The 126,783-nt window shown below is 42.7% G+C and overlaps 3 protein-coding genes and 1 non-coding gene across 10 annotated transcripts; all 4 read right to left on the minus strand.

The window, feature by feature from the left end:
• Positions 1–2,357: 2,357 nt before the first annotated feature.
• On the minus strand, positions 2,358–24,809 carry NOP2 (NOP2 nucleolar protein). The gene is made up of 16 exons (XM_060762644.2): positions 24,626–24,809; positions 22,249–22,294; positions 21,209–21,285; positions 19,670–19,923; positions 18,195–18,238; positions 16,639–16,790; positions 15,249–15,448; positions 14,826–14,915; positions 14,644–14,731; positions 13,105–13,245; positions 10,277–10,416; positions 9,092–9,181; positions 6,959–7,081; positions 6,758–6,855; positions 6,528–6,658; positions 2,358–2,930 (listed from the first exon to the last, which is right to left on the minus strand). Exons 1-16 carry the CDS (start codon positions 24,729–24,731, stop codon positions 2,605–2,607), a joined length of 2,106 nt encoding a protein of 701 aa, XP_060618627.2. The 5' UTR covers positions 24,732–24,809; the 3' UTR covers positions 2,358–2,604.
• A 4,069-nt stretch (positions 24,810–28,878) lies between these two features.
• On the minus strand, positions 28,879–73,866 carry CHD4 (chromodomain helicase DNA binding protein 4). Of its 5 annotated transcripts, XM_060762642.2 has the most exons (40): positions 62,238–62,344; positions 59,765–59,944; positions 56,596–56,723; positions 56,257–56,451; positions 55,825–55,943; positions 55,076–55,317; positions 54,519–54,646; positions 54,250–54,385; positions 53,671–53,852; positions 53,323–53,562; positions 50,972–51,175; positions 50,672–50,877; positions 49,797–49,928; positions 49,488–49,584; positions 48,718–48,909; positions 48,421–48,621; positions 48,112–48,249; positions 46,688–46,809; positions 46,402–46,575; positions 45,955–46,096; positions 44,548–44,679; positions 44,299–44,416; positions 43,987–44,111; positions 42,753–43,017; positions 42,491–42,663; positions 41,291–41,471; positions 41,117–41,203; positions 40,208–40,296; positions 39,365–39,498; positions 37,441–37,585; positions 36,327–36,492; positions 35,924–36,039; positions 34,876–35,002; positions 34,658–34,735; positions 34,429–34,566; positions 34,227–34,335; positions 33,877–34,009; positions 32,075–32,270; positions 29,554–29,735; positions 28,879–29,382 (listed from the first exon to the last, which is right to left on the minus strand). In XM_060762642.2, the coding sequence occupies exons 2-40, from the start codon at positions 59,856–59,858 to the stop codon at positions 29,365–29,367; spliced, it is 5,784 nt and encodes a 1,927-aa protein (XP_060618625.2). In that variant the 5' UTR covers positions 59,859–59,944; positions 62,238–62,344; the 3' UTR covers positions 28,879–29,364. The 5 variants fall into 5 exon arrangements, with proteins under 5 accessions (XP_060618625.2, XP_067320428.1, XP_067320427.1 ...); XM_067464327.1 differs by lacking the exon at positions 62,238–62,344 and adding an exon at positions 73,750–73,866 and having other exon boundaries at positions 41,117–41,471; XM_067464326.1 differs by lacking the exon at positions 62,238–62,344 and adding an exon at positions 62,743–62,781 and having other exon boundaries at positions 41,117–41,471.
• LOC132769568 (small Cajal body-specific RNA 11) lies at positions 36,153–36,290 on the minus strand. Its single transcript, XR_009630893.2, has one exon. It is a non-coding gene; the product is annotated as a small Cajal body-specific RNA 11 (non-coding RNA).
• Positions 73,867–102,420: 28,554 nt separating the features above from the next.
• On the minus strand, positions 102,421–125,024 carry LPAR5 (lysophosphatidic acid receptor 5). Of its 3 annotated transcripts, XM_067464330.1 has the most exons (5): positions 124,864–125,024; positions 124,172–124,286; positions 122,740–122,849; positions 113,378–113,726; positions 102,421–104,733 (listed from the first exon to the last, which is right to left on the minus strand). In XM_067464330.1, the coding sequence occupies exon 5, from the start codon at positions 104,521–104,523 to the stop codon at positions 103,408–103,410; it is 1,116 nt and encodes a 371-aa protein (XP_067320431.1). In that variant the 5' UTR covers positions 104,524–104,733; positions 113,378–113,726; positions 122,740–122,849; positions 124,172–124,286; positions 124,864–125,024; the 3' UTR covers positions 102,421–103,407. The 3 variants fall into 3 exon arrangements, with proteins under 3 accessions (XP_067320431.1, XP_067320430.1, XP_060618622.2); XM_067464329.1 differs by lacking the exon at positions 113,378–113,726; XM_060762639.2 differs by lacking the exons at positions 113,378–113,726; positions 124,172–124,286.
• Between the last annotated feature and the right edge of the window lie 1,759 nt (positions 125,025–126,783).

The raw sequence follows: 126,783 nt of genomic DNA on the forward strand, positions 1-126,783 counted from the left end.
GCATTCTTCATCACTGCTAGAGCTGTCAATACTTTACCTCAACACGATTAAAGCAACTTAAAGGAAAGCTATGTCTGATGGGTTGAGATACTATCAAGACTAATTGATAGATTGGGGTATAGGGTGGCAACCTGTGCTCAACAGGGTTATACTCCAAGGACACAGGTCCTCAGTCAGGGGGTCCTCCTGGACGCAGTGCTGACACTTATAGAATCATAGAATCAAAGAGTTGGAAGAGACCTCATGGGCCATCCAGTCCAACCCCCTGCCAAGAAGCAGGAATATTGCATTCAAATCACCCCTGACAGATGCCCATCCAGCCTCTGTTTAAAAGCTTCCAAAGAAGGAGTCTCCACCACACTCCGGGGCAGAGAGTTCCACTTCTGAATGGCTCTCACAGTCAGGAAGTTCTTCCTCATGTTCAGATGGAATCTCCTCTCTTGTAGTTTGAAGCCATTGTTCCGCGTCCTAGTCTCCAGGGCAGCAGAAAACAAGCTTGCTCCCTCCTCCCTGTGGCTTCCTCTCACATATTTATACATGGCTATCATATCCCCTCTCAGCCTTCTCTTCTTCAGGCTAAACATGCCCAGCTCCTTAAGCCGCTCCTCATAGGGCTTGTTCTCCAGACCTTTTATCATTTTAGTCGCTCTCCTCTGGACACGTTCCAGCTTGTCAATATCTCTCTTGAATTGTGGTGCCCAGCTTGAGGTTCAGGTGTCAGCGAGGGCCTTTGCAGTTTCACCAGCTGTGACTGTATCTCAAAAAGCTTGACTTTGCCATGGTGGTGCACACCCTAGTTACATCCAGAATGGACTACTGTAATGCATTCTACATGGGGCTGCCTTTGAAGACAATTCGGAAACTGCAACTAGTGCAAAGGTCGGCTGCCAGGTTATTAACTGGAACTAACTACAGGGAACATACCACACCCCTGCTGAAGCAGTTCCACTGGCTTCCAACAAGTTTCTGAGCTCAATTCAAGGTGCAGGTTATTACCTATAAAGCCCTATTCACTTTGGGTCCAACCTACCTTCGAGAACGCGTCTCTTTCTACGAATCAGCATGGGCTCTGAGATCGACAAGGGAGGCCCTTCTCTTGGTCCCACCACTGCCCCCTGGAATACCCTCCCAAAAGAGATTAGATTAGCCCCCACCCATCAGTCCTTCCGTTCCAACCTGAAAACATGGATGTTCAGATAGCCCTTTGACCTTGAATAGGCTGAATGTGCCCATACGAAGCTGACACTTGGCACCTTGTGAATTGATGGCAGTTAGTTTTATCTACTGTTGTTTTAAAATTGTATTATTTTGATTTTATGCTCCATAAGTTGACGGGGATTTTTACAATTTTATGTGACTTGTTTTATACTTCTGAACCATTTTAACCTGTTGTATGTTATATGTGCACCCTGGAGTGTCTTGTAAACTGCCCGGAGTCCCTTCGGGAAGATGGTGGCGGGATATACAGTATTATTATTATTATTTGTTTTCAATATAATTTTAATGATTCACTACAAACACTGTTTAGAAATATAGCCTTTATTACTTTTCTAAAAAGCAGGATCAATACCTTCTTCAATATACCTTTATAAAAAGGGATCGAAGGAATGCATGTAAATTAGGAAATACTGCAAATCTCGACTGCTCCAACCCTCACGTGCTACCACAGGAGGGAAGAGTTAATCAGGATTTAGTGGGATCACCTTGTGCAGAGGTCCTCAAACTTTTTAAACAGAGGGCCAGGTCACAGTCCCTCAAACAGTTGGAGGTCCGGATTATAATTTGAAAAAAATATGAATGGATTCCTATGCACACTGCACATATCTTATTTGTAGTGCAAAAACACTTAAAAACAATACAATAATTAAAATGAGAAACAATTTTAACAAATATAAATTTATTAGTATTTCAGTGGGAAGTGTGGGCCTGCTTTTGGCTGATGAGATAGGATTGTTGTTGTTTGCTTTCAAGCCATTTCAGACTTAGGTTGACCCAGAGCGAGGGCCAGGTAAATGACCTTGGAGGGCCGTATCCAGCCCCCGGGGCTTAGTTTGAGGACGCCTGACCTAGTGCAACAGACAATTTCACCATTTCAGGCGGAACACCAGGCTCTGAATGCTCTATCCTTCCCATGAACACCAACCCTCACACCCAGAGAACTGCTTCTGACACCAGTGTAGTTCCACTCTGAAGTGAACTCTTCTTTTGCCCAAGATTAACCACAGAAAAGAAGTGGGATGATGAGGACAATCTGCAAAAATGCACACCACTGGAAAACACCAAGACCAACAATAGGCAGGGGTAGTTATTAGTGGGAACTGAAATAAAGTCCCACACCAGATACAAGACGCAGAATATGACCAAGTATGAAAAAATTTAATGACTGAGAGGTCTCATCTGGATAGTCTTTGCCCTTAGGAAGGACCAAAAGTCAATAAAATATTTGAAGTCAGTCCCAGCCATGTCAGAGTGTCTGAACACCAACTCTGCACGAGTCTCTTCAGGTCAAGCGCCTAGAACGAGATCACTCAACAGCTTCACTGGCCCCAGCTAGCAGTGGCCAGAAAAGCACCAAGCAAAGTGGTCCCCGCCCCATGCACCCCACTACTGGTGCCCTCTGTGCAGCTTGCGCTTCTTGCTGGGGTTGGGCCGAGCTTTCAAACCACCGGGAGAGGGCCGAGTAGCCTTTGAAGGCTTGGTCCGCTTCTGAAAGGAGCCTTGTCGGGGGACTGAGGGCTGTTTCTTCTGTTTCTCTCCCTTTGGGCCTCCTTGAGCCTTAGCCTGAGTTGCTGCAGAAAGTCCCTGTTTTGCTGTAGGTTTCTTAGCCGCTTTCAAGGCTACTTGTTTCTTCCCTTGAGGCAAGGGCTCAGCTGCTGCCGGAGCAGAACTTGCTTCTCCTTGCACAGCTGGCTCTCCATTCGGCTCTTCATCTACAAACAGAAGCAAGTGTTAGGCCAAAACAGTGAAGCAGGGAGGATGGAAAGTGCGCACACAACAAGAGAGGAACAGCTCAGAGAATATTCTGTTTGGGACCTTTGCCTTCTTTCACAAGAGTATCCCAAACTGCGGCTTGTCACCTTCTAGGTGGCATCCAGGCCAAGCATTACATTCCTGATCATTTCACATGCTTATTCTAGTTTAAAAAAAGATTTCTTTAGTGCCAACAAAAAAATAACAAAGCCAGCGGCGCTGATGGGATCCCTGCTGAAATCTTTAAAGAGGGAGGACCTGAGCTGACACACCAACTCCACCAGCTCATAGAAAAAGTGTAGGTGACCGAGAAAATCTCAGCAGATTTCAAGGTTGCCACCACCATCACCCTCTTCAAAAAAAGGTGAAAGAACAGACTGCGGAAACTATTGAGATATCTCCCTTCTAACCTCCGCTGGGAAAATCCTTACAAGAATCCTTGCAAACTGCCTTCTGCCCCTCTCAGAAGACACCCTCCCAGAATCCCAGAATGGCTTCCGCCCCTCCAGAGGAACCGTAGACATGATCTTCACTGCACGACAGCTCCAAGAAAAATGCAGGGAACAAAATCAACTTCTGTACATGGCATTCATTGACCTTGCAAAGGCATTCAACACAGTGAATTGCAGCGCTCTCTGGACCATCCTCCAAAAAATTGGGTGCCCTGACAAATTTGAAAACATCCTGTGGCTCCTCCATGATGACATGATGGCAACAGTCTTGGACAGCAATGGCTCCCAAAGTGACCCATTTAAGATGGAATCAGGTGTCAAACAGGGATGTGTTATTGCCCCAACTTTATTCTCCATCTTCATTGCTATGATACTTCATCTTGTTGATGGAAAGCTTCCCACCGGAGTGGAAATCATCTATCGGACAGATGGCAAGCTGTTTAACCTCAGCAGACTGAAAGCCAAAACCAAGGTTACAACAACATCTGTTCTAGAACTCCAATATGCTGATGACAATGTTGTCTGTGCGCATTCAGAAGAAGACCTACAAGCCACTCTAAACACCTTCACAGAAGCATATGAGAAACCCGGCCTGTCATTGAACATCGAAAAAACCAAAGTGCTGTTCCAGCAGGCACCAGGCAATCCCTCTCCAATGCCAGAAATACAGCTTAATGGTGCAATATTAGAAAATGTTGACTATTTCCGCTACCTTTGCAGCCACCTCTCTACAAAAGTCAACACTGATACCGAAATACAACCCTACCTGAGCTCTGCACTGTAGACTTATTCAACCAGAGAAGTCAGTCATAGCAGAGCACCTGATGAACCAACCTGGACACAGCATATTATCTGAGAACACAGAATGCTGGACCACTCTAACACCCACCATGTCAGACAACACAGAGAAGCCATTGAAATCCACAAGCATGCGGACTATTTCAACAGAAAGGAGAAAACCATGGAAATGAACAAAATCTGGCTACCAGTATTAAAAAAACACTCTAAAATCAGGACAGTAAATAAAGAGCAACACTCAAAAAAGGGGAATTCCAGACAAGAAACAATCAGGGCCAATTAACACCTCTCAACAAAGGGCCCCGAGGTAGCAATCAACCAGGCGTTGAAGCTGAAAGGCTATTAAATGCTAATCAAGGTGGCTAATGGCAACATTCACACTTGCCTCAAGCAGACAAAGAGTTCTTTCTCCCAACCTGGACATTCCACAGATATATAAACCCCACTTGTCTTGTATCCAACTCTGAGGATACCCGTCATAGATGTGGGTGAAATGTCAGGAGAGAATGCTTCTGGAACATGGCCCTACAGCCCAGAAAACTCTCAGCAACCCAGTTAAAAAAAATCAGACATTGTTTGCTATAGCTTCATATTTTACATCTATAACAATCCAAAGGATGAGGAAATGAGATGCCCAGGGGTGACACTTGACACCGATCCCTGTGACAAGATCCACAGCAACAATTCAACAAATCTTAATCCAATTGCTTCTCCCTCCCTGACCAGTTAGGACAAGGTACTTTGGTCAACCAACACAGGAATATTCTGTTCTCTGATCTATAATAGACTGAGTCAACTGAAAGATATTTGGATAATATTCCCCATTTAAGCCTTGGTTAAATAAACAAGAAGCCCGTTATCCTACGCCATCACAGATTCTGTCCCCTTTTTATATGGGGAGGGTGCCTTTGCAAAGAGGGCACACACTCTCCCCTTCCTTGTGCGTTTACTTTGCCCAGTTTCATTGTGCCTGAAAAGAACTAATGTCAAATTGAATTTGTTGCCTTTTTTGGAGCTGCTGCTCTGCAAAAGAGTGAACAGCCAATTTTATAATCATCTACTTCTAAGTATATTAAAACCAAAACCAACAGTCTAAAAAATGTTAGCTGTAAAGTAGGTATTACAATCCACTCCTGTAGTATCTAAATTGGAGTTCGGTTCTAACCACAATTACTTGTAAATGAACCCTGCTATACTCTTCCCCAGAAAGTTGTGAACTAGATGTTTTTAATTACAATTTTTTTTTTGTTGTGTCAGGAGTGACTTGAGAAACTGCAAGTTGCTTCTGGTGTGAGAGAATTGGCCGTCTGCAAGGACGTTGCCCAGGGGACGCCCAGTTGTTTTGATGTTTTATCATCCTTACAGGAGGCTTTTCTCATGTCCCCACATGGGGAGCTGGAGCTGATAGAGGGAGCTCATCTGTGCTTTCCCCGGATTCAAACCTGTGACCTGTTGGTCTTCAGTCCTGCCGGCACAGGGGTTTAACCCACTGCGCCACCGGCGGCTCCTTGACAAAAATGAGAGTCAAACACTGAAAGGGTTAAATGGATGTGATCACTCAGCAAAAACTGTAGTTCAATATAAGCTGTGTCTGTAGTTTAGTAGGTCTCAGTGTTAGTTCATCTCAGTGTGAGAGATGCGTCAGTCTGAGAGAGCCCTCAGAGTGAGAAGGCCTCAGTGTTAGTAGGCCTCGGTTTGAGAAGGCCTGGTGTGAGAAATTTCAGTGAGAAAAGCCCCAGGGTGAAGGCCTCACGTGTGAAGCTCTAGTGTGAAGGCTGCTGTGTGTAAAGCTCCTTGTGAGAGGAAACTCTGTGAGAGCAAAGCTGTTTATCTGCATGGGAAAGAAGCCCAGCATGGAAGCAAACAAGGAAATATAAATAATTTTGTGTTATGGAAATCTTGTTATTGTAAATAATGCAATCATATTATTTTACTAGATAGAAAAGCTTCCTATGTTAGACACACATTGGTCTGTGTTTTTGTTCTTTTTATCACTTTTGACTACTAGACTTGGGTCACGCTGCTGCTAGTAAGTTACTCTGCTGTGCATTTATGAGGTCTTTTGTTAATAAGCCCACTCGCCCAACAAAAGAAATCCTAGATTTACTTGGCCTTTACTTCAGTTATAAAGTATATGTCGTCCATGGCCGCTTGGCTGGTGTGAACCAAAATTCACAGCAAGCAAGGGTGTTACATTGAACATTTCTACAAAACTGTGTGATTGACCATAAAGAAACCAGAAAATTCTGGCAAAATCTGTATGCCAGCAAACAAATTTCTTGTCAGGTGAATGCTCTGATTTGTTACCTTTCACAGCCTTGGGAATTGCATTAGAAAATTTCTTGAGCTTGGCCACAAAAAAGCCATCCATGTTATGAGTGTGAGGGTAGAAACGCCGTGTAGACTTCAAAGAAGGATGGAAACGACGCTCCTTAAATCTGGAAGACGAAGGTAGAGTACATTTTGAAAGACCAATGGCATTCTCCAAAAAGATGGCCTGCCCTCCATTTCTTGGCTTTGGATTGAGAAATGCATACCTGGTGAATCCTTCTTTACCAAAATCCAGGCCTGTTGGCACCAGGCGGACATTGCGTTTCTTCAGGGCATAATCCACAACCCACTCATTTTCCTCCACCTGCAACAGAGAGTGGGGGCTGTCAATTTTTTCTAAGTCCCCCACACAACAGAACTGGTTCATAGCCCAGTGAAAACCAGACACAGACAGACAAGACAATTACCATGACTGAACATGTGCAATATACAATGTACCCGCCGGTTTCTGAGGCAGCATTAACCGAGTCAATGGCACTAAGTATCAGCTCCTTTTGCAGGTGAGCACAGCGTAAAATGTCTTTCTCATCCTGAAACAGAAAAGGGAGACATTTGTCAATAACAGCAAAACTTAATGTGTGCAAAATGTTCAAAACAAGCACTGACTACTGCTATTATCAAGTAATAATAATAATAATAATAATAATATTTATTTATATTATTTATTTATTTACAACATTTATATGCCACCCTTCTCACCCCGAAGGGGACTCAGAGCGGCTTACAAGTAATATGTAAATACAATATATTATATTATTACCACAGCACAATATTAGTATTATATATTACTATATTGTACTATAACATTATACTGTATTATTAGTAATATTACATGTAATATTAAAATATAATTATATCATTATTATTAGCAGTATTATATTGTATTACATTATAATATTATCAATATTATATGTATATACAATATATTATATTATTAGCACAGTGCAGGAGACAAGGTGTATGCATATAACAAGGTGTTATATTCTACTTTTCTCCCTAAACAGGACCCAAAGTGGCTTACAACATTATATAAAAGACCATACAAAACAATATGCATATGTAAAACAATAACCTATAAAAACAAATTTACAATAAGAAATAAATAAACATTTAAAAATATTTGTCTAATACAAGTATTGCAGGCAACTCAACAAGACAGATGGCAAACATTAGCACAACTCAATAAAAGTTATCCAACATGATCACAATCATTTCCAATGTGAAGGCAATGAGATACATTGGCTAGCTTTTTTTATTGTGTCAGAAGCTTATTGAGAATACACTGCAAGTTGCTTATGGTGTTAAGAGACCTGGCCGTCTACAAAGATGTTGCCCAGGGGATGCCCAGATGTGTCACCATCCTGTGGGAGGCTTCTCTCATGTCCCCACATGGGAAGCTGGGGCTGACAGACAGGAGCTCACCCCACCTCACGGATTTGAATAGTTGACCTTCAAGTCTTCAGGTCAGCAGTTCAGCCGATACAAGGGTTTAACCCATTGCACCAGTGCGACTCCTGGTGGATAGCTGACAGCCATCTATTTAATTGATGACAGAGTTGAAGCCAATGTTTATCTGCCCTTCATAGACAGTATAGGAAAGGTCCCTAATTTAATGGCAGAACAAGTATTTTGCCTGGACAGGTGACAACTTCAACCCCTGGCATCTTCATTGGAGATGCTGGGGCTTATACTTGTAGCCTATCCGAGGACTTGTTCTGCCTGGATAGATTAGAAATTTACCTCTCCAGGCAGAACAAAATGCAAGAGATTCTGGGCACCATTCAGGATAAAATCCACTGCCATCTCTTCTCTTGTCAGCTCATTGAAGATCACTTCCAAGATAAGAGTTATCTTGGAAGGAGGTGCGGTGGCACAACGGGTTACATTACTGAGCCGCTAAACTTGTTGACCTGAAGGTTGGCAGTTTGCCACAGCTCCTGCCAACCTAGTAGTTTGAAAACATGAAAATATGAGTAGATCAACAGGCAGGAGGGCAAGCAGGTGCTCCAAGCAATCATGCTGGCCATGCGACAAGGAGGTGTCTAAGAACAATGCAGGCTCCTCAGCTTGGAAATGGAGATGAACACCTCCCACAGAACGGAGCTGAGCACCACCTCCAGAATCCAGAAGTGAAAGGGGAAGCCTTTGCCTTTGAATTTCTGTCTCACTGTATGAAAGAATTGAATGTTTGCCTGTGTTTGTATATATACTGTAATCCACTCTGAGTCCCCTCAGGGAGGTAGGGCGGACTATAAATAAAGTGTTGTTGTTATTATTAAGAATAATAATCTATTGCAGCTAGCAACAAGGTAGACAAGTCACAATTCTATTACCGCATCCTTATGGTCTCTTGTCCTTCCCCTCCCCACCTCTATTAGATAATTTGAAACATGTATCCACCCATAGATACTAATAATAATAAATGAAAAAAAGTGCAACCCCAAGCTTCTCTTCCCTTCTCTCAACCCACAGCCTGCATGCAAATTCTTGGTTATGGCACCTTCTCTAATGTCCTGCTGCAATGGCTGCACCAAACTTACCTTATTGGTTTTAACTGTGGGGTCCTTTGAAATAACCCCTGTGCCACTGCATGGAGCATCCAGCAGAACCCTGTCAAAACCGCCTAGTACCTTAGGACAGAAGAACAGCATATTTGAGAACACAGAAATGTTCCACCACTCTTAACAACCACCATGTCAGACTACACAGAGAAACCATTGAAATCCATAAGCATGTGGACAATTTCAAAAGAAAGGAGGAAATTATGAAAATCTGTCTACCAGTATTAAAAACAACTCCAAAATCAGGACAGTAAATATAGAGCAACATGGAGAAAACAGGGGAATTCCAGACAGGAATCAATCAGGGCCAGGTAACACCTCCCAACAAAGGATCCCACCAGGCAGGAAGCAGCTAGGCTTTGAAGCTGCAATGCTATTCAATGCTAATCAAGGTAGCCAATTGCAACATTCACACTTGCCTCAAAGAGACAAGAGTTCTTTCTCCTGCCCTGGACATAATTCCACTGATATATAAACCTCACTTGCCTAGTTTCCAACAGACATCACAAGGATGCCTGCCATAGATGTGGGTGAAACGTCAGGAGAGAATGCTTCTGGAACATGGCCATACAGCCCGGAAAATTCACAGCAACCCAGTAATTATTATGTTGGTATTATTCATTTATCAATTGCCCTTTCCCCAAAACTGGGACTCAAAAGACAGCTTTTCAATTATTAAAAGCATAACAGATTTAAAACTATACAAAAGTATGTATATATGTATGTGTGTATCTATCTGTCTTTTTACTTTCTATTTCTCTACCTTAAATGATTAAACAATATATACAGGTAAAACCATTAAAAAACAGTATCAAAAATCAACAAAACATTGAAAATGACCTTCCTTCTCTTGGTTGCACAAAATGTTCCCTCTCAGCTTGTCATCTAGAGCTCAAAAATCTCTCTGAAAACCTTCCCAATGCAGCAAGAAAATACAGCAGCGTCTATCTTGGCCTATCCACCCTCAACATCATAACCTGCAGGTGATCTACTGTCCTGCTTGCCAAATCAGGGAAAAGGTGAAGTAATTGCACTGCTAGGCTTTAAGGGCAATGAGGTGGAAACTGTGTTCCCCTTTCTCAAGAGAGACACCAACCCCCACCCACCGAGGCTCCTGGGCCAAACACTGTCCTGGCAATGCTCTCAGCTCCCTCAAGCACATACCTTGGGAAACTGTCGCCCATCACAGTGACTCACAACAGTGTTTGTGACACCCAGGCGGTGCAGGTTTCCCACCACACTGTGCAATCGGTCTGCATTGCTGTCATTAGCCAGGATTACACCAGTATTCTTCATCAGCTGGGCTGAGAAAGGAACAGGAGTGAATCCGAACTGTAAAGCACATTACTTGTATTCCTCCAGCCCTGATCACAAGACATTTAAATCCCTTACACATGCCTTTCCTCTGCTATTCTCTTTTCACTGAACCCCTGCTCCTCTTGCAAAGAGGAATGGGAAGCTGCATCACCTGCACAGTGGTCTTGTAATTGCTCACTGGTTCCAAAACTGGAGTATCCTTTCTTGCAACCAGGAGGCAAAAATCTTTGAAGAAAGGTTCTGCAGAAAGATACAGTGGGAAGCACTTTCTTCATAATACCTAACACCCTGCTGGATAGCTTGCTACAGAACGGTAAAGAACTCCCCACCTCAAAGTGTCCAAGTTAGGATAGATTAGTCAACCAAATTGATAGGGTGTGGATCCCTGTTGGCTGAAAAACTGGACTAGATGAATGGAGTAACAGGCAGTTCATAATACAAGAAGCTCTCCATTTTATCCTCTGTGGATGGCTTCAAGCCACAAAAATGTATACCCATTGGAGGCTAGGGCCCCCTGGTGGCGCAGTGGGTTAAACAGCTGAGCTGCTGAACTTGCTGACTGAAAGGTTTATGTTTTGAATCTGGGGAGTGAGGTGAGCTCCCACTGTTAGCCCCAGCTTCTGCCAACCTACAGTTCGAAAACACACAAATGTGAGTAGATCAATAGGTACTACTCTGGTGGGAAGGTAACTGGCCACATGAACTTGGAGGCATCTACAGACAACACCGGCTCTTGGGCTTAGAAATGGAGATGAACACCACCCCCCACAGGCGGACACGACTAGACTCAATGTGAAGGAGAAACCTTTACCTTTAATGATTGCTTAATTTGCTCAATCTCCCCAATCTTCAGCTTTTCACCAGTTTCTCCCTTCCCTCATGACTAGACTTCATGTCAGAGTTTGAAATCTTTACCTTTACTTATGGGTAGCCTTGTGGACTTGGAACCAGTGTGTATATATTCAGTACTGCATTGATCCAAAACTATCCCTCTGAAACCAGATACTCTCGCAGGCTACCATGTCCCCCCCCCCCCCTTCAAAGCATTGGGACACCTTTCTGCACTGTGGTGGTGCCAAAGATATGGCTGAAAAGAGATGATACAAAATACCCAATACATGTCAACAAAGTAAACCTTCACAAGTAGATTAAATTCTGGAAAGATTCCTCCCAATCCTCATCACTTCAGACAGCAAGGCAAGAGGAGGAACAACTCCTGCTACTTCCCAAAGAGAACTATGTTTTCTGTTCCCTTGTTCACCATGGATACTCTGCCTGACTCAGTATTTTCCAAGTCTGTTTTAGGATGCACAATGACCATTCTATTAAACCACACAGACAATCCTCTGCGACAGTGGTTCTCAACCTGTGGGTCCCCAGATGTTTTGGCCTTCAAATCCTATCAGCTGGTAAACTGGCTGGGATTTCTGGGAGTTGTAGGCCAAAATACCTGGGAACCCACAGGTTGACAACCATTGCTCTACAAGGACTACTGTCTCACCTACAAGAGAGCAACTCAGGAAGGGTGAGATGTGTTTCTGGCATCATTGAGGAACTAATTACAAATCAAAATTGTTTCCATATCAGATTACTGCATTCCTAGGATGGTCCACAGTGATAGCCATCAACCCCTCAAGATGCTTATACGCTGTCTCAATCAGGGAAGAAACTTTCATTAATATATGCTGAAAATAGAAAAGTTCATGGACACTGAGTTAAGATTCAGAATTCCCTGGGAAGATGCAAATGGGAACAGGAGTCAGAGCAGTTAATACACTTCTCTGAAGGAAAATCAAACTTTTAATCACAGTCTCCCTTCTTATACAAAGAAGGCCACTGTACAGAGTAGTTTGGTGGTAAAGGTTTCCCCCTGACACTAAGTCTAGTTGTATCTGACTCAGGGTGTGTATGTGTGTGTGCTCATCTCCATTCCTAAGCCAAAGAGCTGTCATCCGTAGATGCCTCCTAGGTTACGTAGCCGGCATGACTGCATGGAGCGTTGTTACTTTCCCGCAGAAGCAGTACCTATTGATCTACTCACATTTACATGTTTTTGAACTGCTAGGGTGGCATAAGCTGGGCAATTATCCCCATACACTTATCAAAAATGTGTCTATCCATGTCTGGTGTCTGTGATTTTGTTAGAAATTGTCTGAGCATGATGAATTACATAATTTTCATTTTAAAACCAGTTTTTTAAAAAACAAAAAAACCAAAACAAAACAAAGTTGATATTTTGAACTACTTGCTGTCATGAGACGAGGAAGAAAATGGTGAAGTGAAGACGGGAACAGCATCAAAGCAGCCCTAAACTGCTAGGTTGGCAGAAGCTGGGGCTAACAGTGGGGGCTCACTTTGCACCCCAGATTCAACAAGTTCAGCAGCTCAGCAGTTTAAACTGCTGCACCACAGGGGGCTCCAGTTTGGTGGACTGATTGGAATTTGCATTTTAAAAAATGGCAAACTGTGGAAAGAGATGGAATGTACCCTCATTTTTACCCCACTGAGATGAACTTAATGGAGATATCCAGAAATATAACCAGAAAAAAACATGGGCTCTTAGTTTTTTACTCCTCAATTAGATTTCTTCATAACAGACAGATAAGACCCTCCCTGGAATTCATTGGATCACAGGAGCATAAACCAACAAAACGACGCCAGTCCTCCACCAATACCTATGTAGCTGGTCTTGCCTCCTGGGGCACAACACATGTCCAAAATCCGCTCATTCTCTTGGGGGGCAAGAGCCATGACAGGGAGAAGGCTGGATGCGCCTTGCAGCATGTACTGGCCAGCCAAGTATTCTGGAGTGGCACCTAGGCAAGAATGGATAAGCACAGAGAAAACAATGAAAAACAAGCTGTACGTTGGGAACTGCCCATGAAGACCCAGTAATACCAAAAATGAGGACTCAATGAATGGGATGACCTCTTCTGTCACCCAAACAAGGCAAGGTGGGAAATCACCTAAACGGAGACTTTTTTGCTAGATGCTTTCTCTTCCACTCAGTTCAGTACAAAAGCTAGACAGAATGAAGAGAAAGAAGAACCCCGTCCCACTAAGAGTATGGGTCTGGATGTTTCCTTCTCCTTGACAAAAATGAACCTTCACAGTAAGTTCGCAATGTACCAATGTACTCTGCCAGCAGGCAAGGAAGCATGTAGGAATGGGACTTACTCAAATCAAAGGTAGAAAGGGGAAAAATTGAAAAATTGGAGACCACTTGGAGGACCCTCCTGTTGGCCCTATGGATGTAAACCTGTCCATCTTATAATACTTGGTAATGAGGGACAGTGTTGTCCAAACAGCAACCTTGCATTTTTCCTCTAAGGAAGCACTGGTAGAAAAAAATAAACTGCAGGTGCAGGAGCAGATCTCTTTGAATGTATTGTTACACCCTGCAGTTTTGAAATTCAGAGTGACTCCTTTGCTGTGAAAATGCAAGCACTGCGCCAACTAATGACAGTAGAAACTAATCAGCAGAAATGAGACAAAGAAAAACTCAATTTTCCTGAATAAACATGTGCACAAGTTGTACATTTTTGTATTTTTTAACGTTCTCTGGACATCTGGTTTGTGCCATTAGAAGCAGCTTCAACTGAGGCAGCCTCAGCAACGAGGGAAAAACATGATCAAGCCTATCTCTTCATGATCTCATGTTGGAAGAGGCAGTCATGTCTGAGAATCAGATAAACGGATACTTCTTTCTATAGTTTCTGAAGGAGGTAGTTAAAAGAGTTTTGATGTCCTTAAAGGTGCAGATGTGTTTGGGGCCTTTTTGGGAAAGATTTGAGAGTTTTCTTGAAGACCAAGAGAATTCCCCCATTGTACACAGAGAAATGGACATAAAAGGATCCATAGTAAAAAAAATGAAATGTGGAAGATGAACAAAGGGGAAAGGAGAGCAAAGGGGAGTTAAATAAAAAAGACTTGGTTGTTGTTTTTTAGAGCAGTGATCCAGAGAATGAAAAAGAGAAATTAAGACCAAGAAAACATAGAGGAGCTCTGATATCATATCTTCTGGTCAAAAGTGAAAGGAACTGAATGGAGAAGCTAGACACCTAGCAAAAATAATTCTCAATTAAGATTATATCATCTCTGTGGTAGAAGAAGATAAACCATTCCTGGATCTTCCTTCTCCACCAACATAGAAGTCCTCCCAGCAAGCTCAGGGGCTTGGGTGTAAATATATAAAAAAGGGTAGTCTTGCTTACCTATGGGCACAGAGGAATCATATACAACAAGCCCAGTTTTCGACCACTTTCCTAAAGGATCAAGATTTACTCCACGGTTTATCAGGGCCTGCAGGACAAAGGGTAAAAAAGCGTAATGTAATGATTGTTGTGAAAGGAGATGGGCAGAGAAGGGCTTAGGTGCAAATCACACAAGGACCTACCTGTGCCAGGTCACGTCGCCTTGTTTTGAGTGTGTTGGTGCGAAGAGTCACAGGCCGAGGAACCTCGTTGGACTCCAAGAAGTCAACCAACTGAAACAGGAAAAGGAAAGAAAGCAAGGTCAGAGCTGAAAATCTTTCCTAGCATGCAAGTACAGGAATGTAACTCTATTTATTTATTTGCCACATTTTTATCCCACCCTTCTCAACCCCGAAGGGGACTCAGGACGGCCTTACAAGGGCAGCAATTCAATGCCATATATTAATACATTGGTAAATAAACAAAAACATTAAAACTCTGTTTCTTGTGAATAACTGAGAAAAGGGCAACAATAACAACATTTATTACCCACCTTTCTGCTGTTGAACAGATCACAAAAAGGGGGAAACAAAAAGGAAATAATACATTTGGTCACTAAAAAATACCTCAGAGAGCGGGAAAAGGTCCATCATCTTTCCAATTAAGAAGTCGCTGTAAGAATAATAAGCAGCAAGATCCCTGCGCAGAAGAGTCAGATACTCCTGCCGCGAGTGCCCCTCCTCACGCTTGGTGCTGAAGTCCTGCAGTACTTCTATGTTATCTTTTATTCGCTGATGAATAAGCTGGAGGTCAGGGGCCTGAGCAGGTGATCCACAAGTCAAGGAGCAACAACAAACACATGGAGCGATCTAATGCTACACCACTGGCCCACTCAGCTCACTACAGTTTCCTCAGTCAGGTAGCACCCATGCATGATCCTCAAGGGAAGGTCTTTGCGGCCCTAAAACTAGAAATTATGGAGGGTAAACCTGTCAATGCTGAGCTAGTAAGTAGTTAGAAATTATGTTTTTCAAACTATGCCTAGCACAACATCTGCAGAGCAACAGCATGGGCTGAAAACTATGCTTACACTATGAACAAGTCCTCTCTTGACCATGCAAGTCATACTGGAGGTCTGCAAAAGGCAGAAAGTGTTTTGTGACAATACTATGGAGTTGCACTCTATAGAGATTAGGGATTGACAACTGCCTGGATTCACGACAGGACCTCAAAAAAATTGTACTGCCCAAAACTTGTTTGTTTTATGGAAATAACATATTTTCATTAAAAACGATCCCAATTGAGAAAGTGTAGAGATAATCTTGCCATTTCAGACCGCACAACAAGCAAATAAGAAGTGAGCTTCCATCTTATTTGTTGCATGGCAAAATTGTTAGCTGCAATTCCAGGAATGTGATGTTTTTAATAAGGAGTTACACATAGCCTATAGGTTGCATTTTGTCTGTTATGCTACAGACAATACATATTTATACATAAATAGATAAATAATCCCAGCAATCCTTAAAAGAGATCTGTCAAATTAAGGTAAGTGACCCATTCTTTTGCTGCAGAGGGAAAGCATTAGTACAAAATCAGTGGCTAGACTAGAGATACCTAATGGGCTTCGAAACAAGTTTTCAAACAAGAGACTTCCCAGATTATAGGTCAGTGGTATCCACTCCAGGTGTTTGGGACTCCCAACTCCCAGATGCCCTGGCCAGCTTGTCCAATGGTTAGGAATTCTGGGAGCTAAAGTTCAAAATAATAGGAGGGCCGAAGGTTGGACACCACTGTTATAGGCCTTCTTTATATGACAATGCTGTTGTGCCATACAACAAAGAGCAACAAAAGGTCTTAAAGGGAAAAGATGTGCAAGAAAAGTTGCATTTGCTGGCTCAAGTGCAGGACCCCACTCCTATCCCTATTTGTTTTTTTTTGTTTTTTTTGGTTTTTTTGCAAACTTGCTGACATCTCCATCATAAAATACACTAAGCATGCATTGAGGAAAAAAGATATCTTCTTTCTCTATCTCCTGCCCACTAGGAAGCACAAAGCGCTCGTCTGCATCTATATTAAGTTGTAGGTCAGCGTCCTTGTCTGTGTCTTCCTCCTGTTGGTGTGGTGGGCTCTCCTCTTCATCCTCACTGTCATCTTCACTGAAGACTTCCCTACACCCAAGAAGAGAGGCATTTAAGTAGTGGAGACTTAGTCACACTCTGTACAGCAGTAGATCCCAAACTCCTAGGGTTCTACAAAAGCACTGCAAAAATCTTTAAATCATATTTAAAACTGATTTTAAAATAAAACCACACGAGGACAACTATTTTATATAAAGTCTCTGTAACAGCTATTTTGCATTACAACTATTTTCTATCAGGTGGCTACACATGTCAACATAAATAAATGAAATATAATGAAAGATTATATAAATAAAATGAAAGATTCTGTAACCAAAAAGGTTTGGGAACCACTGTTATAAAGGAACAACAATAGATGTCACAAACACAGATACAAACACTTCTCCCCCAACTCTATCTCCAAATCCTGCTGAAAATGGATGGGCAGAAAGAAAAGAAAAAGAAGCTTTTACTATCATTCCAGCTGGGCTTGTCCCTTGTAAGCCGCCCCAAGTCCCCTAGGGGAGATGATTGGTGGGGTATAAAAATAGTTATTATTATATTATTATAACTCTAAACAGGACAAGGGAACGGGTTAGTGCAAATTGTAGCTAAGGAACAAGGGCATGGGATGAAAGTGCAGTACTGTGTCATTAATAGTGGACTATTGGGGCAAGTTTACATTATCGAAGGCTTGATTAAAGCATGCTTGGCAAAGAGATTATGCTCCTCCACCCATGGCTTCCTTCTCGTGAAACCCGAGATCAATAAGGGAAGGCTTTCTTTCAGTTTCACCATCACCATCAGGTTGGCTTGTTGAGGTAGGAGACGGAGCCCTTCCACACAGCCCTATATCCCAGAATATCAAGGCAGACAAAACCACAACATCTGCTTTGAACTGGGTTATCTGAGACCACACCCAGATAATGTAGGATTTTCTGCCTTGATATTCTGGGATATAGGGCTGTGTGGAAGGGCCCTGAGCAAGCCTTCTCAGTAGCTCCTCCATCTTCTGGAATGCCTTTCCATGGAAGGCCAGGCTGGCCTACTTCCGCCCCCCCCCCCCCCCCCCCCAGATCAGGCATCCTCAACCTTTGGTCCTCCAACTGTTTTGGCCTCCAATTCCCAGATGCCCTTGCTAGCTTATTTAATAGTCAGGAGTTTTGGGAGTTGGAGGCCCAAAACAGCTGGAGGGCCGCAGGTTGAGGATGCTTGCAGTACATGAATACATTTCTATTCGAGCAAGCTTTCAATATGGAATTACTCTCAGGGAGTAAATTAGAGGGTATGTTGTCTAAGCTTTTCATTTTTGTATTTTTAAAACAATTTTATAATAATTTAATTGGTTTCTTTTTAAAAATGTATTGCTTTAATGTATTTTACCTATGACCCACCTTAAGTCTTACTCAGGGAGAAAGAGGATACATAAACAAAATAAACAAATAAATTGCTCACCCCTCTAGCTTGTCTTTTCGGGAAGCTTGTTCTATAGGCAGGAGCTGGGTTGAAAAACAAAACAACAAAGAGAAAAAAGGCAGCAGCTTATTTAGATGCAAAACTTACCAAGATGGAAAACACAGTGAAGTAGTACTACAAGTTTGGCAAGCGATGTTTTTGATTATAAGTAAATACATTTTCTTTCTTTAAGTCAGGCCTTCTCAAACTCTGGTCCCTTCAGTTGTTTTGGCTTCCAAATCCCAGAATCCCTAACCATTGAACAAGCTGGGTAGAGCTTCTGGGATTTGGGAGATCTAGACAGCTGGTGGACTGCAGTTTGAGGAGGTCTGCTTTAAGTGATATGCCTCACAAAAGGAAACAGCTCCCATTGACTGTGTTCAAAATTGCTCTCACTACACTACTTTATAAATATTATCCCCTTTGGCGCCTACTCATCGATTCTAGAAACTAAAGGAGACATATATTGATATGACTGAGAATCTAGATCGCTATGAGCAGCCAAGGGATTTTTTTCACAGGAAGATAAAAGTGCATAGAAAAGAATTAAATGGAAAGCGTATACATATAACCACACGTACATATAGTTGCAAATGACGTAACAATTAGCAAGCATGTCCTAAAGGCAAAGTATTTAGTCTAGTCATATCCGACTCTGGGAGTTGGTGCTCATCTCTATTTCTAAGCCGAAAAGCTGGCGTTATCCGTAGACTTCTCCAAGGTCATATGGCCAGCATGACTGCATGGGGCGTCGTTACCTTCCTGCTGGAGCAGTACCTATTGATCTACTCACATTTGCATGTTTTCGAACTGCTAGTTTGGCAGAAGCTGGTGCTAACATTGGGAGCTCACTCCACTCCCTGGATTCAAACCACTGACTCTACTCCTCTGTAAATTCTGTTCATGTACACAATAATAATAATAATAATAATAATAATAATAATAATAATAATAATCCTTTATTTGTACTCCACTACCATCTCCCGAAGGACTCGGTGCGGCTTACAAGAGGCCGAGCATACATGAATAGGAATGTTAAATAGCCTCTGTGTGTCAGTTGATATATGTTGTGTGTCTATGGCATTGAATGTTTGCCATGTATATATACATTGTAATCCGCCCTGAGTCCCCTGCAGGGTGAGAAGGGCAGAATATAAATACTGTAAATAAATAAATAAATATTAGTTCATAGCATTCAAACTGGGAACAGGAAAACATTTTCCCTTTGCCACGCAAGACCAAGCCTAAGCACACCAAGGCTGGATCTACACTGCTGTATAATGCCCTTTCAGAATGCAGATTAACTTCATTAAACTGGATTATAGGGCAGTGTAGACTCAAATAACCCAGTTTAATGCAGTTAAACGGCATTGTGAAAACTGTCTTGTAAAGCAGTGTAGATAGGCCCACATTAAGACACATTTACAGCCATTCACAACAGGAGTGATTTTAATTAAGCACCATGAGTCCTTTACCTCCTCTTCATCACTAGAAGGCGAAGCCCCATAGTCGTCCACCATTCCATCGGCGCTTCCCTCCTCACCATCGCTCTCCCAGAGGTCCTCATTCCCATCGCTGTCACTCAGTGCAGCGCTTTCATCTCCTTTAGGTCTCGCTCTCTTTTTGCCAGGAGTCAGCCATGAAGCATTCTCATCGCTGAAACCAACTTGGTGGCCATCTTGCAGTTTTGCTTTCTTGTTTGCGCCCTCCGATAATAGACTTTTGGCAGCTTCAAATCAAGACCAAGAAGAAGTTTGGAACAAGCGTGGAAAAAGGACATTTACCCTAAGTATCAGCACTTGTGTTCAAGTTCTAAACAGTGTTTACATACGCCTTGGCCTAGACAACAAGACGTTTTAGGGGGGAAAAACTACTATTAATGCAAAAGATGATATAAAATGATTTAAGAGCCTATAAAACACAAATAAAGGGATAGATTAGGTTCTTGGAGGAAAGCTTTGACTATATCAATGGGAAATACAATTGCAGCAGTATGTTGGGAGGTGGAGGAGTTTTTATTGTTAATTTTTAAACTGCTCTGCCATCTATAAAGATGAAGGGAGATTTAAAATGTTTTTTCTCCAAGAGTACTATATTACTTCAAAAATGATTTATCTAAACCAGTGGTTCTAATGCTGTGACCCTTTTATACAGTTCCTCGTGTTATGGTGAGCCCAAACCATAAAATTATTTTTGTTGCTACTTCATAGCTGTAATTTTGCTACTGTTATGACTAATAATGTAAATATGATATGCAGGATGTATTTTCATTGTTATTTTTCTTTCTCCCTGAGATGTGGGCCACTCTACCCCTCTCTAAGCCCTGCCCACCCCCAGCCCCCCACCTGTTTTTGATCTGCTAGGTTGGCAGGAGCTAGGGCTAACAGTGGGAGCTCAACCCCGTTCTGTGGATTCAAACTGCTGACCTTCAGATCAACAGTTCAGCAGCACAAGAGTTTAACCCTGCAGCTCCCAGAAGGAGACTCAAAGCAGCTTAACATAAAAGCATTAGCATGAAATTTAAAATATGTAAACATGCAAACATCGAAACAGAAGTAAATATATTAATGAACTCCATTAAAATATATTCAAAGTTAAAAACCACAGACCTAACCCCTGAAAAGTTGCACAATCAAGACTATATCCTTGTGGATATTCGGGTCATTCTCTGCCTCTTTGTAGGCCACCTTAATTCCCAGCCTGGGAGGAAGGCAGGATATAAAGTAATGGATGGATGGAGGAAGAGAAGCTAAAATAGAGGGGAATATGGTGGAGGAACTCCTCCTCACACTGCCATCCCTCCTCTTTTTGCTTGTGTGAACGACTGGTGGTGAAAACCCTCAACAGTTCTCCATAAGTAATAGACAGGAAGCATTCAACGATGACCCTGGTATTATTTCCTGAATTAACTGACCTCAGGCATGAGCAACTTCAGCACTACTGCCTCCTACGAATGGACTAATATGAATGACTCCGGTATGTACTAGATGTATTCCCACTTCCTACCACTTTACCTTGAACCTTCTGCTCAAGAACACGGCTGTTCTTATTTGTCTGAAGTTTCACAGATTTGATCCGTCTCTTTGCCGCTCTAAAAATGAGACAAACACGATAAGCAAAAAAGCAAGAGAATCTAAGATGATAAACATAAATAGGTCTATTGGCTTGTAAAGCTAAACACTCTTTTAGTTCCCCATGTCTAGTAGGTAGTAGGAAAAAAGTCTACTCTTGAACAATAGTGATTTTTAAAAAATGCTTTTTAAAAATATTATCATATTATTTCTTCAATTCTAAGACACATTTCCCCTATATAAACATCTCTAAAAATGGGGTGTGCTTTAGAGTCACAGGTGCTTATATATATATATATAATGCTGCCCACATTATATATATCATGCTGTCCATCCATATATATAAGTTTTTCTTCTTCTGTTGGTGGTGATGAAATTAGAGTGTGTTTTACACTCGACGACATCTTACAGTGGGAGAAATACGGTAATATCAGAGTTCACAACATGACTTTCTTACAGTATCCATGCGACCCACAAACATATAGGCCAGTTTCTCCTTGTTATATGTATTATCTGTGGCCATACGGTGCACAAAGCAAAGTCAAAACCAAAGAAAACGGAATAGCTTTGAAACATTCAGGGATTATTTTTGGCTGAAGAACAGGCTATAAATGCTTTTAAGAAATGAATAAACAATTGGGTTGTTGTAGGTTTTTCGGGCTATATGGCCATGTTCTAGAAGCAGTCTCTCCTGATGTTTCGCCTGCATCTGTAGCAAGCATCCTCAGAGGTTGTGATTAATTCCATTAGGTGGCCTAAAATGACAGCCATCTATTGTTTATTCGATTGTAAATTCTCACACTTGATTTTAATCTTTAGTAACACACAATATAACACCCTGATATTTATGAGCAACCAACAAATTCTCAATAGGTTTGAGAAGCCGTATTTTAAAAAAGGATGTTATAATTTTTAACAGTTTATAAATGAAGAGGAAGTTATATTCTGAACTGTTAGCAAATTTTGGTGACTTTCCTACTAACCTTCGTCGTGCGTGACTGGAGAGCTTCTTTATATTGTCATCAGGGTCTTGGAAGAAAAACATAGACATATCAATCTCTATAGGAGGCTGATCAAGAGAGTAAGCACAGCTAGAACAACATCAAGAGCTCCTAGCTGAATTCAAGGTTGCATTCACACTGTAGAATTAGTGCAGTCTGACACCACTTTAACTGCTGTGGATCCATGCTATGGGACCATGGGAGCTGTAGTTTCATAAGGTTTTTAGCTTTCTCTGCCAAAAAAGGATGATGCCTCTACAAACCACATATCCCAGGATCCTATGGTGGAATGCACACTCTAAATCCTATACTTTAAAGTGTAGTGTGACAGAGATCTGTGTTTTCCACAAAAGGAGTAGCAGTAGGCCTGCTTTCTCACAGCTGAATAAAATCGCCCATTATCTGCTTTGAACTGGAATATATGGTAGTGTGGACTCAGATAACCCAGTTCAAAGCAGATATTCTGGGTTATCAGCCTTGATATTCTGGGTTATATGGCTATGTGGAAGGGCCCAAGGCAAAATATGCACAAAATCCCAACAAGGACAATGGCAAGATTTCCAGTCTAGAAGAAACATCGAGCCATAAGGATGGCTGCTGCTGCTATCATCATCATCATCATTAGTATTATTTGAAACACAACAAGATGAGTCCACAGCAGACGCAGGCTGTTGCATTGGATCACATGTCGGACACTTCCCAAGTGTCTAGGACTGTGTGATGTATTGGCGAATAATGTGTGCAGATCCCAGTAAGGTGGCCTTTTGCAGCTGGCAGATGGTAATCTTGTCAGCGCCGATTGTGTTTAAGTGCAGGCCAAGGTCTTTAGGCACTGCACCCAGTGTGCCGATCACCACTGGGACCACCTTGACTGGCTTGTGCCAGAGTCTTTGCAGTTCAATTTTTAAATCCTCATATCGTGTCAAGTTTTTTCAGTTGTTTCTCTTCAATCCTGCTGTCACCTGGGATTGCAACATTGACAATCCATACTTTGTTTTTAAACATGATTGTGAGGTCAGGAGTATTGTGCTCCAAAACGCTGTCTGTCTGAATTTGGAAGTCCCAGAGTATATGAAGCTCCTTTTACACTGCCATAAAATCCAGACCATCAAAGCAAAGGCCTGTACATATGTGCAAATGTTTGTGGATTCAGTGTTGTGAGTTTCCCTTTCATTGGCGGTATGATGCTTATTTAGCAGTAACTGTCCTGCCTCCCATATTTATGACCACAATTTGCCTTTCAAGAAAATCTCTCTCCTTGCCCTCCAACTGCCTAATCATCCTCTAAGGTTAGTGAGAATCCAGTGGATGCCCATTCTTCATTTAGACATATCAGAGATAAATGCTTTGATTAGATTGGCCCCTTCTAGACTGCCATGTAATCCAGATTATTAAATGAGATAATCTACATTACCTGTTTGAACTAGATTATATGTCTACACTGTCATATAACCCAGTTCAAAACAGATAATCTTATACGGCAGTATAAAAGGGCTGTAGAAACCAGTCCCATGACTGAACCACTTCAATTTCTCCCTGGAACTCTGTAAAACCCCGTCTACTGCCATATAATCCAGATGAATAAAGCACACAATCCACATTATCTGCTTTAAAGTGGATTATATGAGTCTACACTACCATATAATCCAGGTCCCTTCCCCACTGCCATGTAATTCAGATTATCAAAGCAGATAATCCACGTTACCATCTTTGAAGTGGATTATATGAGTCTACACTTCCATGTAATCCAGGCCCCTTCCACACTGCCATATAATCCAGATTATCAAAGCAGACAAGCCACGTTACCAACTTTGAAGTGGATTATATGAGTCTACACTACCATATAATCCAGGTCCCTTCCACACTGCCATATAATCCAGATTATCAAAGCAGACAATCCACGTTACCAGCTTTGAAGTGGATTATATGAGTCTATACTGCCATATAAACCAGGTCCCTTCCACACTGCCATATAATCCAGATTATCAAAGCAGACAAGCCACATTATCTGCTTTGAACCGGATTATATGAGTCTACACTGCCACAGAATCCAATCCAAAGCAGATAATCTGGATTCTATGGCAGTGCAGTCTCATATAATGAGTCCACTTCCGACCTGACAGAGCACTATATCTCCCACCCAGGATGCGGCTCCTTGAAGGGCCACGCACGGATCAAGGGCCAGGAACCCTGGGAGTTGTGGTTTCACAAGGTCTCCCGCCTTCTCTGCCCAAGAGGGCCGGGGCCTCCCCGCAAAGGGCAACTCCCGGGATGCTGTGGCGAGGGCTGTGCTCTGCCCCTGAGGCCTCGGCCCATCCCGAGGGCTTTCCACGGCCAAGGCAGCCCTGGCCCGACTCACCGGGAGGCAGGAACCCGGCCAGCTCCTCCTCGGCGCCGCGCTGCTTGCGGGCCTTGCGCCCGGGCCCCCGCTTGACCTTCTTCGCCGGGTCCAGTTTGCGCCCCATGCTGCTCAGGCCTCGCTCCCCGAAAGCGCGCACGTGGATTGCAGGCCCGCCTCCTCCTCGGCCACGCGCACTTCCGCCTCAGGAGGAGGCTCTCATTGGCCACGGGGGCGCCTTCCGCTAGAGCTCTCCGCCTTGGGATTGGACAGCGGGTGATACGCTTCTGCGTCCGGAATAGGTTAAAGAGGGTGCGTTCCACTTTAAATCCTGGGGCTTGTGGTCTACGGAGGAACCAGCTAGACTAGCGAGATCTTTTCTTCGCCTCTCTGAACTACAAGTCCCATAATTCTGCAGGAGGCAGCTACAGGATTAAGGTGGTATGCAGTGCTTTGCCTACTCTTTAAAACAAAGTCCTCCAGGTGTTTTGGACTTCGTTGTTGTAAGTTTTTCGGGCTGTATGGCCATGTTCCAGAAGCATTCTCTCCTGACGTTTCGCCCGCATCTGTGGTAGGCATCCTCAAAGATTATGAGGTCTGTTGGAAATTAGGCAAGTGAGGTTTATATATCTATGGAAAGTCTAGGGTGGGAGAAAGGACTCTTCTTTGCTTGAGGCAAGTGTGAATGTTGCAATTGGCCACCTTGATTAGCATTTGATGGCCTAGCAGATTCAAGGTGTAGCTTCTTACTGCCCGGGGGAATCCTTTGTTGAGAGCTGATTAGCTGTCCCAAGCCCCCGGTGGCGAGGTGGGTTAAATCTCTGTGTCGGCAGAACTGAAGACCGACAGGTCGCAGGTTCGAATCCAGGGAGAGGCGGATGAGCTCCCTCTATCAGCTCCAGCTCCTCATGGGGGGACATGAGAGAAGCCTCCCATAAGGATGATAAAACATAAAAAATAATCCGGGCATCCCCTGGGCAACGTCCTTGCAGACGGCCAATTCTCTCACACCAGAAGCGACTTGCAGTTTCTCAAGTCGCTCCTGACACGACCAAAAAAAAGAAAAGCTGTCCCAAGAAACATGAAAGGCAGGGCAGACTCGTTCAATCAGAGAAGCCAGCCATAGCAGAGCACCTGATGAGCCAACCTGGGCACAGCATATTATTTGAGAACACAGAAATGCTGGACCACTCTCACAACCACCATGTCAGACGACACAGAGAAGCCACTGAAATCCACAAGCATGTAGACACATTCAACAGAAAGGAAGAAACCATGAAAATGAACAAAATCTGGCTACCAATATTTTAAAAAAATATCAAAAATCAGGAGAGTAAACAACACTCAAGAACAGAGGAACTCCAGACAAGAAACAATCATGGCTGAAAAGACATGTCCCAAAGTATCCGAAACAGTTTAGAAATATTACAACCATGTTGCTACCTTACGAACTCAGTTGTAGAATATCTCAGTAGTAACATACACGTAGATATAAAAAAGCACTTGGCTAAATATATTTGCATGTTCATACTCTGTATGCTTTGTTTCTGGCTTTTTTTTTTACTCTGTCCTAACAGTAGACTATCCTTTGCAATTTAAACAAGTAGAACAGAGCTTTACAATCTGTGTGTTGTACTGTGTCAACTGGAGTGCATGGGTGTGTTGCGCGAATGTTAACACAAAACCTCTGAGTTTTGTGTTACATTTTTATTTACAAAAATAAAAATATGATGAACCAACCTGGACACAGCATATTGTTTGAGAACACAGAAATGCTGGACCACACCAACAACCACCATGTCAGACTACACATAGAAGCCATTGAAATCCACAAGCATGTGGACAATTTCAACAGAAAGGAGGAAACCATGAAAATGAACAAAATCTGGCTACCAGTATTTAAAAAACTCTAAAATTACAACAGCAAAACAGAGGGGAAACAATCAGGCACATCCAATCACCTCTCAACAAAAGATTGCCCCAGGCACTGCCAGGGCCATCAAATGCTAATCAAGGTGGTCAGTTGAAACATTCACACCTAACTCCAGCAGACAAGAGTTTTTTGTCCTACCCTGGTCATTCCACAGATATATAAATCCATTTTCCTAGTTTCAATAGACCTCACTACCTCTAAGGATGCTTGCCAAAGATGCAGGCAAAACGTCAGGAAAAAAATGCCTCTAGAACATGGCCATATAGTCTGGAAAAACCTACAACAACAAAAAATAAAAATAAACGATTTTCATGAGATATGTTGTGATGCATGTGTAAACAGTGTGTCACCAACATGAAATGGTTGGAAAGCTCTGTAGGCTATTTCTGCCATTTCTGCTTGTCTCACGATTTTACTTGTCTTATAGTAGCTGTTTGGACCTCCAAGACATCAGCAATCCTGCGCTTGTGGTCCTGAGGGACTCAGGCCTGTGCCTAATTTAAGCCTATCTACCCGCCTGCCCACTCCAACCCCAAATTCTTGTTTAAGGAGAAAATGCCCTGGGATATGCAGATTCTAGTGGATAGTAGAACATTAGCTGTGTTATATAGAGCTTCCTAGCGAAGCCATTACTATACTATACTATACTATACTATACTATACTATACAATACACCCAAACTATGTAATGATGGTACAGTTTGGGTGTTGTTATTGTTGGAATGCAACCCCACACTGATCAAGTCTCAAGCCCTCAATGAGGAGAAATTGGTTAGCATTAGAATAGTCTGAGAGTTTTCCTTTCCCCCATGTCTCCTGTATGACAGTTGGGAATGTGTCTGTTTTCATCTCTTCTTTCTGCTCTCATTCTTTAAATTGGATACTTTTCTACTGCAAACCTTTTTGAATCAGACTTCTGCCTTCCTACACTTTAGTATGGAGAGTATGTGCTGTGTGCTTTGAGATCTCTCTCTGCTTGTGTGTCAGGAGAGATGTAATGATTGAGTTTTCTCTTCTGTTGAAATGTTAGAAGAGATGGATGTTGGAGTAGCTCAGACCCAGTTCTTTACCATGAAGAAATATAGGTAGTTCATTATTATCTATATAAATAAAAATGTAATGTTCGTTTGTGGGATTAACAGAACTCGAAAACCACTGGACAAATTGACACCAAATTTGGACACAAGACACCTAACAACCCAATGTATGTCCTTCACTCAAAAAATGATTTTGTCATTTGGGAGTTGTAGTTGCTGGGATGTATAGTTCACCTACAATCAAAGAGCATTCTGAACCCCACCAAGGATGGAATGGAACCAAACTTGGCACATAGTTCTCCCATGTCCAACAGAAAATACTGGAAGGGTTTGGTGGGCAGTGTCCTTTGGTTTTTGGAGTTGTAGTTCACCTACATCCAGAGAGCACTGTGGACTCAAACAATGATGGATCTGGACCAAACTCTACACAAATACTCAATATGCCCAAATGTGAACACTGGTGGAGTTTGGGGAAAATAGAATCTTGACATTTAAGAGTTGTAGTTGCTGAGATTTGTAGTTCACCTACAATCACAGAGCATTCTGAACCCCACCAATGATAACATTGGGCCAAACCTCCCACACAGAACCCCCATGACCACCAGAGTGGGCCACAGCAACGCGTGGCAGGGGACGGCTAGTTGTAAATAAACCTTTTGTGATTTTTTAAAAGATTGGCTCCTAAGCTCTGAATTCTCTACAGCCATATCACTTGGCTTTGCTTGCTAATGAGCTGATGCTCAACTTTTTGTATCCTGATTGTTTTTGGATGCTCTGCTTTATTTCGCATAGTTTTCCCTAACAATTATGATCTTAAAGCAAGTCATCAGTACACAAATGGAATCTTTGAGATTTCATAGATTCACACAATACCATTCTGGGAACAAAAGCATTGCATTAAGTAGCTAAGTACACGTACTTATACATCAGCTTTACCAGTTTGGAAGAGATTCTTGCAAACTTTCCCCACTTCTGACAACAGTAACTCTCAGGCTGATTCATGGCAAAAAAACCACAGCTGAGACTAAAGTACAGAATCAGCAACTGGTGCTCCCTCCCATAGTCTGATAACCATCTGCTTGTATACAAAACGTTTATGGAAAAAACAAAATATATTTGATTAGCCCTTTCAAGAATTAACCTCATAAATCCAAATCAGACTGGAGTTATTATTTGCGATCCTCACAAAACGTGAGAGCTGATCATTTTAACCTAAAAGCAAAGCCTGGCTGCTGCTTGGGTGGTTGCCAGGCTAGAAGGCACTTAACACTGTAAAAATCCCCCAAATAGTTTGACAGAGGCAAATAAAATACAAGGAAACCTTTATTTTCAATGTTATCAAGATTTTTTTGTCTTTTTTTCCAGCTGTTTCAGAGGACAAGTCCAGTCAGTTTTTTGTATTAAAAGGATCTTGATGGAGGTAGCTGTGTCTGTCCTGACTTTTGCTTGCACTTGTCCTGGTTAAATGAACTCAAAATAAAATTAAAATCAAGGAAGTGTGGGCCATGGTGGTGAACCCTGCAGCCAGGTCTGTGTAACAGATGTGGCGCTGCAGTCTCCAGTCACTATATACAGAGTCCATCCAACGTCTCCCGTTACCCAAGGGCAATCCAAGTGCAACTGGCAACGTATGGAAGATTGTACTTCCTCCTCTCTCCAGCCATCCCCCATGCAGAGATGACACCATCTGAACAGGAGTGCCAGGCAGGGGGGAAGTGGGGTCAAAATTCAAACAAGGAAGCGTATGTCACTTTAGCTGTATCACTGTGTTGGCAGCGCTGGACCAGTATCTCACTGCTGCTGTGCCACCTAGGACGGAGGAGATAAAAGGCTCACTGAGTACAATACAGGCCACGCAGATTCCCCCTCCCCCCCCCCGAATCCACCCACCCCAGCTGGGGCAGTCGCCATGGGCCCCCTCCCTCCAGTTCATGGCAAGGGTTGGAGTAGAAAGGTGGAAAGGTAGACCTAGGTGCTTACCTGCTGGGGTGGTGGTGGTGGTGGAGGAGGCGGCTCGCTGCTACGGTTTGCCAAGCGGCTGAGGATGTTGCGCTCCGACATCTGGAGGCGCACAGCCACTGGAGGAATGCGGGCAATTGTGGCAGGTAGCCGCGTCACATCGGCCTTCATGTCGCTCAGCAACTCCTCTAGCTGCTTCAGCACTGGAAGAAAAGAGGAAATTCCAGACTTACCTGTGAATCTGTTCTCCTTTAGGGAAGGAGGGAAGCTAGTCTTGGGAAAGGAAGGGGCTTCCCATCCTGAGTTCCTGGATATTAGATCTGACAATGCTCCTAGGCCCAAAGCACCGGATATGGAGAGAACAAGGTATGCAGAAAGAAAGAGGGACAGAGGCCTCCTGGAAAACGGTGTCAGAAATATTTAAAATTAACTGGGTATATTGATTACCAAAGTGTGAGTCAAGAACTGAAAGAGTTAGTAGGCCGAAGCCTGTTTAGAGTTAGTGGGCCAAAGCTAGAATCCTGAGGAGGTAAACCTCAGTGTGTGAGATGCTTCGGTGAAAGAAGCCCCTCGTTAAAGGCCTTGTAAGTAAAGCTACTATGTGAAGCTCCTGTGTAATTTCAGTGTGAAAGGAGGCTCTGTAAGAGCAAAGCTGTTTATCTACATAAGAATGAACCCCAGCAAGGAAGCAAAAAATGAAGTATAATGGACTTTATTTGTGTTGTGGAAATTCTGTGATTATAAATAGTGCAACTATATAATTTTACTACAAAAAAAGCCTCCTGTGGAAGATATAAAATATTCTGTGTTTTTTGTTCTTTTTATCACTTTAGGCTACTGGTGCTGGGTCATGCAGCTGCTATTAAGTTACGTCTGCTATACATTTATGAAGAGGGTCTTTTGTTAATAAGCCTACTCGCCCAACAAAGGGTTTTTTTTTCATGTCAGGAGCAACTTGAGAAACTACAAGTCGCTTCTGGTGTGAGAGAATTGGCTGTCTGCATGGACATTGCCCAGGGGACACCCGGATGTTTTTAACATCCTTGTGGGAGGCTTCTCTCATGTCCTTGCATGGAGTTGGAGCTGATAGAGGGAACTCATCCACGCTCTCCCCAGACATTGCCTTACATGAGAAGCTATGCAACGGAATGACACCATGCATGTTATGGGGGTGAACTGCCCTCCTTTCCCTGAAGAGAGCAGACATTCACAGACAAGTCCAGAACTTCCTTTTCTCCTCTTTTAAGAGGAGGGCAGCTAGCACTAGAATGCTAAAATATTATAAAAGCAGCAAATTCGCTCATTCAATAGCGACCATGTTCCTTGGCACACAAAGACTTTGTTAGTCTGACAATATCCATTGGGTCTGAATCATGTTTTCCTTGTATTTACATTTTATTTTATTTTTTGCATTTTGACCATGTTCCTTGGCACACTAAGACTAGCACTGGCTATTTATGGCTTCCTTAAAGTAGTTTTATAGGTCAAATAATGGGATGAACACCTGAGAGAATATATGTATCTCCTCAAAATGGAATCTCAAGAATCATGCAGTTGCCAGTCTTAATTTTCAAACCCTAAAGAAAGGTCAGTTGTAAAATATTGCCTGGTGATAGGACATCAGTCAAAGAGCTGAGCACTGGAGCCTGGGACAGCAGTAGAGGAGCACTATGAAGAGTGCTATAGTAAAAGCCCATTCAGACTGAGAGAGGCCTGAGGAAAGAATTCCCCATCAGTCCGAATGCCAGAGTATGATTGAATAGAGACTACCTTACTCTGCCTCAGGCATTTTTTGGAACTGTACTGCTTTCTATTTGTCACATATTTATTTATTTACAGTATTTATATTCTGCCCTTCTCACCCTGTAGGGGACTCAGGGTGGGTTACAATGTACATATACATGGCAAACATTCAATGCCATAGACACACAACATATATAGGCAAGGCACTCAGGGGCTATTTAACATTCCAGCTTCTGGCCACCAGGGGTGCTGTCACTTCACCAGTTGTTTGTGACACGATGAAGTACTTTCTTCATTTTTTGCATACTTCCTGGAGATTTTTATAGCCTCATAAATCAGTTAAATTAGCCTCCCCACATTTACCTAAATTTCCTACTTGACAGATGCAACTGTCTTTTGGGCTGCAAAGGTCGACAACAAGCTACACAATTTTGGTCAGGAGCTCACTTTGACCCGGGCTGGCTTCAAACTCATGACTTTTTGGTCAGTAGTGATCTTAATGCAGCTGACTCCCAGCCAGCCCAGGTGCTAAGTTCTATTGGTACTTGCCTGCCACAACTGAGCCTTAAGGGGCAAGAGCTACATTTTACAATCAAAGCCTGTCTTCCTGGACTAAAAGGAGGAGCTTCTCCCCAACACCAGATAGCTTCTTCTACTTGAGGGGGGAAAAAGAATGTCCATTTAAGGGATGAAAGGCAACATGGTGGGGAGAGATGGGATGGAGGTTGGGGGGAAGGGGCCAGTGGCAATATAATACAAGTCTGCCCTCATACAGTATGATCTCTTGGCAACCCCTTACCTTTGTGAAGCACTGCGTTTGCTGGTTTGTTGCCAGCCATAGACTCCTTGGACAGATGCTGGTGGCTCTCAGCTAGGCATTCCACCTCTGCAAAACGGGTATTCAGGGCCATTGAAGGATGGGAGGGGTCTTCTGACATGTTCAGATATGCAGCTCTCCGTAGCTGCTCTTCAATCACCAGTGCCTGTTCCAGCAGCTGCACAAGGACATGGAAACGTGTGTTCACCACTTGCCTGTGGTGCACCAAAGATCTTTTCCAACCAAAGAAGGCCCTCTCATTTCAGATCCTCTTATAGATCTGTGCATATAATTTGATGTGTCCACATTTTAGTTCCTATTTCAACACACTTTATTAAGTACAAGAGACCTCAGAAAGTCTGTATTACATCAGATCTAATTTAGAATTCTGCTAATGCAGCAGTTAACTACATGCTTCTGAGACACTACATGAGGACGAGTCAGTGCAGTGGTTGGGCTATAGGAAATCTATATGCTCTCAGCCATGAGCCATAACCACACTAGACAAACTCTTTTATCCTGATCTAACTCACATATTTGTGAGAATGAAGGCATATGCAAGAAAAATGCATGTTGCTTTAAGTTCTGAGTAAGAGGAAGAATACAAATATTGTTTGGAAAAGCTCACAACATTCCAGTTCTATCCCCAAGCAATCAGTACACACTCATACACTACCCCCAATGCTGGAATCAATGCATAAACACGCCTATCACTGACACCATGCTCATCCAAGTCAGTTGGTCTCTTTAGCTCTGTCCAGTTTGGAAGCACTGACTCTAGTGGAACTAAATCCTACTGCCTCCTCTTTTTACTGGTTTTAAATTTCTCACTTCAATAGATCACCTCAGGTTCCCAAACAACAATGAAAAACGTCTCCTCAACCACTTTCCCCATGTCAAAGAATAATTTCACATGCTTCCACCACAGTAGTACTTGCCCCCTTTCTGAAGCTCAACAGCTTCAAACATCGTACTCTTACTTCTCAGAGCAATTGCTCCAGCCCTTTATTTACGTACTCTTCTCTGTATCTGTCCCTGTTCTGAAATTTTCTTGCTGAACAGGAGCAGCAGCTTCAAATATATCGCCTATTTATCAAAGTTCTATAAAGCATACATTCAGCTATATTGAATGAATAAGTGATTTCAGGTTATGTACCTATATGGAATTGTGTCTCAGGTGATTCTACCTCAAAGAATCCCAATCTATGCATAAGCAGCAGTCCACCACTTTGAATCAAAAGATAACTAATGCTTAACAGTAAGCAAGACATTTGAAGAATTAATCCTCAATGTAAATGTTGATAATAGCACAATGGATTAAAATTGGAAGAAACAGATTCCATCAAAGCATTATGAAGAATTGTTAGGCAGTGGAATATGCTGCCTTGGAGGGTAATGGAGTCTCCCTTCTCTGAAGGTCTTTAAGCACAACATGGGTAGCCATTTGTTAAGAGATCCAATAGACCAGTGGTTCTCAACCTGTGGGTCCCCAGGTGTTTTGGAGAAAATCAGGCTCAAAGCGTTTTTGCAGTAAGAGGGCATCCACCATTTATTGGTATCCAGAAGACTCCAATATCAACATCTAGCTCTAGTCCTACCACTACTGTTTAAAATACCATGTGCTAATATATTCATTACAATCCACACATATTCTGCAAAGTACAGCTCTTAATTTATCAGAAAGTCCAGAAGGAAAAATTAAACTCTGCTTTCAGTAGAAACCAAAGCAGTTCAATATTTTGCAGCTAGGGAGATCAAGCTGTATTAGAATTACAGGTGCTCACCTTAAACCGTCTGGCCAAGAATTTGTTTTTTATCTCCAGGAAGTTGCCCCTGTTCATTTCGCCCTTGAAAGGTTCGTTGAGAATGGCGTAACGAGGATCATTCTGGATATCTTGCCACCGAGCATAACCATGGCTGAAATCAGCTAAGATCAGAAAAAATAACTTGGGAAGTCTTTCAAAGTGTAAATCATGAGAGTGTTTCTTTTAAAACAAAGGAAGAAAACTACCCCCATTATCTGAATCCTCAGATATTCTGTCCATGGATTCGTGGCAATTTGAAGGCAACCATAAGGCTACTGTGGCCCTAGATGAAAATGCGTTTTGAGACGTCTGCTCTAGAAAAAGGATACTTGATGATTCCTGCCAGGAGCCAGTAGTCATGACGCCGGTGCCAGATCTCATAGGTCTTCTTAGTAACAGTAGCTGCCCGCTCTTCGTTTTGCCACAGGGAATGCAACTCTGCAAGGAGGAAAGCATGTCCAAAAATGTATTTTCCTCACATGCATAAACCACAATTCCCAGGCAATAGATAATCCTTAAAACAACTATTACCAGTGAAGCCACCATCGGCAATATTGAACATGAATCGCTGCTTCAGGGCCTTCTTGTGCCTGTCATCAGTAGGCTCTTTGAGCGTTTCTCCATTCTGGAGCATCACCACATCTTTCTTTTCATCCTCTTTCTTCTCTTCTAGAAAGAAGGAATACAGGTTATGTGAGGCTGAGTAGGCAGTCTCCGCAGGGACTACATCTATACATTAAACAAGCTTTAACATGCTTACCCTTCTCTTCTAGGTTTATAGTTGGAGGCTCTGTGGGTGGGTCTGCTGGGGCCTTCTCTTCAACCTTCTCTATATCAGCTGCAAGAAAAAAAACACTCTTCTAATTGGTAACCCATCTTCCAAGCATTAGCCACTTTAGTCCCAAAGCAGCTTGATTTGACAGTCCAAGAGAGACAGGTCCCATTCAATACTAAAGCACAGCATATATCAATTCACACCTTTACTTTCTGTCTCCATTGGCTCCTCTTTTATTTGTGGTTCATCTGGTTTCTTTTCTTCCACTTCTGCAGCATTCACAGGAGATTTTGCTTCCTGTGAGGGAGTCTCTGTTGGAGGGGGACCCTGCTATGTGTGGAAAAGGATAGCTCAGTCACATAGTTCTAATATTTTATCTCAGCTTTTACCACTGTTAATCAAATAACTCTTACTCCACATTGTATATGAACTCTGCTTTTTAAAATTGTATTTTAATGCCTAACCTTATGTTTTACTGTTTGTTTTAATGCTGGTCGTTGACCCAAATACACATACACGCGCGCACAGAGTGAGTCACTTGCAGCAGTATTAAAAAAAAAACAACCACTCAAGACACCCCTCTCCCCATATACAAGATCAGCTAAAAGAACTGAGAGCTTTCTTCATCCTTGAACACTATTACACCTGTACATTGGGAAGAACTTCCTGGCCATAAGAGCTGTTCAGCAGCAGAGGTCTCTGCCTGGGAGTATGGTGGAAGCTCTTTATTTGGATGCTTTTAGAGGCTGGTTGGCCACCTGTCAGGAGTGCTTTGATTGTGCCTTTCCTGCATGATCGGGGGGGGGGGGGTGGACTGGATGGCCCCCTATGGTCTCCTCCAATTCTATAATCTTTTGATCTTACATATGAAAAGCTTGCTTAAACAGAAAATCTTTGCCTGCCAGCAAAAGGAAAGCAGTAAGGGGGTTATTGGTTTTAATGTTGTTATATAATATTTTACATGTTGTATGGCACCACTGTGTGCTTGTAAGCTGCCCGAGTACCTTTGGGAGATAGTAGTGGAATATAAATAAAAGGTATTATTATTATTATTATTATTATTATTATTATTATTATTATTATTATTATTAGCCTCCCACAGAAGGGAATTCCAGGGAAGCAACCACTGATAAGCCTGTCTTTACCAAGCAAGCCTATGATCAGGACACGACTGAGAGAAAGCATTCCCCTGTAGATTGCAGAACTCCTGCAGGTTTTTGTAAAGAGAAATGTGGTCTAAGAGAACCTTACCTCAGCTGGGACTTCGTTTTCAGCAGCAGTAGCACTGGAACTAATCTCCTTCTTAACTTCTGTTTGATCTCCTTGATCCTTGGTACAAGGAACCTCTTCCACTTTCACACCCTCTTCTAAAATTGGCACAAGGAAAAGAGAAATACATTTTAAAATGAACTCCTCATTCCAATCCTCAAGAGAAAGCAATATTGTAGCAGAACCCTTTACCAAGCAAATATCCCACAAATATGTCCTCTTGTGCCTTTGAGGGCAATTCAGAGCTCTGAGAAACCCTCCTAAAGTAAGAGTTAATTTGATCTACGTCCGCCGCAAGCCCTCTCTTCCAAAGCTTTGGAAAGAAGGGTGGGAATTGGAGGCTGGACGGAGCTCTCTGAGAAGTATAAAAACCGAAGATCCTCACCAAGTGGGGGAACAGGGGCAGGTGTGTTAGGCTGTGTGTCTCCTGGTGTAGAGGGAGTTGGGGTTTTGGGTGAAGGAGAACTGGGTTGCAACAACTTCTTGTTTTCCTCTATCTCCGCTAGTTCTGGCATACTCCAGCGTCCGTTCACGTGTTCAAACTCTTGCACCTAACCAAAAATTACAACACTCAAGTTCTTACATCTTCAAAATCAGAACCAATGAAACAGTATTTCTATATTTCTGGACTAATGCAGAAACAGGAAGGAAAAGCCTTTCATTATGCTGTCCCTATGATGCGCTTTTGAGACAGTGTCTGTGATCTGCTCAAGGTCACCCAATGAGTTTCCATGGCTGGCCAAGAAGGAGTAATTTTTGTTATTTATACCCCAATTTTTCTCTCTAAAAGAAAATAGTCAAAGCGGCTCACAATAAAACCAATACTGTACATAAAAATATACAAACATTAAAATAGAATTAAACATTAATGTAATTTAAAATGAACAGTTAAAACCTTTAAAACCAATTAAAAACACGTCTGCACCTTCTGACTTAATCTTAAATCTTCTTTAAAAACCTGTCTGAATAAAAAGCATTGAGCCTGCTGCTGGAAGGATAGCAGGGAAGGGGCCATTCTGACTCCCCAGGAAAACAAGGGTTCCAGATTTGAGCTCCAATGCTCAAACCATTATATCATACTGCATGTGACATATTAATAATTACCTAGAAACTTTTAAGCAGCATCTAAGACAGTGGTCCTCAACCTGTGGGTCCTCAGATGCTTTGGCCTTCAACTCCCAGAAATCCTAACATTTGGTAAAATGGCTGGGATTTCTGGGAGTTGTAGGCCAAAACATCTGAAGACCCACAGGTTGAGAACCACTGCTCTGGAGACTAGGGATCAAATCTCCACTCAGCCATGGAAGCCCACTCGGTGATCTTGGTTGGGGAAGTCTCGGTCTCAGAGGAAGGCACAAGCAAACCCTCTCTGAATAAACCTTATCATAAAAACCTTGTGATATTGCAACTCTAAATTGGAAATGGCCTGAAGGCAAACAAGAAAAAACTTCCTTAACCTCATGAAGTAACAAGTCGGGTTTTTTTTTTTAAGTTCCTACCTTTTTTCGTATGAGTGACATGACCCCTATCCGGGTGAGGACATGCTGCCGCGACAGACCCTCACGTGGGACCCCATCAGCAAATGTTTCTGCCCCATCTGCTCCTGGTTCACACAAGTGGCGCATGAAGAGGGAGACATAGGCCCTGCGGAAAGGAAGAGGGGGCCTGAATTCCAATTTCTTGGGATTTAGCTACCTTTTCCCAGTTTGTATCAGCATCACCATCACATTAGTTACCTTTCTGTGACAGCCAAAGAAATCTGTGTATGAGTGCCTGTAAGCACAATGTTCACGTATCCAAATTAGTTTAGAAATGCTCTTTTAGTTACAATTGTCCACCCCCCCCCCCCCAAAAAAAACAACAACATATTCTATTGGGTGTATTACTAAAAAGTAAAAGTTCCCCATTGACATTAAGTTTAGTCGTGTCCAACTCTGGGGGGTGGTGCTCCTCTCCATTTCAAAGCTGAAGAGCCAGCATTGTCTGTAGACACCCCCTTGTCATGTGGCCGGCATGACTGTATGGAGCGCCGTTACCTTCCCGCAGAAGCGGTACCTATTGATCTATTCACATTTGCATGTTTTCTAACTGCTAAGTGGGCAGATGCTGGGGCTAACAGTGGAAGCTCACTCTGCTCCCTGTATTTGAACTGCCAACCTTTCAGACAGCAAGTTCAGCAGCTCAGTGATTTAACCCACTGCACCACTAGGGGGACCCTAGTGTATTACTAGGACACAAATAAATAATGTTTTTGAAATTTGAACATTTGTTGTGAATCGCCTCAACCCACAAGGAGAGGCAGGTGAGACATAAAAAAAATAGTATTATTATTGTTATTTCTTTCCCATAAAAATGAGATTAGCAGAAATTTCTTAACAGTCCTAGAAAAGAAGTCATTTAGGTAGCCTCAAAATGACAAATTAAATAATGGTTACAGTGTGTCGTTTCCAAGGAAGAGCGGGTTTGTTCTGTTCATAGTGAAGACAGTAAGTGACAAAGTAAAGACCCTGTTCTCTTACTTCACATCGACTAAGCATAGCAATAGCATCAGTAACAACCCAGAGGCACTACACTGTATTATGCCACTATGGCTGGTATAGTTCATATCACTTTCTCTCCAGACACTGCCTGTCAAATCCTGTCATTTCTCTTCCATTGTAGAATTTGTTGCCTGTCTGTCACACTTCCCTTTCTGATAAGTTTAAAAAAGTTAAAACCTCCTCTATCTTTTCCATGGAACTTTAAAAGCTATTCCTCATTCTGGGTCAAAGCACAAAAAACTTCATAGGAAATGTTTAAATCAAAGCTACAATTACAGCCTTAATTATTTTTATTGGGAATGCCAAATAAACAAACAAAATAACTAAACTACAAAGTACTGCACTACATGGTAACAGCAGCACGGATGCTATATACACAACTTTGGAAGAATTTACACCTTCCGACAATGGAAGAATAGATTGTAAAAGTTTTTGGAATAGTGGAAATTGATAATATAAACAAGAAAAACACACACAAAAAAACCCTTTATCAAAGACTGGGGATCATTTCTAAATTTTGAAAAAAGAAAGAGAGAAATGTTTTTTATAAAAGGCGTCATAATTTAACCTGTTAGAATTTTTGTATGGAATCTTCAAATAGTGACTATTATGCTAGACGGAAGAAACGAGAAATATTTTAATGGGAAGGAAGAACATAACCATACATATCCATCTCTAACCCAAAGTCACTACAATGAGACAAGTGGGAGGAAGAAAAGGTATAGCTACAACCAATTACTGTATAGATGTTAGAAAATATTGCCTTTGTTTATGTATTATACCTAAGTATAGATTCTTATTGTTGTTCTTTTCGATAAACATGCACATTTACAAATAATTAAACAAAAAAGGTTTCCCCTCCTCAAAGCTTGCAAAAACTCACTTGAACTCCTTCTCTGATTTTCCTCGGAGATCTCGCACCAGCCACTGAGTGGTAAAGGCATCCTGAGGAGGCATTCCATAGCGCATGATGGCATTAAGGAAGGCCTTCCGCTGGCGAGCATTAAAGCCCAGAACCTGAAGGACAACACAAGGTCATGAGAAAGGGAGGAAATCATATTCAACATATACAAGCTGGAATGCGTTCAGAGAAGGATGACTAAAATGATTAAGGGTCTGGAGAACAAGCCCTATGAGGAGTGGCTTAAAGAGCAGGGCATGTTTAGCCTGCAGAAGAGAAGGCAAAGAGGAGTGTGGTCTCCTCCTTTTCCAACTATTTTCCTCATTATTAAATATTGGCATATTTTCCTGTGAGTCACATTGTTTCATGATACCCATATTTCTTTAACTGTAAGACAGACCTTAATTTCAGTACAACCACTCACAACAAAAACACATAAGATACACCTGCAATTCTAAGGCACACCTCATTTTTAGATATGTTTATGTAGGAGGAAAAGTGTCTTAGAACTGAAGAAATACAGTATGTCTGGAAGATGACCATCCCAGTCTAGTCAACTTTGCTTCTAGTTAAAGTTGGGACTCGATTTGCTCTAGGATCCATTCACTTTTATTTTCAGCTGTCCTGATATCCACAGAACTCTTCTCCCACATGTCTAAAATGCTCTGATTTTCTTCCTCTCAGCTTTTTTCACTATTCCAACTTTCACATACATAAAACCCACCAGCATCAAAGGCCTATGTCCCTCATCATTTTATTCATCTAAAAGGTTCCTGTGTCAAACTTCATCACACAACTCCCAATGTATCATACACTATAAATTACCTCTATGTTGCCTCCAACACGGGCAAGCAGAGGGGGCAGTGGCTTGTCTTTGTCGTTCCTTAAGCCTTTGCGGTTCGGTCGGCGAGCAGCTGGCAAGACCAAAAAGAAAAAAAAAAGCAAGAGCGGTATAATGAAGTTAATGGACTTCAATACACTATGCACCAAAGTTTTCCAAACATTTCATGTTGGTGACACACTTTTTAGATATGCATCATTTAGTGACACAGTAATTCAGTTTTACTACCAAACAAACGCCCCATAAGAGAGACGGATACATACACGACATACGGACACATTCAGAGGACACGTATGTCCCCTGAAAAAAATCTAGACATACATATATGAGTAGTATAATAACAACAATAAAATTTCCAAGATTTTTGTCATAAATGAATGCAAAAACAAAATGTGTGGGAACACATCATATTCCATGAAAACTTTTTATTTATATTTTTGAAATATATGATTTATTGCTTATTTCACATAGATTAAGAGGATTCTAGTTACATTAGCATGAGACACCTAAACATTGCAGCTGACACACCAATGTGTTATGACACAGAGTTTGGAAAGCTCTGTTATACACATATATAAGGGGTAGGAATGGATAGAGGGAGTATGTGAAGAATCTCTACCTTATTTCTCTGATTCAGGGTATACTGTGCTGTGTCAAGACAGCATACACATGTCTCTCACCTCTACCATTTTTTCTCAGGTAAGCCGAGATGCAGTGACTACCTCAAGGTCAATCAGCTCATGTCTCAAAGATTTTAACCTGGACCTCTCTAATCTTTTCTGACATTCCAACCATGATACCACAGATGTCCTCAGTATTTCCTCTAGATTAATCATTTCATTCCCCAAATTTCATATCCAAAAAGGAGAAGGGCACAAAACCAAATAACCTACCTTCTGATCTTTCATCAAAGTCTTCATCTCCTTCCTCAGAGGCAACAGAATAATCAGACTGATTATCTGACTGATCATCCTGCCAATCTGGAAAGGCAAAATGCACAGCTAAGTTGTCTGGGGGAAAGGAACACACTACCATAAACCCCTTCACTTGCATACCTCTCTGCATACCTCTATCCTCCTGGGAACCATCGTTGTAGTTGACTTGCTTGCGGATACGCTTGCCTTTCCCCAGATTCCGGGCCAGGTCTTCTTGCTGTTGTTCATAATGATGACGAAGCAACTTTTCCCAGTAATCTGGGTCCACTGACTCTTCTTGTTTAATAATCTCCCGTTCAACCTCCTCTTCCTCCTACCACAGAAATACTGAATCTTAAGAATAGTGCATTCAGTGCATTTCATCGCATAATAGTCGCATTCTATTTTTTGACTGGTGAAATTTGGGTTTTTTTGTGTTCCTCCTTCCTTCCTTCTACAAACATAAGTTAGTTTTAAAAACCTGAAATTGAGATCTCTGGAACGCAGATCTTCCCTCCTTCTTCCAAAGAACTCCATTTCAGATTTTGTAAATAGCCTTGATTTGGAGAACGAAAGAAAAGAAGGGGAATCTTCCCTCTTCTTTCCTTCTTTCTGCAAGTTTAAAGGCAGTTTTATAAAACACAGAAATGGATCTGTTTGTTGTCATACCTCCTCCACCTCCTGTCTTGCAATTATTATTATTATTATTATTATTATTATTATTATTGGTCGTGTCAGGAGCAACTTGAGAAACTGCAAGTCGCTTCTGGTGTGAGAGACTGCCCTATCTCTCCGAAGGGACTCAAGGCAGTTTCCATATGGCAAACATTCAATGCCTATGAAGAACATATAAACAAATTATATCAAAAGAGAATACATCAAACAATATACAAGCAACCTAACTGTAAACTTATTAAAAAATTAAAAAAAATAACCAAAAATACAACTTAAATACCCCATAACCAACTTTTTAAAAAGGCAGTTTTTAAAAACATCAACCCAGAAATTGGAGAATCAAAGACAGATTTTTTTCCCCCATCGGGTAATAGTTGCATCCCCTTTGTTCAATCAAAATGAAAAGGGCTAAGAAGTGTGATTATTATGCGATGTAAGACGGCATATACAGGCTCACTCAGACGAAGTCCTAATAGGGTTTACTTCCAAACAGGGAATGTCTATAGCAAGGACATTGAATGTTTAGCCCTTCAAGGTATTCTGGCTTACAACTCCCATTTGTCATGCTCAGTATGGCTAATAGCAAGGGACTGTGAGACTTGCTGTCTGAAACATCTGCTGAAGAGGTACTTTATACCAAGGAAAAAGTTAAGAGGCAGTTAATACATTCTTACTTACCCCCATTTCCTCTTCACGCACCACATACTGAGCCACTTTGAAAGAACTCAGGTACTCATTCATACCCTGGATCTCAGCGTCCTCTATTTCATCTTGGTTACGGTCCAGGAGACGTTCAATTGCCTTGTCATCGTAATGAATGACACTGATATCCTCACCTTCTTTGATATCACCTGGGGCAGGAGAACAAAGGTTTGGCTGTAATTCCAAGGACCAAAGCACACGCTAGAGCCAAAGAAATGTTAATAATTGGTTCACTTACTTTGTGCTACATTGCGCAGGTTTTTACCACCTTCTGTAGCTTCGTCTTTGAAAAGTTCCTCGGTGCCAAACTTGAGGATATCATCTAGCTCCTGTTTTGACATAGAGCCAGTCTTTGATCCCAACCCTGGCCTCACGACCAAATGGGTCAGCATCATTTTCTTCTTGGCCACTTGTGTGATTCGCTCTTCTACTGAGGCTCTTGTGACGAAACGATAAATCATCACTTTCTTATTTTGCCCAATTCGGTGAGCACGGCTGAAGGCCTGACAGAGAGAAAAGAGATGGGAGAAAAAAGTCCACAATTCACAACATTTTCCTCACTGGCTTAGGAATTTTTATTTTCTTTCCCTCCCAATGCCACAGGCTTTCATCATCCATTCTTCTTTAACAGAGTTCTTCACATTCTATCTCAGATGCTCTGGTAGTATATTCATTTTGATAGATGACTTCTTCTCAATAGTGACAACTTTAATTTGTTCCATCTTTGTATATCTGTTTTTATTTCTTTCCATGCCTTCTCATAATTGTCTTGAAATACTATTCTTATTTGCAAATGTTATTCCTAGGTATTTTACTTGTTTCTATTTTAGTCCTGATATTTTAATTTATTCTTCTCTTTTTGTAAGAACTTTTGTTTTTTGTGTATTTATTTTACAATTATTATTTTTCTAAATTCTTCCAATATATGTAGTAAATTCTCTACATTTTCTAGCAGATCTTCTATTATAATCATTCAATCATCTGTGAATGATCGCCTTTTGAATATTTCATTCCTCATTTTGAGCGCTCTGATTTTTCCTTTTCTCTTTATCTTTCTTAACAACACTTGAAATGCCAAGATGAATAACAGTGGGGACAATAAGCGCCCTTGACTTGTGTCCTTTTGAATCATACAATCTTTAGAAACTTCTCTGTTCACGAATGTTTTTGGAAGTTTGTGATTTAGAAATTGCTCTAATCCACAATATATTGGTTTCAAATTCCATTTTAATAAAATTGTAAATGAAGACTCCCAATTAAAATTATCAAATGCTTTTTCTGTGTCTATGAACACTAGTGCTGCTTTTCTTTCATTGTGTTTATCCAGGAATTCAATTGTGCCCAAGACTACTCTCAGATTGTCCCGAGTATTTCCTTTAAGAAGAAAGACTGATTTTCAGGTATGAATTTATTTAGGACTTTAAATAATCTTTTATTATTCCAGATGTTCTTATCCTGTGGATTAAACTCACCTGGATGTCATTATGTGGATTCCAGTCTGAATCATAGATGATCACTGTGTCTGCAGTGGCAAGGTTGATACCAAGGCCTCCAGCTCTTGTGGAAAGTAGGAAACAGAACTGTGGGGCACCAGGAGCTAGAAAAGACAATACACTGTCAGATATTATAGGCTTAAAATGCCCAGTCTTTTCATTTTTCAGAGGTTCCTCAGATGAACCAGGATAGTAAAAAGTGGCATTCAACAAAACTGACAAAGATTTGGACAGGGGAGGAAGAGGATTCAAACTTCCCCAAGGTGCTATATCCTCCTTTCATATCCATACCATTAAAACGATCAATGGCTTCTTGGCGCATATTTCCTGTGATTCCACCATCGATTCTCTCATACTTATATCCTTCATGTTCCAGGAAGTCTTCTAACAGATCTAGCATCTTAGTCATCTTTAAAAAAAGAGAAACAAATGGAAATGAAGACACACGAAATTCATGGAGCTCACCTGCCACCATTTTGATGGCTACTGTGATATACCATCATCCACAGTCAAAGCAAGAAATGATTGTCCTTGGTATACCTGAGAGAAAATCAGCACTCTGTGCCCACCCTCCTTGAGGTTCTTCAACATCTTTTGCAGCAGAAGCAACTTCCCAGAGGCACGAATTAAAGCACTGCCATCAAACATCCCGTTGGGCATCTTTGGTGCTTCCTGGATATAGAAAGAAAGGGAAAAAAGATATAGCAAGGAGGGAAGGTATTAGTAAAGGTGATGGTCTTGGTCTGATAGCTATTCACAAGTGTCAGTTTAGTTTACTGTGAATGCATTCCACAGCCTTACATTTATTTTTTACCAGTGCTGCTCTAGTAGTTCATTAGTTTATAAAGTTGGGTATGTCTCATTTGCATCTCTCTCTATGTGTAGGCCTGTTAACTTTTAGTGATCCCATGAATTTCACATGCAAGGAGATGGTTTTGCCATTTCTTCCTCTGAAATGTAACCTGCCACACCTGGGATTTATTGGTGGTCTCCCATCCAAATATTAACTTAGCTTCCAAGATCAAATGGGATCTGGTTTTTTTTTCATGTCAGAAGCAGCTTGAGAAACTGCAAGTCATTTCTGGTGTGAGAGAACTGCCCATCTGCAGGGACGTTGCCCAAGGGACGCCCGGAGGTTATACCATCCTGTGGGAGGCTTCTCTCATGTCCTCGCATGGGAAGCTGGAGCTGACAGACAGGGCTCACCCCGCAATCTGGTGCCTTTAGGGTATCTTTTATTTGGAAGAAAACCCTATTTGCACCATGGAAGAAGGTGAACAGCAACAAATGTATCTTCCACTACTTAGGAAATGTCACATTTCAGCCCAATTCAGTTGCATTTGAGATGACCATCAAATTATAAGATTACCCTTGACAGTGACTGTAATAAAAGGCTGACGTTGAAGTAATAATTAAGATACCAAGGGATAGTTGAAGATGAGGCCGTATAAATTAGCTTGAAAAGCAATAACCAGGATTTTAAAAAAGCATCAAGCAAACTGCCTAATTCTTAACACACAAATCACAAATTGAATACAGGCAATTCCAAGGTTACAAACAACCTAAGTCTGTAAGTTTCTTCTTAAGTTCAATTTGTATAGGAGTCAGAACAGGCACATTTTAAAAATGTAACTCCAGTCAAAAACTTTTTAAAAAAGTTTAGGATAGCATTAACACCCTTGTAATATTTGTTTTGCTGCCTGTACCCTGTTCAGAACATTTCACCTCACTTTCTGTCCCTGTGACGATTGGATTTTGAAAATTTGGGGTGGTCGTGGAAACAAGGATTCGTTATAAAGCTTTGGTTGAGACCCCTTTTCCCCATAACTCTTTCATGAGTTAATTTACCTTCCTAGAGGTAACTTCCTCTCACTTCCTGTTGTCTCACCCTTGTTTTTAATTAGTAGTCGCATGGAAGTTCGATATCTGTAACTCGACTGTACTTACCATAGCAGCTACGGGAAAGAGATATGGGTGGTTGCAACATTTCTTCAGATCCATAACCACATTGAGTAGAGAAACTTGGTTGCCGCCACCACGGGCATTCAGGGCCTCAAAATTCCTTGTCAGGATATATTTGTAGTATTTCCTGAAACAATATCAACACTCACTTTGCTATCCTCTTTTCACATAATACTGATCAGCTGTAGATATTTAGCATCAGAATACAGAAGCACGGTTCTCTTTTTACCAAACCCAAACTACTTGGGCCCCTGATTGGTAAACATCTATTTTATGCATCTGAGCAAGCATGGGAGACTAAAAAAAGAAATCTGAGTGCATCACATATTTGATTCTAAATCAGCATCCCAAGACTAAAAAAGAAAGATGGAATCCAGTAATTTCAACCTTATTTGCTCAACAAAAAGAAACAGGTAACTAGATGGCACTCACTTTTGCATAGGGCTTAGTTCCACCCTGACAATGAGCTCTGTCTTGGAAGGCATGTTCTTGAAGACATCTGCCTTTAAGCGTCTCAGCATGTGCGGGCCCAACATATCATGAAGCTTTTTGATCTGATCTTCCTTAGCAATGTCCGCAAACTCCTCCAGAAAGCCCTCAAGGTTGCTACAAGATAATTCAGATAAATACTCAGGAAAAAAAAAAAAAAAAAAAACAGGACCTCTGAAAAAGCAAGTGGAGAACTAAGCTGTGCCCAACTATGGTCTGATGAACTTACTGAAATCGCTCTGGTGTCAGGAAGTTAAGAAGGTGAAACAATTCCTCCAGATTATTCTGTAGGGGGGTCCCTGTGAGCAGGAGTTTGTGCTGGAGAGAGTAACCATTCAGCACCCGGAAAAACTGAAAGCAGCATTGGAAAGAAAGAAAAGGAGAGGTTTATTACTATGTTCTCAAATATTTAGAACTCTTGTACAGGAAGACAAACCACTTACCTTGTCATTAACTTTATACTAACTGAACAATTCCTTACCAATGTAAAGCTGTAATAGCCTCATAACACTTTGAAATACCAACCTGTTCCACAACTACAACAAAATAAAATAAACATGAGACTAAAATGAAGATTCCAGAGATTTGGGGAGTGACAGTAGATGCAAGGTAGTTACAATATTTGTCTGAAGAAGAAACAGGTTTCAGACAAATATTGTTTAATTATTTCTAAAAGCAGGTTATGTTAGGCGAGTGGGCTTAATAACAAAAGACCCTCCTCATAAATGCACATTAGAGTAACTTATCAGCAGCAGCATGATCCAGCACCAGTAGCCAAAAGTGACAGAAGAACAAAAATACACAGACCAGTGTTATCTCTTCCATAGGAGGCTTTTCTTTATAGCAAAATAATATGATTGTACTATTTACAAGAGCAAGGTTTTCATAACACATATAAAGTTCTTTATACTTCCTTCTTTGCCCCCAATGCAGTTTCTTTCTCATGCAGAGAAACAGCTTTGCTCTTACAGAGCCTCTTCTCACACCTAAGTTACACAACAGCTTCACATAGTAGGTTTTTTACAAACAGCAGCCTTCACACACAATGGCCTTCAACCTGGGGCTTCTCTCACAGAAGCTTCTCACACCAGGCACTCTCAAATCGAGGCCTACCAACGCTGAGGCCTATCTCCCACTGAGGTCTCTGTCATATGCCTCTCTCACACTGAGGCCTACTAACACACCGAGGCTCTTCTCCCACAGAGACCTCTCACAGACTGAGGCTACTAAGTTACATGCACACCTGCTTATATAGAACCACAGCTTTTGCTGAATCATTGCATCCATTTAACCCTTTTGGTGCTTGACTCACATTTTTGTAATTAAAAATACCTAGTTATCACAACTGTGTGATACATATGTGCAACACATGTGAGCTGCAGGGCATATTCCAAGATCTCATCATCATCTTAATTTCTATCCTGCCTTTCTCACTATGGGTTGTATCATGTTATTTTAAGGATTCAAGGCAGCTTACAATAACATGACATAACCCAGTAAATTTAAAACCTTGGCAATTAAATATTTGCGTCACAAATACAAAAAACAGTTAAAACTGAGAGTTTAACAAGAAAAAAGATAATAAATCTGGAAAAGCCTCTACTTTAAGCTATAAATCATGAAGAGCAAGGAATCACTGGAGTCTGCCCTTACCTTGGACTGATTATTCTTCAGTCTGTGCGCTTCATCAACTATGAGACAAGCCCAATCAATGGAGCCCAGAATAGCCATGTCAATTGTGATCAACTCATAGGAAGTGAGCAACACATGGAATTTCACAGATGCCTCTTTCTGAAAGAATCAGAGGAAATGAAATTAGAAACAAAGAAAATGAGGGGAGGAAAGGTGCATTCGGAGGTCACAACTAAATTTGCATTTTCCACCACCTGTTTTCACTACAACTTATTCAAGACCCCAGAATATTATCAAGAGCAGTAATCTTAAATTAGTCTGCTACAATACCTTCATCTTGGAAGCCTTCTTTCCTCCACGTATAGCATTATCTTCAAAGGAGAATTCGTTCTCACGGATGATGGCTCGGCTGTCTTTGTCTCCAACATATGTCACCACATACATGTCTGGGGCCCACATTTCAAATTCTCTCTCCCAGTTGATGATGGTAGACAATGGAGCACCCACCAAGAAAGGCCCTTTAGAGTGTCCCTAGGGTGAGATAAACCCACGAGGTAAGAGAACAGGAAATGCGCTTCTGTAATATAAATGTATACATGCACACTTCAACATCAACCTGAACCTCACCTCTTTGTAAAGTGAATACAAAAACACTGCCGTCTGTACAGTCTTTCCCAGACCCATTTCATCAGCCAGGATGGTGTCTGTGCCTTGGGCCCAAGAGAAACGCAGCCAGTTGAGGCCCTCCAGTTGATAGGGATGCAGTGTTCCTCCAGTCACATCCAGGTAATCAGGTTGTCTATCATACTTCACGGTAGGCTGCAGAGAGAGAGAAAATGAATTCAGAACTGTCTCATTCCTGCCTGCCAGTACTTAGAAGAACTTAGAAGAAGTATGCTTCACCAGATAGCATAGAGCACTCTAGAGTTCAGATCTTAGTATAGCAAGACTAAGTTTTGAAACTCGCCACTGTTAATACCTTTAGTTCCTGAACCATACTTTATAGATTTCAGTATTTCCCTTCTGTATTCAATGTCATCTCCATTACTAGCATTAAAAACAAATGAGCGCACAACTAAAGGCCTCTAATGCAGAGGTCTTGTGCATACATCTCTGTCAGTTTAGATCCTGAGGATAGGAAACTGCACACAACTTCCTATTTTATGTCTCTATTTACTGCTTGTGAAATTTGTTTGAAAAAGATAGGACAGAGTTAATGCAAACTAAAGTGTGGAGATGAAGAAAGAACAGAAGTACAAGGGAAATGATGGTATCTATGAAGAATAAAATGAAACTGCAATGAACAGAACAATCAGAGCATTTCCATCCTGGCCGTACAAGTTCAATGCATTTCCGCTTTCTTGTCTCCTACACTCCCGCCCTCACCATTAACTCACATCAACTGTTGGTGTTTCTGGAGGCCTCTCTAATTTCCGTAACTTCACTTTCTTTATCTTCTTGCCAGGTCTTCCTTCATCACCCCTCATCAACTCCCTGTGTAAGGAAACAACCATACAGGTGTTAGACAGACTCTGAAATACAACAAAAGATAGCTGGGGAACATTTTCCCCCTCAGAGAAATAATCACAGACCTGGTACAGAGCCCAATCCTTTCAGGAATAAAACAGTAGGATACCCACACCCCATTCATATTTCCAACTGTGCTTTTTCTGACACATGTTCAATAAAATTTTAAATGCCATCACCTGTGATTCCAATATGACTGTTTGAAGCTGTCATAATCTTGCACGTCTTCCTCCTCATTTTCCCAAGAAGCTTGGTCATATGGTAGATCTCTCCATTTAATAAGATAGTGAACATTCCCCTTCTTATCCACACTGAAAGAAAAAAAAACAATCTTGAGATTTTTCTAAAACTTGTTACCACACTAGTGGAACACCGACACTTCGCAAAGGTGGATAAATTAACCTGTTTATTAAAAGAAGGGCCATTGAAAACCTTCTATTGACTTTTCTGAAAGAAGAAAAGGATTTCACAATTTTAAGTTTTGAAGACTAATTTGAAAAGTGTTTCTGATTGAGAAAAAAAATCAAAACTAAGCGATCTGATGGGTGATGCCTATGTTATTCTTCGTAGCTGAGTGAAGATAGATTGGAAGTCAACTATTTTTTATTTTTATATTTTCTTTTTTCCTTTCTATGTTTATTTTCTTTCATTTTCTTGGCACTTTTGTCTTTCTAGTCTATACTTGTCTTTGTTAACTTTTAATGTAACTTTTAAAATCTTTCCATAAAAAAGAGAATTAGTGCTCCTATTATTATATTATCATTATCCTGTTTTCTCTCCCTAAACAAGAGACTCAAAGTGGCTCACAAAAAATACAATATAATTTAAAAACCTAAAAATATACAAACATTAAAATAGAATTAAACATTAACAGTATTAAAAAAACTAAAACCAATTGCAAACCTATTCATACACCTAAAACCACAGCTGTAATTGCTCCCAAACAGTAAAATGAATTCAAGAGTTGATCCTCCATTCCCACCTTCCAGAAAGCATTTAGGCTACTCATCTTCACTAGATTTGGTTTTCAGGCAATTTCCATTGCATTCCTCACCTATGGTTGAGAATCCGATGGATCATCATCCACTCTGGCTTGATCCCATAACGGTAAAAACGCTCCTCCATCTCTGCAAACTTAGGGTCTTTGTTCTTGCGCTTGCGGAGCTTTTCTTCTTCCCCTCCAAAATCTCCTGATGGGGGCTCATCCATATCATTTTTTCGTTGGTAATTACGAAACAATACTTGGCAATGCAGTTCCAGCTGTGGTACAAACAATTGCACAGTTACACACTCAAAGAAACATGGAGTTAGCCGGATTTCTTTCTCTGACACAATCAAGCTCTCTTCCAATTACCTGCAGCTCAGACACCCAGGAACAGTGCCAGTAGGACATGCCCACCCACTTGACAAAGAATTGTCGCTCAGGCCTTCCTTCCAGCGGCTTCGGAGAAGGTGCATTCGGGTCGGCATCGGCCGGCCGTGGGACAGGCGTGGGTAATGGAGGCTGTCCCCACTTCCAAGTCAAGATCTTCTGCACCTTGCCTTTCAGAGGTGGACACTAGGGAAATTGTACAGAGATATTGAAAATTGCTCCCCATACAGTAACTTTCTCCCCTCTGCCTCCACCCCATCAACACCTGCTGGAATGTCGAGGTATTTTCAATATCACAACAGGAGAGAACTCACACTCAACCACAATCTGTTCGTATATTCTAACTATCTACAGCAGGGGTCCTCAAACTTTTTAAACAGAGGGCCAGGTCACAGTCCCTCAAACTGTTGGAGGGCAGGATTATAATTTGAAAAAAAATTAATGAATTCCTGTGCACACTGCACATATCTTATTTGCAGTGCAAAAACACTTAAAACAATACAATAATTAAAATGAAGAACAATTATAACAAATATAAACTTATTAGTATTTCAATGGAAAGTGTGGCCCTGATTTTGACTGATGAGATAGGATTGTTGTATGCTTTCATGTCATTTCAGACTTAGGTTTGAGCGAAGGCCGGGTAAATGACCTTGGAGGGCCGTATCCGGCCCCTGGCCCCTAGTTTGAGGATTCCCGATCTGCAGCGATAAGAGTAAAAAACCTTATCCAGGAAAGAAAGAAAAAAAGTCTGGAATTTTTGCCTACTAAGGAGGCAGAAGAAATTCCTTCTACTTTGTCTTTTAGGAAGAAAATAGAAAGCATCGCCAAGTCTAACCTCTTCAAGTGACCAAGCTTTTGACTGGGTGCAGAAAGCACCAGAATGCTTGGGAACTGACTAGGAATACATCTGCAAGTCAAAATAGCTTATAAGTTATGAGGCAGTTTAGTAGCTGTCTTAAATCTTCTTCCCCACTTTCACACCATTATCAGAAGTGAAACTTCCACGTTTATGAAGTTCCGAATGACATGAAACATAGTCATTTACAACAGTTCAAAATGAGTAACTGTCCCTTGATAGTTTGCTAATAACTGAGTTAGTTTGTCCATATTCATAATTTCCATCATTTTTGTTAACCATTGGTCTATTGAAGATATTTCTTTTATTCTCCAATTGTGTACATAAACTACCCTTGCCACTGTAACCAAGTAATTTAAAAGTATATCTTTATTCTTGTCCAAATCAATATCAATTATTCCCAGTAAGTTATATTCTGGTTTCAATTGTATTTTTGTACCGAGTACGTTCTGGATTTTTTTCTTTTATTTCCCTCCAAAAATTCCTTGCTTTTTGCAGGTCCACCACATATGGTAAAAAATACCCACGTGGATTTTGTATTTCCAGCATTTATCTTCCATATTTTTATAAGATTTTGCTAGCTTTTAGGGAGTTATGTATCACTGCTGCATCGTTTTGTACCAGTCCTCTTAGATCATAGGCATATATATTTTTTATTTTATGTTTCCATATTCCCTCCCAATCTCCAGTTTTATTGTATTACCTATGTTGACTACCCATTTGACCATGCCATCTTTTACTTGGTCTGTTTCTGTCGACCACTCCAGCAAATTCTTATAGAAATTTTTATAGGCAAACAAAAAAAAAACACAACAGATTGGTCACCTTTAGAGTACATAACATGAGAAAAAATGAAAATGATAATGTAATAAAATGTAAGAAGAAAAGAAAAAATAACACACAAAGAAGAAGGATGAAGATGGGAAGCAGAAATTAAAAAGAATTTTATAAGGACAATATAAACTATGACGAAGATTGGAAGTCGGAAAACTTTCTCCTCCTTCCCTCCCCTACTTTCCCACAACACAAGATTCTTCCTTTTTTTTTTACCCCTTCCCAATTTTTTAGCCCAATCCCTACCCCCCCTTTCCTGTTTTCAGACATATGTCAATCAATAAAAATTACTATAAAAATGAGTAACTGTCCCAGACGTTTTATACTTAGTCCAATTCCACCTTATACTCCTCAGGTCACTGAAGCTTGTGTTAAAAATCGGAGTAGAGTATCTTATTTAAATATGAAAAAAATTATATGAATCTGGTTGATTTTACCAAACCCCAGAGTGATCAAATTCACTTCCAAAATTTTTAATTATTCATTCTTGGGGTGGGGGGGGGGATGTCTTTGTGGATGCTGAAGATAGGCATGCCTCAGTTTTGAACACCTTGGGTAAAATGCTATCTAAAGTATAACACTTCCATGGTCACTAACTCAAATTAAATTCCCTACTAGTTAAAAAAATGTAAGAACTCACAGTACAGCGTGGGCAAAGCCACTCTCCATTGGGAATCTCTGGCAATGGGGGATTCAAGCAGTGGATGTGGTAGGAAGAAGGACAGGCATCGCAGCACAGTAGCTCTCCTCCATCTTTACAAACACGGCAGAACTCCATGTGGTGATCATCCTCTTCTTCTGCGTCCCCCACAGCATCCTCCATCGCTTCCTCACCCTCAGAATTATCTTCTTTGGCCTCCCATTGGATGCCCTCTTTTTCCTAAAGGAGAAGGAAACTGTTAGATCAAATCGTTAAGATCACAGTAAGCGGTCCACCTAATACTACCTTCCCAATATTTTAACTAATGTAATATAATCCAAAACTCACACAATGTGGGCAGCTCCACTTGCCCTCTGGAGCTTTCTCCATATCTGGATCCAGACAAACCATGTGATAGGCACGAGGGCAAGTGTCACACAGGATGATCTCTCCGCCCTGTTGGCACACCTCACAGTAGTCCTGGTGATCTGTTTCATAGCCATCCACAGTTGCAGCAGAATCTTCTTCTCCTAGCAGAGCGAGACAGGAGAGAAGACATATAACAGGAGTGAGTTCTTGAATGGAGCTTTTTAAGCCTCATGCAAGAAAGCACTATCTAGATTGCAAAGTTCCACAATTTAGGAAACTATACTTGCTGACATGGTGAAATCCCATCAAATCATCAAATCCCAACCTGGATCAGCAATAGCCACTTGCTACTGAATAAAAAGTCCAAAAGATACTTAAGATTTCTTGAAAGCGTAAATTCCATATAAGGGTTTCCCCACTAGAAAAACGCAGAGCCTTCTCCGGGGTCACAGCTGCAAACTTTGTTTATACACGTGCTCTCAGCACTACATTACTTTAATCTGCATCTAATTCACATACCTTACATATCACACTTCTCATCTGAGCAAAGTTCAATACCTTTCTTTTTCTTTTTTCCTGCCTTTAGTTTCTTGCGGCTGCGGCTGCTACGACTAGTAGATCCATCTGACACAGAGTAGCTATTAATGCTTGCATCATCGAAGTCTGACTCGACATCCAGGTCATCCTCCTCACTCTACAAGAACAAAACCCGATAAAAATGGATGAGAGCCTGATGCAGCGTCTATACCAGTCATACTATATCTTGAAGGATGAGCAAGTCAGCAGGAGCAAAATCCCACCCACTTTATCTAATAGGGAAAACTCACTGAAGATCTTTTACGCTTGGAACCAAATCCTCCCAGCTTGATTTTCAAAGGTGCCACTTTTTTTGTTTTGGGTTTTTTGATTTCAGGAACACGGGGACTGGCCTTGGGCTTCTTCCGGGCATTGGGTCCTAAAAACAAATCACCACTGTTTCATTATTAACTAGCACACTAAGCCAGGGCTTCTTAAACTCTTTTTGGTTCAATAAATGTTTACATGAGCCCAGTTATTTAAAATAGGTACAGAAATCAAACCTTTGCTGATAACAAATCAGCATTTGCAAGGCTTGTGAAACAGGCAGATCTTCCAGTTTATGAAGTACAGCTGAGGCATCTTCTGCAGAGTCCACTGTAAACTCTGCACAACAGATTAATGTAAATGTCTAAAATAGTCACTAAGTGACATCTAGAAAACTTTTACTTTTTTCCATTATTTTTCAGGACCATTTGTCTTGAAATAGAACGAAGTAGAATTGATCAGAGTTGCTGGAATGAAGAGATAGTTTGAGGAAGAAAATACTTGTCCCATTATTCCAGAAAATCCCATATCAGTCTTTCACCTTTGCCTTCCTTGGTCTTGGCTTTTCGAAGTGGCACTTCAACTGGAGGCTGAGGAAGGACTGGATCCACACTGGCGACCATGCTCTCCACCACAGCCACAGCGGCGGCAGCAGCAGCAGCCACAGATGCCCCAGAGCTCCCTTTAAAGGGGTTGTTCGTGCTGAACTCTCTCCACTTGGCCCCCAGAACCATCATCATTTTGGAGACAGCAATTTTGGGATTCTTGGCAGCAATAAGTGGCCTAAGGAGATGGAGAAGAGGGGAGGGAAAAAACACCATGCTGGTCACTCTACATGTCTTGTCTTCAAAGTGTCCACCAGAAATCATGCAAATGAGAGAAGAAAATCTTCTTGTGAATTACCATAAGGAAAACTTAATTTTTTCCGAGTCCCCAACTTTGTCACAAAAAGACCAGTTTTGTGGCCTATTATGATCTTAAACTATTTCCTAGGGAAATTCAACAGTTATACACAAATATGTGCACATAGAAATCCCAAGCAAATCATACTTGAGATCTTTCCATAACATTCATTTTATTTTGCACAGCTTATCTCGGGAGATACCTTTAAAGGAAATACTATTATGTCTTTCTCCCAAGTACTATCACAGTTGAATACTGAAGCAGAAATAAGAGTAGCCTCTCTGGTGACACCCAACATATTAAAAGTACAGCTGAGACTCACAGTTTATGTTTTACAATGGTATGTCACATTAGTCCACTGACTGTTCATTTTCTGGTTGCACATACCTGACAAACTGACTGAAAGCCTTGTAATTGGTAAGAGTTCGATAATCCTCCTCTGTGAAAATATGATCGATATCCTCCATGCCCCAGTCCTCTAAAAGCTGGGCAGAAGACTTTGGCTCCTAGGACAAAAAAAAACTTAGTGAGGTACAGTCACAATTTGTAGACTTTATGGAGCAAAAAAAATCTACTAGATTCAGAGAAAAAGTTTGCAGAGGACACTTCAAAAGGAAGAGAAAACTGCCAATTCTGAAGAAACAGGACTACTCGTTTTTTAAGCCCTGAGAAGGAAAACTTCACTTTGATTTGAAAGGCAATTTTGTTTTGTCCATCCCACTCTACCTCCAGATAAATCAAGAATGAAGAGGAATGGAGTGTGTAGAAACAGCACTGGAAGAAATTTAGTGGGGCATTTCAAGTATCCCCCTCTTTCACCTTGGAATCATCGTCCTCATCTTCTTCCTCTTCTTCTTCTTTACGCTTGGCTTTGCTCTTCTTCTCCTTCTTAGGCCCAATTTTTTTCTTCTTCTTCTTGCCAGGTGTATAGTCACTTCCCTCACTGTCTGAGCGCAACAGCACCTCCTCTTCCTCTTCCACAAACTCATTTCCCTCGCCAGAGCTGTCTCCAAGCTGGTGCGGTGGGAGATAGAAGAATACAGGTATACAGTTATTTCCAAAAGGACACCAAACTCTAATATAATCAGCAGGTAGAGCCACCTGTATAGTGAGCAGCATTATCTCCCAAATATCTATAAGTCCTGCTCTATCCCTTACCTCTTTTTTCTGGCGCTTACTGAGTTTGGGTACTTTAGGTTCCTTCGCTTTTTTCGGCTTCTTCTTCTTCTTGATTTTTGGTATCTCTGCTTCCGATAACAGCTCTTCCTCTGGCTCTTCTTCTGGCTCTAAAGAAAGTTAGAAAGCAACAGAGAAAGACAACTCCATTTTAAAAGCTTTAGACTAGAACGGTTGCTACTCTTTCACTTTTATGTTTAATCACATTATCACAGAATGGCATAAGCAATATCTTTCAATTTACATATATAACCTCTTTCTTAATTTATTTTACTTGCATTCCCACCACCATGTATATATGATAATGCAATTGTGTATTCTATAAGTAATATTCTCATGCATAGTTTTATATAGCCTTCTGCTACTGAATTTAAAGAATTATGTAGTAGATTACTAGTCTAACAATAGCATTACATGATTAAGATAGCAGGACAGGTATCAGATGCCCACCCCCCTTAAAAACAGACACGAGAAGCTGGAGAGGGGGAAAAGGGGTTTTCTAAATTTACATCTTCTGCCAACCTAGCAGTTCGAAAACATGCGAATGTGAGTAGATCAATAGGTACCGCTCCGGCGGGAAGATAACGGCGCTCTATGCAATCATGCCGGCCACATGACCTTGGAGGTGTCTACGGACAACGCTGGCTCTTCGGCTTAGAAATGGAGATGAGCACCACACCCCAGAGTCAGACATGACTGGACTTAATGTCAGGGGACTAACTTTACCTTAAATTTACATCGCCAAGCAAGGAAATATACTGACCAAGGCCCCTTCCACACAGCTGTATAAAATCCCACATTATCTGCTTTGAACTGGAATATATGGCAGTGTAGACTCAGATAACCCAGTTCAAAGCAGATATTATAGGATGTTCTCTCTTGATATTCTGGGTTATATGGCTGTGTGGAAGGCTCCCAAGATACAACTGTAAAATAATCAAGGCACTTCACAACCACCCTAGAGTTTCCAACCAACTCTATAAGGCAACAACTTGGATGGACTCTCTTTCCTCGTGCTTAGACTGTTGCTACTCAGAGCCTTAATTTCGATCACCAGGTGCCTAGTCAGGTGCCAGCGCCTTCTAACTCGTAACTGCCTCTTCGGTATGCAAATGCAAGCCTTAACTCATTCCATCCCCCATCAATTCCAGAGGCAGACGCGCCTGCATGCGCGCACACACAAATGCACGCGTGTACACACACACACACACTTAACACATCCCTCCTTACTCTGACAGACCACATTCCCATCTGTTCTTCCAATCCTCCACCCCCTAAAAGCCCAGAGGGGCACAGCCAGCCGGCAGCTTCCTTTGTGACAAGATCCACAGCAACCCAGCCATTCTCCCTCCCCCCTCCCCTGCATCCACCACCCCCGCCCATTACACAGAGCCAGAGTCGCTAGCTCGCTCTCCCTCCAAGGGAAAATGGCCTCCTAACCACAGGCGCTGGGCAGGATGAGGGAAGCCACAGGTCACAGTAGTTGCTACAATTGAAGGACAAGGATCAGGGGAGAAACGTTGCTGTGGCAGCGGGGGAGTCCTGCTTTCCCAAATTCCTCTAACACAACTCCCCCACACTCCCCAGTCCTTACACATTTCAAGGAAACATAAAACTCAGCTCCACAAAGCCTGAACTCAAGGATGACCCTCTGCACACTTTGTTTAGGCTTTCTATGGTCCCTTCCACCTGAATAAAATCCCACATTATCTGCTTTGAACTGGGATATATGGCAGTGTGGACTCAGATAGCCCAATTCAAATCAGATATTGTGGGATTTTCTACCTTGATATTCTTGGTTATAGGGGTGTGTGGAAGGGCCTTAACATCCACAAAAGATACTCCAAAGGAAATAATATCTTTCTTTGGATTAGGACCGCAAAAAATAAAACCCGTCGGGGGGGGGGGGGGGAGAGTGTGAAGTCCCTACTGGATGTCAGAAAAACACACAGATGATATTCTTGATGTAACAAGGTGAGCAGTTCCCAGTGGCATCAGAGAGATCCCCACTCTATTCTCCAACCAATACTGCCAAATCATTTGGTGACCCCTTCATGGAACAAATGATGCCAAGAGAACTTGTACTTCAAAGCAACTAAATCAAAAGATATGTCAAAATTAATTATGTTCCGTTCCACATTGTACGGTGCAGGCCAACTCAATCCCAAGGTGAGTAGCAATAAAATGAACTACACTGGGTGTGCCGGGGAAGAAAAATGGGTCATGTAATAGCTTAAAGCACCTATCATTTTGGTCACAGACACATTTGAGTTCTCAAGTGGACAAAAGACACTTGAGAACCCCACTTGCCTAGTTTCCAACAAACCTCACAACCTCTGAGGATGCCTGCCATAGATGGGAGCAAAACATCAGGACAGAATGCTTCTGGAACATGGCCATACAACCCAGAAAACTCACAGCAACCCAGTGATTCTGGCCATGAAAACCTTCAACAATATAAAAGACACTTGCATCCCATACATCCATCAAAACTCCCTACAACCTTCAGTCACACTCTTCCCCCTTGTCTCAGTCTACTTACAAGATTTCCCCTTCCCACAACGGCCCCAAGAAATCAACACCACCACATATTCAGCAAAAGGAAGGCAGGAAGTAGTAACATACATTTTATAAAGAACAGGCCGGCGCCTACTAAGCAGAAAATTCCCTCATGAAATTATTTTGCATCCACTGTGTTATAGTCTTGAAAAAAGAGTTCTAGAATGACAAGCTAAATAGTCAAAGTGAGCGAGAAAGATCCACAGTTGAAGAAGCAGACAAGCAGGTTAGACATCCAGCGTGTTAGCAGCCAGGATGGTTAGTCCTTTATCTGAAAGTTTTGAACAATTTTCACTCCCCATCCAACGCAAGCTCATAACTTCCAAGTCCTTCCACTGCAAGTAGAATGACACAGCAGAGTGACCAGAAGCACTGAAGATTCAATTGAGGACAATTTGCTGCCTCCTAATTAAACCCATTAAGGGAGGACATGGATTAAACTCAGCGTCTCAAGCCCCCAGTTGGGGGGGGGGGGGTCATGTTGCCTTCTTTGATTGAAAAAGACAACAGAAAAAACCTTTTATTCATTGTTCCAAAAAGAAGCACTCCAAAACAAAGCATTCAATGATATCGTGGGAATCCATCTGTTTACCTTGATGTTGGTGGATGCTGTTGTTCAACAGGATTTCCATCTCCTCGTCGCTGCCGGCGGAGCAGGGCGATGGGGACCCCATGCCCGATGCCATGCCCCCAGATTTGGGGGATAATTCAGGGGGCTCAAGAAGTCCCTGCTATCTTGGCACCTCCTTGCGACAAATGCCAGGAGAGCGCTCTGCAAAAAGAGAAGAATAAAGTCATAACAGGGCCCTTCCACACAGGTGTATACAATCCACAGAGAACTGGATTATATGGCAGTGCAGATTCAAATAACCCAGTTCAAAGCCTTGATATTGTGGGTTATATGGTTGTGTGGAAGGGCCCAAAGTGTTGCAAACAACCAAAGGAATTTGGCTCTTCACAAGGCATATACGAGTTACAAACATCCAACTTAGAAACGACTCAAGAACAGGGGTGAGACAACAAGAAGTGAGAGAAATATATCCTTCGGAAGGCAAAGTTATTGGGGGGATAGCTTTGGGCCCTTCCACATAGCCATATAACCCAGAATATCAAGGCAGAAAATCCAACATCTGCTTTGAACTGGGTTATCTGAATCCACACTGCAATATATCCCAGTCCAAAGCAGAAAATGGGATTTTTATTCAGCTGTGTGGAAGGGACTTCCACGCCAATCTGGCTTCAACAACAAACCAATGGAAAGTGAGGTGAAATCTACCAAAGAGAGCAAAACAAACACTGTAGGGGGGGTTAACCTTTCCCTATACTATCCAAATAATTCATATATATTGGGCTGGAGTTACACTTTAAAGCAGGCATGGACAAACTTTGGCCCTCCAGGTGTTTTGGACTTCAACTCCCACAATTCCTAACAGCCTACCGGCCCGTGCCTACTTTAAAATGAAATTATGCACAAATTCAACTTAAGAACAAACTTACAGAACCTATATTGTTCCTAACTTGGGGACTGGCCTGCAATGAGGCAAGTGAAGGTCCTTATGAGATAGGGGGAGGAGGCAATGCCAGCTTTACTTCTTATCACACTGAGCTACATTCTCTGGCGGGAATGTGGGGCTTCATTTCTGTAGACAAGTCAAAACAGAAGGAAAAAAAACCCCACACCCCCCCCCCTTCCTTTTCATGCACTGACTGCGCCTCTTGAGGAGGGACTGAGAGGAGGAGGAGAAAGAGGAGGGGGGGGGACTCCTTTGCGCCAGGGCAAAGGGCCAAGGATCTCATCTCTCATCTTCCCCCATTTTTTGTCACGACACTGGGCCCTTCCACACAGCAATATAGCCCAAAATATCAAGGCAGAAAATCCCACAATCTCTGATTTGAACCGAGTTATCTGAGTCCACACTGCCATAGTTGAAAGCAGATAATGTAGGATTTTATTTTTATTCAGCTGTGTGGAAGGGGCCTGGGGGTCCTTCCACATAGCCCTATATTCCAGAATATCAAGGCAGAAAATCCCACTTTATCTGAGTGTGGACTCAAATAACCCAGTTCAAAGCAGATATTGTGGGATTTTCTGCCTTGAAATTCTGGGATGTAGGGCTGTGTGGAAGGGTCCTAAGAATGTCAAACCTACAGAAGGAATATTTTGTTGTTGTTCCAACACAACAATAATAACAAGGGGGGGGGCAATCAAAAGGAGGAAAATAAACTTGCAATGGGGGGTGGAAAGAAGAACGAGCCCCAAAGATAATTCTCTTCTTTGGGGGGGGGGGTGTCTTTTAGGGTCCTTCCACACAGCCTTGTATCCCACATTATCTAGCAGTGTGAACTCAAGATAACCCAGTTCAAAGCAAGTGTTGTGGGATGTTCTGCCTTGATATTCTGGGATATAGGGCTGTATGGAAGGGTCCTAAGAATGTCAAACCCATGTCTTAAGGACGACAGGAGGAATATCTTGTTGTTGTTCCAACTCAACAACAACAAATGGGGGGGCAATCAAAGGGAGGAGAATAAACTTGCAATGGGGGGGATGGATGGAAAGAAGAACGAGGTGGGCCCCAAAGATAATTCTTTTTTTGGGGGGGGGGGGTATTTTAGGGTCCTTCCACACTGCCCTATATCCCAGAATATCAAGGCACATTATCTGGCAGTGTGGACTCAAGATAACCCAGTTCAAAGCAGATATTATGGGATGTTGTACCTTGATATTCTGGGATATAGGGCAGTGTGGAAGGGCCCTTAAGTCCAATTTGGGACTCCCATTTGATAGAGGAATAAAAGGGAACCCTTTCAAGCCTGGCACGTGGGCCTGGCTTCATGGGGGCCTTTTTGACCTCCAAGGGGAAGGCCTCCTTCTCCTTAAATCCTCCTCCAATTCTCCCTTTCCCTTCTCCCCACACCCCCCCCCCAACTCAAAAATATAAATAAAAAAATAGGCAAGTGCCTCAGAAAGAAGAGGGTCTCCCTTTCCTCCTCCCCAAAGGCAAAGGCCTACCCCGCTCTTCCTTCCTTCCTTTCTCTTCCTTCCTTCCTTCCCCTCCCGCCCTCACCCGACTTCAGGGCGCCCCGGCTTCTTGATTTTCTCGACGCCGCTGAAGGGAAAATGGCTCCGGCTCCAGCGCCGCCTCTTAAAGGAGGGGAAGGGAAAAAGGAGAAGAAAAAGGCCACAGCCAAGCCCCGCCCCCCTCCCGCCTCCATCCCATAATACGCCCGCTGCCCTGGCGACGGGTCCCACCTCCGTCACCTCAGCACAACCCCCCCTCCCTCCTTTCCTGGGGAGGCATCCCATAATACTCACTCCACCCCCCCTCCCTCTCTTTTCCCCTCCGCACAAAACTCCTCGGCATCCCATAATAAGTCTCTATCTCTCCCTTCCTCATTCCCAACCTCTCCCCCCCTTCTCCCTCAAACATCCCATAATAATAATAACCCTCGCAATGGGGGGGGGGGGAGGAAGGTCCAGTAAGGCAGCCCCCCCTCCCCCTCCTCCCTGCGGAAACATCCCATAATACTCTCTCTCCCTTTCTCGCGCGCTCGCTTCTTACTCATACATACCACACTGGCCGGCTGCCCGCCCTCTCCTCCTCTTCCCCCCTCCCCTTTCCATCCCATAATAATCACATTCTCTCCCTCTTCCTCCTCCCCCTCCCCCCCTCGCCCTGCCCTCAACATCCCATAATAGTCACTCCCTGTCCCTACCCTGAATCCCATTCCCCTCTGTAATCTCTCTCTCCCCCTCCTTCCCTTCCACTGACTGACTGACAGATAGACAGACAGACTGATAGACAGGCACATCCATCCCATAATAAGCATGCCCTCGTTGTTGCCATCCCAGACCAGGCCCTCCCTTCCTGGAAAATGCCATGCTAAGCCTACCCCCCCTCCCAATAGTTTCCCCCTGACATCCCATAATACTCATTTCTACCCCCCTCCCTCCCTAGAAAATGCCCCCACCATAGTTTCTCCTGACATCCCATAATACTTCTCATCCCCCCCCCCTTTTCCCCCTCAGGCAGACATCCCATAATAGCCCCGTCTCCCCCTCCCCTCCATCCGCTGGGCATCCCAGAGAAGGCCCTCCCTCCCTGGAAAATGCCATGCCAAGGGCCCCCCACCATACTTTCCCCCAAACATCCCATAATATTCCTCATTCTCTGACCCCCCCCCTTTCCTCAGACAGGCATCCCACAATAGCCCTGTCTCCCCCCCCCCCTCCATCCACTGGGCATCCCAGAGCATGCCCTCCCTCTCTTGAAAATGCCCCCACCATAGTTTCCCCAGACATCCCATAATACTCCTCATCCCCCTCCCCTTCCTTAGGTAGGCATCCCATAATTACACTGTATCCCCCTCCCTTCCATCCACTGGGCATCCCAGAACAACCCCTCCCTCCCTGGAAAATGCCCTCACCATAGTTTCCCCAGACATCCCATAATACTCCTCAGCCCCTCCCTTTCCTCAGGCAGGTATCCCATAATAGCATTGTCTTCTCTCCCCCCCCCCCCCCTTCCATCCACTGGGCATCTCAGAACAAGCCCCCACCATAGTTTCCCCTGACATCCCATAATACTCCTTATTCATCCCTCCCTCCTTTTCTCAAGCAGGCATCCCATAATAGCCCCATTCCCCCCCCCCTCCCCTTCCCTCCACTGAGACATCCCATAATGCTACCAGCAACTCTTAGCCACAGCCTACAAGGCTGGCACTGACTGCATTTCAATCTCTCCCCCCCCCCCCCAACAAATAAACAAAACACTTTTCACACTGCCAGACCATAATAATCCCTGACACACTGCTCTCCTTGCCTTGGTCCAGCCCTGCTCCTAGCACCTAAGGGCCCTTCCAGACAGGCCTTTCCACACAGAATACCAACATTCCCACGCAGAATATATATCCCAGAATATCAAGGCAGAAAATCCCACATTATCTGCTTTGAACTGGAATACATGGCAGTGTGGACTTAGATAACCCAGTTCAAAGCAGATATTGTGGGATTTTCTGCCTTGGTTTTCTGGGATATAGGGCTATGTGGAATACATGCATTATATACCAGGGTTTTGTGACTGTGGATGCTTGTCCACTCTGCCCTGCCTCATGTACAGAGGAGGAATTGTTGGAGACTACAGACAATGCCGTTGCTGTTGCCCGTTTTTGGTCAAAAAATATTTAGCCGCCTGCGCACCTTCTATTTTTATCAGTTTTATACCAATTTTTGCAATGCTTTTGATATGATATAAATAAATAAATTATAGGCTTTCTGCTTTAAACTGGATTATGTGTCTCCGTACTATCAGATAATCTGGGATAAACAGAAACCTGGGGTCAGATCCTGGGATATAGGGTCTGTCTGGAAGCGTCCTCGGAGAACAACCCCCACCCTGTTCCCCATAGAGAGCACTGGGTAGCCAAAAGGGTCAGCCCTCAACCCAACAAGCCAAGCACAATGGCCTCTGGGGGCACAGGGCCAAGGGCACATCCCATAATGCTCTCCCAGGCCTCTTCCACACAGCTGAATAAAATCCCACATTTCTGGCTTTGCATTAGAATATATGGCAGTGTGAGCTCAGAAAACCCAGGGCCCTTCCACACAGTCCTATATCCCAGAATATTGAGGCAGAAAATCCCATAATATCTGATTCAAACTGGGTTATCTGTGGGATTTTCTGCTTTGATATTCTGGGATATAGGGCTGTGTGGAAGGGTCCCAAGTTCAAAGCAGATATTGTCGGATTTTCTGCCTTGATATTCTGGGTTATATGGCTGTGCAGAGATTTCCCAGTCCATGTTCATTCTCTCTCTCTCTTGCCAAAGCCTGCCAGGACTCTTCATGCTTTCCTTCGCAGGATCCCACCATCTTTCATACTCTCCAAGACAAGAAATTAGAGGTCACTAGGCCTCCAAAGGCAGAGCACTGTCTTCCGTGTTTACAGGCAAAAACGACAGATTGGGAGGAATCAGGCATCATCATCTTATTAAAGTGAACTATACTTAAGGCAGAAAGGTACAGCTATAGAAAAGGTAAAAAGCACAGCTGTAGTTTTACTAAAGCTGTCGAGGTTTGCATGTAGAAAGAGAACGGATGAACTTGACCATATATGGGAGACAAAGACAGACTAAAGATGAGTTTTTTTTTTTGTGAAAGGGTGAAAAATCGGTCATGAGACTTGCCAACTTTGCAAAAAGGAAGTAGCCAAGGCTAAAGTTAGAACTTGCCCAAAATCAGCAAATGTTTTCAGCTGTATTTTGCATGTCAGCATTTTGCATGTTTCCAAGAAGGGGCTTGCTTATTGCGAAGCGAAACTTAAAAATATATGAGCTAATTGCTTAATATTAATTATAATATTGACAGCTTTTTTAACCAATGATTTAATCTTCGGGGCGGCTCTTAAAGCCGAACCCCTTTTTGATGTATAAAAGAACACTACCTTTGATGCTCGGGGGCTTTTCCAGAGACGCCATTTGTTGTGTCGAAAAGCCACTAGCAGCTGCTATAAATAAACTTTGATATTCTTGTTGAACCCTGTTGGCCGTCTTTCCTGACTCATCTGCGTCCGCAATTTGAACTGATACGGAGCATTTTGGCTGAGCCTTTGAGCAATTGCTCAGGGAAAGAAAAAGCCTGCTTCATTTTGGAGGTTCCACCGAGATTTGATTCAGACGGGCCGGAGTCGGGGGAGACGGATCTTGTTGGCAAGACGATTTTTGATCAGCATCAGGGGCGCGAGAGGCGATTGCCGTTAGCCGAGACAAAGGGGGCCCCCGACTACTAATAGCCGGCTGCGACACTCCCCTCTTCTGTCGGTGCTGCTGATCAAGGTAAATCGCAACTCTTCGGGTTCTCAAGAAATCAACTGGGAGTGGAGGAGTGATAAGAAGGATCCAAAAGGAGGAAAGTCCGGGGGACGAAGGTTGTTCCAACGTCTACAGAGGCCCGGCAAGTATAAGTGGTCAAGTAAGACACTAGGTAACACACACCAGCGCTGGGGGAAGGGGGACCACTAAGTATCCCGTGGGGTAGTGGGAGGACGGGGCAAACCTTGCAGTTCCTAAAACGTGCCGTCGAGTGTCCGGGCGTCTAGGTCAAGGTTTGCTCCCCACTAGAGGCCATGGGTGGGAGGAACTCAAAGACAGTGTCTCCGCTTCAGTGTATGCTAGACAACTTTGACAAGTTTGTAGCTGCATCGAGTCAGGGAGATCCAGGGGATTTTAAGGACTACAGATTAAGGAATCTGTGCACAGGAGAATGGCCCACCTTTCCTTTTGGGTGGCCTGCAGAGGGGTCGTGGGACCTAAAGAAGATTAGGCAGGTAGAAAAATTTTGTGCTAACCATCATCCGGATCAATATATTTATATTGATGCCTGGGACAACGTGGTGACCCAAAATCCTGATTGGGTCCGAAAGTGTAAAGAAGTACAGTGTATGATGATAAGAAAGAAGGAAAGGAAAGTCAAGGTTAAGGTCCTTGCCCAGGAAGAAGAGCCGGCGGAAGAACATAGTTACCGGGGGCAGCGAGATGCAATTCCCAATGCGCCCCCGCTAACAGTGGCTATGGGCACTAAAAGAGAGAATGTACAGAGAAGGTGTCAGGAGAAGAAGGAGGCGAAGGACGAGGTCAAGACAGAGGCAGAGAAAGAGATAGAGGATGTGGAAGAGACAGTGGAGGCTATACTCCACACCAGAAGAGGGAAGCAGTAGTGGCTGCAATAGCAGAAGAAGAATGGGAGGATGCGGAGGAAGAGGAATGAACCGACCAGGCTCTCGTTTTGCTGGACCCCGGGGAGCCGATGGTCACTATAGAAGTAGGGGACCAGCAAGTTGACTTTTTAGTGGACACTGGGGCAGAACGATCAGTGGTGAACAAACTTATTAGTCCTACCAGCGCAGAAGTCACCAAAGTGGTGGGGCTGTCAGAAAAAATTCAGAAATGCCCTTTTCTACAGGAACAGACATGTAATCTGGCAGGCCATAATGTGAGTCATAAATTATTATATCACCCTGATTGCCCAGTGTCATTATTAGGAAGAGACATTTTGTCAAAATTAAGAACACAAATCCAATTTTTAGACAATGGCCAAATGGAATTGACAATACCCATGGAAGAGGAATGGAGGATCGGGCTCCCAGACTTGGAAAAACCGTTCGACTTGTTCGTGTCTGAAAAAGAAGGAGTGGCTATAGGGGTGCTTACCCAGACATTAGGATCATGGCAGAGACCAGTGGCTTATCTGTCAAAACAGTTAGACACGGTAGCACAGGGAATGCCGCCCTGTCTTCGTGCAGTGGCAGCAGCAGTAGATTTGATAAAAGAAGCAAGTAAATTGACCATAGGACAGCCACTGGCCGTCAAAGTACCACACCATGTAAAGGCGCTGTTAGACACCAAGGGACCGCGCTGGCTCACAAATGAGAGACTGACAAAATATGAGGGGGTGTTGTGTGATAACCCGATGGTGACCCTAGAAACTTGTGCCACCTTAAATCCGGCCACCTTGTTGCCTGCCCCAGGAGAGGAAACAGTCCACCAGTGCATTCAGGTGATGGAACAGGTATATTCCAGCCGACCTGACTTAAAGGACGTACCAATGTCCAAGGCAGACATGACCCTGTTCACGGATGGCAGTAGCTTCATGGAGAACGGTGAGAGGCGTGCAGGATATGCGGTGGTACAGGGGGGGGGAGAGATTCTGGAAGCAGAGTCGCTCCCTCCGGGAACCTCCGCTCAACGGGCTGAATTGATAGCCCTCACCAGAGCACTGCAGTTGGCAAAGGGAAAACGGGTCAATGTCTACACGGACTCAAAGTACGCCTTTACTATGCTCCATGCCCATGGAGCTTTGTACAAGGAGCGGGGACTCCTTACGTCGGCTGGGAAGGGCGTTAAAAATGCAGCTGGGATTGTGGCCCTCCTGGAGGCGGTATGGGACCCGGACAAAGTGGCTGTAATGCATTGCAAAGGACACCAAAGGGGAGAAGACCCAGTGACACAGGGTAATAGACTAGCTGATTTGGCCGCAAGAGAGGCAGCTAAGCACCCCCACAATAAGCAGCACCTGTTGGCTGTGACGGTAATAAGAGATCCCCCGTTAGAAAAGTTTACATACACAAAAGAAGAGGAGAATTGGGCTTTGGGGGAAAAAGGAGAATGGAAGGGAGAGGTCATTGTGATGCCAGATAACCGCGTTTATGTCCCTAAGGATATGGCGTGGCACATAGTCCGACATATGCACTCCAACACACACCTGGGTAAGACAGCCTTAGCTAAGCTGCTAGAACGGCAAATGTACATTGATGGACTCCATAGCCTGACAGCAGCAGCAGCACACAGATGCTGGACATGCGCCAAAAATAATCCTCGAGAAGGACCCTTAAAGCCACCAGGAATTCAACACATAGGCAACGTCCCATTCGAGGCAATTTACTGAGATGCCCCCGCAAAAGGGCTACAAATATTTGCTTGTTTTTGTGGACACCTACACCGGGTGGGTAGAGGCGTACCCAACCCGAACTGAAAAGGCAGTAGAAGTTTCAAGAGCACTTTTGAAGGACATAATCCCCAGATTTGGAATACCATCAGAAATAGGGTCTGACAACGGTCCAGCTTATGTACACAAGGTGATTCAAGGACTGTGTCAAATATTGGGCACAAAATGGAAATTGCATTGCGCTTATAGGCCCCAGTCCTCAGCTAAAGTTGAGAGAATGAATCGGACTCTAAAGACTGCTATGTCAAAAATCTGTCAAGAGACAGGGCTGGGTTGGACTGTAATACTGCCCATGGTACTATTGAGAGTAAGGTGTACCCCTCACAAAAGAACAGGTCTGACCCCCTATGAGAGACTATATGGCAGACCACCATTAAATTTGAGGTCGATACTGGACAAAGGGGGAGACCAACATGTGATTGGAGATAAACAAACCATTCAACAAGTGCAAGCCCTGGCTGGACAGATAAAACAAATTGCACAATATACTTCAGAGTTAAATCCACCCTATCCTACCACACCTTTGCATTGTTTCTCGCCAGGTGACGAGGTGCTTGTGAAAGAGTGGAAGATTGACCCACTAGGACCCAAGTGGAGAGGGCCCTATACTGTGCTGATATCAACCCCTACTGCCATTAAAGTGAAGGAAGTTAAACCTTGGATACATTACACCCGTGCCAAGCTGGCACCCCCCATGTGGGAGATAAAAAAGGCAGATCAGAGTGACCTGAGACTCAGGATCGTCCGGCAACTCCCTGAGGGGTCAACAAGGCCATGAAGCTGACCTCTTCGGGAACAACAGATCGTCGCAGGTCAAGTATGACGCAGTGTGGCCCAACGAAAGCCCTATCTTGGAAGTGGTGGATAGAGATTATAATGGGGAGGAGGGAAAGATGCCCTAGAAAACCAATAGGAGTTCGAACGGTTTTTGGATATATGATGCTTATAAACATGATCACTATGATACAGGGAAATTGGCTAAAAGAGCATGCTAGATTCATGTTTGATCAGCATGGAAAAGATGTGGCACTCCTATATGAACATCCAGAGAAAGTAGGTGACTTCTCCTTCCTCCCTACCCTAATAGCTGACCCCCAGGTGGTGCTCGGGGGGTTACAAGGAACTATTCAAAATCCCACCATATTTTCTCAGGTCCCCGATGGATTAAAACACATTAAATTTAGACGAATAAGATATACTGCCACCACGAGAGAAATGTGTTTTTGTTGTGCAAACAAGGGTACATGGAATCAAAAATGGAAAGGCTGGGAGCACAGAAAAGCCTTCCTAACAAGGTTGACAAATTACACTCACTGTCAGGACAAGTTTTATTTATATGGAACCTATAACTCTACATATGTTAACAAACAAAATCTGGCCGACACGGACTGGAAGGAACTGTACCCTGAGTACCCGCTGTTTGAGTCAAATTACACATCCCTGAGAAATGGAGGCAGTATTTGTTCAGGATGGCATATTAGAGATCCCAATATGTGGTTTTTCTTTGATAAATGGGCAACCAATTTTCATCCAGGAAGAAACCAGTGTGTTGGGGTAGGATACCTGACATTCCCTGTACGAGTCCTTAAACACCCTAGGAGGCTTCAGAGATCTTTAAAAGCCATAGCACCCCTAGGACCTGAGTGCTCAGACGAAGTGATTATAGACTCACAACTGTCCGAAACTGGAGGCTCAAGGATAGGAGGAGGATTAATAACAGGGCTCCTAACCCTCGGGTCCTATCCTGGAATAATGGCCCAAGAAAACAGAAAGAGTATCATGGGACTCACATGTAGATTAGAGAAAAGCATAAATGCCACAGGAAAAATAGTTAGACAATTACAATCAGAAATTGAAGAACTAAGCCAAATGGCAATGCAACACAAGCTAGCCCTAGATTATTTGTTGGCAACAAAAGGAGGATTCTGTTCTATAATAAAGGGCCGGTGCGTGGTCCAATTTCATAATCTGAACCAAACAATTGAAGATGATTTGGAAAAATTGCAAGAGTTAATAAATCATAACGTAAAGGAAGATGGATGGCAACCTTTCTCATGGTTGACGTCTCTGCTTCCTTCAGCATCATGGCTTAGAGAAATAATACTTGTGATTATGCTATGCGGTTTTGTCTTTTTGTTGCTAATGTGTTGTTTTCCAATTTTGCTTCAAGTTTGCCAGAGATATATGCATCAGGCAGCTTCGGTAGAAAAGATAGCTCTCATTAAAGGGCATAATTGGAGAGATCCGTAATATCTAACCCTTGCTGATTTGCTCTCGCTTTTGTAAACCGCTTCGCAAAACAAAAACATGAGGGAATAAGGCAGAAAGGTACAGCTATAGAAAAGGTAAAAAGCACAGCTGTAGTTTTACTAAAGCTGTCGAGGTTTGCATGTAGAAAGAGAACGGATGAACTTGACCATATATGGGAGACAAAGACAGACTAAAGATGAGTTTTTTTTTTTTGTGAAAGGGTGAAAAATCGGTCATGAGACTTGCCAACTTTGCAAAAAGGAAGTAGCCAAGGCTAAAGTTAGAACTTGCCCAAAATCAGCAAATGTTTTCAGCTGTATTTTGCATGTCAGCATTTTGCATGTTTCCAAGAAGGGGCTTGCTTATTGCGAAGCGAAACTTAAAAATATATGAGCTAATTGCTTAATATTAATTATAATATTGACAGCTTTTTTAACCAATGATTTAATCTTCGGGGCGGCTCTTAAAGCCGAACCCCTTTTTGATGTATAAAAGAACACTACCTTTGATGCTCGGGGGCTTTTCCAGAGACGCCATTTGTTGTGTCGAAAAGCCACTAGCAGCTGCTATAAATAAACTTTGATATTCTTGTTGAACCCTGTTGGCCGTCTTTCCTGACTCATCTGCGTCCGCAATTTGAACTGATACGGAGCATTTTGGCTGAGCCTTTGAGCAATTGCTCAGGGAAAGAAAAAGCCTGCTTCATACTAGCCTGGATTTCTGGGATAGCCATCACATAAACATCCAATGAATACTGGGCCCACTGTTTTTGTTTTGCTAAGCACCTGAAAATTTGATCCAAATTTAAAACAAAAGTTCATTAAACCGAGTTGATGAAAATAAAACTGGATATGTATCACTGGCCTCAAAGGTTAGACCTGTTTCTGGGTATATTTAACCCTGCTGGTTCCAAAAGTGGCATCAGTTTTCCCCTCTTGGTTCTGCTTTTTGAAATATAGAACATATGCCATCTACCAGTTGTTTGTCATTAGAAAAGCATCACCATATCCAATACCAATACTACTACTACTACTACTACTACTAATAATAATAATAATAATAATAATAATAACTTTATATAAAGTTATTATTATTATTATTATTATTATTATTATTATTATTATTGAGGTTTATATATTATTATAGAGATAGAGGTTTATATACCGCTCTGTCTCCCAGGGGGGGGGGGGGGGCTCAGAGCTGTTTCCAAGTAACATCATCAATACATACAGAGTAAACAACATAACCATAAGATTAACAAACAATATCAGCATAAAATTGTTGCCATAACACACATATATTAAAAGGATATTGATATATAAATATATATATCAATATCCAAGAAAGTAGAGCTGATGAGGTCTATCCAATGCAATTTTCTAAATTCTGAATAACTCCAGACACAGGCCTAAAAACTAAAGGCCCTTCCACATAGCCCTATATTCCAGAATATAAAGGCAGAAAATCTCACAATATCTGCTTTGAACTGGCTATCTGAGTCCACACTCGGATATTGTGGGATTTCCTACCTTGATATTCTGGGATATAGGGCTGTGTGGAAGGGCCCATAGACACACCATTCCAGACCATGATGGGTTCTCATTAAAACACCAAACGTTTTGCTGTTGTGGTTTGCTTCCTCCAAGTTGATTTGCCTTATGGCGACCCCATGAATGAGAGACCTCCAAGTTGCCCTATCAATCGTCAGCCACCTTTCTCAGGTCACTTGATAGAGTCTCTGTATCTAGAATGCGGCCTTCCTCTTTTCCTTCTGCCTTTCCAAGCATTAATGTATTTTCAGTCACATCTTCTCATGATGTGGTCAAAGGACATCGGTCTCTGTTTAGTCATCTTGGCTTCTAGGAGAGTTCATGCCTGTTGTCATTTCAGGTGCTGAGCAGTGACCAGTGCCAGTTTTGTGCCCCATGGGCACTAAAAAGGCCAGAACAATAGGGCAAAGCAAGGGATATAGTCAAGCAGCATATTACCAGTTCTGGTGTCACCTGGCTTTGTGGCCACCATCCAACCACCAGGCCAGCCTGGAGCTAAGTACTGTGGTTGCCATCCAGTTCCCAAACTGACTTGGAAGCATGCAGTTTGGCTTCTGGATACTCCATAGGGTTCCCCGGATCAGCATCACCATTTCTGGCCAATGTAGATGCATCCTTGCATTTCTGATGTTTCTTCTTCCAATCTTCATGCCTTCTTCCTCCAAATCTAATACTGATTTGCATATTATATTGTTAGCATATCTTTATTGTGTGATAAAATGCAGTCTTGCCTGACCCCCTTGCCAATTGGAAACCATTCTGTTTCTCTGTATTCTGTCCTAACAGTAGTCTCTTGTTCTGTGTACAGGTTACGCATCACATCAATAAAATCTCCCCTCAATTTATACATGCCGTCAACGTATACACAAGTATATACGGTGGTCAAAGGACATAGGAATCAATACAAGTAACATGTTACCATTTTAAAAGCAGATATAGGGGAGGGAAAACAGTATTTTCATGTATCTTGGCAGGCCTATGTAACAAATGTAACTCTATAGATTAACAACTCCTATACAGTTATGGCCACAATGTTGAGATTGGTTACGATTTCATTCCAATACAATTCAGACATGCATATTTATATTCCAGACTATGACTGGAATATCAGTATGTAAAAGGGATTTTGCAGCACGTTTGAGACTGAGAGACAGCAGTTGGTAGCATAAGCTTGCATATCTTGTATTAATGCTACTTCACCAGATGCAAGAACTAAATATAAGTTTATGAAAGCTTATGCTACCAATTTCTTTCTCGCAGGGCCTGTCCAAACAGTACCTTTATCCCAGGAGCTTCTACAGCAAACAGGAGGGTGACCAGACGCTATTCCCTGTAATCGCGGACGCAAGATTTTTAGGTGTGGGAAAATCCCAGTTCTGAGCTGAAAATCCGCATATTCAAATGTCTGTATGTCCCTGCAATTGAAAACACATGATTTTTTAATCTGGGTTTGTTCCTGGATTTTAGATGTTTGTTCCTGATTGGTCAGTTCCTAAAAAGAAGATGATAGTTCAGTGGAACATGAAAACTTTGTTGTGTGCCAGAAACTTCATGAAACACATGGCTCCGTGGTCAATGCAATCAGGAACAGACATATATAACCCAACAAAGCCCTGTCTGCACAGATGGCCCTGCAGTTTATATAACCCAGGAACTGAACTTATACAATGATTTGCATGCTTGCATCTTAATTTCTGGTGGATGTCCCGTGATGGCCGCTATCTTGGGTACTGCAAAATCCTGCGACAAAGCAGCAAGTGTGGATGACAGAGGCAGAAATCCCGGGACCAACAAGTTTGTATTTGGACATCTTCTCAGGTCCTGGGTTGTTTTGCCCCTGACTAAAGCACGTGATTTGATGTTGTCTTGAACTGCCCCAGTTGGTTTCAAAGGTGACCCTTTGCATACTATTCCCAGTAGAGTTTGTAAGATCACAAAAAAAAGACTCACTCTCATGGCTGAACAAGGTTGCGCTGATTATAATTGCAAAACATTCATACATGTGCACATAAAAAGGGTGTTGTTTTTTTTTAAAAGGTTGTTTCTCTTCTGAGATTGTTTCAGTTTTTGGATTTTATTTTTCGATAAAAGTTTTAACTTTTATCGAATTTTAGATTGCATTTATATGCTCAAATTATGTCAGATGGAGAGATTTTAGCATTTGTTTAAGTATCCTACACCATCTGATCTGGGCGATATGACACCACTGAAAACTTTGTACCAGAGTAATGTCAAGATGGTACTGATGTATCTCCACCGCAAATACAACTCGCTGTGTAGTGTGATAGCAAATGGGAGCAGGGGGTCAGAGGCCTTTCAGGGTTCACAATGGGTGTTGGAGATGTCACAATGGGTTGCCCACAATGGACAGGAGCTTGGGTGGAGCTCTGTGATTGGCTGGGAGCAGCGTTGGTGATACCGAGGGTAATATGACAATACAGCGGTCTTGGCCTGGCTAGAGTGTGTAGATTTCAACATATTGCTACAGCAGGTTTGCGAGGTTGTATGTAACTGCCTCTGGAATCAGTCCATTCATTTCTATTCTGATCTGGGGACCTGGATTTACCAGGTAGCACAAACAATGGTAAAATTTAACCGAATCTAACACATGTGACAATGCTTCACTTGTTGGCAATTACATTTCCAATGTATTCAATTGAACAGAAATTTTGGAACCTATTTTTGGAACCTTTGCAAGTCTTGTTTTTGCAATATGTGGGAGTTGCATTCTAACCAAAGTTTTCCCAGTTTGACGTTGAACAGAAAAAAGAATAAGTTATCCTAGCTCTGTTTTTAATACTTTTCTAATAACTTATTTTTTATCGTTGCAGTTCACCAAAGAAACGTTCCTTTTTTAATGGATTGCTCTCATTAACCTGGGTCCTTCACTAGCCATGTTTCACAGGGTTTTCTCCCTCTCCCCCAAATCATATTACTATCACCATTGCCATCACGATCATGCTATTTATAATCACCAGATTCTAACAATGATAATTATGATAATAATGACAACAGCAGTGATGGTAATAGACAAGCAGTACAATAGAAATTAATAGGGCAATCTTATCTATACATGTCTATTCAGAAGCAAGTTTGATCGGGTGCAGTGTGATATAAAACTATAAAATGATAAGAATCTAACATAACCAGTCATGATTTAACGTTTTCTTTCAGCAAGGGGCAAGAGCATAAAATTGGGAGGAAAAAAAGAAAGAGGATTGGGGAGGAGAAGCTCGGTAGAAGATAGCTCGGTAGAAGATAAACCATTTGCCAGGAGCTGATGGGGCAGGAGAAAGAGGGAACAAGGAAGAAAATGAGTGTAGGTAGGAGTTGCAGGAAGAGGGGAGAGGTGGGCGGGAAAATGCTGATTTTTAATGAGTTGTTGGGAAGGGGAGAAAAAAAAGCAACAGCATGAGGGGAAAGAAGAGAAGAGAGATCAGGACTTAAAAGAGATCTATAACAATTACCTAAAGCAGGGCCCTCCAAACTAAGGCCTGAGGGCTGGAAGCAGCCCTCCAAGGTCATTTACCCGGCCCTTGCTCAGGGTCAACCTAAGTCTGAAATGACTTGAAAGCACACAAGAACAAGAACAATCCTATCTTATCAGCCAAAAGCACTTATCACTTCCCATTGAAATACGAATAAGTTTATATTTGTTAAAATTGTTCTTCAATTTAATTATTGCATTGTTTATAAGTGTTATTTGCACTACAAATAAGATATGTGCAGTGTGCATATGCATTCATTAATGGTTTTTTTTCTAATTATAATCTGGCACTCCAACAATTTGAGGGATTGTGACTTGGCCCTCTGTTTAAAACATTTGAGGACCCCCAGCCTAAAGAGAGCTAAAAAGAGACAGTAATACCATGCTTTTTGCAAAGAGAGAAGAAGCAGTCCAGCAGGTGAATACTTTGGATAGTCTACACAACAGCTCCAAAGCAACCTGCAGCTGAAAGATCCAGAGAAAGAAAAAGTAGGGGTATATGCATTGATGCACATATACTGTATAAGTACAGCTTTAAGTCACTGCTAACACACAGAGTCTGCATCTACACTATAGAATTAATGCAACTTGACACCACTTTAACTACTATATTTCAGTGCTATGGAATAATGGGCATCAACCCTCTTTGGCAGAGAAGGCAAAATACCTTATACTAACCACAACTTCCATGATTCCATAGCACTGAGCCATGGCAGTTAAAAAGGGATGAAACTCCATTAATTCTGAATGGAGATGCACCCTGGGATTCTTCTCCCATGCCTTAAGCCAGAGGTCCTCAAACATTTTAAACATATGGCCAGGTCACAGTCCTTCAAACTGTTGGAGGACCAGATTATAATTTGAAAAAAAATTAATGAATTCCTATGCACACTGCACATATCTTATTTGTAGTGCTAAAACACTTCAAAACAATACAATAATTAAAACGATGAACAATTTTAAGAAATATAAACTTATTAATATTTCAATGGAAAGTGTGGGCCTGCTTTTGGCTGATGAGATAGGGTTGTTGTTGTTGTTGTTGTTATTGTGTGCTTTCAAGTTGTTTCAGACTTAGGTTAACCCTGAGTGAGGGCTGGGTAAATGACCTTGGAGGGCTGTATCCAGCTCCTGGGCCTTAGTTTGGGGACTCCTGCCTTAAGCCTAGAAACAAGCAATAGGGGGCTGGTTCCGACCCTCAACGGGCCCATCCAGATGGGCCCAAAATGTGGGACTTGTCTTGGTTTTTCCCCAAGGTGTCCAAACGATGCCGCGGGCAAAATGAGGGTTCCTGTTCCGGTCTGGTTCCGGTTCCAGTCAGGCGAGCAACAAGATCTTAAGCTGCGCCGACTGAGATCTTTAATCCGCTGAAAATCAAAGCGATCCCCCGCTGACCTCCCCAGATCAAGCAAGAGATCCGGAATAACCTGGGGACTCGAAAGAGACCCTGGCGATCTGGATCGGCTCAGAAGAAGGGTAAGAGGAGGCGGGGAAGGCGAGGTAGACTGAGGTAGAGCGCCGCCGCCATTACAGAGCGGCTGGCTCCCTCAACCCCTAAAGATCTCACCTCAATCCTAAAGATGTCATCTAACTGTTGAGCGAGGTATGTGCATGCTGGCATAAGGGCTGAATTTACCATCTACCGCCATTACGATCTGTGGCGAGACGGGGCCCTGCCTGCGGACCGTGTCGCTGCTGCCGCGTCCTCGCTTCGGCCGATTGCTTCCTCATTGGGCCGTGGCGCCCTCGTCACCGGAACTTCAGCCCGATCGATTCTCCACCAGACCGGCAGGACTAGCGGGAGTCCAGTTAGTTGTTCCATCTCCGGGCACCACGCTTTCGCAGCCCCTGCATCCACCCATGTTTTTGATTATTCACAAGATTGAAATGTCACCCATACCGCTCAAAGTTGGGGCTCTCATCTGAACATTTACACAGTAGCCTCATCCTCAGGAAGTGAGCAGGAGGGAGTTGTTTGGGAGGTGGGCATCCTGCATGTTTATTTCACCTGGTACTTCCCTTCCTTTGCCTGGGATGAAACAAACACTTGCGACATGCAGGAATAAGAGGAGCGTGCTTCCATGTGCCACTTCACTTACCACATGGATCTGGCTTCTCTTCCTCTTCCTGTGTTCCGTAAATGTCAATTTCCCCTCAGGCAAAGAAAGGGTACCAGGGGGAGCAGAAATGCATGCTACATGTTTTGTCAGAAAAGCAAAATGCCAGGACATTGCTTTCCTAAAACAAGCATCCCATCTGAAATGATGAACTAATAAATTGTAAACAATGCCTGAAAAGGCTTTTGCTGACTGATTATAAAACAGTTGCAACTCTGGTTGGATCAATAATGGAATTGAACATCATATTAAACATGGAAAGTTTTCATTTTTCAGTAGTTGATTTAAAACATTATGCCCCCTTGGTTATCCCCATCCGACAAAATCCATCTTCTCTAGACATTTTCTAGTGTGATTCTATGATATTCTTGGGCCAGAGGTACTTCGTTTCAGTAGTTTGCTGTTCTGTGTATCCATGTGAATCCTAGGAACATATCTTCTGAGAATATGGGATGATGACGGGTATACTGGAGATAGTAAAGAAGAGCTAATATTAAAATTGTTTGACTAGCAAACAGTCCATCTTAGGTGAAGAACTGCTACTACAAAACTATTTAGACTTGAAATATTAGATAATCATTCTTGTACTTGAGTTATATATTAGGGGTATTTATCCCTGTAGATATTTTGCAGGCCGAAGTACAGTTGTCTCTCCACTTTCATGGAATTACAGACCAGGCCTTCCCACAAAAATAGAAAAACTATTAATATCTCCAGCAGCAAGATGGGGCATTACCTGCTGTGGTCCCAGTGTGAGGAGGAGGAGCTAATCCTGTGCACCATTTCACTTATTGTACACACATCAGATCCTTTTACTTTTCTCACATGCTGCAAATGTTTGTTTTGCCTAGGCAAGGGTAAATATGGGGAACATAAAAACAAGCAAACAGGAAGAGGACGTGCACCTGCAACTTATCTGGTGAGTCCAATTCCTCTTCTTCCTGTGTGCTTATATCTTTCTTTGCCTGGGAAAAACAGATATTCATGGAACACAGGAAGCGGAGCCAGATCCATGGAAAAAGTTAAGTAGTACATGGGGTCGGCCACTCTTCTTCCTTTGTGCCGCAAGTGCCTGTTTTACCTGGGCAAAGGAAGTTACAGGGCAGAACGGAAACTTGGGGCACACTCAACTCCTGAACAGCTCCTCCACTCACCTCCTGAGGATGGGGCTTCAGGAGCCATAAGCTGGCAGCACATGAATCAAATCCATGACAATGAAATCCATGAAAGTGGAAGATTGTAGAAAAAATTGCATTACCTATGTCAGTTTCAAGAATGTCTATCTTTTATTTCTATTCAGTATGAGCTCTCAAGGGCACAGTAATCACAAACAATATCTAATAGCAATGGTGTCAGTAATGTTGATGCCACCCAAGTAACTCATGGTATCATCCCACTCCCCCACCTCTGATGGACCACCTCCTGTGCCAGACTATATCACAATATCACAACTAAAATACCAGAAAATTGGGCAAAATCAGCATTTATAAAAAAAACCAGCAGTGAGAACAATAGAGCATGCTTACAGTGTGTGTAGATGAAGCCATGTGTTCAAAGCACCATTGTATTAGGATAATGACAGCTCTGACATAGTGCATGCTCACCAGAAGGTTCAAAAACACACTTGTATGGAGTTTTAGCCTTGTAGATAGATCAATACATGTAAATTAAGCTAATGAAAAATCCTTTTGTATTTGTACATATTTTATACCTAAAATAATACATTTCTGTCAAAATATTGCACAAAAATCTTATAGACACTCATTTTGATGCAACCCAGTCTGATAGTGTCACCTGGTGCACTTTATAGCACTGAGCTCACCTGGTGATGTAAAATGTTAAAGTGATGGCAAGGTCCATCTAGTCCAGTAGTTCCCAACCTGTGGTCTATGGACCATCATTAGTCTGCAAGAACTAAAATATGGTCTGCAGCCTCACCATTACTACACTATTGCAACGAGAGTGACTGCTCTTGCGAAACCCTTTTAGTGCCAAGACTTATTAAATATGGTTTTCTGTGGGCAAGCAGATGGCAACTACTGGATGGCATATGTTCTGTATCAGAAACTAGAGCTGACGTGGTCTATCCAATGTGATTTTCTGAATCAGCACCCCAAATGACCAAATCAAATCGAAAGCTGACCAAAAACTGATTCGTAACCCTTTTGGTACTAATGTTGGAGAGTGATCCCTGGTCAAAGTGGTCCCTGGCCAAAAAAAGGTTGGGAACCACTGATCTAGTTCAACCCCTACTTGTCTTAACTACGTCCCATACATCAAATGCGATAGCAATACTTATGCATTGAACCAGAAGCTGGGCTTTTCCAATGTACACAATATATACTTCTTTCTAGGTGATAAGACATAATAAACAAGTTAATGTTGTTTTGTAATTCCCAGTGAAAAAGTAACACTACAGGATAACATTGCCAAAAATGTCCTACTAGGGTGCCTTTTGGGAAACAATTATTTTCACTTTTCACTGTAGACCGAGTAGAGCAGCGATTCTCAACCTGGGGGTCTCAACCCCTAGAGGGGTCGATCGGGCCATCTGAGAGGGGTTGTGCCACCATCTCCATAGGCCCTGCCTCTTCTGCCTCGCCAGAATGGCTTCCAGGCCCCCTCCTTGAGCTAAGGAGAGCCAAGGAGGCTGGAGGCGGCAGCCTCGTTGGGCCCTTGAAATTGGCTACCTCCTTCCTGGCCTCAGCCGGGGCACCTCTGGCCTCCTTTTTAGGCCCAGCAAAGGCCCGGTTGAGGTGCTCTTTCCCGCAGTGGTGTCGCTGCCTCTGCCTTCAAGGCCAGAACAGTGACACCGCTACGGGAAAGAGTGTCCCGGCTGGGCCCTGGCTGGGCTTAAAGAGGAAGCAGGAAGTGGCAGCAGCTAAGGCCTGGAAGGAGGTGGTCTTATTGGGCCCTCTTCGCTGGCAGTCTCCTTCCTGCTCTCAGTTGGGGCCTCCTGTTTTAGGTCCAGATGGGACTCTCTTTCCCGCAGCAGCGCCGGCGCCTCTACCTCTGAGGCCAGAGCAGTGACTCCGCTGCGGGAAAGAGTGCTCTGGCTGGGCCTAAAAATTAGGTTGGAGGCACCTCGACTGAGCCCAGGATGGAGGAGGCCTCGTTGGGCCCTCCTTATTGGCCGCCTCCCTCTCGGCTTCTGCCGGGGTACATCCTGAATTCCTTCTTAGCCCTGGCTGGGTCTAAAAAGGAGGCTGGAGGTGGTGGCTGGGCCTAAACAGGAGGCTGGAGGTGGTGGTGGCTGAGGCCAGGAAGGAGGTAGCCTCACAGGGTCCCAGTCTAGCCTAAAAAGGAGGCCGGAGGCAGATGCGGCAGCGCACATGCAAAAGGGTGTCTCAGCTGGGCCTAAAACGGAGGAGGCCAGAGATGGTGGCAGTGAGAAAGAGAACCCAGCTGACCAAAACAAGAGGCCAGAGGTGCCCCTACTGAGGTCAGGAAGGAGGTGGCGATGAACCGCACGTCTCGATGGCCCCAACTGAGCCCAAACAGGAAAAAGGGGGCTAGAGGGCAAAGGAGAAGTTGCAGCCTAAAGAGGTCCAGTGTGATGGAGGCGGCTGGAGAAACTGAGCACCACACAGAAAAACAACTAGTGGAGCTCTTGGATTGTAGGTTAACTATGAATCCCAGCAACTACAACTCCCATATGACAAAATCAATGCTCCCACCACACCATTATTCAAATTTGTGCATATTGGTTATTTGTGCCAAATTTGGTCCAGATCCATTGCAGTCTGGGTTCATAGTGCTCTCTGGATGTAGGTGAACTACATCTCTAAAACAGTCAATTTCTCCCAGACACTGCCAGTATTTTCTGTTGGTCATGGGGGGTGCTGTGTGCCAAGTTCAGTCCAGGTCTGTCTTTTATGGTGGTCAGTGGAATCAGAGCTGAAGCAGTTGAAGGTTCTGCAAATCCCATCAACCGTTGTCCATGCTCCCCCAAACATATTGTTTTTGTGATTAATCACCACGCTCTAATTATGTTTAATTTGTAACAATGAGAATAAATCCTGCGTATCAGATATTTACAGTACAATTCATAACAGTAGCAAAATTACGCGATGAAGTAGTAATGGTTAAGGAGTAGCGGCATTCGAAAGGTTAAGAACCACTGAAGTAGAGGAATCACATAGGCCACTTCTACACTGCCAGGTAAACTCTGCATTATCTGCTTTGAAGTGGATTATAGGGCAGTGTAGACTCATATAATCCAGGTCAAAGCAGATAACTGGATTATCTGCTTTGATAATCTGGATCATATCGCAGTGTAGAAGGGGCCATAGTCTCCAAATGTTGGACTGCATGTCCTGCTAACTCTTGCCAGCATAGCCAAAGTTAAGGAATGCTGGAAATTGCTTTTGCACCTAGACCACAGGCCCCTTCTACACTGCCATGTATTATACGGCAGTGTAGACTCATACAATCCAGTTCAAAGCAGATAATGTGGAATATGGATTGTGGAACTCTGGATTGTATGGCAGTGTAGAAGAGGCCTTAGAACTTAGTTTGCAGCTGAGGACAAATGAGGAAAGGAGGAGGAGGAGGAGGAGAAAACAACTGGGGTATTTTTAAAAAACAGTTCAAAAAGTGCGAGAATTGGGGTATGAATCCATCAAAGGGCATGCACACATGCAAAGATGCATACGTACAACTCTACAAGCTTGGCAGCCTGGGCAAGGTCCTGCAATACAGGAGGCAACTGGAGAAGTCTAGAAGCCTCTTGTCCTGTGTCCTTCAATCCTCTTTCTCCTTTTCTGCATCTTTAGCAAAGAGGCACAGGCTGTGAAGGTCCCTGAACAAACCTCCTGGGCAGCCCCACCCTGCAAAACTGGGCACATCCCATAATATCCCCAACAGGAGACATTGCCTAGCAACCACCCCCACCCCCACTCTGCAGAGCAGCCATCCCATAATAGTATGCCTGCTTTACAGGTTCTGACAGTTGAAACAGAGGAGATTAAGTGTATGGTGGGGGGGGGGGAGATTGGGCTGGGCTGGTGGCAAGAGCAGGCGGGTGGTGATAAAAGGGAGGAGGGGGCACCCTGAGAAAGAGAGAAAGAAACTAGGAGCCAGAAGGTCAGCCGTTTGGACACAGTCCCAAGCAATGCAGCCAGACACGCTGTCTGCACTGACATCCCATAATAATCATCATCATCCCCTCCCCTCCATCTTGTCCACCACATCCCATAATGTTCTCTGAAGTCACGTGTCCCCTCCGAACTGCTGAGATATCCCCTGCTACTCCCCAGTGAACACTCCAGCTTGCAGCACCCCACCCCCTCGCCTTGCCTTGCCTTGCCTTGCCATCCCATAATAGTTCTGGCCTCTCGTGGGGCACCATCCCATAATATTTTTCACCAGCTGCAGCAGCAAACAGCAGCAGCAGCTACGACATCCCACAGCACTCTTGCCACCCAGCTCCACCTCACGTCTCTGGCCGCCAAGCCCACCACTTACTGCTCCATCCCATAATATTCATTTCCTTTCATCTGGCACTTCGAGCCCCGCCATCCCATAATAGACCCAGAGGCCTGGTTCTACGGGCCAAACCCCAGCAAGCAAAGCCAGCCTAGCAGGGAATGTATGTTTCCTACGGCTGGGCCTATGCTTCTGCTTCCACTGAGCACGAAACCTGGTATCTTAACTTTTCTGACTTTCCAAGCTTCTTCCTCCAATTTCCTTTGAAATATTTTCATGGCTTCTCTTTTCCCACCCCAAATCTGCTTCTCTTTTCTCTTGATTTTCTCTTGTTAGCAGTTTTATTTATTTCGTATCAAAAGCATTGCATAAATTAGTATAAAACTGATAAAAATAGAAGGAGCGCAGGCGGCTAAATATCTTCTGACCAAAAACGGACAACAGCAATGGCATTGTCTGTAGCCTCCAACAATTCTTCCTGTGTACATGAGGCAGGGCATAGTGGACAAGCATACAGATGTGGAGTTGTCTGTTCTGCTCCATAGTCACATAAGGTGTGGAATTCTTTTAGGTAATGCCATTTTGTTAGCAGCTAAACCACCTGACATCCGCCAGGAAGTAGCAGCCAATAGTGAAAGGACCAAGGCAGAGACATTTCCAGCCCATCCCCTGTTTGGGTATCAACCAGCACATCAACGACTTAAATCTAGAAATAGTTTTCTAAGATCTACAGAGACACTCGCTGGAACACCTCAGCAAGCGAAAGTCCAAAGGTGGCAGGCTCAAACCCAGCACCTCAACCAATGGCTAATACCAAATGAGAGACTCCCCCCCTGGGCACACAGAGGACTGGGCGACTTGGAAGGCGCTGAACAGACTGCGCTCTGGCACCACCAGATGCAGACCCAACCTTAAGAAATGGGGCTACAAAGTGGAATCCTCGACATGCGAGTGTAGAGAGGAGCAAACCACTGACCACTTGCTGCAATGCAACCTGAGCCCTGCCACATGCACCATGGAGGACCTCCTTGCAGCGACACCAGAAGCACTCCAAGTGTCCAGATACTGGTCAAAGGACATTTAATCAACTACCAAACTCACAAATTTTGTATTTTGTCTGTTTGTTTGCTTTGTTCTGTTAGAAATGTAATATAATTGACTGGTTGCCCTGACACAACAAATAAATAAGCAGCTAAACATATATATATATATATATAGAGAGAGAGAGAGAGAGAGAGAGAGAGAGAGTAAAACTTTTCAGGTGAAGATAGAGCTGCCAATCAAAACATTTTGTGCAGCTCTTCTAGCATTTATTCTTTACCGTGGAGCTGAGAAGACAGACAAAACCAGAGAGTTACAACTCCGAACTCTCGCAAAACTCCATAAAGGAAGCCTTGCCTGGAAGAAATTTTTAGTTCTAGCTTTAGTGATTTTTTAAGGCCGGTCAGAGGGACAAAGAACGCAAAACACATATGCTGTACTACAAACATGGACTTTAAAAATCATTAATAGTGACAACAGCTATTATTGTTACTGGCAATAACTAGCAACAATAACTCGTGCCTTTGGCTCGCTTTGGTGGCAAAACATGCCCACCAAGACCCCATACTCTGGTTTCTCTTCAGATTGTATAGACCCCTTCTATACTGCCATATTATCCAGATTATCAAAGCAGATAATTCAGGTTATTTGATTTGAACTGGATTATTGGAGCCCCCAGTGGTCAGTGGGTTAAAGCACTGAGCTGCTGAACTTGCTGATCGAAAGGTTGCAGGTTCGAATCCGAGGAGCAGCGTGATCTCCCGCTGTTAACCCCAGCTTCTGCCAACTTAGCAGTTCGAAAACATGTAAATGTGAGTAGATCAATAGGTACTGCTCAGGTGGGAAGACAACAGTGCTCCATGCAGTCATGGCGGCTACATGACCTTGGAGGTGTCTACAGGCAACGCTAGCTCTTTGGCTTAGGAATGGAAATGAGTACCACCCCCTCCCCCCCCCCCCGAGTCGGACATGACTAGACTTCATGTCAACCTTTACCTTCACCACCAAACTACTCTGTACAGCTGCCTTCTTTCTATAAGAAGGGAGACTGTGATTAAAAGTTTGATTTTCCTCCAGATAGGTGTATTAACTGCCCTGACTCCTGCTCCCGTTTGCAACTTCCCAGGGAATGATTCTCTTCAGTTCAAAAACATGCAGATGTGCAGTTCAAAAACATGCAAATGTGATAGATCAATAGGTATTACTCTGGCGGGAAGGTAACAGTGCTCCATGCAGTCATGCCGGCTACATGACCTTGGAGATGCCTACGGACAATGCTGGCTCTTTGGCTTAGAAATGGAGATGAGCACCACACCCCAGAGTCAGACATAACTGGACTTAATGTCAGGGGAAAAACCTTACATTTACTATATGAGTCTACATTGCCATATAATCCAGTTCAAAGCAGATATTTATCGTGTCAGGGGCAGCCAGACAATTGTATTACATTTCTAACAGAACAAAATAAACAAACAAACAAACAAACAGACAGAACACAAAATTTGCAAGCTTGGTAGTTGATTAAATGTCCTTTGACCAGTAGCTGGCCACTTGGAGTGCCTCTGGTGTTGCTGCAAGGAGGTCTTCCATTGTGCATGTGGCAGTGCTCAGGTTGCATTGCAGCAGGTGGTCTGTGGTTTGCTCTTCTCCACACTTGCAAGTCGTGGATTCCACTTTGTAGCCCCATTTCTTAAGGTTGGCTCTGCATCTTGTGGTGCCAGAGCGCAGTCTGTTCAGTGCCTTCCAAGTTGCCCAGTCTTCTGTGTGCCCAGGGAAGAGTCTCTCATTGGTATCAGCCATTGGTTGAGGTTCTGGGTTTGAGCATGCCACTTTTTGACTCTCGCTTGCTGAGGTGTTCCAGCGAGTGTCTCTGTAGATCTTAGAAAACTATTTATTGATTTAAGTCGTTGACGTGCTGGCTGATACCCAAACAAGGGATGAGCCGGAGATGTCCTTTCACTATTGGCCCTTTCACTATTGACTGCTACTTCCCGGCGGATGTCAGATGGTGCAATACCAGCTAGACAGTGTAATTTCTCCAGTGGTGTAGGATGCAGACACCCGTGATAATGCGGCATGTCTCATTAAGAGCCACATCTACTGTTTTAGCGTGGTGAGATGTGTTCCACACTGGGCATGCATACTCAGCAGCAGAGTAGCATACTGCAAGGGCAGATGTCTTCACTGTGTCTGGTTGTGATCCCCAGGTTGTGCCAGTCCGCTTTCGTATGATATTGTTTCTAGCGCCCACTTTTTGCTTGATATTCAGGCAGTGCTTCTTGTAGGTCAAAGCACGGTCCAGGGTGACTCCCAGGTTTTTGGGTGTGCTGCAATGCTCCAGTGGGATTCCTTCCCAGGTAATCCTCAGAGCTTGGGATGCTTGTCTGTTCTTAAGGTGAAAGGCACATGTCTGTGTTTTAGATGGATTAGGGATCAGCTGGTTTTCCCTGTAGTAGGCGGATAATCTGTATTTTATATGGCAGGGTAGAAAGGGCCTATATGTTACCCATAACAACAAATACTTTCTAGTTTAACATCTTTGATACCATTCACTCACATTAGAAGGGAGATGACCATTTAATTGCTGTACAGTTTGGCACTGAAGATAGTTCCTTTAAATGTGCATTGCAGAACCTCAGCTCACAATGGTCATATGTATTTAAACGGCATTATATGCTTCTGATCATACAGTGTAGTATCAAATGGTATTACATGGCAGTGTAGAAGGGGCCTCGGTGTGCATGTTTTAGCATGCAAGCCTCCAAGCGCTGTCCATATATCAAAAACTGGCTTCTCTTATCTTCCACTGCAAAATTTTAAGACTTGCTAAGGAGAACCAATGGTCAACATTTTTCAATAATGTACTTTGTGCAAAGGTTGCTATAGCAAAATAAAATCTACAATAAAATGGAATATTGATTGACTATCTGATTTCAGATCTTTAAACAGGGAAAAGGTAGAAACCCAATGAAATATTTATATTATATAATTAAATATGCAAGAGATGGAGAGTCCCAAAGAAAACAAGTCTAGTTGTCATTCTCTTGGCTGAAAGCTATTTTATGTTGTTGTTTTCTAGCTTTGCAGTTGCTGTTTGTTACCCATTCATGCAATTAAAAGCATCTTTCTAGGCAGTGAAGGCCTTTGGTATCTCCTAAGGGTTTTGTTTCAGGACTTCCTGTGGATACCAAAATCCATAAATGCTCAAATCCTGTATTATATAAATGCTATAGTAAAATGATGTCTCTTACATAAAATGGCAAACTACAGGTTTGCTTTGCAGAGTTTCAAAAATATTTCCAAACTGGATTGTTGAATCCATAATACAGAATCTGTGGATGGATACAAAGAGTTGGCTGCAGTGCAGGCTTTCCCTTTTCCTATTGCCTTCCATTTCCCCAAGCACTATAATATTTTGCAAGTATGATAGCCTCAGTTTAGTCATCTTCATTCCTAGAGAGAGTTGCAGCTTAATTTGCTCTAAACCCCATCACATGTTTGTCATTTTAACAATCTACCATATCTGTAGAACGTTGCTCTAACTCAGTGGTTCCCAACGTGTGGTCCATGGACCACCAGTGGTATGCAAGAACTAAAATATGGTCCGGGGTCTCACCATTACTACACCATTGCAAGAAGAGCGATTAATCTCGCAAAACCCTCTTATAGTGCGGAGGCACATTAAATATGGTTTTCTATTGGACTAAGCAGATGGCGACTACTGGATGGCATATGTTCTGTATCAGAAACTAGATCTGATGTGGTCTATCCAATGCAATTCTCTGAATCAACACCCCAAATTACCAAACCAAATCTAAAGTTGACCAAAAAATTATTCGTAACCCTATTGGTACTAATGTTGGAGAGTGGTCCCTGGTCAAAGTGATCCCTTTAAAAAAAGGTTAGGAACCACTACTCTAACACATTTCAAAATATTTTGTGTTTTTCCTATCCTTGCTCTCCAGCTTTCATGGCAATACACAGAAATCAGAAATGTTGTGCTTGGAATGTTTCTGGCTTTAGCATTTAATGATATGTGTTTACACAATATGTAATGTTATATAGAATGAAAATTGCTTCATGGCTGCCTTTCCAAGTCTTAGGCCCCTTCTACACTGACCCCATATCCCAGGATCCGATCTCAGATTATCTGCTTATGCCAGGTTATCTGGCAGTGGAGGCTCATATAATCCAGTTTAAAACAGATAATCTGAGATCAGATCATGGTATGTAGGACAGTGTAGAAGGGGCTTAAGGGCTCACCTTATCTGATTTCAGATCTTCATACAAGGAAAAGGTAGAAACCCAATTTAATACATACAAGGATTATGAGAAAAGTAAGGTTACAAGGTACGTAGCTTTCACAGGGAATATTCTCAGGGGAAGTTGGTCTCACAGTGCCAGTCATCAGTAGCTCATCCACTGGCATTGTAGTGAAGGTTGGAGATGAGCATCCTCATTCCGTTCCCCTCCAAGTGCAAAGTTTGTGCTGTAATACGCTACCTAAATGCTAAGGGCTTGAACACGGCTGCGATTCATCGCAAAATAATTTCAGTTTATGGAGAGGAAGTAATGTCAACACAGTATGTGACAAAATGGATATGGAATATATTGTGAGACCAGGAAGAAACTTCACAGAGCCATCCAAAACAATCAGTATGGGATGCTGAAGGCGGGAGTCTGTCTCCTTCATGACAATGTGCATCCTCACACCGCTCATGCAACAGAAAAGTTGACCTCATTTGGTTGGGATGTTTTAAGCTACCCCTCTCACAGCCCTAATCTCACACCCAGTGACTATCTTCTGTTCACTAAATCGAAGGAACACCTGGATGGAAAACACTTTTCCAACAATGACAAGGTGAAAATTGAAGTGACGAACTGGCTGAAAAAGGCAGAGGGAAACTTCTATGACACAGGCATCAAAAACACGTCTCAGCAGGCATGTAGCCGGGGGGGGGGGGGATTGAGGAGCTTCACCCCCCTCCCCCGAAATTCTCATGGTGGTCCGCGAGAAGGCCTTACTGGTGCATTATTTAAACTGTTATGTTTATTCATATCATGATCTGATCACCATACTCAATATATCCCATATGCCTGGGGATATTGGAGTAACGATACAAAAGGTTTGCTAGGGTAGACCCTCTTTCACTCAGACTCAGCCCCCCCCCTCCCCAAATCAAACTCAGCTCCCCCGAATCAAAATCCTGGCTACGGGCCTGCGTCCCAGGGATGACAAAATGTATTGAACTGAATGGTGATTATGTGGAAAAATAATGTAATATCTATGCTACCGTCCATGTAAGTTTTATTAAAATATATTCATTCTTTGTATTTTTAAAAAATCTTGTAACCTTACTTTCCAGATAACTCTCATATTATTAGGTATGCAAGTGATATCGAGCTCTTTTGGAGGGGGTTTCCCCAGCGAAGGAGTCCCCCGAGGACCGCTCAAAAGGGCCCTTGAACCTTGGTGAGGCCAGTCGAAGCCAATTGAAATTATTAAAAATATTTAAAATAAAATAATCTCACTGAAGCCGGAAGAAGTTCAGCGACCGAAGTGTTTAATTGTGATTCAGCTGCAATCGGATGCAATTGTAGGAATATTTCCACTACAAGCATGGTTTTACAGAATTTCCAAGCATTTTTATAGTACACAGACAAAGGAAAACAGTTTCAAAACTCCCACCCGCCCTCTGCCAGCCGGCTTCGCGCTGATTGGCTGGCGGCGGAACAGCTGGGAGGGGGCTTGGCGGCCCTCCTCCCCTCTGGGCCAATCAGCAAGCCCCGCCGCCTCGGGGGAGCCAATTGGAACGTTTCTCTCGCTCCCAAAGATGGACCAATCAGGAGCGAGGGGGCGGGCTGAGTCCTCACAATGGAGGAGTGATGGGATTATAGCCGGCCAGCTGGGACTGTAAACAAAAGGTTTTCCTGGTTTTGATGGTTTTGAGGAAGGGAATAGTTGGCTAGACAACGGACCTCAAAAGGGTGGATCAACGTTGCCTTTGTGTGATTTAATCAGTCCTTTTTCTTCCGGGTTTCTGTTGACCCCCTCCCCTCGCTGGACATGCTCCGAGGGCTAAGGTTGGGGATCAACAGTATTGTTCCATGCAAGTGAGTCAATCAGGAGGGGCTTGGGGAGAACAAAGGAGCCTCTCCCCAAGGCAATACAGTAATCTTCAGGTCACATCTTTTATGGGGCAAGGGTCGGCAGGAGAGGCGGGAAAAGGGGACATAGCATACTCCATACAATATTTCATTACATATATTTCATAAAGCAAAACCCCATCCCTATCCCAGGCAAAATTTATTAAAACATCTGATCTTTATTATGAAGCGATCGGGGATTTCATGGTCCCTCGGTGAAGGTACGCGGAAACGGAGGCCGCTTGCACTGCAGGGCAAGCCTTGCCAGAGAGTTCGTGTCCAGAGAAGTGGCAAAAACAGTCCGTGGCAGGAGGCAGAGAGTCAATGAGAGAGGGCAAAAAGTCCAAGGATGAGCGCAGGGTGGAAGGGTAATGGTGTCTATTGTCCGTCCTTTGGAAAACTCTCTCTCTCTCTCCAGGGACCGGGATTCCCACCTGGCCGCCCTCCTGGGGTCCCCCTGGGTGACCATAGTGAGTCCTCGGTAGCTGGGGCCAGGCAGGAGCGAGCGGTGCTGAGGAGAAACAGGCTGCCTTGGAAGAAGCCGGCCAAATTGACAAACAGCTGATTTCTGTCAAATAAAATACTTTAAACAAATTCAATTTATTCTCGGGCATAGGAGTCCAAAATGAGAAAAGGGAGATAGCAGTTAGGATTAGTAGCAGAAAAATATAAAATTTGAACGGCGTCGATCCGCCATTTTATGATTTTTCGCTGATATGGGGGTCCAAAATGGCGGTTTCCGTATCCACGGTTCAGGCGAACGCAGATCCGGGGTCCGGGGGGTGCCCGGAGGCTCCTCCCCGCAGGCTCACGGCTCCCCGGAGCCTGGAAAAAGGTTTATTTTAATGTTGTATTAGTCTGAGGCAAGGAAAGATACAAAAGTATCAAGCGGAGAGATTAAATGTTGCAAGTTTCAAGTACTTTTATTAGGGGAATGTTACAATGTAGGGAGAAGGGGAAAGTAAAAGAAAAGCTGAGGCATCCCTGGTTTGGAGCTGGCTGTTGGGGCACATTTCATCTGTTGGTCCCAAACTTGGCTCCCAGGAACTGCGGAACCCTCCGCTGCGGCTCACACCAATTTGAAGGCGGGGCTCCTGGCTGCGCTCAGGCTCACAAGCAGTTCAAAAACATGCAAATGTGAGTAGATCAATAGGTACCACTCCGGTGGGAAGGTAACAGCGCTCCGTGCAGTCATGCCGGCCACATGACCTTGGAGTTGTCTATGGACAACACCGACTCTTCGGCTTAGAAATGGAGATGAGCACCACACCCCAGAGTTAGACATGACTGGACTTAATATCAGGGGACAACCTTTACCTTAGATATGCAAGAGACAGAGAGCCCCAAAGAAAACAAATGTAGCTGCCATTCAGTTCAAACATTTCAGTCCAGTGTAAATGTAACCTGGAGCAGCCACAGATCCAGCATATTCATGCTGAATCTGGGGCTGTTGTTTACATGGCCAAGGAGCACAACTGCTTTATTAGGTCAGCATCCACACTGGTGTTGTGGATTCTGACTGTGTCATTGCTTGTCTGGCCATCCATTTCATGATGAAAGCAGGACAGCAGGAGGCTATAAATGTGAGTCTTTTCATTGGTTTTCAGCTTCTGTTTACCCCTTTAGTCATGTTTTCCCTGTCTCAAAGAAACCCAATCTGAATTAGAAATAGGGAAAGAAAGAAACATAAAACATGCTGATTATTTATACAAGCAATTAGCCAGAAAAGCTTTAATGGCCACAGATAGGATGCCTGAGACAGAAAATCTAAATTTTGCTCACACACCCAGATCTTAGCATAGTGCAGGGAGTTCTCCTTGCTCTCCAACGTCTGCTGCCCTCAAGGGCATGGAAGGACATGGTTCCATTGCTAGTGCCAAAGGAAAATTAAGGAGGCTGTCCTGGTCACTTCTGTATATGCAATCAAGAAGTGGGGCGGAGAGTGGGGGGAGTCAATCTTGTGTTATGATACATCTAGCAGTGGCATCATTTAGGAGTTCTGCCAAGAATCTGAAAACAACATAGAAACAAATATGACAACAAGGTAATGGTTGATGCCTACCTTTTCAGTTACCCTGAATTATTCCCTGCATTTTATGGGGTATAAGGACCTCATCACATGGATGAGGTCTCCTGTATCGATTCACCAGCCTCTGTGGCAAATGGGCAGGACAGAGGGACCATCCCAGCACCCCCCGCCTCGCTAGTAGTGATGCTTCTCCATCACACATGGAGAAGCATCACTGTGTGGCTTCCCCTTACGCTAGCCCCATTGTTTCTAATGGAGCTATGGGAAGGCTTCTGTGTTGCCACCGCAGCATCATAAAACACTGCTTCCTCCATTGACCCATGGAGCCCCGCTAGAAGTGAAATTACAACATCTGATGGGCAGTGTGGGGCTCTGTGGCAGAAGCATCCTATGATGCTTAAAACTAATTATGTGATATCCTAAGTAACCCTTGATGGTGGCCAAGCAGATCCTGAGTGTGTGAAGCTCTTGTTGTATGTCAGTCTGTTCAGCCTGTGATTATGTCTGATGATCAGGTTGCTTTGGATGATGGGAATGACAATGATGTTCATGTTCAAGTTGATTTCCCTGATGGAAATGGGGATGCTGTCCATGAAGATGTTCCTGAAGAGAATTCGGATGATGGTCTGTTTCCTGGACCTGGTTTTGGAGATGTGGGGCCTGAATGCAGTTTACATTATGGGTCACAGAGGCCAGTATTGCTGCAAGGTCTTGAGCTTGCGCTGCAGTTCCCTGGTCAGTTATCTCCAGGTGGAGATTTTAATGAAGGGAGTAGCATTGAAGCCTTGAACAGAAGAAGTGTTTTGAGCCAGCAAAGACAAACAGGTCAGCAATTACGATGCTCAGCCAGATTACAGCAGAAGTTAGAAGTGAAACCAAAATTAAGGGAAAATCCTTTCCTAGCTGTTTGGGAAATAGGGCAAGGATATAAGTGTTCTGAGTCCCTCTATGGAGGCTTGAGGAGAACGGTATATAAAAGTTTTAAATTAATAATAATACATAAGTACGGAATCTAGCTTCAGACAAAGTTACGTTGGATCCACGTTAAGTGCTTCATGCCAAGTTCTTGGATACTTGTCTTTGTTTGATTCATGGATTAAGTACCTTTACTGTTATTTGCTTTTGAAATTAAGTATCTAGTTTCATGGACTTTTTTTGGACTATTTCTCTTTGGACTATTTGTTCCTATTTCTTCCTAATCAATTGGATTACCTTTTACTGTGGATTACTTTGTATTGCTTTGGCTTATATTACCCCCAATAAACTGCTTGCTATTTTAACCCATTTGTGTGGTGTTTAAAGTCAGAGGGATCCTGCTCTGGAGCGCAACAGTCCTCTTCTAACTACTCCTGGTGCCCAAATGAATGCCACAATGAACAACAAATATTTGCAAATCGAATGGAAGAGAACAAAAACGGAGAACATAAAGGTAGCACAACATTTCCTGGGAATATGTGATTGACAGATGTTGGATGAGATGTTGAGTGTTCTTGGATTTACATGTCTTGAGGAGAACTGACAGATGTTGGATGAGTATGGGGATGTGTGTGCACTCATTCTTGGATATACTTATTTCCATCTGCTCAATCTATATACATTTAAAAAGGGGAGGGAGGAGTTCTATGTAATATAATAGTATTTATTATTTTTATTTATTTATTATTTATTTACAGTATTTATATTCCGCTTTTTTCACCCCTAGGGGGACTCAAAGCAGTAAGTAGGAAAGTTGAGCTCTTCTGGGACCCGCTTGAAGCATCTTTTGTATCAAGGTTTGCTCTATACTAGAAGGAGGACATTGTGTATCCTTCAATTTGCTACTGTTACTAATTAACTCTCTCCCTCTCAAAAAAAAAAAAATAACAGTAGTACTCAGCAGAGAACAAAACAGGCAGTACCCAAGTTTCGAACTAGATAGATTCTGTAGGTTTGTTCTTAAGTTGAATTTGTATGTAAGTTGGAACAGGTATATTTTTAAAGTGTAACTCCAGCCATATGTCTGTGTGCACGTGTGCCTATATAAGCTTTGGATAGCACAGGGAAGGGTTAACACCTATGTGGTGTTTGTTTTGCTCTCTGTGCCCCGTTTGGAAGATTTCACCTCACTTTCTGTCCCTGTGATAATTGGATTTTGAAAATGTTGGCTTTTTGTGAAAACAGGGATTGGTGATAAAGCTTCAGTGGAGAGACCTTTTCCCTATGATAAGCCTTCCAGGAGTTAATTTCTATTTCGAGGGGTAGATTTCTCTCACTTCCTGTTGTCTCACCCTTGTTCTTAAGTAGGGGTTATTTATAATTTGGATAGTTGCAACTTGGGGACTGCCTGTATATGAAATGTTTGGTGGTCTTTAATTATATAATTAAAAAATTACAATTTTATAAAACCACGTGGACAATACCTAAAGGTAATATACAACCCTGTTTTTTGTGAGGCTGAGCTTGGATTGTAACAAGATAGCTGTGACAAAGGGGCAATAGCTCAGATGCCTGATGCAAAGACTCAAGGTCCATCACTGAGATTTTCCATGGATGGAGACAGCAGGTGGCAGCAGAGGCTCAGGCCAGGAAGGCTGCATTGACTGGAGGCAGAAGGATAAATGCCCCAAAACAGACCTTACTTTCCAAAGACTGGTTGCAGCTTCCAGGGTATAGTAGGAAGAAACTTAATTTTGTGTCAGAAACATGAGGATCTAATAATCATCATTGAAATTCTCTCTATAGAAATATACACAGGCTGGTATCACAGATCCGAGTTTTATGTTTTCTTTTTGTTTTAGGAATGATAGTGGAGTACATGTGATAAAGCTATAAGGAGAATTGTGTTGTCAAAGGCTTTCATGACTGGAATCACTGGGTTGCTGTGAGTTTTCCAGGCTGTATGGCCATGTTCCAGAAGCATTCTCTCCTGATGTTTTGCTCACATCTATGGCAGGCATCCTCAGAGGTCGTGAGGTCTGTTGGAAACCGGGCAAGTGAGATTTATATATTTGTGGAATTATGTCCAGGGTGGGAGAAAGAATTCTTACTGTTTGAGGCAAGTGTGGAAGTTGCAACTGACCAGCTTGACTAGCATTAAATGGCCTTGCAGCTTCAAAGCCTGACTGCTTCCTGCCTGGGGGAATCCTTTGTTGGGAGGTGTTAGCTGGCCCTGATTGATTTTTGTCTGGAATCAAGGGGAATTGATCAATAAATCATCTCTTTAAATTGCAAATTAAGTTGCAAATGAAGGCACCTTCTACAAAAGAAATGCTTTCTATAATAAAAGTAGAAACTGTTCACTTTAGATTAAGAATAACACCGGGCAAATTGAGGGGAAATGGTCCAAATCTAAATTTGGTGTTAGTGCACCCCATATTTCAAACTCTATTTTCTCTAAATTTTGTGACAGGAGTGTTGGTGTTTTGCCTTCCTGTTGGTGGACTTCCCAGGAGGATCTGCTTGGCTATAGAAGGAAAACTGATATTAGACCAACTGGACACCCAGAGTATGTCTACACCGACCATTTAATGCAGCTTGAAGCTGATTTTCAAACTATAATGGCTAGAAAATGCATGCTGCCAAAGCATGCTACAGAGTAAATTAAAAGGTTTAAAGACTGTCAAGCAAAGTTGGGGGAAAGTCTGAGGGTTCTTCTACACATGCCTTAAAACTCAGAAGAAACCATGATAAAAGGGGAGGTGGTGGCTAAGCTAAATGACACAAAAATGTGCACTGAATCAGGTTAGGAGCCGAAAAGCACATGTTAAAAAGGTGCGCCTCAAACCTGATTCCCGCCAAAGAAATGTGCATATTCGCATGACTTTATATCCCTGCAGTCGTGGAAAACACATGACTTTGTTTGTATACCCTGGTGTGGACTGCTCCAGCACATTAAAAAAATTTTTTTTGGATGGCATGATTTTAATAACTATTTTAAGATCATGTTGTTTATCGGTGGGCTTAAATATAAATGTTATTATATTATTGATGTTTAATGTTATGCTTTATGTCTAGATGTTATTTTATTTATTTTTTTGTTTTAATTTGGTTAGGTTAATTTATAGTTACATGTTATTGTCTTGCTACTATCCTTTGATCTTCACATGTACAGCATTGAATTTTTCCTTTATAATGTTGGAAACTGCTTTGAGTTCCCATGGGGGGAGAAAAGTGTTATATAAACGTAGTAAATAAATAAATAAATGTGTGTGTTTTTAAGTTTCAAAACAGCTGACAAAGGCTGTAAACAAACAGAGGCACAGACACACAGGTGGCCAAAGGGAAGCACAGTTAGAAATTAATTAAAATTAGAACTCTCTGCAACCATTCCTTTGTTCCGATGTTTATGATCATAAACAGTTTAGGTGAGGTGAGGAGAGAGAATAAAAAATCTGCTTGCGTGTACATTTAGATCTCCATATGAGCACTTATAAGACCCAGTGCATCTCAGAGATAATTTATTAAAAAGTTAACTTCCGCTGAATGACCCCACACATCTTAAGGATGATAATAATAATAATAATAATAATAATAATAATAATAATAATAATAACTTTCTTTATACCCCACTCCATCTCACCCAGGGGGACTCGGTGTGGCTTACATGAGGCCAGATTTCTAAAATCTGCTTCAAAGGAAGGTGTCAGGACAGTGAGGGAACATTTACCAGGACTGACAGGTCTGTGTTTGGATTTGCTGTCAGGTCCGACGATTTTTTGTCCCACTTATTTGATCCACATTTTGACGCTGTCTGGAAGCGCTCTGAGTTAAACCCTTTAATGCACTTCAGCAAGCCTTAAATCTAGACGACACTGTGCTGCAAAATTGGCTCCACAGAATGCGAAGTGCTTTATAGACGCTCACCTTTAAACAGCGCTTGTATGGCACTCTGTAAAAATTCTGAATGAGGAGATGAGAGGGCTGCTTAAAAGCACCCCCTTCCACACACACAGCTGGACAGCAGGGGACTAATTGACCCCCTGGAACAGGTAATTCATTACCTCCACTGCTAATTGTCACTTTCCATTTTATGCCTCCAGAGCATTGCTGTGCATCTCACTTGAAAATAGAAAAAATTATGAACCAGTTTGAAGCCAGTTTCCATGGTTAATATAATCACCAACCTGGTCTCAAACCTTTTCCTGTCATATCAATCTAAACTAGTTTCAAACTGACCTAAGTGATCAGTGTAGATGTGCCCTTGTCTGATCCAGGAAGGGGTTTGATGTTCCATTACCAGAAGCTAATGGACCTTTGAGATTTTGGAAGTTTCTGTGTTTGAGATGCAAGAGTTCCCAGTTCTGTCGCTGCAGCAATCTAGATCATAGCTTCTTAAACTGTGGCCACATCCCCATTTGGGGTTCCCTAACTCAGTGGTTCCTAGCCTTTTTTTGACCAGGGACCACTTTGATTTTTTTTAATGTTAGCAGGGACCCCAAGGTTCAAGAATAATAAACCTGTGTTAATCTAAAAATAATTTTTAATCAAAGCTTTTAACATATTTGTTAAACTTAATAGTAACATGAATTAAGAGTACTATTATAATATAAAAAATAACATTTTAAATAGAAAATTAAATTTGGTTTGCATCAATGTGATTTTTGAGTTTTCATCTTTACAAGTTGGGTAATCTTGGGGTTAATATTATTGCTCAAAGTTACATACTACTTCAATCAATTCCTGGACTTTTGATTACCAGCAAAACAGAAAACCCTTCTTTTCACATAAATACGTTGTGGAGAAGAGCATAAGATAGCGCAAGAAGATTCCTCAAATTTTAGCATAAAAATTGCTTTTTTACACCCAAACTCCTAAAGAGAATCAGATACAAGCACGTAATTTCTATCATTTTGAAATTCAGTGGGTTCTTCCTGGATTTCTTCTATAACCTCTCCAATTTCAATCATCATTAAATAAGTCAAAAATTAATGTGAATATTGAGAGCTCACAGTCAGTAAAACTACTGGAGTCGTTGATCCCTTTCCCTTCTTCTTGTTTACAGTTGACCATGTTTTTATGACAGTCGACAATATAGGTTATTGGGTGCCGTTTTTAATCAGATGGTTGTTTTATATCCTACTGGTTTATCTTGTATTGTATTGTGTGTTTATTTTTTATGTATTGTTTTAGGCACTTTGTGCCATGTATAAGCCGCCCCAAGTTGGGGAGATAGAGGTGAGGTACAAAAATAAAGTTGTTGTTGTTGCTGTTGTTATTAATAATAACAACAATAACAATAATAATAATCACTAAAGAGCAAAACAGAATCACTGACACAGCCAAGCAAGACAAAATCATAGAATCATAAAAACATAAAATCATAGAGTTGGAAGAGACCTCATTGTTCCGCATCCTAGTCTGCAGGGCAGCAGAAAACAAGTTTGCTCTCTCCTCCCTATTACTTCTGCTCACATATTTATACATGGCTATCATGTCTCCTCTCAGCCGTCTCTTTTTCAGGCTAAACATGCCCAGCTCTTTAAGACGCTCCTCATAGGACTTGTTCTTCAGACGCATTCCAGCTTGACAACATCTCTCTTCAATTGTGGTGCCCAGAATTGGACACACTATTCCAGGTGTGGTCTAACCAAGGCGGAATAGAGGGGTAGCATGACTTCCCTGGATCTAGAAACTATACTCCTATTGATGCAGGCCAAAATCCCGTTGGCTTTTTTTGCCACCGTATCACATTTTTGGCTCATGTTTAACTTGTTGTCCATGAGGACTCCAAGATCTTTTTCACACGTACTGCCCTCGAGCCAGGCGCCCCCCATTCTGTATCTTTGAATTTCATTTTTTCTGTCAAAGTGGAGTATCTTGCATTTGTCACTGTTGAACTTCATTTTGTTAGTTTTGGCCCATCTCTCTAATCTATTAAGATTGTTTTGAATTCTGCTCCTGTCTTCTGAAGTATTGGCTATCCCTCCCAATTTGGTGTCGTCTGCAAACTTGATGATCATGCCTCCTAACCCTTCATCTCAGTCATTAATAAAAATGTGTGACTGACTGACACTGGGTGGCATGAGTACGTGACACATGACGTTCATTACTTGCCCTCTCCTCGTCCTTCTGAGCTCGCTTGATGTCCTTCTCACCGGTACCACCCACATAGCAACGGATTCATTAAAAATTAAAAATTAATTGAAAATGAATAAAGGTTTAAAGTTTTAAATGTTTCGTGAACCATATTTTAGTTTTCGCAGACCACTAGTGGTTTGTGAACCACTGGTTGAGAACCATTGCCTGAACAGAATTTGGAGATTGCGAATAATGTGTGTAGCTTGCCATCTAGTGGCTGTTTCAGACATTTATGTGGCTCTGTTAACAACTACATGGAGCACCTGCTTCAGCTGCCACTTGGGGCTTTTTTTTTTTTTTTTTTTTGTCGTGTCAGGAGCATCCTGTTGTGAGAGAAGTGGCCGTCTGGAAGGACGTTGCCCAGGGGACGCCGGCTGATTTTTAATGCTTTTTCTCATCCTTGTGGGAGGCTTCTCTCATGTCCCCACATGAGGAGCTGGAGCTGATAGAGGGAGCTCATCCGCCTCTCCCTGGATTTGAACCTGCGACCTGTCAGTCTTCAGTCCTGCGGGCACAGGGCTTTAACCCACTGCGCCACTGGGGGCTCCTCACTTGGGGCTGCTAGCCATGCATGCCAGCATGGCCTGAAAAAGGCCATCTATCTCCTGCAGTTTCAAATATTTAGATAAGATTTAATTCTATATGTAAACATAAGCAAGCACATCTATCTCATTAGTATGAACACTTGTTTTAATCTTTAATAAATAGTAAAATTATAGGTATATCAAAGCATTGTTTTAAATTCAATTTCTTTATGAGTTATTTGTACATTTTTTATTTGTATACCTATTTTATAATATACCTATATACCAACATTTCTTGGGCAAAAAGTCACAAGTCAAAAAAGTTTGAGAAGCCCTGATTTAGATAATGTCAAAAATGGTAAGGTTCTCTAAAATATAGGTAAAAGTAAAGGTTTTCCTCTGACATAAGTCCAGTCGTTTCCGACTCTGGGGGTTGGTGCTCATCTCCATTTCTAAGCTGAAGAGCTGGCATTGTCCATAGGTACCTCCAAGGTCATGTGGCCGGCATGACTGCATGGTGCGCCGTAACCTTCCTGCCAGAGCAGTACCTATTGGTTTACACACATTTGCATCTTTTCGAACTGCTAGGTGGGCAGAAGTTGGTGCTGACAGCAGAAGCTCTCACCACTCCCCAGATTTGAACCTGCAATCTTTCAGTCAACAAGCTCAGCAGTTTAACCCACTGCACCACCGGAGGTTCTCTCTAAAATATAACTCACTACTAAAATGCTGTCACAATAATGTTATGTAATCTTTTCTGTTCAGAATGGAATATCTGATCAGGTTTCTGAGATTTTCAATGAAAAGCTCAGTTCCAGTTTGTTCAAGAGATTAGTGCCAGCGGCATGTGAAGCAGAGTGACTATTCTTGATAAAATGATAGGTAAAGTTAAAAGTTTTCCCCTGACATTAAGTCCAGTCGAGTCCGGCTCTGGGGTATGGTGGTCATCTCCATTTCTAAGCCAAAGAGCTGGTGTTGTCTGTAGACACCTCCAAGGTCATGTGACCGGCATGACTGCATGGAGCGCTGTTACCTTCCCGCAGGAGCGGTAGCTATTGATCTACTCACATTTGCATGTTTTCAAACTGCTAGGTTGGCAGAAGCTGAGGCTGACAGAGGGAGCTCATACCCCTCTGACAGAGGGAGCTCATGCCTTTCGGTCAACAAGCCCAGTAGCTTAGTGCTTTAACCCAGTTAATCTGGGTCCAGGGTGGGAGGCATTAATGAAACTCACAAGTTCCACCCTCTGGCTTTTACTAGATTTAGCCAGATAACACACACTTCTATAGCCTTAAAATGTACCTTCAAGTTAACTCCAGTTTATGGTACCCCTATTTTAAAGTTAAAGTTAGCAAAATGTATTTCCTGGATGTTTTCTGTCACTTTCACCTTATACTGTGAGAGAGCACAACTCACCCAAGTTCATTCTATGGGGTTCCATAGCCAAGGAGAGATTTGAACTGTGGTCTCATTGTACAATGCAAGCAAATTAGCAATGTAGGTGAACTGTCAACAAAGAATTGTCCCTATCACACAAAACTGTGCAAATCCCACTGCTGGTCTGACTCTTCCCTGTGATTGGTAAAACCAATCAATATTTTCAAAACTCGCAACAGTCCTATAGTTTACCTTGGTGACATGGGTCACTTTTTCTTCTGTGCTGTCATGCTAGCAAAGTGACATCAGAATTTTCCTCATCTCCTTGTCTGTTCCAAAGCTCTGATTTTTCCTTTTATTTTGGATTTTAGAATTATAGTTCCTTTTCCTTTCCCAAGACTGGGATTATGAAATTTATCTAAAGTTTAAAAGATACAGAACAGTGATAGTGCAGGCAGGCAGGGTAACAAGGATATGTGGTGTAACAAGGAAATGTGATGTTGTCAGCAAGTCTCTGGGAGTGGGAGAGATCTGTTTGCTGGTGCTCCCAATGTACCTTTGAACTGGATGTGGATGACCAAAGGGCTCTGGGGACGCTCCTGGGATGCATCAGAGCAGCCCCAGAGCCCTTTACACTGGATTTCCCTGGTAGGTAAAAATGCACCATTGGAAGGATCTTTTTCATAGGGTTGCCATAAGTAGAAGGCAACTGGACAGGAGTTGATAACAAGGATAGAAACAGACTTTGTTCATAAGCAATCAACTGTTTGACTGGAGTAACAAGAAATTGATTTTTATGTAGAAGGAGTACAAGCATCTGGCTGAGCAGTTAGAAGTTTGAACTTAAGTAGAACATTAGTGCCCTTAAAATCCTCAGCTTTTTAAAGCTCAGCTGAGTGCCAATTCTGTGGTTGGCATATCGTAAACAATGGGAGGTACACTCCGGCTTAGTAATGCATAGTTACATCAGTGGTATCACATATTAGCATGATAATTTGTATAACATCATAAACTGTTCTCCCAAATGGGAGGAAGTCTTAGGGCCCTTCCACATAGCCCTATATCCCAAGATATTAAGTCAGAAAATCCACATTATCTGCTTTGAATTGGAATATATGGCAGTATATAAGCAGTTGCTCTACTTTGAACTCAAGAATGGAAAACGGAATGTTGGTGGGCAGGAAAAGAGATTTAAAGATGGGCTCAAAGCCAACCTTAAAAACTCTGGCATAGACACTGAGAACTGGAAAGACCTGGCCCTTGACCGCTCCAGCTGGAGGTCAGCTGTGACCAGCAGTGCTGTAGAATTTGAAGAGGCACAAATGGAGGGTGAAAGAGAGAAATGTGCCAAGAGGGAAGCATGTCAAGCCAACCCTGACCGGGACCGCCTTCCATCTGGAAACCGATGCCCTCACTGCAGGAGAACATGCAGGTTAAGAATAGGGCTCCACAGTCACCTATGTACCCACCACCAGTACACTGATCTTGGAGGACTATCCTACTTGGACAATGATGGATCACCTAAGAAGATGGCAGTATGGACTCAGCTAATCCAGTTCAAAGCAGATATTGTGGGATTTTCAGCCTTCATATTCTGGAATATAGGGCTGTGTGGAAGGGCCCTGAGTTCTAAGATGCTTTGTAATTTTGAACATCACATTTTGAGAGAGTTTCAGCGAGCAAAAGCTGTCAAGACTTTAGCTCACCACCAGCCTGACAGCCCACCTGTTCTTATATTTCAGAGTCTTCGATGGGACTATTCAAAAATAACTTTGGGGGAGCAAATGGCAAGCTCTCAGAATGGAGGATCGAGTCCTGAACAAATTTTTTTTTGGCTCCTGGCTTAACGCGAGCTACAGCCTTGTAGGACCTTTCTTCTGCTACCCGATTCTGAACTGTTCCAATTTCAGAGTCCCACGCTTGCCCTCTTCTCAGTTTCTTTAATGTATTCCGAAAGCCCTCTGTGTTGAAGTAGTAGATCAAGGGGTCCAAAGTGCAGTTCATACTGGCCAATACCACCGTGACAACAAGAGCCTGACGCACTGAATCACGCATTGCTGGCTCAACCTGGATTACATGAGCCTTCATCAATCCATAGGCTGCCAGGATGACATTGTAGGGTACAAAGCAGATGATGAAGATGATGAGGTTGACCACAAGCATGCGGATTGTCTTCTGCTGGCGTACACTGTGTATGCTATCAGCCTGGCACAGTTTCTGAAAAATTCTTATGGAGCAATATATCACAGCAGTTAAAGGCAGGAGAAAGCCAAGGATCTCTGCTAGAATGATCAAGGGGAAGAGCCCTTTCTGCCACCGGCCATCACTGAAGCTTTCAAAACACAGAATGATTGACTGGTTTTGTCTGGCACATTTGGTTGTCTTGTGGACGCCGGCAACTGGCACGGAGCCCATGAGGATAAGCACCCAGACCACAAGGCAGAGCAGCCGAGCCACTCTGGGGCGCCGGAGGTGGCGCCAGCGTAGTGGATAGACAATCGCGACAAAGCGGTCCAGGTTGATGCACATGAGGAAGAGGCAGCTTCCATACATGTTTATTTGAAAGACAGAGCCCGAGATCTGGCAAAGAACGGTTCCAAAGGGCCATTCCCCCTTGTAATAGTAGTAAATACGGAAAGGCAAGGATATTGTGAAAAGGAGGTCGCTCACAGCCAAGTTCAACATATAGAAGCTCACAACTGATTTGAGCTTCAGGTAACACAGGAAGATCCAGATTGCAGCAACATTAAGCACTAAACCACCTATGAAGATCAGGCTGTACCCAACCAGGTGCAGTTGATGATTGGCACTGTAATCCTTGCAGGGAGTTATGTTGACAGTTGACATCCCTGCAAATCAGCTGAATGTACCAGTATTAACTTTTAGGCAGCAGGGAGAAATACAACAAGAGAGCATCTTCCTCAGTCGCATAAACTCAGTTCTGTGTTTGTTGCTTTACGTCTTCATTCAGCCCCTGTTCGATGTCTTCCCAGCATTTTTACTTGAGTCTCCAGGTGGATGAATGGTCGTGCCAGACTTGATTACAGGAAGATGAGTCTGGAAGGAAATTAGACAGGCCATGTTTAACAGTAGCATATTCACAAAGAGGAAATGAAAAATGAAGTCATAGTGCCAAAGGCACATGGCAACAACAAGTCAGAGCAGAGTGAAAACTGGAGGTGGCTTCTGCACCTTTTATGGCTGTGTAAGAAAATACACACCCATAAAAGTACAGCAGCCATATCTAATTTTCAGGGGAAAAAAGAAAAGAAAAAGCATATATAAAATGCTCAGAAAAATGCAGAGATTTTTGAGGGTTGTCTTTACAAAATTGAAAATGGGGCTGGCTTAATATAAAAAGAGCAGTGGTGGTGGTGGGGGGTGAATTGGACTTCAATTTCATCCTCCAAATTACTTGATCCAAACAATTCTCAGTGAAATTTTGTCTGACAGATTGGTAATCATGCAGTTTAAACTCATGATAGTAGAGGAGACAAACTGATTTATCTGCAAATTCCAGAGTATTCTAGGGTGTTGTGTTGGAAATAGTAACCTTCTTCAAGCCTCCACTAGTAATTTGTTTGTATATGATTCTGTTTTGCTTACTGTTATCTATATAAATAAAAATGTAATGTTCGTTTGTGGGATTAACAGAACTCAAAAATCACTGGACAAATTGACACCAAATTTGGACACAATACACCTAACAACCCAATGTATGTCCTTCACTCAAAAAATTGATTTTGTCATTTGGGAGTTGTAGTTGCTGGGATTTATAGTTTGACCTACAATCAAAGAGCATTCTGAACCCCACCAACGATGGAATTGAACCAAACTTGGCACACAGTTCTCCCATGACCAACGGAAAATACTGAAAGGGTTTGGTGGGCAGTGTCCTTTGGTTCTGGAGTTGTAGTTCACCTACATCCACTGTGGACTCAAGCAATGATGGATCTGGACCAAACTCTACACGAATACTCAATATGCCCAAATGTGAACACTGGTGGTTTGGGGAAAATAGAATCTTGACATTTGGGAGTTGTAGTTGCTGGGATTTATAGTTCACCTGCAATCACAGAGCATTCTGAACCCCACCAACGATAGAATTGGGCCAAACCTCCCACACAGAACCCCCATGTGGGCCACAGCGATGCGTGGCAGGGGACGGCTAGTATATATATATATATATATAGAGAGAGAGAGAGAGAGAGAGGTATGCAGCTTTCCTTTTATGTTGTTTGTTTGAGGTTGTGGGAGGGACTGCAGACTATGCGATCAGATATCTGGGACTATTCAGACAAAGACTCCATTTTTAGAAGTCAGTGTTCAGTCAGTAGCGTAGTGTATTGTATAGTTATGTTTTAGACATAAGACAGAGAAGAAACTGCAACAGAATGTCTTAGAGAACTTCCAACTGATAAGGAATATACCTACATTCTGAATACATGACGTTTGGAAGTAAACCAACTATGTTATTTTTTAATGAAGACTACTTATTTTTGTCTCTTGAGAGCATGATTTAAAACCAAATATATTTTATGGGAGGGTAGATGTTTTTGGGCAACTGAAATAACACTTCTGAAGATCTGCTATATATTTTTGCATTGGCCCAATCTTTGTTCCTAACAGTTCAAAGAGATAACCAGGTATATCAGTCTGACAACTGAGAAACCTAATTTGCCTTGAATGAATAAGTAAAGGTAAAGATTCCCCCCTGACATTAAGTCCAGTCATGTCTGACTCTGGGGGTTGGTGCTCATCTCAATTTCTAAGCCGAAGAGCCGTCGTTGTCTGTAGATACCTCCAAGGTCATGTGGCCAGCATGACTGCATGGAGTGCTGTTACCTTCCCGCAGAAGCAGTACCTATTGATCTACTCACATTTGCATGTTTTCGAACAGCTAAGTTGGCAGAAGCTGGGGCTAACAGCGGAAGCTCATGCTGCTCCTTGGATTTGAACCTGTGACCTTTCAGTCAGCAAGTTCAGCAGCTCAGCATTTTAACCCATTGCACTACCAGGGGCTTGCATGAATACTGGCTGATATATACCACTAAAGAGAAGATTGACATAAATGAGTTTTTAGCTCTTCTCAGGAATGCTTTACAAAAGGGTTATGATTTTCCAAATGGTAGTAAACGCTAATTAATCTCTAAAAGGTCATGCTTTCAAAAGACTTTGGAGATTCTGGTTTTCCAAAAGGTTATGCTCTCAAAGGTCATTATTTTCCCACAGCACAGAAGCAAGCACAGTAAGACTCCTTTGAATATATTTTACCATAGAAACCTACGAGGGTTGAATGAAAAGTAATGCCTCCACCTTCGTCACTTGGGTTTGGATGGGAATATTTTAATAAATCAAACACAGAAATAATCCTTAGAATGTGCTCTTTAACTACCACAAGTCACTTTTCCACATAATCTCCAGACAATTGGATACATTTCTGCCAAAGATGAACAAGTTTTCTGAAGCCGTCACGGAAGAAGTCAACACTCTGTTTCCGCAACCAGCATCTCGCAGTTCTCTCATCCTGGGAACCCATTGTGCATAGATCTTCTGATAGCCAAGTAAAGCAATAATGTGACTCACACATTCTTGTGAAATGCCGATTATGCTTGAAATTTCTCTCTGAGTGATACGATGATCGTCCTGAATCAATCTGTCAATCTTTTGCTTGTGAAACCCGATGGTTGTTGTCACCCGATGTCCAACTCTTTGTTTGTCATGCAAGTCAGATGTTCCCACCTCAGCATCTTTAAACTTACTCACCCAATGACACACAGTACTCACATCAACTCAATCACCATAAATAGCTTGCATTCTCTGATGAATCTCCTTTGAGGTGACACCTTCTGCTGTCAAGACTTCAATGACTGCACGTTGCTTAAGTCGCATTGACCGTCTGTGCAGGGTTCCATACAACAACACAACCATTCAATGCTAAGCTTCTCACCAAAATGGAACTGTAGAGGAGAGTCTACTGAACAAGCCAATATCTGCTGCATACCAGTACTGCTGTCTGTTGAGGAGCTACGAAGTTGGAGGCATTACTTTTCATTCAACCCTTGTACAATGAGACAAACCAAAAGGAAGCAAGAGATAATGCTAGAAGATGTAACTCCCACCTACGGGGGGAGAGCAGAAAACAACTACAAGTAGCACTGTGGCTAATCATGCAACTGGCCTCAAGCGAAATGCAGAGGTATGAAAAAATGACAGTGGCTCCACAGCACACTATTACTATTAGTATAAGGGTATTCACCACTGCACCTGCAGCAAAAGGAATCTTCTCAGAGAGAGTTTTAAAACAAAGAACACTGATTGATAAGATTTATTGCATTTACACGTTAATACTATCTAGAGTTTTGTGTGGATCCATTTTCCTTTGTTACATTTGTTCTTTCATTACTTTTGTTACCTTCGAGAGCACGTAACAGGAAGCCCCCTCCGGGTACAAAAATGAGCTCGACACAAAAGTAAGTGGGATCCAATTCCAGCTCCTCAAATGCTTTTCGTGAGCAGCCTCCTTGCCTTGGAAAGAGTGCATGTGCGGTGTGAAGGCCCAGAAAGCACACATGCCTGCCTGCAGCTGAGCACCTCTTCTGGAGTAAATTTGTCTCATTACCTTGGAAAGTGAGTGATGTGCAGGCCCAGAAAGTGTGTGCACCTCCCTGCAGCCAAGCACATCCTCTAGAGTAAACCTGCCCCCTTGCCTTGGAAAGTGTGTGCAGTGTGCAGGCCCACAATGTGCTTGCACCTCCCTGCAGCCAAGTGCCTCCTCTAGAGTAAACTTACCCCTTGCCTTGGAAAGTGCTTGTGGTGTGCAAGCTCAGAAAGTGTGTGCACCTCCCTGGAGCTAAGCACCTTCTCTAGACTAAGAAACACATAAGAAGCCTCCTTAAAGTGCGCACCTGCCTGCAGCTGAGCGCCTTTCCTCTATAGTAGAGCTTAAATGCATAAAATGACAGGAAGGGGAGCCTGGGAAGCTCCCCTCCATATTGAACCGATAGAAAATGGATCTTTTGGCACCCCAGAACGAAAACAGATATCTGCTCTCCCGATTTTGGGAGGTTCTCAAAAAATGGATTGGGCCCCCCACTGAAAGCCAGGACACGAAACAGATCAAGGTTTGCCCAGATTGCAGAAGCCTAATACTAACTGTAATGAAAATGTAGAGCAAGTGTCAAGATTGGCATCTTTTTCATTATATCCTACTCCCACAACTGTGTAAATATGCTTTATACCTAAGCTTTCATTATCATCCTTTACCGGATCTTAAGAAATGGGTTTATTATACCCACAAAAGCTCATGCTTTGGGATTAAAGCACTAGATTAGCTGTATAGAGTGGAAGTCCACCAGTCTCTTCAAGAGATGTGCTCAGGTGCAGATGGACATCATCTTTCTGAATACAATAAATGCAAAGACACAATTCCTAAGGGACTAAAAGCAAAAAACAAAAAACAAAAAATCCACTACACAAATTACAAAGACATTGTGCCACATCCTCTCCAGGAAGCAACTTAACCCTCTCATTAGCATTCTAGACAGCAAACAAGACAAGACCAAAAAGGAAATTTCAGATCTGGTACTACTGATATGGAACCACCAGCCTGCTACACGCTAGGTAGGATTTCCCCAGAAAAAGATGCAGTCTGTTTAGCTAAATAAAAAGAAAGAAGACGTATCCCAACAGAAGGGCAGTTACAATGACAGGTAAACAGGAAAGACTATTGAGTGAAAATGGATATGCATGCACGGAAAGTAAACAGCAACTGCTATGATGCTGTGATCCAAAATAATCAGATTCAGTGAGTATATGGAGATGGTAGGAACTTCCCGTTGTAGTGATTTGAATTCAGGTGGGGAAAATGCAAGGCTAGCAAGTTGAGTCCAGATTATTGTGAGCCAGTGCGACATTAACTTTGTAAAATCTGAGCAAAGTACTGCAAACAGGATCTGAATTGGGCTGCTGTAAGTTTTTCAGGCTATATGGCCATGTTCCAGGAGAACATGGCCATACAGGTCAAAAAACTTACAGCAACTAAGTGATTCTGGCCATTAAAACCTTCGACAACAGGATCTGAATTATTTTGGTGGTATGGATTTAGCCTTAGATATAACAAAAGGTATGTTTACGTAATTTGCAGGCGACGCAAAATAGGGAGGGACATAATCAACACCCCAAAATTAACAAAATTCATTTTAATAGGGGACCAAAGATACTATAGCCAGGTCATCAATCTAAAAATAAATTACATTTAATTAAAAAAATAGATGCACAAATGTAGGGATGACTGACATATAGCCTGAAAGCAGTCCTTCAGAAAAGGATCTCGGAATCTTAGCAGATCATAAGCTAAACAAAAGTCAATAGTATGATGCTGACAAAAAATGTTGCATCAGCAGAGATCCACACTGAAGGAAGTAGTATTACCACCCTGTTGGGTTCCAAGATCAAACACATATTACAACATCCTACCCAGCAGTTTAAAAAGAAGAAGCAAGTCTGTTTCAGGAGGAGGGACAGATGGAGCCCCTTCTTGCTTCCCCTCCTGGAATGCCTCCTATGAAAAGAAAGCCACTGTGACATTCTAGCAAACTTTACTGAGTGTGTGAGTAAAACCAAGTATTTTGTCTCAATAACAGAATATCCTCAGCATTTCATTGACTTTCAAGGGTCTGAGGCTGGAACTATACCACCATATAACCCTGTTTCTGAATCCAGATTATCTGTTTTGAACTGGATTAAATGAGTGTAGTAAAGGTAAAGGTTTTCTCTTGACATTAAGTCTAGTTGTGTCCGACTCTAGGAGTTGGTGCTCATCTCCATTTCTAAGCTGAAGAACCAGCATTGTCCGTAGACATCTCCAAGTTCATGTGGCCAGCATGACTGCATGGGGAACCATTACCTTCCAGAAGTGTTATCTATTGATCTACTCACATTTGCATGTTTTCGAACTGCTGCTGTTGTTATATATATTTGTGTCCCACTTGCTCAGCTCTCAACACTAAAAATAGTATTAATTATTATTTAAAATAGGGGTTCTCAAGCTTTTAAAGCAGAGAGCCACTTCACAATCCCCTAGACTGTTGGGGCCCTGGACTATAGTTTGGAAAAAAATAACAAATTTCTATACACACTGCATATATCCCGGCCCAGATTACCTGTCTGAACGAATCTCCTGTTACGAACCATCACAAAGTTTAAAATCAGCTGCAGAGGCCCTGCTCTCGATCCCACCACCATCGCAAACGCGACTGGTGGGGAAACAGAGCCTTCTCAGTGGTGACCCCTCGGTTGTGGAACTCCCTTCCCAGTGACATCACACTAGCTCCCTCCTTTTTTAGAAAGAAACTAAAGACCTGGTTGTGGGATTGAGCATTTGAACAGTAGCAACAGAAATTGGGGTAAGACTCAATGGGATAAGTATGACAATGGACTGTCCCAGACAATAATTTTTAAACTGGCGTGATTTTAATCAAATGTCTTTAATGTAATGTATTTTAATGATCTGTTTTAAATGTTTCTATGACTGTGGTTATAGCAAATGAGTGCTTGCTGTAAAGCCGCCTTGAGTCCCCCCCCCCCCCCCCCCAGGGTGAGAAGGACAGGGTACAAATGTGTGAAATAAATAATAGTGCAACCACACACCCCTCCCCCCAAAGAACAATAAAGTATTTAAAATGAAGAAAACTTTAAGCTCACATAAACTCATCAGTATTTCAATGGGAAGTGTGGGTCTGCTTTTGGCTGTCAAGTTAATTAGGATTGTATTGTCAAAGGCTATCATGGCTAGAATCACGAGGTTGTTATGAGTTTTCCGAAGTGTATGGCCATGTTCCAGAAGCATTATCTCCTGACGTTTCGCCTGCATCTATGGCAGGCATCCTCAGAGGTTGTGAGGTTTGTTGGAAACTAGGCAAGTGGGGTTTCTGTATCTGTAGAATGTCCAAGGTGGGAGAAAAAACAGACATATAAACCCCATTTACTTAGTTTCCAACAAACCTCACAACCTCTGAGGATGCCTGCCATAGATGCAGGTGAAATGTCAGGAGATAATGCTTCTGGAATATGGTCATACAGCCCGGAAAACTCACAACAACCCTTAATTAGGATTGTTGTTGTAATGTGCCTTCAAGTTGTTTCAGACTTAGGGCGACTATAAATCTAAAACTTAGGGCAGGAGCCAGATAAATTATCTTGGAAGGCTGCATCTGGCCCGTGGGCCTTAGTTTGGGAACCCCTAATTTAAAACATACACCATTCTTTAAAACATTGTTCTTTCAAAGCCTGCTTGAATCAAAAGGTTTTAGCCTGCCACTGGCAGGACAGCAGAGAGGGGGCCTTGAGGGTTCCCTAGGCAGGGAGTTCCAAAGCCATGGAGCCTCCACCGAGATGGCCCTTCCCTGTGTCCCCAGAATTGTGCTTGCAATGGTGGTGGGACTGAGAGAAAGGTGTCTCCTGGGGACTTCAGACCCTGGGCAGATTCATAGTAGGTTATTGTTTCTGCTTTGTCAAATCCACATTTCATTAATCACTACAGAATTGTCCTATTTTTTTGTTTGTTTGTTTAATCTCGCTTGCCTTTAATCACTACACAACAGGCAGAATTCAGGTGACTGGGAAACTGTACTTGCTGAATTTCTGCTTGGGAGATACTTGGAAACATGTTAAAATAAAAGTTCGAAATACTACCCAGTATTCATAGGACCCAGTATTCATCCTTTTTATCTCTGCCATGACAAAGAAATGCCGCTGAGAGTACACATTTCACCCTGAGTATAATCACAGCTCATGCTCACAAATTTGAAATCATTTTTTTATTGTGTCAGAAGCGACTTGAGAAACTGCAAGTCGCTTCTGGTGTGAGAGAATTGGCCATCTGCAAGGACATTGCCCAGGGGATGCCTAAATGTGTTACCATCCTGTGGGAGGCTTCTCTCATGGGAAACTGGAGCTGACATATGGGAGTTCACCCTGTCTCGTGGATTCGAATCGCCAACCTTCAGGTGAGTAGTTCAGCCGGCATAAGGGTTTAACCCATTGTGACACCGCAGCTCATTCAAAATAGTGTTGAAAGCTTTATCGTCAGTAGAATCCATTGGAGCCCCTGGTAGCGCAGTGGGTTAAACCCTTGTGCCGGCAGGACTGAAGACTGACAGGTCGGAGGTATGAATCCAGGGAGAGTGCAGATGAGCTCCCTCTGTCAGCTCCAGCTCACCATGTGGGGACACGAGAGAAGCCTCCCACAAGGATGGTAAAACATTAAAACATCTGGGCATCCCCTGGGCAATGTCCTTACAGACCGCCAATTCTCTCACACCAGAAGCGACTTGCAGTTTCTCAAGTTGCTCTTGACACGAAAAAACAAAAGAAAACAAAAAGTAGAATCCAGAAGCAGGCATTGAGACACAGCAAATCTTACAAATTCATTCCTACATACATTACATACCTTTTACCAACAGATAACTAAGGTTAGAGGACAAATTGTTCCTTTAAGACACACCTGAAGGCCAAGAATTCCCTTTCACTTCATTCCAAGGAATCTCATTGCTCATGTGTCAACATTTCAACACACAATGATATTATTATTGCACCCATGCACCCATGCAGAGATCTCCAGCAATCCAAAGATTTTTGTAGCTTTCATTCCAGCATCTAATCCCATCTCTCTGTTTCACACACACAACAACAAATTTACCTCTCCGCTTGTGTAGCTTTGGAGGAATTGCAAGTTTTCAAAGTCCTCTGCTTAACATTCACAGCAACTGTAAGAATTTTAGCTCTCCAGAAAACTTGAAGCAGACCAAACTCTGCCGAGTAGCACATGTTTGGTAGAAGCCTCCCATTGCATAGATTTTTCCAGGTTCACCCAAGGAATTCCCGACCAGTAATTTCTCTCATGCCATTGAAACATTTCTTCCTTCAGGAATAAGTCACTGGCACTTCCTTCCATCCCATTTTGTTAATCCTCTTTCTGCGATAGCAACCTGGCATTTGACAACAGTACATGAACTTTGGCTCCGTGAGTAGATAAACCATGCAAGAGTCTGCATAAAGGCAAAAATAAGAGTGAAGTAGCAACAGCATCCTCGGCTGTCTGTGTGATTGTCATGCTACGAGTAATATGACAAACAAGGAAGTGCGCTAGTGACACATTTTCTCTCTCCCTTTTCCCCTTCCCCCTCTCCCGAGACACTCGCCCTGCCTGACTCAGAGAAAGGAGCACAGAGCAAAGCACCAAAGCTTAATCATTAGCCAGAAGTTGCCACATTAGAGAACCACAAAGCTGAAAGCTGTCCAAGTGCTTGCAATCACTGGGGGTCGGAATCCCTGGGGTTCAGAGGGGTCATCAAAGGCCGTCAGAAAGCACAGTATTTTCTGTTGATCATGGGGGTTCTGTGTGGGAAGTTTGGCCCAATTCTATCATGGGTGAGGTTCAGAATGCTCTTTGATTGTCGGTGAACTACAAATCCCAGCAACTACAACTCCCAAATGTCAAGTTTATTTTCCCCAAACTCTACCAGGGTTCTCATTTGGGCACACTGAGTATTCATGCCATGTTTGGCCCAGATTCACCATTGTTTGAGTCCACAGTGCTCTTTGGATGTGGGTGAACTACAAATCCAAAACTCAGTTTCAATGGCCACCAAACCCTTCCAGTATTTTTTGTTGGTCATGGGAGTTCTGTATGCCAAGTTTGGTTCATTTCCATTGTTGGTGGAGTTCAGAATGCTCTTTGATTGTAGGTTAACTATAAATCCCAACAACTACAACTCCCAAATGACAAAATCAATCCCCCCAACCACACCAGTATTCAAATTTGAGCATATCAGGTATTAATGCCAAATTTCGTCCAGTTAATGAAAAATGCATCCTGTATATCAGATATTTATTTAGGAGCCCCCGGTAGCGCAGTGGGTTAAACCCTTGTACCAGCAGGACTGAAGACCAACAGGTTGCAGGTTCGAATCCAGGGAGAGTGCAGATGAGCTCCCTTTGTCAGCTCCAGCTCACTACGTGAGGACATAAGAGAAGCCTCCCAAAAGGATGGTAAAACATCAAAAACATCTGGGCATCCTCTGGGCAACATCCTTGCAGACGGCCAATTCTCTCACACCAGAAGCAACATGCAGTTTTTTAACTCGCTCCTGACACACACACAAACACACAAATCAGACATTTACATTACGATTCATAACAGTAGCAAAATTACAGTTATGAAGGAGCAACAAAAATAATTTTATGGTTGAGGGTCACCACAACATGAGGAACTGTATTAAGGGGTTCCGGCATTAGGAAGGTTGTGAACCACTGATGTAGAGCATATTAAACCAATGTGCCCCAAATGGCACAGGTTATTTGGTGCCTTCCAAATCCAATTAAAGGTACATGCTTTCTTCTCTGTACTATCATAATCAACTGAGCCACAGATGACTCAAGAACTTTTGTTGCCTGAAGCAGAAGAAAATCCAAAGACTAGAAAACCATATTGGAAGTCACCCCATGTGTCTGTTGCTTGAATTTCACATTTATGCTGGGGGACTCTTCATCCCTAAGGTGTGCAAATGGACAGGATGCACTTTGCCTGGATTTTTTGGGAGGGAGAGAGGGAGTGATGTGAGGAAAGAAGCAAGCAAGCAAATAGGCAAGCAAGATAATGTCTTCATTCTATATTAATTTGGACTTTATGGCCACAAGGCCCCTTCCGAGTCTGTGATGCTACGATTCTAAGCAAGGCAGGGAGGGAGAGATCTTCTCAAGGTTTATACATGGATTGGTAAATATTGCCTCCTACATATAAGGTTACCCATTTAGAACCCTATCAGGTTGGACCTTGGAACCACATGTCAATCTCTATCCAGGATGCATGATATCAGTGGGTTGTTGTAGGTTTTTTGGACTGTATGACATTTCGCCTGCATCTATGGCAGGCATCCTCAGAGGTTGTGAGGTCTGTTGGAAACTAGGGAAATTAGGTTTATATATTTGTGGAAGGTCCAGGGTGAGAAAAAGAACTCTTGTCTGTTGGAGCTAGGTGTGAACATCTCAGTTGGCCACCTTGATTGGCATTTGATGGCCTGACAGTTTTTAGATGTGCCTTGTTACTCCATGGGAGAATCCTTTGTTGAGAGGCGATCAGGTGTTCCTGATTGTTTCTTCTCTGGAGTTCTCCTGTGTTTGAGTTTTGTTCTTTATTTACTGTTATAATTTTAGAGATTTTTAATACTGGTAGCCATATTTTGTTCATTTTCATGGTTTCTTCCTTTCTGTTGAAATTGTCCACAGGCTTGTGGATTTCAATGGCTTCTCTGTGTACCCTGACATGGTAGTTGTCGTCCAGGATGCCTGTCACAGATGCAGGTGAAACATCAGGAGGGAATGCTTCTTTAACATGGCCATACAGCCTGAAAAACCTACAACAACCCAGTGATTCCGGCCATGAAAGCTGTCGACGATACATATCAGTGTTCTCTGTATTTCCCCTTTATCTTGATTTTACCTGGGTACACTTTCCTTGTTCCCTCTGATGGGAACCTATATCCATGGTTTGTAGAAGTATAATTTACACCTGGATATAAGTTCTCACCTTACACATCTGGCACTCTTAGATTTTGTTGCAGTTCCCAAGATTCTTCATTAAGGACTGTACTGGCAAGGGCTGCTGGGACTTCCAGTGCAACAACATCTGGAGAGTAACATGAGTCCCACCCTGCCTTACATGAGATGTAAGTAAAAAAAGTTTGTTTATATTAGATATCTTTTCTTTTTGGGGAGTGGCTATGTCTTTTTGTACCATCCAGTTTTCTGTTGACCTATTGCAAGGGTAAAGGTAAGGCAAAGGTTTTCCCCTGACATTAAGTCCAGTCGTATCCGACTCTGGGAGTTGTTGCTCATCTCCATTTCTAATCTGAAGAGCCGGCGTTGTCCATAGGCACCTCCAAAGTCATGTGGCCGGCATGACTTCACAGAGCGCTGTTACCTTCCTACCGGAGATGGTACTTATTGATCTACTCACATTTGCAAGTTTTCGAACCACTAGGTTGGCAGAAGCTGGGGCTAACAGTGGGAGCTCACACTGCTCCCCGGATTCGAACCTGCGACCTTTTGGTCAGCAAGTTGAGCAGCTGAGCGGTTTAACCCACTGTGCCATCGGGGGATCCTTTGACTTATTGCAGCCCTGTGGATTTTGCATGGTTTTCTTAGGCAAGGAATACTCAGAGGTGGTTTTGCCATTTCCTGCCTCTGAAATATAGCTGATAGTGTTTAGCATTTGTTGGTGGGCTACCATCCAAGTACTAACCAGAGCTGACCCTGCTTAGTTTTCAAGATCAGCAGGGAGATTTATTATTTACTTATTTACAGCATTTTTATCCTGTTCTTTTTAGACCGAAGGCGACTCAGAGCAGCATACAGATTGGCAACAATTAGATGCCATAAGCACACACACATACATACATATCAATTAAGAACATTTAATATAGCATAATAAAAATCCATATAAAAACCAATTAAAACTATAATAATTAATGTCTACCAGTTCGACTGCTTATCTATTTGCATCGTCTAAGCTGTTCCATGTTCGTTATCTGCAGTCTGTGATCTAAGAATTTGAAGTTAAAAGTTCAAAATAAACGAAGGGAGATCAGATGATCAGCATCTGAACTTGCCATTGAGCTTGACCGTTGCTGCTCCTCCGGAAGCCAGAAGTGATCTGGGGTTTAGTCCTACAGAAAACTGATGCTGATAAAGGGGGTTGTCTCTAAAGTCAGACACCCTGTTTCACTGTCCTGCAGATTTGAATGTATGAAAATGCAAATATTTTAGGCCTTGCTTATGCCACAATGAGAGGTAATGGGACTTGCAGATACAGCCTGCGCTCTTGAGCACCTGTCATTAACTGGGAGGTTGCTAATAGTACTGATATTCCACTGAGATAACTAATTGTTACAAGCTAGTGTTTCCTCCTTGCTGAAACCCAGGTGGTGTTCTAGGAGGAAGTGGTGTTGGCCATGGTTGTGCTTCTATTTCTAAAAAAACAAAAACAAAACCCTGATGGGTGTCTCTCTGCACCTATTCCTGCCTTACCAGAATAGTAGCTGTGTGCACCTGCCTGCTCTTTCAGAAGCAAAGCCCTACTTGCATTTCTAGATGCAGGTGGAAAAAAAGGTTAAGGCCAAAGAGAAAACAGAAAACTGGCAGATGGGAATTTTTTAAAAGAGGCTTCGGAGATAGGGAGAAGTGGGAAGTGGCCAGCGGGACTATTATTTACGACATTTCTACCCCGCCCTTCTCAACCCCCGAGAAGGGACTCAGCAGCTAACACTGGCAACAATTCGATGCCACAATATCATAATATAACAACAATATAAAACCATAAATACACAATATGTTAAAAACAATAACATTAATTATATAGTCACATAGACTTTCCATTATCATAACAATCATATGGTCCAGTTCAATGTCTAAAGTGCCATTATGCCTCCCAGCCAAAGGCCTGGTTCCAAAACTACATTTTCAATTTTTTCCTAAAGGAAAGGAGGGAGGATGCCAAATCTAATCTCACTGGGGAGTGAATTCCACAAGCGGGGGGTCACCACAGAGAAGGCCCTGTCCCTCGTCCCCACTAGATGCGTTTGCGAAACCGTTGGGACTGAGAGCAGGGCCTCCCCGGTGGATCTTAAACTACGATGTGCAACATAGAGGGAGATATGTTCGGACAAGTAAGCTGGGCCAGAGCTGTATAGGGCAATGTTTCTCAACCTTCATACTGCCGTGACCCCTTAATTCAGTTCCTCATGTTGTGGTGACCCCCCAACCATAACATTATTGTTGTTGCTACTTCATAACTGTCATTTTGCTACTGTTAGGAACCGTCATATAAATATCTCATATGCAACATATATTTTCATTCACTGGACCAAATTGGGCACAAATACCCGATACACCCAAATGGAGGGGCTTGGGGGGCAGATTGATTTTGTCATTTGTGAGTTGTAGTTGCTGGGATTTATAGTTCATCTACAATCAAAGCATTCTTAATTCCACTAATGATGGAATTGAACCAAACTTGGCACACAGAACTCCCATGACCAACAGAAAATACTGGAAGGGTTTGTTGGGCATTGAGTTTGAGTTTTGGAGTTGTAGTTCACCTACATCCAGAGAGCACTGTGGATGTAGTCAAGGGTGGATCTGGACCAAACTTGGCACAAATACTCAATATGCCCAAATGTGAACACTGGTGGAGTTTGGGGAAAACAGATGTTGACATATGGAAGTTGTAGTTGCTGGAATTTATAGTTTACTTACAATCAAAAAGAATTCTGAACCCCAGCAACGATAGAATTAGGCCAAACTTCCCAGACAAAGACCACCATGACCAGCAGAAAATACTGGAGGGATTTGGGATGAATTGACAGTGATTTAGGGAAGATGTAGTTCACCTACATCCAGAGAGCACTGTGAACCCAAACAACTATGCCAAAGGGATTCCTAAGTCCATCAGAAATAGTGTTTTCTGATGGTCTTTGGTGACCCCTCTGAAACCCTCTTGCAACCCCCACAGGGGTCCCGACCCCCAGGTTGAGAAACACTGGTATAGGGCTTTATAGGCCATGGCCAGCACTTTAAATTGTGCTCAGAAATGGACTGTCAGCCACTGGAGCTGACATAGCAGGAACTGACTATAAATGGTAGAAAGATTGAGGTTGGGAGAAGCAATGTGGGGAGAATGCAGTGACTAGGCTTAGTGAGACAGAGCTTGGGTTAAAGTTCAACTGTTGAACACCAACTTAGGCATAGAAACATAGAATCACAAAAGAGGAAAAGTGTTCTTGCCATACATCAAGGAAACCACTGACCTCACTGGGAAGCTGATGAAGAAACACAACATACAAACAATCTACAGTCCTACTAAGAAAATCCAACAAATGCTATGTTCAGCAAAGGACAAGAGGGATCCTCTTACCTCTGCAGGAGTCTACCGCATACCATTCAGCTGTGGACAAGTCTACATAGGGACCACTAAACACAGCGTTGCTCAAACATGAATCAAGGAACATGAAAAGCACTGCACACTACTTCAACCAGAGAAGTCAGCCATAGTGGAGCTCCTGATGAACCAACCTGGACACAGCATATTATTTGAGAACACAGAAGGGCTGGACAACTCGTAACAACTACCATGTCAGGTTACACAGAGAAGCCATTGAAATCCACAAGCACCCACAAGGAAGAAACCATGAAAATGAACAAAATCTGGCTACCAGTATTAAAAAACTCTAAATTATAACAGTAAGTAAAAAACAAAACTCAAACACAGGGGAACTCCAGAGAAGAAACAATCAGGAACAGCTAATCGCCTCCCAACAAAGGATCCCCCAGGCAGTAACAAGGCACACCTAAAAACTGGCAGGCGATCAAATGCTAATCAAGGTGGCCAATTGAAATATCTACACTTAGCTCCAACAGACAATAGTTCTTTCTCCCATCCTGGACTTTCCACAGATATATAAACCCAATTTTTCTAGTTTCCAACAGACCTCACAACCTTTGAGGATGCCTGCCATAGATGCAGAAAAATTGTCAGGAGAGAATACTTCTAGAACATGGCTACACAGCCCGAAAAGCCTACAACAACCCATAGAATCACAAAGTTGGAAGAGATTGTACGGACTATCTAATCCAACCTCCTACCATGCAGGAAAGCACAATCATAGTACCCCCGACAGATGGCTATCCAGCCTCTGTTTGGAAGTCTCCAAAGAAAGCGCTTCTACCACTCTCCAAGGCAGTAATGCTTGACAAACCAGCTCCAATCCACTAGCACTTGATCCTGGATGAGCACACAGATCAGGCTGAAATCTTGGAATTTGGTTTGGATGGGATGGGAGAGGTTGTGTGATCACTTGCAGATTAGGTCTGCCCTCTTATAAGTCTTGAGTTGTACGTTCAGCAGCACACAAGACCTGGGAAACAAGTTGGGGATGGGGTGGAGTTGCTGCAGTCTATCACGATTCCCAAACACTAGTCTTCTATGACCTCATCAGACAGTTGGTGGCAGGAAGGCGCTGGCACTCAGCTTCACCATGGGTGTGGGGAATCCATTGCCCCACGCCTCGCATTGCCTGCATCACCAGGTGGGTGATGTCATGGAGGGGGGAAATGTGAGCGCGTGGCTTCCCCTCTTCGATTATGGCAACACAGGAAGCCTCCACGGTAGTGGCAGTGTGCTGGTTCTGCCATCCTTCACTCACGGAGCCAGCACAGCATCGTCTGATGGGAGCTGGCTAGCTCCATGGGTATGCTGCCAATTTTAGCCCCATATGATGAGATAGTCTGAGTTTCACACCTATGCTTCTGCATAGGTGTGACCTTTGCAGAAGCATACGAGAAACTCAGCCTGTCATTGAACATCGAGAAAACCAAAGTGCTCTTCCAGCAGTCACCAGCCAATCCCAAAATACAACACCGCCTGAGCTCTGCAAGTGTAGCATTTTTCCAAATGAAGCAGAGAGTGTTTGAGGACCGGGACATCCGTAGGGAGAACAAGGTGCTTGTTTACAAAGCTATTGTCCTCCCAACCCTGCTATACGCGAGATGTGGACGATCTACAGACGTCACATACAACTTCTGCGAGATGTGGACGATCTACAGACGTCACATACAACTTCTGGAATGATTCCATCAGCGTTGCCTCTGAAAAATTGTGCAAATCTCTTTGGAAGACAGGCAGACAAATGTCAGCGTGCTGGAAGAAGCAAAGAACACCAGCACTGAAGCAATGATCCTTCGCCATCAATTCCGCTGGACCAGCCACATTGTCCAGATGCCCGACCACCATCTCCCAAAGCAGTTGCTCTACTCCAAACTCAAGAACAGAAAACGGAATGTTGGCAGGCAGGAAAAGAGATTTAAAGATGGGCTCAAAGCTAACCTTAAAAACTCTGGCATAGACACTGAGAACTGGGAAGCCCTGGCCCTTGAGCGCTCCAGCTGGAGGTCAGCTGTGACCAGCAGTGCTGCAGAATTTGAAGAGGCACAAATGGAGGGCGAAAGAGAGAAGGCACGTCAAGCCAACCCCAACCGGGACCGCCTTCCACCTGGAAACCAATGCCCTCACTGTGGGAGAAGATGCAGATTAAGAATAGGGCTCCACAGTCACCTACGGACTCACTGCCAGTACACCGATCTTGGAAGACAATCCTACTTGGACAATGAGGGATCGCCCAAGTAAGTAAGTCACACCTATTCTGCATCTCAGCAGTCTCCTTTCCTGAGCTAGCCAGGACCATCATGAGGTTAATGCCTAGAGAAGCAGTGAAGTCTAAGAGAACTAAGAATACAATTTCCAAGCTGCACATCTCCCCATACACATATATGGGGTGAGTAGCAATGTTGCTAGGATTACTGTCTTGTCTTGAGAATGGCCTATTGAGGAAGTGGCGAACCTGTGGCTGATGCTGCTGCCAGAAATCTCATTCTCTGCCCCTCATGTTCTTAGAAGAGGGCTAGTAAGAGGTGGAGAAAGAGGAGGAAGTAATGCTGGAATCTACCTCCTGTGGTATTGTTGTGTGACTTAGCATGCAAAATATTATTAGCTGTACAACAAGCACATCTTGGGATGGTGAACTGAAGGATCTTGATCCACCTCAATGCTGAATCCTTACTTCTCCTTCAGCATCTAGGTCTAGCTCCCTTATCATCTTAATCCTTAAATATCTGTCTGTATTCACAAGAAACATAATTAAACATTAGTGAAGAATGGATGGCAAAAAAAGAGTTGTCTGCTCGAGAGGTAATCAGAAATGAAAGTCAAGTGACCCATCTCGCCCTGCTGAAACATAACATGAGTCTGTAAAGAGAAAGGGATTTATTAAAGGTAATGGGAGGAACGCTATGGGGAATTAATGCCATAAATATTAAGTTTGAGTAGGTACAGCCAGCATAATCCTGCTCTACTCTAGATAGCAGAAACGAAATTAATGCTGTCTCCTCTTTTCAGTGCAGAAGTGGGCATTTGTCTTGCCTTTGCCTTCTCAAGTAACATTAACTAACCTTTTCTAGTTGGCTTCAGTCTTCCACTGATGGAGAACTGTTTCTTCTTTGCTGCTTGAAGAGTGTAGAGCAAGGCTTCTTAAACTTTCCACTAGCAATTTTTATGTGACCTTAGGTATACAGGTAGATAAAATAGGTACAAAAATCACACATTTACTGATAACAAATTAGTATTTGCAAGGCTTGATAACAAAGTGGCTTTACTTTTTATGAAGTACAGCTAAAGCATCTTCTGCAGAGTCCACTGTTAAGCCCAGCTGTTTACCAACTGATAGGATTTTGGGAGTTGAAGGCCAAAACATCTGGGGACCCACAGTTTGAGAACCACTGCTCTAGAAGGACAGAACTTGTGAGTTAGGACTTCAGCGGTGTTTGTGTGTGTGTAGGGTCAAGAGGATCCCAGGGCCTGAAACCTTGGGCTGCTTCCCAAGGATGTTTCAGGGTGTTGTTCCTAGTGATGCCCTAGTGACTAGATCGATAGTCATATTTCACCAAATAATACAGTGACATTTGATTTTAGCACGTTCGAGAAAAGAAAATAGCTCAGCATTCTGTACTCTTCCTGCAAGGCTAGGCTTCTACTTTCAGGGCTTTATTTATTATTTGTTTGTTTGTTTATTCCTGCCTTCCTCTGAGTATGAGATCCAAGTTGGTTTACAATGTGTAATTCTTTTGTTTGTTTAATTATATGGGAGCTTTCAAATATCTACCTGAAGTAGTTCAGTCAATTTCAGAAGTTGTCCCCCACAATCTGAACTTTCCAATCAGGAGAAGCTTCATTGATGGTCCAACTGGACTTCCCCGACTAAAAAACCTCTTAATGCTGGTGATGGGGAAGGATTCCCTACCTATCTTCCCAGCTGGCATCTGTCTATGGTTCTCTTCATTCATCTTGTTTGTCTTTCACACTCCTTGAAGGAGAAAAGTACCAGGGCAGGGGTAGAAAATTAGCCAAAGACTTTTCTAAGAAAGTTCATAAGAAAACACTTATAGCCAAAATTATGGCATAGCTTCCACTAGCTACATAAAAAGGTAAAGGTTTCCCTTTGACATTAAGTCTAGTTGTGTCTGACTCTGGGGTGGAGGTGCTCATCTCCATTTCTAAGCTGAAGAACCGCCGTTGTCCGTAGACTCCTCTAAGATCATGTGGCCAGCATGACTGCAAGGAGTGTTGTTACCTTCCTGCCAAAGCAGTACCTATTGATCTATTCACATTTACATGTATTCAAACTGCTAGGTTGACAGAAGCTGGGGCTAATAGTGGAAGCTCACCCCACTCCCTGGATTCAAACCTCAGACGTTCTGGTCAGCAAATTCTGCAGCTCAGTGGTTTAACCCACTGTGCTACCAGCTTCTTAAAAAGATGTGTAGTATATTTTGGCTATCCCAAGTGTCTGCATTGGCTTAATGACCCTTAAGAGCATACAGTTACCTCTGCTGGAGATCCCTATGCCAGCATCCTTCTTCTACGGGATGGGAGTTCTTCCAGTGGATGGGTGCCCCCTCCCTCTTCTGTACACTGACTCAGGATGCTCAGACCAAGGACGCTGCAATCAATTACAGAAGTTCCTCTTTATTGTGACTTCTAATCCCTCATCCCACATCTGTAAGTTTAACTTGTTAAAATCTATCTAAAGTAGCAACAAGCATCAAATTTTGTACTAATAAATTCCATAAATTTAATTCAGTGTATCTGAAGACACATTATTTTCTGGCTTCTTGTACATTCCACTCAATGAGCCCATTCTATTATGATAGGAGAGGATGGAAGAGAAATGTCTCCAAATCTAACTCTATATGTTGAGTTTATCATGACCCCTTACAATATCTCTGCAAGACTAGTCCGTCTTATTACTGAGGAAGGGAGCATGGCAGAGAGAACTTAGACTGGCGCTGATGCTGGTGCAAGGTTATCCCATGAGCTTTGGGTGTGTAACAAAACCTGGGATGGCCCCTCCAGTTCTTAGCTCCCTCTAAATTATAGCTCTTGTGAAAGAGAGCACAATAATTCCAACACCTTGACACCAACCCTTACGTAAGTCCCATGCTAGTAGTGGACAGTGCCAATAAACTTTTAAAACTCACCCTAGTTGTGCTGTGCATTCAAAATTTAGATCTACATACCTCTCTTCTGCTCTAACAGGCTCTGAGCTGTGCCATTACAAAGCCCACCACACCATGTCGGGGAAGCCTTGTTGCCTGGTCTTAACTCCGTGAAGAAAACAGCAGGAGTGCCTTCTTTTCTTCCACGTTCTTGTCTGAGCTGGTAGCTGGTAGAACCAGACTAGGGAGGTGTGTCGGGAGCTGCGGATCCCAACATGTCTCTGAGAAAGGTGTTTTCTGAAATTGGAAAACAACAATCAACATCGGAAGAAGATAATTTTCCCCTTGTTTCACTGATGAACTGTGGTACATGGACTACTTCCCCACAACAACAACAACAACAACAACAACAACAACAACAACAATGTGGTAATGTATTGTCGAAGGCTTTCATGGCCGAAATCACTCAGTTCTTGTGGGTTTTTTCAGGCTATATGGCCATGTTCTAGAGGCATTTCTCCTGACGTTTCGCCTGCATCTATGGCAAGCATCCTCAGAGGTGAGGTCACCTCTGAGGATGCTTGCCATACATGCAGGCGAAACGTCAGGAGAAATGCCTCTAGAACATGGCCGTATAGCCCGAAAAAACCCACAAGAACTGAACAATGTGGTACTTTCAAATCCAGACTAACACAATACACCAGACATCACTATTGTGGAAAAGAGAAATGTTTGGATTATTGATATCGCCATACCGGTGACAGTCACATTGAGGAAAAACAACAGGAAAAACTCAGCTGCTATCAAGACCTCAAAATCAAACTGCAAAGGCTCTGGCATAAACCAGTACAGGTGGCCCCAGTGGTCATTGGCATACTGCGTGCCATGCCAAAAGGTCTCAGCCAACATTTGGAAACAATAAACATTGACAAAATCACGATCTGTCAACTGCAAAAAGCCACCTTACTTGGATCTGCGTGCATCATTCGAAAATACATAACACAGTCCTAGTCGCTTGGGAAGTGTTCGCCTTGTGATTTTGTGATACGAAATGCAGCATCTAGGTCTCATACTGTGTTTTTGTGTCAGTAAAATAATAATATACACACACTATAATTCTTCATTAAAGGCTGTTGTCTTCTTTTAAAATGTTACATCTACACACTTAGTAATCAAATGCTCTATAAAAGAATTGCTCACAGTTGCAAAATGAGCTCTTCCAACTTGCAATTAGTTTCAGATATTGTGATATTGCTGCAACAGAATTGTCTCAACATTTATGTACTACACATCCTAATAAACTGTTACAAAAGATACTACCTACACTGCATTGACTAACAATGATAAATGATCACATTACTTGTCTCTGTGAAAGTTTTGTATCCTGTTTGTAAACTTTATTTGCTTGTAATAAGAAATACTTTTAAAAAGAAAGAAACTTCTTAACTTTAGCACAGTGGTTCTCAACCTTTTTTTAACCAGGGACCACTTTGTCCAGGGACCAATCTCCAACATGACAACTAAAACTGTCACGATTCAGTTTTTTGTCAACTTTAGATTTGGTTTGGTTATTTGGGATGCTGATTCAGAAAACTGCATTGGAAAGACACCAGCTCAGGTTTCTGATACAGAACATATGCCGTCCAGTAGTCACCATCCGCTCATGCACAGAAAACCATCTATATAAACAAAAATGTAATGTTTGTTTGTGGGATTAACATAACTCAAAACCACTGGACGAATTGCCACCAAATTTGGACACAATACACCTACTACCCCAAGGAGTGACCATTACTCAAAAAGCATGGATTTTGTCATTTAGGATTTGTAGTTGCTGGGATTTACAGTTCACCTCCAGTCAAAGAGCATTCTGAACCCCACCAATGATTGAATTAAACCAAACTTGGCATATAGGACTCCCACAACCAACAGAAAATTCTGGAAGTGTTTGGTGGGCATAGACCTTGAGTTTGGGAGTTTTAGTTCACCTACATTCAGAAA

The sequence above is a fragment of the Anolis sagrei genome, chromosome 2 (genome assembly GCF_037176765.1).
Source record: "Anolis sagrei isolate rAnoSag1 chromosome 2, rAnoSag1.mat, whole genome shotgun sequence".
Lineage (NCBI taxonomy): Eukaryota > Metazoa > Chordata > Lepidosauria > Squamata > Dactyloidae > Anolis > Anolis sagrei.

Coding starts and splice junctions, on each gene's coding strand:
- LPAR5 (XM_060762639.2), bottom strand. CDS start 104,523: ATGTCAACTGTCAACATAACTCCCTGCAAGGATTACAGTGCCAATCAT.
- CHD4 (XM_067464327.1), bottom strand. CDS start 59,858: ATGGCATCGGGCATGGGGTCCCCATCGCCCTGCTCCGCCGGCAGCGAC. Junction 36,493..37,440: donor TGTCACTCATACGAAAAAAG/GTAGGAACTTAA, acceptor ATTTTTGGTTAG/GTGCAAGAGTTTGAACACGT. Junction 34,736..34,875: donor AATGGAGACAGAAAGTAAAG/GTGTGAATTGAT, acceptor TTTTTCTTGCAG/CTGATATAGAGAAGGTTGAA.
- NOP2 (XM_060762644.2), bottom strand. CDS start 24,731: ATGGGGCGCAAACTGGACCCGGCGAAGAAGGTCAAGCGGGGGCCCGGG. Junction 16,791..18,194: donor CGAAAAGACAAGCTAGAGGG/GTGAGCAATTTA, acceptor TCTTGGGTGTAG/GGAAGTCTTCAGTGAAGATG. Junction 15,449..16,638: donor GCAGGAGATAGAGAAAGAAG/ATATCTTTTTTC, acceptor CTTGTGGATCAC/CTGCTCAGGCCCCTGACCTC.